This window comes from Neltuma alba, unplaced genomic scaffold, assembly GCF_004799145.2.
Source record: "Neltuma alba isolate B1F8T4 unplaced genomic scaffold, ASM479914v2 tig00011543_pilon, whole genome shotgun sequence".
Lineage (NCBI taxonomy): Eukaryota > Viridiplantae > Streptophyta > Magnoliopsida > Fabales > Fabaceae > Neltuma > Neltuma alba.
The window spans coordinates 175,916-320,094 of record NW_021636205.1 but is presented as its reverse complement, the minus strand read 5'-3'; the positions used below and the strand labels follow the sequence as shown (position 1 = coordinate 320,094).

The 144,179-nt window shown below is 31.4% G+C and overlaps 3 protein-coding genes, 1 long non-coding RNA gene and 3 pseudogenes across 4 annotated transcripts; 6 read left to right on the top strand and 1 right to left on the bottom strand.

The window, feature by feature from the left end:
* Positions 1–6,221, top strand: part of LOC114714803 (probable LRR receptor-like serine/threonine-protein kinase At1g53430) — an 11,173-nt pseudogene extending 4,952 nt beyond the window's left edge.
* Positions 6,222–27,211: 20,990 nt separating this feature from the next.
* Positions 27,212–34,516, top strand: LOC114714802 (probable LRR receptor-like serine/threonine-protein kinase At1g53430; annotated as a pseudogene).
* A 23,418-nt stretch (positions 34,517–57,934) lies between these two features.
* LOC114714832 (uncharacterized) lies at positions 57,935–58,810 on the top strand. The gene is made up of 3 exons (XR_003737485.1): positions 57,935–57,945; positions 58,584–58,655; positions 58,773–58,810. It is a non-coding gene; the product is annotated as an uncharacterized LOC114714832 (long non-coding RNA).
* A 139-nt stretch (positions 58,811–58,949) lies between these two features.
* LOC114714801 (probable LRR receptor-like serine/threonine-protein kinase At1g53430) lies at positions 58,950–64,127 on the top strand (annotated as a pseudogene).
* A 7,184-nt stretch (positions 64,128–71,311) lies between these two features.
* On the top strand, positions 71,312–106,775 carry LOC114714800 (probable LRR receptor-like serine/threonine-protein kinase At1g53430). The gene is made up of 30 exons (XM_028899573.1): positions 71,312–71,570; positions 71,693–71,854; positions 72,640–73,115; positions 73,560–73,751; positions 74,742–75,281; positions 75,364–75,421; positions 98,361–98,408; positions 99,340–99,517; positions 99,868–99,939; positions 100,063–100,149; positions 100,271–100,342; positions 100,428–100,499; positions 100,640–100,711; positions 100,813–100,884; positions 101,272–101,343; positions 101,463–101,537; positions 101,635–101,706; positions 101,896–101,967; positions 102,064–102,138; positions 102,789–102,848; positions 102,944–102,982; positions 103,064–103,110; positions 103,375–103,745; positions 104,274–104,469; positions 104,580–104,717; positions 104,927–105,039; positions 105,182–105,392; positions 105,751–105,988; positions 106,144–106,294; positions 106,401–106,775. Exons 1-30 carry the CDS (start codon positions 71,312–71,314, stop codon positions 106,773–106,775), a joined length of 4,665 nt encoding a protein of 1,554 aa, XP_028755406.1.
* Positions 106,776–124,095: 17,320 nt separating this feature from the next.
* Positions 124,096–128,706, top strand: LOC114714850 (BES1/BZR1 homolog protein 4-like). The gene is made up of 4 exons (XM_028899634.1): positions 124,096–124,193; positions 124,352–124,616; positions 127,552–128,306; positions 128,391–128,706. The coding sequence occupies exons 2-4, from the start codon at positions 124,401–124,403 to the stop codon at positions 128,392–128,394; spliced, it is 975 nt and encodes a 324-aa protein (XP_028755467.1). The 5' UTR covers positions 124,096–124,193; positions 124,352–124,400; the 3' UTR covers positions 128,395–128,706.
* Positions 128,707–132,097: 3,391 nt separating this feature from the next.
* On the bottom strand, positions 132,098–142,576 carry LOC114714843 (probable LRR receptor-like serine/threonine-protein kinase At1g53430). The gene is made up of 24 exons (XM_028899620.1): positions 142,375–142,576; positions 138,304–138,475; positions 138,031–138,102; positions 137,852–137,920; positions 137,696–137,767; positions 137,535–137,606; positions 137,369–137,440; positions 137,208–137,279; positions 136,871–136,942; positions 136,681–136,755; positions 136,509–136,580; positions 136,361–136,432; positions 136,182–136,247; positions 135,948–136,007; positions 135,819–135,857; positions 135,687–135,733; positions 135,183–135,553; positions 134,887–135,082; positions 134,641–134,778; positions 134,367–134,479; positions 134,012–134,222; positions 133,448–133,685; positions 133,184–133,334; positions 132,098–132,724 (listed from the first exon to the last, which is right to left on the bottom strand). The coding sequence occupies exons 1-24, from the start codon at positions 142,487–142,489 to the stop codon at positions 132,314–132,316; spliced, it is 3,048 nt and encodes a 1,015-aa protein (XP_028755453.1). The 5' UTR covers positions 142,490–142,576; the 3' UTR covers positions 132,098–132,313.
* Positions 142,577–144,179: the final 1,603 nt, after the last annotated feature.

The following is a 144,179-nucleotide window of genomic DNA, read 5'->3' as shown; positions in this document are numbered from 1 at the left end:
AATAAAAGTTCAAACAACAATTAAGCAGCATGTAGTGATAAGATTTAGTAGAAAATAACTATAGATTTATGTTGATCACTTGTCATTTGGATTTATTAGTAAAGGATGGGAGGTTGCGTAATGTATAATCTAGTCAGTTGTTAATAACTACTTAAATTCTCAATAGCAATGGATGAGAGAGAAAAAAATTATCTATGTGGAAGTGAAAATAAGGAACAGAACTAAACCAAGATATAATTATATATGTTAGTCCAAGGTAAGTAAGTAACTAAATAAAATAAAATAATGCAATACTTTTAAATTTTGCAATTAAAATTAATCCAAACGACTAAAAAGACTATGGGGACTGGGCTTATTAAGTATTTCCTTTACTTTCAAAATTACTGTTTTCACTACTTTTTTATTTGGGTAGGTATTTGCAGGGAACATCCATGGAAGGCCCCATTCCTACAATCATATCTCAGTTAACATATTTGTCTGAACTGTGAGTACTTGGTCTTTTGTAATTCATCCGCATACTATTTGATGGTTATGAAATTTAATTTCAACAGAAGAATATTTTCCTATTATTGATACTGTTTTGTATTTAATTTTTAATTCAGGAGAATAGCTGATTTGCATGGCCCAACAATAATGAGATTTCCTAATCTAGAGAATTTGACGTCCTTGCGATCCCTGTAAGTTGAGAATTTAACAATGAGGTGAAAATTTGTTTATAAAAAATGAGCTATACATATTCTCAATGAATTTTTATACTTTGTTTTTCTCTTAGGGTGTTGAGAAATTGCTTCATCCATGATTCCATTCCAAATTATATTGGTAAAATGGAAAGCTTATATAGTCTGTAAGTTGCTTCATCCTCAAATAATACTCCCAATTTAATGTTTAATTGACAACCTAATTCATAATTTAGAGCTACTTACTTTTATTATGGACTATTTATTACTAGCAATATTATTTTTCAGTTATTTTTATGAAGCAATATTTGTGGCCCATGTATTAATTGTAGAGATTTGAGCTTCAACAAGTTGACCGGCAACATCCCAAACAGTATAAGTAACTTGAACTCCCTAAAATACACGTAAGGGAGCATTCTACATACGTAGATAACTTGATTTTTTTTTTGGAATTAATTACTCTTTTTTAATGGATCTATATTAATTATGCATGCAGGATTCTAACTGAAAATTCCCTGACCGGAAAAATTCCTGATTGGATAGTGCAACGGCAAAGCAATGATGGTTATTTGTTAGTAAAATTTTTTTTTTATTTTAATTTTATTTGTCATCACCACGTACTATTCAATGTCATTACTGTTTAAAATTAATTATCATAAATCTTATTGACATAAACATCTTTAGCCTTCAAATCTCTCATCATCTTTAATTAATTCCTTTTGTATAATGTCATTTTGATTTGAACCTTGACATATAAAAAAATTTAGGAGAATTATTATAAAGTCTCAAAAAAGGAATTTAAATCCCCATAACAATAGAGCGGTATGCAATGACAAGTTTTAATGTAAAAAATGACAACTATTCATTTGTCATTAGGACTTTGTAGATTTTTTTTTTCTTGCGATGCCATATTAAAATTTCAATCTGCACAATTTTCTATGCACACTACTTTTTATTAAACTGTCTTGATAATTCAATATGTCTAAAACTTGTATGACCATTACTTTATCTTATTTTCTTAAGTTGTTTAATTTTCATGTTGGTGCTCTTACTTTGTGTAACTTTTCAAAACTTTTATTTACCTTATATCATTTTGTCTTGAATGAAAAAAAAATGTCTAGATGCCATTTCAAATAAGATTTTTTTTTGAACTTTTTTAAGAAAATGAAATAATTCAATTCAAATACTAACAAAAATTTCTTCCCCACTTTAATGGCTTATAATTAATAACCGGTGGGAGTTAAAACAAGAAGAGCTTGGCCAATCAACTCATCTAAACTTTATCTAATAAAAAAGTATATAACAGGGAAAAAACTTACATGTATAATTTCACACTATTTTTTACTGCAGTGATTTATCATACAACAATTTTTCGAACACTTTTGCGACTAATTGTCAGTATGACAGTTTGTAAGCTCCTCTCCTCCACTCTAAAACAACTTTTTTCTGGTTCTTAAAGGCATTACGCAGCAACTCTAAGCCTCTTTTGTGTTTTTTTTGTCATATAGAAACTTGGTTTCGAGTCTATCATCTTCAGCAAACACCTCGTAAGATTATACTTATATATGGTTGTCTTGTTTCACTTATTCTAAATGATTTTGATTCATGTTCTGTAACTTTTATTCATCTTGTAGATGTTCTTGCCTAAAAAGGATCCTTCCTTGTGGAGGAAAACCCAAGTTTGAGTGCTTAATTAAACTTTTTTACATCAATGTTTTCTTACTTGTCTGGGAGTTTCCCATGACATTATCTTTTTTTTAACTGTATTTTATTTTTAATAAAAACAAATAAAGTCACCTAAAAAACCCATCATGAACCCTTTCAAGAGTTTTAACTAAATAATGTAGATCTTAGTCAACATAACGGCGAAATGGCTATCAATGTCATGTAATAATATATATATTTGATAATTTGGATTCTCTTCTAGACATGCTTTTTGATGAGGTTGTCCCTACACATGCAGATCATTCATTGTTCATAAATTGTGGAGGACCAGAAATTAAATATGAGGGGAATAAATATGAAGGCGACATTAAGCCTGGGGCTATCTCATTCTTTTGCCCTAGTGATGATAAATGGGCTTATAGCAGCACAGCAAGAGCAAAATACTATAATCACATAACAACAAATAGATTTTCCCTCAACATTACTGGTCCTGACTTTTACCAAACAGCTCGCATTTCCTCTGGGTCTCTCAAGTACCATGGCCTTTGTATGATTAACGGAAATTACAACGTCAAGCTATATTTTGCTGAGATTATGTATTCTCTTGACCAAGATTTCAATCACGTTGCAAGACGCATATTTGATGTTTCAATCCAAGTGAGTCTCAGTCTCACTATGTTGAATTTAATATTTTTTTCCTAGTGATTAGAGAATTCCATGAATAGTGAGAAAATAAAACTCTCTATCCATACAACCATATAGTTAAAGAGAAATAAATATTGTGGCATGTCTCACTATCAAGTGAGCTCACCACTATGTTTATGCATATCTTTAATGGGTGGCTAAATGGCTAATTACAAATGAGAAATACTTACATACTCCTAAAATGTCACATCATCCATACTCTCTCCAATAAAAATGTTCCAAGTGTCCTTTCTTGTGGATCTCACATCCGACAAATTTCTCTTGATTATTTTTCTTTCTCAATTGCTCATTATGATAGAAATTTGTGGGATCTATGAAAGAGACACTTGCAGCATCTTTTTTTAATACAGTATAGATGACTTGACACTCCAGGAATATGTAAGAATTTCTCATAATAAAGACCAGCCCTATCTATGGTAACCCCCCCCCCAAAGAAATAAATGAACTCGACAAAGACTATTATGATATATAATGATTTAACATGCTTTCAACTATTTTTGCTATGTGCGTTAACAAAAGCTCTGAAAGGTGAAACTTTTGTATGTATATCTTGACAGGGCAAGAAATATTTGCATGATTTCAACATTATGAGAGAAGCTGGTGGTGTTGGTAAGGGCATTGTCAAGGACTTTAATGTTGATGTTAATGATAACACGTTGGAGATTCATTTATACTGGGTTGGAAAAGGAGCTGTCGGTATTCCTAATAATAATAATGGTATATATGGACCTCTTATATCTGCTATTTCAATCACTCCAAGTAAGTCAAATCACATATTTATTGGTTTACACTCTTTCTAGTCTAGGCTTGGTGATGACGATTTTGACTTTGATATGAATTATAAGTATTACTGCTTTTTGTCATGTAGATTTCAAAATTCCTTGGATTTCCAGTGGAGCCATTGCTAGAATTGTGGTTGGATCATGTGTGCTCCTCATCATACTAATAATAATATTCATCCTCCGAAAAAGGGGCTTACTAGGTGACAAAGATTCAAAAGACAAACGTAAGATCAAAATCAAAAGTAATAACGCTGGTATATCTATTGATAATTTGGTATAACAAAGTGAAAAAATGATTTTTTATATGCCTGAATTCTATCATGCAAGTCAAAGGGATAAATAATGATTTTTGCATATATGTAATTATATCTAAGTTTCTTGCAATTTCAACGTATTTTGCTTTGTATTTATATAACTTTTATTTTTGATGCAGAACTTTTGGATCTAAAAACAGGTTATTTCTCTTTAAAACAAATCAAAGATGCCACTAATAACTTTGCCCCAGAAAATAAGATTGGTGAAGGAGGTTTTGGACCAGTGCACAAGGTAATTTCTAATGTATCATAGTTATAATATTACATGATTGAATACACTTGTAAAGAGATTACATCATTAAGACATTGATTTTACTTAAGAAAGATTATGAATATTGAGACTAAAAGGTAAATTGAATTGCAGGGTACACTGTCAAATGGTGTTGTCATAGCTGTGAAACAGCTTTCCTCTAACTCAAAACAAGGGAATCGTGAATTTGTTAATGAAATTGGAATGATTTCCGCTTTGCAACACCCAAACCTCGTAAAGCTTTATGGATGTTGTGTTGAAGGAAATCAACTATTGCTGATATATGAGTACATGGAGAACAATAGTCTTGCTAGTGCTCTTTTTGGTAAGAACTTGAATTCTTCACAATAAAAAATTACCATATGTGGTATTATATATAAGGAAAAGATAAAATTGATGGAGTATAAATGAATAAAATTGTTTTGATATACATTCTCTTATTGTATGTGCTTGTTACAGTATCACATCACTATGACGGAAAATGTAAAATTGTGTTTATTTATTTGCCAACAACTTTTAGTTATATCTTTATTTTTTAAAAGACAAAATTTAGATATTATACTTTTAGGCTTTTTTTAATTCAAACATCTTTTTCTCATTTGAAACAATTTCTACAAATATTTAATTAATTTTTATTGAATGACTTGATAGTAATATGTGATTACTTAAGATACCATTGGTATTAATGTTAGGTGGCCAAGGTCAAAAGATGCACTTGGACTGGCCTACAAGAATGAAGATCTGCGTAGAAATAGCAAGAGGATTAGCTTATCTTCATGAGGAATCAAGGCTAAAAATTGTGCATAGGGATATTAAGGCAACAAATGTCTTACTTGATAAAGATTTGAATGCCAAGATCTTAGATTTTGGATTAGCCAAGCTTGATGAAGATGAAAATACTCATATAAGCACAAGAATAGCAGGAACCATGTCAGTATATATTCTACCACATCTTTTTCACTGTATCACTATAATTGTCATATTTGGTTTAGTAATAATATTAATAGGTTTTTTCTTCTTAAACTTTCCTTGCACTTTTTTTGTTTCATAACTTGGTTATTAACATTATATGTTTTCTTATTAGTGGTTATATGGCTCCTGAATATGCAATGCGAGGATGCTTGACTGATAAAGCAGATGTTTATAGTTTTGGAGTCGTCACTTTAGAAATTGTTAGTGGAAAAAGCAACACAAGTTACAGGCCAAAAAAGGAGTTTGTTTACCTCCTTGATTGGGTTAGTGATGTTCAATATTCTTCATAAAATTAACGGTTTGATTGAATTTCTAACAATTGCATACTTTCATGTAATTGAAGGCCTATGTTCTTCAAGAGCAAGGAAACCTTCTTGAATTGGTGGATCCAAGTCTTGGTTCAAACTACTCCTCACAAGAAGCCATGAGAATGCTGGAGCTGGCACTCCTATGTACTAACCCATCCCCAACTCTTAGGCCATCCATGTCCTCTGTTGTTTGCATGCTTGAAGGAAAGTTGCCAATCCAAGCCCTAACAATCAAACATCAAGACAGTGACCAACAGGTTGCCAGATTCAAGGCCTTGGAGATACAATCATCTCAAGAAAGCCATGGACAAACCTTTAGTTCTTCTTCTACATCAAGATCACATGAAAATGTGAAGCAAAGGGTTAAAGCAATAGATAGTGCATCATCACAATACAAACCTTAGTTGCTTCTGCATTCTCATATGAAAGTGTGAAGAAAGGTTTTGAAGTAATGGATGGTTCAATGGTTTGATTCCTTTGATTCTCCTCCGTGTAATAAAGATTTCTCTTCGTCTGGTAGGCTTCTTAAGAATTCCAACCCTGTATGATTCAATCAGAATGTAGGTTGGAAAACAAGCATAAAACTGCAATCTTTCATAAACAAGTAGATATTATTCGAAGAAGGGAAATATAACATGAAGTGTGAAGAAGAATTTATATGTGCTTTCCTTTGTTTGCCAGTTTAAATGTGACATGCAATTAGCGCAACACATAGCCTTGTCTTATATATATATATATATATATATATATCTTGTTTTTATTGAATTTCTTAATGTAAAATGCTAATTAATTCATTCTCTTAGTTTTCTTTGGATGATGGATAATAGGATTATTCAAACAAAGTTGCCAATCTTGAGAGTTTTGTTTTTGGTAAAGAGTGAGTGGCCAAGCCCAATCACAAACCCATGACAAACCTTATCAACTAAACCCCTTTCATCTTCTTGACTGGAAGGAAAAAAAACAGAAAAAAAACCCTTTCATCTTCATATGTTTCTTCAACAACTCTTAGCCTTCTTAGTACCCATGGATTTGGGTGTCTGCTGCTCCCTCTTAGTTTCTTCTAAATTTTTCATCACTTCCCAAATGCATTTTCTTATTTTTTGTCATTAGATTCTACAAAAAAATAATGACATTTTGATATTCTATGGGCAAAAAATAATATATTTTTTGATTTTTTTATGATTTTTAAATAAGGAACTACACAATTTTAGAGTTTTTTTTCTTTAAAAAATATAAAAAAATTCAAAATTACACCATTTCTTATTCATAAGATCTTAAAATGCCAGTCATTTGAGATATAATCTGATAATTTAAAAAATAAAATAATATTTTGAAACTCGAAAAAAATTAAGAGAAAAGAGAATTGAAAGAAGGCAGCTGGCACTTCACATGTAATAATAGTTTTAGTTTCTACCTTTGTTAATCAAATTAAATATGGCAACGGCTTTCGCATTCCTTTCCCATGAATGTCAAAAGCTAGAGTTGCACTTTAGACCGAAGAACCTAACAACATTAAAATTTGGTGACAATTGAGAGGGAAGCATCCTTTGAATTTCATTCAAATACAATGTTGGTCATGGTACATGGTGGGACTCACTGACTGAGAAATAGTAATTGAAGAGGCAAAAAGTTTTTTTCGAACTGATGCAAGACTACTGGGTAATTTTTCTTTTGTAAGTAATCGAAATTCATCATCTGTTACAAATTAAGGGGGAATACATAACAAGAACCTACAAATTTAAACTAAACACGATCATTGCAATTATTCATATCTATGCTTTCCTCATTATTTAAGGACAAGCCACGTACATACTAATACATGAAGTTTCTTGAGATGGTATTCTATCCCTCTGATCCTAAATATTTAATCTATTTTCACTACAAAATAGATTCTACAGATTGGAGGAGTAATAAATATATTTTTACAAAAAAGCCCAAAAAAAGAGATGACTGGAGATGGATTCACTGCAAATGGCTTATAATTAAGAAAAGAGTCAAAGGGGTGATTTATGGTGTGGGGCCCACTTAGAGCTTACCCCAAGCACCTAGAGTTTGGACCATTTATGAGTGTTTTTTTCTCAGCTATACTTACTTCAATGGTTCTGTTTAGTAATAAAGGGAGCAAAATTACGCATCAGAATTATTCGTATTATGACTCTACATCATATTTTTAATAGATTTTACCACCATCATGTTATAAATTAATATTGAGTTTTATTTCCTCGTAATGTTTTGATCAAAAGAATCTCGAGTCTCTGACAGTAATCATATATATTTATTTCTCCAGAGAATTGTTATAGGAGAAGGCAAAAATAAAATCAACCAATGCTTTGACGATTGAATTGTATATATCATCCTTGAAATAATTATTTAAGGGAAACTTAGTGTAAATTACTCCCTCACACATCCACATTTTCCAGACATGTTGTTGTCTTTTTTTTTTGCTTTAATATTAGTAGGAGATTATTATATTATTAACTTTACCTAAAAATGAAATAACTTTTTTTATTTTATTCATATTTAAATAGAAAAGTTATAGATTTGTATTACTTTTTTCCCCTCATAATTAATGACTTTAAATAGGACCAACATTAAAAAAAAACAAAAAAGAGACTTAACTACTTGCTAGTACTTCATTATGTAAGAAAAGAAGTATTGACCAATAGGGTCCACGTGAACTCTAAAAAAAAAAAACAGTAGATTTTTGGGTCAACAGGTTGTTAAAGGAGGTTCTGATCAAACTGAAACTTGCAGGGGATTCTTTTTGCTTATATGAGGATGATTTGCAGTGTAGTAGAAGGGAACGTAATTGAAGAGAGGAAGAAGACGAAAGGGATAGGCATTGTAAGGATTATATTTTAAAAAATATGATAGACTCAGAGAAAGATAATGCCCTCAAAATCGATGATAGAGTTGAAAAAGGAGAGAACCATTTCCTTTATAGTTAGTGTGATACAAATGCGAAAGGCAGAAGCATAGCCCCTCAAGGCTGAAATTCCTGCTCTCTACCTACTTCCTTTCTCATTCTCTTCTCTCACAATACCTCTCAAGGCCCTTTATGTCTCCAACGTCTCTGAAAAGGCCTCTTTTTTCACCGGTTCGTTCTTCTGTTCTCTATCCATCTCTTTCTATTTTCCTTCATTTTTTTTGGTTATTTATTTATTTTATCACTACTTCTTCTCGTCACTCTCCCTTCATCTTGCTGATCTCTCCCTCACATTTCTATTTATATATATATATATATATATATATATTTGAAACAAAGAGAATTTAAACAAGATAAAAAGATTACAAGATAACGAAAGGTCGGCCTATTACAGATGGTTCATTTGGGAAGCAAAGGCCGGGCCAGAGAAACAAAAACAACCAGAAAAACTATCGAAACAGAAAGCAAAACAGAGACATGCAGCATCCTTCTTTATACAAAAATAATTTAAAAAATAAATACTTAATAACTCAAATTTTTATAATATTTTTAATCTCTAAAAGTAATCACAACAATATGACTAATACAATCCCTCTGGTAATGCTTGATGAAACCCAGATCATCCAGAGAAACATCACCATTCCATGTTTGAGGTTCTTCATATTCCCTCGTTGGTCGCCCACGCCTAAAAGAAGGAACCGTTCAAATTAAGGAGCGAAGCTTGAAGACGCATATAATGATATAAATATAAGTTACTTCAGTAATAAAAATAAAGGAGCATTAAAAAGAATAAAATCATGTTAAAATAAAAAAGGTAAAATATAATTTAGAACAAAATATAAATATGTTATAATGTAAATTTGAACTTTCTAAATATTAAAAATGTTATACATACATAGTAAAAAATTACAAGAGTCTGTTATACCAAATTTGAACTGCCCGATTCTGAAATCTGAAGTCGTCTTTCTTCCACGCGTCATTATCTTGGGAATTGAAGAAACCCGGGGAAGTAAAATTCATAGAGGAGGAGGAGGAGGTAGTTAAGGTGGAGCAACCAAGGAAACCTGAGCCAAAGAGATTGTGCGAATTGTTTGGTCAAGGGGAGGAATCGAAGGAAGCTAATCGGGGGAGATTAAGTCATGGAATTACTGTTGATGAAACGCATAAAGAAGTGAAACAGAGGGAACAGGTTGGTTTAAAGAAGCTCTCGTTGGACATGGAAACGTTTCTCTCTTATTTATATGAAGAAGGGTATTTTCGAGATGCCAACCTTGCCGAGGGTAAACAGTTTGATCTTAGCTGGTTCGATATTGAATACGCCCGGCATTATACACTGAGAAAAGTTACATTATCCTGTTTGCATGACGTTAGGTAAATTAATTTGTTGCAGGAGGAAGATGCCAATATTGATGTCTAATCAGTGGCTTTGTAGTTTTCAATTTCATCTTGGCCTATACTGATACTTATAGCCTAAGAACTAAAGATCCTAGTCATTGTAGCGGAGTGTCGTGAAAAAAGCAAATACTGCACGCAGTTTCTTTGGCAATAAAAAAAAAACATAATACAAGGTAGTCCTTATATGTATTACACGTGCTAAATAATTTTTATTCTAATGTATATAATTAATAAGGATATAAAAAAAACACTTATTTATTATAAAAATTAATTTAACTAATTTTTTAATATTAATAAATTAATTATTTAGAAATATATTAAACAACAGATGTAGTATTAATCCACTTAAGCTTAGTTTAACCATGATTAGATGACCTTTGATCATTGAATTAGGGTGTTGACCAATATCAACGCGACAACCAGTTTAATTTTTAATATATCTCGGATGTTACATACTTACATATGTAGCTTTATATTATTTTAATTTAAATTTACAAAATAATCATTGTATTTTTTTAGTACTTATTTGCTATTTTTATATTTTAACCAACTTGACGAAGAAGATAAAGCCATTGGAAAAGCAAAGGTAACAAAGATGACAAAGCCATCACTGGTATGATTCGTGATTAATGAGCATATGCTGTTCATCATGAATGTGGGATCATTTTCATATTTAACGTTATTTTACTTTTTTTTAGATTATCTGAAACCTTTTTACTTTTGATAAATATGAAATCTAAATAAAAATAATTTTATAACCATCATTTTAATAATGTTTTGATATGTTTTGACAGCGACTTTGGGGTACTCCCCCTCGTCACTTTGCTCTCTTCAACAAAAATTTTTAAGACAAAAGTTAGGCGAAGTTAATTAAATCTGAGTAGCCATTAAAATTCTGCCATTTGTATTGGTGGTGCACATAGCACTAGATTTAATGAATCTAAGAAATTTGACGTGAGTTTTATCCTATTTTTTATATTTTAACTTTACAAAAAAAATTTATTTTAATCATTTTTATTAATTATCCTTTCAACCAATTTTCCAAATGTTAAAAAACATTTATAAATTCTGATATATTAAGTTTAATTTTTTAAATAACAATAACTAATAAAAAAATTAGTATTTTCAATTAATATGTTAGGAGTAATTTAAAAACTAAAAATATATTTTAAAAAATTAGAGGACTAGAAAGATATTTTAAAAAATTAAATAGCGAAATCAAACATTTATGAAAGCATATGGCCAAATATGCATTTTTATCTTTTTTAAAATAATAACAATAATTAGCATAAAAAATTATCATTTGAGATCAACAATGTGAGGGCTAGAAGACTAAAGAAAATACTTGAGAAAATTAATTTCTCAATCCTTATAATTTCTTTTTAATTTTTGAATCAAGTTCCTTCTTTTTGTTTCTTTTTATCAAATCCTTTCAAGTTACTCTGCTAACTTTATTAGGTCCTAGTGTTTAAAACAGTTAACAATAGTTAAACGGTTGTTAACTCTGGAAATATTTTTTTATGAATTTGAAAATAGTTTCTTATCCTTCTCTCTCTCTATCTCTCTCTCTCTTCCCCGGCATCCCTTGCCACCTCCCTTCACTCACTTACATCTCTTATCAATGTTAAAAGCTGATGCACGGGTTGGATGCCAAATATTGAATCTTTGGAAGTGAAATAATAAAATCATAGTGCAAAATGCTTTTAATATAAAAACTAGATAACTAATGTGGTGATATTAAAAAAAATTAGTTAAGTTGATTATTTATCACAAATATGTATTGATCTCCCTAAATTATTCTTTTCAATCATGCATAGTGAATGATTAAAATTATCACTTGATGGGAACTCCTTGCAATGAATAATGACATTTTAGAGAAAGATAAGAGATAAAGTGAATTAAGATCTTATATTAGAGTCAAATTGAGCTTCTAATTAGCTCTTATTTTAATAAGAGGAAGACAGAGGTAGTATAATAATTAAAGATTAAGTAGGCTTTTCAAACTGCTGTCTCATGAGCTTGTTACCATTACGGATTTCCCCATGACTTCATTGCCCAGAATCATAACACACAAGAGTAGAAGATTCACACTAGAATTCACAACTTTGGATTCTTTTTTTTTTTTTCCTTAACATTGTTAATTTTTATTAAACAATTTTAAACAGGTACCAACAGTGTAAATTCGAAGGTTCTAATGAAAAAACATATAAGAAGTTGATTCAAAATTCAAGGAAGTCATGAGAATTGGAAAATTTATTTACTTAAAATACTTTACAAATTTAAAGAAACCAAACTACAACTTTATATAAAATTAAAGACAATATATTAAAATACAATAATAATATTCCAAGCGTCCCAAACATTATGCCCTCATTAATTCTAAGGAAAATTATGTTAAAAGACCAAATCAAAAGTAAATTATGGTCAAGAGAACCGTGAATTCTATTTTATTTTTTTAATATATTATAACAATAATAAAGTCTTACCCCAGTGATTGCGGTTTAGTCTTCTAACATAACCTTATAAGAAAAATTTACAAGTTCCATCACAATTCCTATTCTCTACAAAAGGAGGGAAAAAAAAGAGAGGAGAAAACATAGAAAAAATTTTCTTTTTTATTTTTAAAACATATTATTATTATTACTACTACTACTACTAGAAAAAATTTAAGTGAAAACTAATTATCAAACAATTTGTTTATTTTTTGTTTTCAAAAAACAAAAAATTGTTTTGAAAATAGGAAATCAAACAGAGCCTTAGTTTTTATATTGTACTTTTTATTATGATTTAAAATATACCTTATTTAAGTTAATATTTGAATAATTAAACATATGTTAATTTACTTAAGTTCTTTTTTTTTTGGATACAAGAGAAGGCTAAAAGCCTTAAGTTGTAATGAATTTTCTTGATTACTTGTTGTCAATATGTATAAATGTTGTTAATCTATTTGGAAGAGTTGTCAATGCTTCCAACAAAGTTGCAATGAATTTTCTAATTATTTGTTGTTCATACGTATAAAAGTGTTGTTAATTTATTTGGAAGAGTTGTCAATGCCTATGACAAAGTTGTTAATATATTTATGTAAAAGTAATTCGGTACCCTGCTTTGAATTTCTCAGATGCTTGTAGTGAATACATATAAAGTCATTGTTAACTAATAAATATTACATAATTCAAGTATTATGTTTCAAATACAAGTAGTCATCAGATACTACGTAGTTATCAAAAAATTTGATAAAGTAGTAACTTTAAAAATATAATATATTGAATATAACATATATGTTACTAGAAGTAACAATAATATAGCTATTAATAACTTTTCTTTAATCATTGACTAAAAACCAAACTTTTCATGATAGTAACAAAATTTTCTATATTAGATTAAGCATTAACAACAACAATGAGCTCCTTGCATTTGGGGGCACCTGAGAAATGGTAAAGGCCTACTCATGGCTGAAAAAAACCATCAAGAAAAAATCAGTCATGGAAACCATATGAATCTCAAAAAATCACAAAGAATTGACCAAAGATTTAGCAAACAGGATATTGTTCATGCTTCTAAAAAATAGTAAATGTTGAACTTGATGGATCTTGTTAGCAAATCCATCTCATAAGCAGCTTCCTTCTGTTAGTCGATTATTCCAAACTCAAAGCTCTTAGCAATAAAACATGAGAGAAATGGCATGGTATGAGATTATGTTAGCAACAAAAAAATGATTAATCATCATCTTCTTTACTGATTCATTGTCTTTTCCATTGTCTCCCCTCCAAAATTGGATTTCCACCATAAATAAATTTTAAAATCCAAATCATGAAAATAATATAAAATCAATCCTAGCTTAAATAAAGTAAATTGATAACATTTTGAAATTCCAAATTGGTACGTAGGAAGGAATTTGACATTTGTGAAATGTGAAGCACTGCTTTAGGATTTCATAATTTTGAAGGTATTTATACGTCTTTTTCCCAATAATTTATTTGGAGAAATTCCTTCGTCGCTGGTAAATTGTTTGAAGTTGTAGGTCCTTGATGTAGGCAAAAATAAATTATTTGAATTCTTAACGAATTGGATGCTGAAAATTGCATAGATTCTTCTACTAAGATCTAATCAGCTAAGTGGAAGTATACCACCCCAAATATGTCAATTGGCTTCTCTTATAATATTGTATTTTGCAGACTACAAATTATTAGGTTCATTACCTATTTGTTTGCTAAATCTAACAGCCATGACTTTCCCCAATTCTTCTCATAATGGGTTTACAGCTTTTGCTTTAGAACTCCAGGTTTGACTTATGTAGTTAATGCCGGGGTTACATTGCATACAAAAAACCAAGAATCGAAGTTTGACAAAAAATTGAAGTTCTTGCATGCTATTGATCTATCAAGTAATGGTATCCCTAGATCAATACGTCCAGAAATATTTAACCTTACCGGATTGCAATCTTTGAACTTGTCCCGTAATCAACTTGAGGGAAACATACCAAATGAGATCAGCAACTTGAAAAATTTGGAGTCTCTTGATATCTTAAGAAATCAACTTTTGGGTGAAATTCCTCCAAGTATGGCTAAAGTATCTTTTTTGGAGGCCTTGAACCTCTCCTTCAACAATTTCACCAGGAAGATTCCATCAGGAACTCAACTCCAAGGGTTTGATGCACAAAGCTATATTGGGAATTCTAAATTATGTGGGGCTCCACTTCCATAGAACTACATGGACAAACAAGTTGGTGAACCACGTGAAGGAAATGACAGTCAAAAAGATGAAGTTCTATCTTTATTCTACTTTGGGTTATGTTGGGAGTTGGATTTTTACAACGGCCTTTTGGGGAGTATGTATTGCCATTTTCTGTAACAGGAATTTTAAGCACGCTTACTTCAGGTTCCTCTATCACATCAGAGACAAACTTTATATCATAGTGGTCATTAGGATAAATTGTTTCCGTCGTTAAAGACCCAGTTGGCATTGTGGTGAGTGAAACAAACTTCTTATTTTATGTTTTGACCAAGTTCTTTTAAATGTTATATATTTCCCTTTTCTTAATATATTCTAGAACTACACATTTCTATTCTGGTCACAAATATTTATAAACAAAATTGCCATGACATGCTTTGGACTTTATAAATTTAATATTTCGGAGATGTAATACACTAGTAATTATGTTAAATTTACATATTATGCTGGTTCTTGCTATGTGATGTATTATGCAAGTTCTTGCTATATAATGTATTATGCAGGTCCTTGGTATGTGATGTATGTTTCAGTAAGTTTGCTCATCAAGTCTTTTAAACTGAACAGTGCAAGGGAGGACGAGGAGAAGATATTAATAATTGAAGGCATATTACAAGTGAAGTGAATATTTTAGTTTGTGTTACTTTAAAGCCGTGTGATATATGTATATAGTTATATTTTATGCAGATAACTTGTATCCTTAATGAATAAGTGCATGTGTCCTTAAATAAAGAGGAAACCAAAATATTTCTTTTTGAAGAGCAAGAAGAAATGACCTAAAGTTTTTTATATTGACTTGAAAGGGAGTTTTGGATGGCCAGTGCCAACGCCTTGTGCATAGAGGTGGGAATAAAGGCTGGCTCAGCCCTCTAGAACTGGTCCTGCAAGACTGGTAGGCTTAAAAGGACCGGTCTTACAAAGCCGTAATTTTAAAAATACCCCAATTTGCTAGGTTCTGCCCTTAAACTGACAGGCTTGGGCCAACTTGCAGGTTTTCGGCCCATTTAAAAAATATACTATTTTTCATATTTCTAATATTTTTTAATGAAAAAATAAAAACAAACCAATGAAATTATTAATAAAGAACATAACTATGAATAAAATTAAGTCACAAGTACTAACCATCATGATATCTAAATATTCATCAACATCTAAGTATATCTAAAACATCCACAAATAAGACAACAATAATAAATTTTTTTATCAATAATGCAAATGTGCAATAGACAAACACTATTATTAATTTTTTGAAACTTCATCATTACTATGATCAATTACTACTACTACCAAAAAACATCTGATTAGTGACGGAATTTACTGACAGAATTTTTATTTAGCGACAGAATCTAATTCCGTCGGTAATTACCCACGAAATTAGCAACAGAATTGAAATTTCGTTAGTAATGAGTGATGAAATTCCTAATTCTGTCACTAATATATTTTTTTAAAAAAAATTAAAATGCCACTACCTTGGCCGCCACATGTCACCACCTCATTTCCACGTGTCGCTGCCACCTCACCTTCTCCGCCACGTGTCGTTGCCACCTCATCTCCACATGTCGCTGTCACCTTAGCTCCGCCGCGACGTGTCATGACCTCATCTCCACGTGTCCCTACCACCTCACCTCTGTCATCACGTGTTGCTATCTCACATGCCATCTTGTATTGCCACATGTCGTCACCATATAATTCCTCTTCAAAGTGACTTCTCCACGGCTCAAACCAAAGACCTCGCTTGTGCACGCGCGCGACTTTACCAGTTGAGCTGCAATGAACTTACTGACTTATTATACAAAATTAAATATATATAATATTTTCTTACACAAATAATTATTTATACACATATATTATTAGAAACTAAAAATAAACTATATAATTTTAATCATAACTATTTTTGTAACAAAATAATTTTTAGATATTTGTTTTACTATTTATTTTATAATGCTTTATTTTTTAAAAAAATTATTTTAAATATAATATTAATTTCCAATGACACTAATTTTGAATTTTAAATAATAAATAATTTTTAATAAATATATTTTTTAAATTTAATTCTTTTATTTAATATTTATAAGATATATAATTTAATTATATATTTATTAGTATATTATTTTATATTATATATTATATTATATTTTAGTCACGGAATTTTTTGACAGAAAAAATTCCGTGACTAATTTTAATTATAAAAATTTAGCCACGGGATTAGCCACGGAATCTTCCGACAGAAAAAATTCCATGGCTAATTCCGTGGCTAAGTTTAGCGACAGAATTTTCGTGGGTAATCCGTCAGAAATTAGCGACGGAAATGATTCCGTCACTAATTTTGTCAGTAATTAGCTGTTTTTTTGTAGTGAATTGCAATTTAAAATACTAATAAGCAACTTTATAGAACACAAGATGGTTAACTTTCGTAATATCCTTTCAAATGGTATCCTTGACAGTTACGTGTACAATAGCAGATAAAGTATATGCTTAATTTAAGACTCGGTTAATGTTGTAAGTATGAAAATAAGATATCTCTACACTATTTAAATTCAGAAGCAGTACCTCAGAGTGCAGACTAAGAGTAATGTATTTTAATCCCACTATTTTGGCAGCAAGTAATATGATTTCTATTAATACTATTGCACTATCTGCTATATATCTTGAGAATGAAGTGATCAGCAATGAAGATGAAAAGCATACCATGTTAGTGATTATGTCAAAATATCACGATATCCTGATTGTTAGTCAGGATGACCAACTGAAAACTAAAGTCGTTTTGGATAATTGGCGCTCAGATGCAAAATTCTTCAAATGTGTCCGAAATTGACCTGCCATAGAACATATAACTTAATCCATAAAGTAAAATAACAAAATAAGAATATGAGGACAGATCTCAGATAAACTATATGAGGGCTAGGATGTAAAATCCAATCATATAAATTGCAAACTATATGAGGGCTAGGATGTAAAATCCAATCACATAAATTGCAAATAAGTTTCCATTCTACAGAAATAATAGAGTAAGACATGTAATAACGAAAAAAAGAGAAGAAAGCTTGTTCTAATGACAAAAAGAGCATGATATGGATAACAATCAATGGGTGAGTTTGCTCTTAATGTTTAGAATACCTCAACAAATTCTGACAAAACACCGAAGGGCCTGATGCAGGAACCATACCTCAAATGTAATTTATATGTCAGCAAAGTTCATCACTTCATGTGTCCTCTGGTCTACTACTTTTGAATATCCTGGTCATTTTCTCAAGCCTTTGGTGTGCATCTTTAAGCAAACCTTTTTTCCTTTCCATGATGACTGGTGAACTGCGGGGGCAAAAATCAACAACCAGCATCAGCAATGAGAATTAAATTAAATTCCAATAGTAGCAAGAGGCAATATAAATGCCTAACATGCGAAACTCTTGAATCTTGTGATACTGACCTTCTTACATTTTGCAACAGAAAATCCATCTTTGAATGAATTTAGTGAGTAGGACACCTCAAGTTCTGCATGATAGCAAGCCACTTTGAATAAAAAGAGGGGAAGAGATAGTAAACGTCAAAATTGGGGGAAACAAAAATAAATACCGAAATAAGATGTTTGAAGCAACTCATGAAGAGTACATGCACATGAGAATACAGCTACAAAGTAGATAGAGGCCTCCAGATCAAACTCTCGAATCACCAAGGGAATGAAAGGGAAGGAAAAACGGAAAACAACTTGCCACAAGCCAAAAGACATCATCTCCATGTGAGATTTGCTAGGTTTCTCAAGAACAAAGTTGGAAGGCAAGGAATTTCACGCAAAAAAAAAAAAAACAGTTGGGAGGTAACGAAAAATAGATGAAGAGCCTGGGGACGATGAAGCCATAGCAAGAGAGAAAAAGGAGATGAAAAGAAATTGAAGGAGAGGAGATGCATGCCTGATGCGGAAGGGGCAGAGTGAGAAAGAGCAATGATTCCTCCGGGAAATTGAGGAAAAGGGAAAAGAAAATAGAGAAATAGGAAAGAGAATTCAAAACACATCTAAAGAGAAAAATTACGGGGTAGGAAGAAATTGGAGACTTCGAAATGAAAGCAAGATGGAAAAATGGAGTTGGAGGGAATTTCAAAATTTGAAACTCACTTTTACATGCAGCCCAATAGGATTAGCCATCACTGTTCATTTGGCTATCACTGTTCATAGCACGGTGACCTGAGTCAGGAGCCATTAAGGATTGAGATATAGCTCAGCTCATCATTGATTTTTATTTATAAGTTATGTTGATTGAAAAGTGTAATTATTACAAACCAATAAAGCAACTCAAAACAAATAAGCTCTCATTCCCCTTTTTTTTTACCTAGAAAAGATGGGGGGTGAACAAAAGCACAAAACGGAATATCAAATTATGAGAAGTCTTAACTAGGAGGTTATAGAGCTGGGAATCAGGGCCGGCCCTTCAGGACTGACGGGCTTAAAAGGGCCGGCCCGGCTGAAATTTTAAAAATACCCTAATTTGCTAAGCCCGGCCCTTAAGCTACAGGGCCAGGGCCGGCCCGCGGGCTTTTGGCCCGTTTAAGAAAAAATACTATTTTTTATATTTATTATATTTTTTTATAAAAATATAAAAATAAACCAATAAAATTATTAATAAAAGATATAAATATGAATAAAATTAAGTCACAAATATAAAATATCATCATATATAAATATTCATCAACATCTAAGAACATTTAAAACATTTATTAACAAGATAACAACATCTAAAAGTTTTATCTGTAATGCAATTGTGCAATAAATAAATACTATCATTAATCTTTTGAAACTTCATCATCACTATAATTAATTACTTTTCTTCATAAGTATGCTTTTCTTTCGTAACAAAAATATCTAGTTTTTCTTCTTTATAAGAATTTTATTTTTAAATTTTGCAATCTAACTATTATTTTACTTTAATGTGAGAAACATTGTTGTTGAAACTCATGAATTTCTAATTTAAATTATAAAATCACAAGTTATATAAGTATAAAAATATTCTATTATCAAATATATATATAGTTTAAAAATATTAACGTATATAATATAAATCAAATCATTATTAAAGTCTAAATTAACCCATTTTTTAAAAATTTAATTGGATAAATTATTGTCTAAAACTAAATTTAATTTTAAAATGATAATAATAACTAAATATTTGAAATATTATCAACAATATAAAAATTAATAGCATTAATATTATATAAAAAAATTTAAAAAATAAAAAAAATTATAAAAGGGCTTAAAAGGGCCGGCCCGCGGCCCTCCAGGGCCGGCCCTTTTAAGCCCTCGACCCTCCAGGGCCAGCCCTCCAGGGCTTATTTCTCATTTTAAGAGAAAAATATCAAGCCCGGCCCTCATAATTTCAGGGCCTAAAAGGGCCGGTCCGACGGGCTCGGTCCGTTTTCCCGGCTCTAGGAGGTTAGAACTGGAGAGGTCTTCCCTGTAAATAAAAAGAGGCAAGACCTGCCAATCCCTCTTCAGAAGCAATCTTGCATCATCTATAACGTCATGACAAGGGTGCTCCGCATCGTAGTCTCGTGAAAGCAAATTGAAAATGGGCATCAAGGAAAGAGTGCTATTGTATACATAATATTAAATATGATCCTTGCAACCCATTTATTCATTGGAACATCATTAGTTATGCCGAATTTTTGGGTAACAAAATCTATTCTATTGTCAATTTAGTAGAAATAAGTAGTCAATCAAAATAATATATATTGGATTTAGTACACAAATATGTATTTTTTAAAAAAAAAAAAAAGAAGAGAGAGAGAGAGACAAAGCTAATGAGGAGATCTTTGCTCAATTCAACTTTGGTCACATTTAAATGGGCGGGACTTGGGAGAAAATTCTACAAGACATGGACCTCATTTATAAATTGATTTGAAGATTTCCTAATTAAATTGAAAGTGCACATCAAAGAAAGGAGTATTTTGTGAAAAATGTGGAAAATAAAGAAGAGAAAAAATGATATGCACCCGCTTTGAAATGATGTTTAACTGAAGAAAAAGAAAAAGAAAAAAATCTATAATCACAAAGGGCAAAGTGGAAAAGTCCTCGAGTCAATACATAGAGACATAATATTGAAAATGATACTTGTAAGTCCATTTATATCATTAATTACGCAGAATTTTTGAAAATAAAAAAATCTATTGTAAAAAAGTAGCCTACACAGATAAATATCAAGTCCATTTAACCATTAAGTTTCAATTTCCATTCTTATATGTTGTGATTTTAATTTAACTTAAACGAAGTCATAGGAAGTAAGTTGAAGCTTACGTTAATTGAATAGCTTTCCATTCTTATACGTGACAAGACTTTGACTCAGACAATGAAATCCCGTGAAGTGAAGCTTACGCTAATTAAATTGAAGCATAAATACAACAAATAATCAATGATATAAATATATGATAAACTAAGACTTCACAATTTTTTAAAATTATCATCAACCTCCCTTTTGCTATACATTTTAAAAGGAAGTTTACATAATTTATTTAATAAATTGAATACAAAAAAATATTAGCCAGACTTATTTTCACCTTTTTTTTTTACTGTTAAATTCTATTCATTAGGGGCCGTATCCTGCATTGATGATCCCATTTTGTTGACTAGCCAGATGAAGGAAATTAAGCAAATAAAGATAATGGGAAAGAAGGCTTGTATATAGCTATTATTAGTCAGAATGGTCCCTGTTTGATAGGTCAAGTCAATTTTTTGCCACTCATTCACATGTATATTAGACATATGAACACTGTGATCTGTGATATGTGAATTTTTACAGTTTTATAAATTGACTTTGAAGTTTAAGAATGTGTGTCCGTATTATTTATATGCATAATTAACAAATCCACTCATTAATTAATAAATTATTATCGAACCCTTTAAAAGTTACAGCATAAGTGATAAAATAAACTACAAGCATAAATTGATTTTTGGGGGGGGGCCTAAAAAGACAAACAGGAGACAAATATTAGCCGATAAATAAAATCTCAATGGACAAAACAAAATGCAGAAGCATCAAATTATTACACACACCGAAACAAATCCTCAAAATTATCAAAGTGTTTTGCCTTCTACGCGCGCTCTCTCTCTTCTGACTCTGAACTGTCCCTCTCTTTTTGATTCAATTTTCTCTCTCTCCCCGATAAAACTTCTTCCACCCACTTTAAATTTTATCTCTTTATTTTATTTTCGTATGCCCTCACACACTCTTCCTCCGTCCCTCTCTCTATCTCTTCTCTTCATTTTTTTTTTAAATTTTATTTAATCTCCCATTTAAATAATAGTGGTGCTTTTCCAAATCAAAAATTCTTAAATAATTATATAAAAATTTAAATTTTAAAATATTTTGGATACATAATTCATACTACTTCCAGTCTTTAATATAAAAGTTCGTTTGACTTTTATTTTGGTTCTAAATATAAAATACTAATCCACTTTGTTTCCCATATTTATCCATTTTTTATGAGGTAATTATTGTAATAATGATAGTTCTAATTAATACACTTGATTAATAATGATATTTTAAGAAAGACAACGTAAATTTATTACAAATAACTAACTTAACTAGTTTCTTTAATTTACTCAAATTAATTAACTAGCTCTTATATTAAAGATCGAAGTAGTATTTTGCAACCCAGCCTTTAAATTCTTTCTCAACTTTTTAAAATTCCCTTCTTTTTGATGGTTTATTTTTTGTTTACAAATGGAATGCAATGATTTTTTTGATAGAGTTTGGCGTACTTCCTGTTAACACTTGGCTCTCGATTTCTCATTTATCTTTTCTGGTTAATAGTATCATTATCGTCATCTGTTTCCTTTTTATATTTTTTTTAAATCTCTCTTTAACGAAAGTATATCTTCTTTTCTTTTTTTTCAAATTTTACATAATATTCTATTTTAATAATTTAGTTTTAAAAATTCTCTTTTCGATCAATTGTTTAGTGTTAGTCTCAATGAAAAAAATATTGATATCATAATTTTAAATGTTAATAAAAGCAAGAACATTCATAAATACTCACATGTTAAATTTAACCTTTTAAAATAATAATCATCGATAAAAAATAATTATTTGCAATCAATGTGTTAGGATTAATTAGAAGACTAAAAAAACATTTTATAAAATTAAAGAACGAATTCGAAACTTCTATAAGATTATATGATCAAATGTACATTTTTACCTTTTTAAAATAACAAAATAATGTGAGGATTGGAGGATTGAAAAAAATACTTTATAAAATTAATAAACCAAATTAAAATTTTGCGTAAAATTAATAGCTAAAGCTATGCTTTTGTCTATATTATTTTAACATATAAAAATAAGAATATCTTGATTTAATAATAGCAAATTTGATGATAATCTTATCACATTGGTTCATCACTCTAAGAGATCCAATTATTATAATGTTGAAAATCACATTACCTATGAAACGGCTTGCAGCTGTTCAATGCCTTTTATTTTTATTTTTATTTTTGTAAGAAAATCAATTTTATTAATATCAAGAAATAGTATAAACACTAATAGGCCAAAGGCTAAAATAAACTGTCAAAAAACCAAAGATACAACCTAACACATAAAACACTGAAAATAAAAAATACAAACAAGCCAAAAACAATTAGAATCCAACAAGAAACACGAACTACGTCAGCCAATACTTTTCCTCGAGGCTTTAGAAGCACGTACACGGTACACTACCCTTAGATTCTCGTCATTTGGTCAAGTCATGAGCTAAAATCACGCTTAAAAAGGATGGGGCAGAGACCGGCCACTCATTGTGGTACATCCTCCAGGGTTCACATCCTGCCAAAAATTCAACAGCTTTGTTGGTGCAGAAGACTTGACCAACAAAGTAGAAGCCTTTTGGAAATCTTGACTTGCTTTTCTTTTCTTCTTGCCTCTATTTCTGGCGTCCACATTCCGTACTTATCAGGTTGATGAGCACGGCGTGCTCAACGCTCAAAGCACCAGCGCTTTGAGGGCCGAGCAGCGAGACCTCAGTTTTTTTTTCCTCTTTTTTTTTTAATCTTTTTTATTAAAAAAATATATACATACAAATTATTTTTGGTTTAACTTTCAGTTTCATCTAACACGCTAAAATATTTTTTTAAGACATCTTAAAATATTTTCTGCTACAATTATGTAACATCCTAAATTATTTTTCAAGCAAGTTCAGCATTTTAGAAATATTTTTTGATTCTTCCATCACATAAATATTTTATCAAATGTATCTAATATTCTAAAATATTTTATGATTCATCCAATGCTTTAAAATATTTTTTAGATACATCTAGTATTTTTATTGAATACACATGATAAATTATTTTAGAGTATTCGATGAAACTTAATCCAAAAATAATTTTAATATATAATACCTTTGGTTCTTAATATAAGAGTTAATTGATTAATTTGACTAGATTAATTTAAATTAGTTATTTGTAATAAATAGGTGTTGTCTTTTCTAAAATATTCTTGCTAATCAAATGTATTAGTTAAAACTATCATTATTATAATGACTACTTTGAAAAAAAATAGATAAATATGAGAATAAAGTGGATTAGAATATTATATTTAGGATCAAAATAAAATTCAAACAAAATCTTATATTAAATATCATAAATATCATTTTTTTGTGATGAACAAAGAGAGAAAAAAAAAAGCAAAAAAAAAAGTCCCACACTGTTCAGCACTCAAAAGTCAAAACGCCTGCGTTTTGAGTGCTGAGCATGCCGTGCTCATCCTAATGAGCACGGAATGCGGTCCCCTATTTCTGCTGCATCATCTTTGGCTTCTTCTCTCGTCTCTTGTGCTTTGCTACTGTGTGATTCGGCAAACTGCTTCTTCCTCCTCCTTCTTGCTTCGCTTCCTCACAAAATTAGTTTCTTCAAACTACCAAAATGGAGTTTGGGATCTCAATCTCTAAACTTTTATATTTTTTTGTTTTTGGATGCTTTGCTTCGACAGCTTTCATGAACTATGGATCCAATGCTCACCTCATACCAGAAGATGAAGGTTTGTTAATTAATCTCTTTCTATTTTTCTTAGTCCTTAGCATATACTATATTACTCTATTTAGCGTTATGATCAATTCTTTCATTTCCATCTGTTTTCTTACTGTTCGAAAAAAAATTACACAAAAGAAAGGGGTCAACGTGGTGGTTGACCCTTTCCTCTTTTTGAACAAGCAGTGATAAAAAAACTGTTGTAACTTTCGAGACTTGATCCTTCTTTTTTTTTTTTCCCTTCGAAAGGAACTAAGTAAACTGATTCAAATGTTTTCTTTCTTTCTTTCTTTCTCTGTTTTTTTCTCCCTTTTTACCAACGGGATTCCAATGGTTGAAAACTATAGCAATTTATTTTATTCATTTATTTGCCACTGCTTTAAGTTTATGCTAATATTGAATTCAAAGAACAAAGTAATCAATAATAATATTTTTCTTTTTGGTATAAGGAATGCGATTTATTAAAATTTCTACATTATTAATAGATATAAATCATATCTAAAATTTTTTGGGCAACCTGGATAGATTAATAAAGCTTAGTAATCTCTTTTACATGCACAGAATATGATAGAAAATCATGTTTTATCAATTACTTGTTATGTATTTATGCAAAATATCTTGTTAGCTTAATTTATATGATTGTTATAATTTCTGAATAATTTAGTCCTCACACCCATGAAACTGAAATAAATATGAACAATCTACTTTAATTTCCATAACACCCAATTCATTTTGACTTTTCTTGCTATTGCTATATATTTTATTCGGTGCAGTCTCCTTGTGCTTATAATTTATAAAATGTGTTAGTAGTCGTTTATCAATCCTTCTTTTTTTAAATAAAATAAACCAAAAAAGTTCTGAAAAATTATATTAATTATTTTAATAGTTTTTATACATTGAGATATATCATTGTAAAAAGAAAATAAAAGCTATGTTTTAATTAATAATTTGAAAACTGTAAACCACGGTCGTAAAAATGATAAATTAATCAATTATATCATTATATATTAAATAGGCTAAAATATGTCAAACCCCTTTTATCTTTGAGTCAGTTGCACATCATCTCCCTAACTTTTAAGAGTTTAATTTAAAAACTCTGATATTTTATGTTTTGAATCTCAACTCCCCTACTACTAAAATTACGGTTAAAGTTAACGCTTTTTGACATATCACAAATTTTTTATATTTTTTATTATATATCATTTCATTTAAAAAATAATATTTGGCGTTTGAGATAAATCTTTTAAGCATTTCTACCTCTTTTATTTTAAAAATAAATGGTGAAATAAATATTTTAATTTTTTTAAGTATGTTATATTTTTAGTATGTAAAATTACATGTCAAATACCAACTATTTTTTTAAAATGAAATGGCATATGATAAAGAAAAATATGGCATGACAAAAACCGTTAATTTTAATAGTAGGGAAATTGATAGTCAGAACATGAAATATCTAGGTCATTAGTTTAAATTTTTAAAAGTTAGGGAGGAGACGTGCAACTGACATAAAATTTAGGAAGTTGTGTATTTTAACCTATTAAAAAAATATTTTTATGTTTACTTTCCGATGTGCTTATTAGGGAAAACGTGATTTTTGGGCATCACTGATGCTGTTCTGGATCAGAAGACATTTCTTAATCAATATAAGAATTACAAAAAAAAAAAACTTAGATATATGTTTACTACAACTTGAATTTATAGGCTAGGCCTTTATTAGCGTTTTAAATTGAATTTGAACCAGCTTTGCATGATCCATAAGTTGGAGAAGTTCATCAATATGAATGCGTGTCAAAATTAAACACAGTGGGCCACGGCAAGTACTTTGAAATTTCTTTATGTAGAAAAGGTTTACTGATGTCTATGAACAGAAAATATAGATGTTGAGGTTCTTACTTTATGGTGCATGAATTTTATTTTTTTATTTTTTTATTTTTGAAAAAACTGAATTTTGTTTGATGCAGTGAAAGTTCTAGAAACAATATCATCGAAGATAGAGAATTGGAATTGGAATGCGACCCCACGTTCTTGTGTCGATGGAGGCTTCAAAAATGAGACCAGTGGCATCAGCATAAGGGATGTGACATGCAATTGCAGCTTCTCAAATGGAAAAGTTTGTCATGTTACAGATATGTAAGTGCATCTGTGTATATGGTTACAACGTAACCGTTTCAATTTGGGTACGAATCAAGCTCCAATCTAAATTAAGCTGTGTTCAATGAGTTCCAAATAATGTTGAAAAGTTTTCTTTCTTACTTTTTGTTCCTTTCTTTATTTAAAACTAGTTGATTTGATTTTGAGATACATTTCTATATGATATTTAGAATAAGTTAGGTTTGGCTCTGCTTTGCAATAAAATTAATATTCAAATGCATATTGGTGCTTTTTTTTTTTCCGCCAACATATTGGTGCTAATTATAAGATAACTTATTTTATTTTAGCTCTATGTAAATAGTTTTAGTGATGTGTTTTCTTTTTATGACAGCACTATGAAGGGTCTTAATCTTTCTGGATTTTTACCAAGTGAATTTGGATTACTTAGCCATTTGCAAGAACTGTAAGTAATGAAATTTTTTAGTTCAATTATTGGTTTATAATAGCTTAGATTTATATATATATGTATGTGTGTTTATATGCTTAGTTAAAATGTGGGAATTTGTTATCTGAAATGCAAACTTTTATATGCGGCACAGTGATTTGTCTTACAATTATCTGGATGGACCAATCCCAAGGAGCTTTGCTAATCTCTCCTCTCTTGTTCTGTTGTAAGTGATCAGAGAGCTGTGAATGTGTGTCTCTGTGTGTATTTATATGCTTATTGAAATGTGGGAGTTTGTTATCTGAAATGCAACTTTTATATGCGGCACAGTGATTTGTCTTACAATTATCTGAATGGATCGATCCCAAAGAGCTTTGCTAGACTCCCTCTTGTTACGTTGTAAGTGATCAGAGAGCTGTGAATGTGTGTGCATATATATGCATGTATATATGTATTTTCATGTATGTTTTCATGCTTGCATCTATACAAGCTCGGATTACTTGACCATATGCATTATTCATCTCTTAAACACATGTCTTAGACACCTTTCGGGTAACGCAATCAGTGGTTCAATTCCAGAAGAAATTGGTGCAATTACAACTTTAGAGAATTTGTAAGTATAAATCATTACACTTTGAGTTTTTAAAACTTATTGTTGCATTGGGAAATAATTTTATGGTTTTGCTACTTTCTGCAGATGGTTGAGAGATAATCTAATGGAAGGGACTCTTCCTTCTAGTCTCGGAAACTTGACGCGGCTATGCGGCTTGTAAGAATATTATTTCAAGTGCAAATAAATTTCTTTTATCTTATTAGTTGCATTGTCACTACCAAATTAGTCCTGTTATAGATAATTTTTCTTATTGCTTTTAGATATGTTATTTGTTTCTAAGGATTTGGAACTTGTAGGGATCTTGCTGGAAATAACTTTTTGGGGGCAATACCCGAAAGTTTTGGTAATCTGAAAAAACTAGAACAAATGTGAGTGGCATAATATGATTTAGTCATTTCATTATATTTTATTTTTGACGTTGTGTTGATTTGTTTTAAATTTTAAAATTTCTCTCCTAACATTTTTGTAGTGAGTTAGCTGGGACCAACATATCAGGAAAATTACCCAATTTTATTGGGAACTGGACCCAGCTCAGAGAAATGTGAGTCTAATATGCTTCCTATCATAATGCTTTCCTTTTAAACAAGATGCTTTCCTTTTGAATAAGATAGCACTTTACGAACCTAATGTATCGAACTCAATAAGCTCAATGAAATTTAGTGCTTTTATTTTCATTTACTCCACTATTCCATTATATTGTTCTATTTAATTTTTTGGAAATTGTTGGACAAAGAAAGAAGGGAGAATTATTATAGGACTCCAATAAGAGAATGTAAATTCAGACAATAACAAGTAAGCAACATGTAGTGACAAGATTTAGTAGAAAATGACTATAGGTTTATGTTGACCACTTGTCATTTGAATTTATCAGTAATTATTTTTTTAGGACCTCAAATAGTTCTCCAAAAAAACAATTGTGTAACATAGAAAAGGATGGGAGGTTGTGTAATGTATAAAATAATCAGTTTTTAATAACTAGTTAAATTCTCAATGACAATAGATGAGAGAAAAAATTTTATCTATGTGGGAGATATTCATGGAGTGAAAATAAGGAACAAAACTGAACCGAGGTATGAGTATGTATGTTAGTCCAAGCTAAGTAAGTAAATAAATAAAATAAAATAATGCAATAATTTTAAATTTTGCAATTAAAATTAATCCAAACAAATAAAAAAAACTATGTGGACTGGGCTTTTTAAGTATTTCCTTTAATTTTCAAAGTACTGTTTTCACTACTTTTTTTTATTTGGGCAGGAATTTGCAGGGAACGTCCATGGAAGGCCCCATTCCTACAACCATATCTCATTTAGCAAATTTGCAATATTTGTGAGTACTTGTTCCTTTGTAATTCATATTCGCACACTGTTTGATGATTATTGATATTGTTTTGTATCTAATTTTTAATTCAGGAAAATATCTGATTTGCACGGCCCAGCAATAATGGGATTTCCTAATCTAGAGAAATTGATGTGCTTGAAATACCTGTAAGTTGAGAATTTAATAGTGCGGTGAACATTTGTTTATAAAAAATGAGCTATATATATACATTCTCAATGAATTTTCATGCTTTGTTTTTCTCTCAGGGTGCTGAGAAATTGCTCCATCCATGGCTACATTCCAAACTATATAGAAAATTTAGAAAATTTAGAGAGAGTGTAAGTTGCTTCATCCTCAAACAATATTCCTAATTTAATGGTTAATTGACAACCTAATTCCTAATTTAGGGCTACTTACTTTTATTGTGGACTATTTCTTACTAGTAATATTATTTTTTAGTTATTTTTATGAAGCAATATTTGTGGCCCTGTGTATTAATTACAGAGATTTGAGCTTCAACAAGTTGACAGGTGGAATCCCAAATAGTACAAGTTCCCTAAAATATGTGTAAGGGAGCATTCTACACACGTACATAACTTGTGTTTTTTTTTTCTGGACCTTAATTACTCTTTTTTAATGGATCTTTATTAATTATGTATGCAGGATTCTAACTGAAAATTCTCTGACCGGAAAAATTCCTGATTGGATAGTGCAACAGGGAGACAATTTTGATTCTTTGTTAGTAAAATATTTTTTTATTTTAATTTTATTTGTCATTACTACATATAATTAAATGCATTATTGTTTGAAATTAATTATCGTAAATCTTATTGACAAAAACATCTTTAGCCTTTAAATCTCTTATCATTTTTAATTAATCCTCTTTGCATAATGTCATTTTGATTTGAGCTTTGACATATGAAAAAAATTGGGAGAATTGTTATGAAATCTCAGGGAAGGAATATAAGTCCCAATAGCAATAAAACAGCATGCAATGATAACAAGAAGAACAGTCCGGCGAACCAACTCATCTAAACTTTATCTAATAATATATATACACACACACAAATAAAGCAGGAAAAAAACTTACATGTGTAATTTCACACCATTTTCTATTGCAGTGATTTATCTTACAACAATTTTTCGGAGACTATTATGCCTCGTTGTCAGTATAACAAAATGTGAGCTCCTATCCTCCAACTCCAAACTACTTTTTTCTTGTTCTTTAAGAAATTATGCAACAACTGTAAGGCTTTTTCTTTTTTTGGTTATACAGAAACTTGGGTTCAAGTCTATCATCTTCAGCAAATACCTCGTAAGATTATACTTATAACTCTTGTTTCACTCATTCTAAATGCTTTTGATTCGTGTTTTGTGACTTTTATTCATCTTGCAGGCATACTTGCCTAAAAAGGGGCCTTCCTTGTGGAGGAAAACCCAAGTGTGAGTGTCTTCTTGCTTATTTTAGAGTTTCCCATGATGTTATGTTTTTTTAGTTGTATTTTATTTTCCCATCACAAACCTTTTCAAGAGTTTTAACTAAATAATGTATATTTTAGTGAATGTAACGGTAAAATGACTATCAATATCATATGACAATATATATTTATATATAGAGAGAGATCATGATCTTATGAATTTAATCATTTGGATTCTCTTATAGAGGTGATTTTTGATGAGGTTGTCCCTATGTGCAGACCATTCATTGTTCATAAACTGTGGAGGACAAGAGATTGAATATGAGGGGAATAAATATGAAGGAGATGACGATCCTGAGGGTATCTCATACTTTTTTGCCAGTGAAGATAAATGGGCTTATAGTAGCACAGGAGCAATAGATTACAGTAATAAGTACATAGCAACAAACAATTTTCCCCTCAACATTATTGGTCCTGACTTTTACAAAACAGCTCGCATTTCCCCTGTGTCTCTCAAGTACCATGGCCTCTGTATGATTAACGGAAATTACAACGTCAAGCTGTATTTTGCTGAGATTATGTATTCTTATGACCACAATTTCCATCACACTGGAAGGCGCATATTTGATGTTTCAATCCAAGTGAGTCTCATTATGTTGAATTTAAATTACTTTCTTGTGATAAGAGAATTCCATGAATAGTGAGAAAATAAGACTCTACACCCATGAAGCCATACAGTTGAAGAGAAATAAATATTGTGGGATCTGTCACTATCAAGTAAGCTCACAACTATGGTTATGTATCTCTTTAATGGGTGGCTAAATGGCTAACTATAAACGAGAAATACTTACATACCGTTGGAATGCCACGTCATCAGTACTCTCTCCAATGAAATATTCCAAGTGTATCCCACAAATTTCTCTTGATTATTTTTCTCCCTCCATGACCCATTATGATAGAATTTGTGGGATCCATAAGAAAGGACACCTAGAGCATTTTCATCGATAGAGCATGGATTATGTGACGCTCGAGGAGTATGCAAGAATTTCTCATTATAAAGATAAAGACTGTTACTATATATAATGATTTAACATGCTTTCAATTGTTTTCACTATGTACGTTAACAAAAGCTCTGAAAGGTAAACTTTTGTATGTATATCTTGACAGGGTAGGAACTATTTGCATGATTTCGACATTATGAGGGAAGCTAGGGGCGTTGGCAAGGGCATTGTCAAGGAATTTAATGTTGATGTTAATGATAACACCTTGGAGATTCATTTATACTGGGCTGGAAAAGGAACTACCTATGTTCCTTATAATGCTCATGTATATGGACCTCTTATATCTGCTATTTCAGTCACCCCAAGTAAATCAAATCTCATATATATTGGTTTACACTCTTTCTAGCTTAAGCTGAAAGATGATGATTTTGACTTTGATATGAATCATAACCATTACTACTTTTTTGTCATGTAGATTTCAAAATTCCTCGGATTTCTAGTGGAGCCATTGCTGGAATTGTAGTTGGATCATGCTTGTTCCTCATCATACTAATAGTAATAATATTTGTCCTCCGAAAAATGGGCTTACTAGGTGGCAGCGGTTCAAAAGACAAACGTAAGATCAAAATCAAAATTAACAAAGCTAGTATATCTATTGATAATTTGGTATAACATAGTGAGAAAAAAATAATTTTTCTTATGCTTGAATTCTATCATGCAAGTCAAATGGATAAATAATGATTTTTGCATATATGTAATTATTTCCAAGTTTTTTTGTAATTTCAATCTATTTTGCTTTGTATTTATACAACTTTTATTCTTGATGCAGAACTTTTACATCTAAAAACAGGTTATTTCTCTTTGAAACAAATCAAAGATGCCACTAATAACTTTGCCCCAGAAAATAAGATTGGTGAAGGAGGTTTCGGACCAGTGTACAAGGTAATTTTTACTGTATCATATTTATCATTAACCAAGATTATATGATTGAATACACTTATAAAGAGGTTATCTCTTTAAGACATATTGATTTTGCTTAAGAAAGATTATGAAAATTAAGACTAAAAGGTAACTTGAATTGCAGGGTACGCTATCAAATGGTGTTGTCATAGCTGTGAAACAACTTTCCTCTAAATCAAAGCAAGGGAGTCGTGAATTTGTTAATGAAATTGGAATGATATCTGCTTTGCAACACCCAAACCTTGTAAACCTTTATGGATGTTGTGTTGAAGGAAATCAATTGTTGTTGATATATGAGTACATGGAGAACAACAGTCTTGCTAGTGCTCTTTTTGGTAAGAACTTCACTTTTTTTTACAATAAAAAATTACCATATATGGAGTATTATAAGGAAAAGATAAAATTGATTGAGTATAAACACATAAAATTGTTTTGATATACATCGCTATGTAAAATCGTGCTTATATTATTGGCCAACAGCTTTTAGTTATATATTTATTTTTTTAAAAGACAAATTTTAGATGCCGTATTTTAGGCTTTTTTTTTCTAATTCAAATATATTTAATCGTTTGAAACAACTTCTACAAATATTTAATTTTTACTAAATGACTCGATAGTAATATGTTCTTAATTAAGATACCTTTGATGATATTAATGTTAGGTGGTGAAGGACAAAAGATACACCTGGACTGGCCTACAAGAATGAAGATATGTATAGGGATAGCAAGAGGATTAGCTCATCTTCACGAAGAATCAAAGTTGAAAATTGTGCATAGGGATATTAAGGCAACAAATGTCTTACTTGATAAAGATTTGAATGCCAAGATCTCAGATTTTGGATTAGCCAAGCTTGATGCAGGTGACAATACTCATATAAGTACAAGAATAGCAGGAACAATGTCAGTATATATATTCTACTACATCTTTTTTACTAGATCAATATAATTGTTATACTTGGTTTAGTAATAATATTAATAGGTTTTTTCTTCTTAGACTTTCTTTGCACAAGCTTTGTTTTATGACTTGATTATTAACATTACATGTTTTTTTACTAGCGGCTATATGGCTCCTGAATATGCTATGCGAGGATACTTAACTGAGAAAGCAGATATTTATAGTTTTGGGGTTGTTGCTTTAGAAATTGTTAGTGGAAAAAGCAACACAAGTTATAGGCCAAAAGAGGAATTTGTTTATCTTCTTGATTGGGTTAGTTACTCTTCTTACGCTTAGCATTAGTGATCTTCAATATTCTTCATAAAACTAATGGTTTGATTGAATTTCTAATAATTGCATACTTTCATGTAATTGAAGGCCTATGTTCTTCAAGAGCAAGGAAACCTTCTTGAGCTGGTGGATCCAAGTCTTGGTTCAAACTACTCCTCACAAAAGCCACGAAAATGTTGGAGCTAGCACTCCTATGTACTAACCCATCTCCAACGCTAAGGCCATCCATGTCCTCTATTGTTTGCATGCTTGAAGGAAAGTTGCCAATCCAAGCCCTAACAATCAAATGTCGGGAGAGTGATCAACAGGCTGCCAGATTCAAGGCCTTGGAGATACAATCATCTCACGAAAGCCATAACCAAAACTTTAGTTCTTCTTCTACATCAAAATCACATGAAATTGTGAAGCAAGGGGTTGAAGCAATGGATAGTGCATCATCACAATATAATCATAGTAGTTAAACCTTAGCTACTTCTGCATTCTCATATGAAAGTGTGAAGAAAAGATTTAAAGTAACAGATGGCTCAATTAGTGGTTTGATTCCTCTGTTTCTCTTCATATCATAAAGATTTCTCTTCATCTAGTATGCTTCTTAAGAATTCCAACTCCATATGATTTGATCAAAATGTAGGTTGGGAACCAAGCATGAAACTACGATCTTTCATAAATGAGTAGATATTATTCGAAGACCGGAAATATAACGTGAAGTATAAAGAAGAATTTGCATGTGCGAATTAGTTCCTCTATTTTGCAGTTTAAATGTGATGTGTAATAAGTGCAACACACAGCCTTCTCTTTTTATATATATATATATATATATCTTGTTTTTATTGAGCTTCCTAATGCAAAATGTTAATTAATTCATTCTTGCTTAGTTTTCTCGTGATGATGGACAATTATCTAAACAAAGTTGTCAGTCTTGTGAGCTTTGTTTTTGGTTAAGAATGAGTGCCCAAGCCCAATCACAAACCCATGACAAACCATACTAGCTAAACCCTGTTCATCTTCTTGACCCAAAAAAAAAAAAAACCCATTCATCTTCGTATGTGTCTTCAACACCTCTAGCCCTTTCTAGTGCCCATGGATTTGGGTGTTCGCTGCTCCCTCTTAGTTTCATCTTAGTTTTTCAAGACTTCCCAAATGCATTTTCTTAGTTTATGCCATTAGATTCTACCCCAAAAAAAAAAAAGACATTTTGATATTTTATGGGCAAAAAATAATGTAGTTTTTTTTTTTTTTCATGATTTTTAAATAAGAAACTACATAGTTTTAGGTTTTTTTTTAAAATATAAAAAATTCAAAATTACACAATTTCTTGTTCATAAAATTTTTAAGTGTCACTCACTTTACATATAATCTGATAATAAAAAGAACAAAATAATATTTTGAAAATCTAAAAAAACCTAAGAGACAACAAAAATGAAAAGAAAATTGAAAGATGACAGCTGGCACCTCACATGTAATAGTAGTTTTAGTTTCTATCTTTGTTAATCAAATTAAATATGGTAGTTGCTTTCCTATTTCTTTCCCATGAACGTCAAAAGCAAGAGTTGCGCTTTAGACTGATGAAATAAAAGTTAGTTTTGCCACCAAAATTTGGTGATAATTGAGAGGGAAGAATCCTTTTGAATTTCATTTGAATACAATGTTGGTCGTGATAAATAGTAGGACCAAGCAAAAAGCTTTTCTCGCTGATGCAAGACTCGTGACTAATTTTTCTTTTGTAAGTAATCAAAATTCGTCATCTCTTGCAAATTAAGGGGAATACACAAGAATCTCGAGTCTCTCATGATAATCGTACATATTTATTTCTCTAGAAAATTATTGTAGGAGAAGGCAAAAATAAAATCAACGAATACTTTGACCATTGAACTACATATATCATCCTTGAAATAATTATTTAACAAAAACTTAGTGTAAATTACTCCATCACACATCCACATTTTCCAGACAAGTTTGTTGTCTTTTTTTTTCATATTAATGGGAGATTATTATATTATTAACTTGACCTAAAAATGAAATTTTTTTTTATTTTATCCATATTTAAATATGTATTACTTTTTTCTCATAATTAATGACTTCAAATAGGAATAACATTAAAGAAACTTAACCACCTGCTAGTACATAGTTCATTATGTAAGAAAAAGTAGCATTGATCAACAGGTTCCATGTGAACTCTTAAAAAAAAAAAATACCAGTAGGTTTTTGGGTCAACAGGTTGCTAAAGGAGGTTATGAAACTGAAAGTTATGAGGGATTCCTTTTGTTTATATAAGGATGATTCGCAGTGTAGTGGAAGGGAATCTAATTGAAGAGAGGAAGAAGATGAAAAGGATAAGCATTTTAAGGACTATATTTTAAAAAATATGATAAAATTAAATGCGTTTGAATGAACCATAAAAATATTGATTCTCTCAGAGAAAGATAATGTCCTCCTTCTACAATAGTGAATATCAGTAATTAAATGTGAAGTAGAGAAAGATAATACCCTCAAAGTCGACGATAGAGTTGAAAAAAGAGAACCATTTCCATTATAGTTAGTGTGATACAAATGTGAAAGGTAGAAGTATAGCTCCTCAAGGTTGAAATTCCTCCTCTCTGCCTTCTTCCTTTCTTATTCCCTTCTCTCACAATGCCTCTCAAGCCCTTCATGTCTGACGTCCCTGAGAATGCCTCTTTTTTGCCTGTTTGTTCTTATATTCCCTATCCATCTCTTTCTATTTTCCTTCATTTTTTTGGTTATTTATTTATTTCATCACTACTTCTCCTCCATATTGGTGATCTCTCCCTCACCTTCCACTGTTCATCCCTACGAGCTCTAAGCTTTTCTGTTTTTTCATTTCGCTCTCAGCACTTTCTGAGAGTTGATCTCCTCAAAAAAGTGGAGGTTTAGATTTGCTACTGAGAGATATTGGGAGAAGAATGGGCTTCTGAGGAGATCTACTCTCGGTTTTGACCCCACAACTTAGAGCATTATTACTGTTCTCTCTTCCTCGTCTTCTTCTTCTTTTTTCAGGCAAATGTTGTTCTCCAGTCTTTGATTCTTAATGGTTAATGCTACATTCTTTTGCTGTTAACTTTTCTTGGTTAGATGCTCTTCTTTATTTCTTGATGCTTTAGTCTTTTGTGCTTTTCTATTTTTCATATGAAAGTGTTGTTTATTTTTAGATTAATACCAAAACCTGAAAAATGAAAATACATGTTACGAACTAATAATGATATTTGGGTTACTGGATAGAACCTCTTTCTTCTTTTTAAATGAGGTTGTCAACAGTCATGCAGATCATTCATTGTTTATAAACGTCAAGCTATATTTTTGTTGAGATTATGTATTCACATGACCAAGATTTCACCAACATTGGAAGGCGTATATTTGATGCTTCAATTCAAGTGAGTGAATCTAAATTTTCTTCTAGTGATTAGAGAACCCAATGAAGAGTGAGGAAATAAGATCCTCTCTAGCCATGCAAATTAAATGATTAATGATTATATAATGCTTCAATGTGCTGCGTTTGCTTTGTATGTTAATTAAAGTTCTTAAAGTATGAAGCTTTTGCATGTATATGTTGACAGGGTTAGAAATATCTGAGAGTAAACATTACGAAGGAAGTTGGTGGCACTGGCTGGTAAGGGCATTAATGTGAAGAATTTTGATGTTGATGTCCATAATAACACGTTGGAGATTCATTTATTATACTGGGCTGGAAAAGCAATATATTATTGTTCCTGATATATGTATATATAGGTGTACATGAACCTCTTGCATATGCTATTTCAATTATCCCAAGTAGGTCAAATTTCATTATGTTCTTGAAACGAGCTATTTCTCATTGAAACATATCAAAGATGAGGCCAACAATTTTGTCCCAGAAAATAGGATTGGTGAAGGAGGGTTTGGGCCAGTGTACAAGGTAATTTTTAATGTATCATATTTATGTTTAATCTAGAATTAAATAACTGAATATATGCCCATAAAAAGTTTATTTCCTTGGCATGTATTGATTATGCTTGAGAAAGATTACGAAAATATTGAGACTAAAGAATTGTTTGAATTGTAAGGAGTCCTGTAAGCTGGGGTCGCCATAGCTAAAAAGGCGGCTTTCCTCAGTGTTGAAATGAGGAAGCTGAGAATTTATCGATGAAATTGAGTTGATATCTTATTAGTGGCTATAGGGCTCCTGAATATGTAATGCAAGAATACTTGACCGAAAAAGTAGATATTTATAACTTTAGAGTGGTTGCCCTATAAATTACTATAGCTAGTGGTAAAAAGATTAGTAGTCATCCACTAATGAAGGAGTTTGTTAGTCTTTTTTACTGGGTTAGTTACTACTTACACTCAAAATCAATGATATCCAATATTCTTCATAAAATAATAGTTTGATTGATTTCTACTGACATCATACTTTGAAATAACTGGCCAATGATCTTTATTGATGAGGAGCCCTACTTGAACTTGTAGTCCCAGTCTTTTTACTTTTTTTTTTTTAAAAATATTATCATCCAGTTAATCCAGTTTGAGGTTTGTGGCTTTTCTTCCTTATAAAGGTGTTTCCTCTAGGAGTCGAACTCGTGAACTAAAACAATCTAGTGGGGCCCTACACTGCTATTGTCGATCCCTATCTTGACTCAAGGAACTCCTTAGAGGAAGCCGAGAATGTCGGAGGTGGCTTTTCTATGCACTGACTCATCTCCATTAACTTTCATATCATGCATGTCCTTTGTTAGTATGCTTAAAGGAGAGTTGTCAACCAAGTGATGAGAACGCAAGATTGGCCCGTGAAAACATTTCACTATAATAAGAAAATATGTAATGTCCATAGACAATGCACAAAACAAGAAATGTGTAAGCAAAACCTGAGAAGGACATACCTATTAATACTATCCTGAATTTCATAAATGATATGGTGAAAAGATGTAGTAGAATACTAACATTGTTTCAACTATTCTTGTGCTAATATGATAATTTTCATCTTCTTTAAGTTTGGTTAAGCCAAAATCTGAAATCTTGGCATCCATATTGCGCCAATAATAAAATTATTTCTTTGTCATGATAGTTTCTATAAGAAAGTCATATTGTTATCTTATTTGTTTAATTATTATTAATGATAAGTAGAATTATTTTAATGAAACATTAAACCAACTTTTAGAAAAATCATCTTTCTTTTTTAGGAAGTGTTAATAATGAGATCAATGATGATATTCTTATTAATACCAATTTCACAAATACTGTCTAAACATTTTTTGACAAAAATACTGACCAGAAAATTTCGTCACTTGAAATTTTTCATAAAAATTAATGACAAAAATCATTAAAAATTTTATGATAGAAATTAGTGACAAAAATTTTTCTTTGCTAAAAATTTAGTGACATAATTAGCAACAAATTAGAGACAAAATTTAGTGAAAAAAATATAATTACGTGGCTAATCAATCACTAAATTCTTTAATAATCCATCATTAATTTAGTAAACCCTTGATAATCCGTCAGTAAATTTAGTGACATAATTTTTACTAGTAATCCATCAAAATTTAGTCATAGAAGAATTTTTTGTTACTAATTTTTATAAGCTATTTTTTTGGTAGTACCATGATTAAGAGGCTAATGAGGATGTCTTATCACCTTAATTTCATACACCACATGGAATTTATATGTTCCACATTGAAAACTTCACAAGTTTTATGAGATTTAAAAGTTCAATAAGTTTTTTCTCATATTAAACTAGTCTTTTAAGATTAGGCTTTTTCTTTAAAATTGTGCTCATTAGATCCAAATTGATTCCTTTGTATTATCACATGAACTTATTAGGTTTAAGGTGCATCCAGCACCTCAAAATATTTTTTTAGGTGCATCCAATACTTTAAAGTATTTTGTAGTATATCCATCACTCCAAGGTATTTTTTAGGAGAGCCCAGCACCCTGAAGTATTTTTTTTGCCTTGGGACTAGATGCACCAACAAATATTTTTGGGTGCTGGACGTACCCAACAAAATACTTTGAGGTGCTCGATGCATCAAAAAATATTTTACGATGCTGGACGTACCTTAAAAAAAATACTTCAAGATGCTAGATGTATAACAAAATACTTTAGGGTGCTGGATTTACCTGGAAAAATGCTTCGGGTTGTTAAATGCACCTTAACCCAACTTATTATTCATGAGATTGAGGTGAGCTTATTGGGCTTGGGCTAGCTTGATAATTTGGTATTCCCAACCTGAGGCTCCACCAAATGAACCATATAGGACCAAGTTGGGCAAAAAATTACATTTGTTGAAGAAAATTTTTGCCGAGAGCGTTCATTTTTATCGTGGTGGGGGGGGGGGGGATAATATTAGAAAGTGTATCACTAAATATATATGATACTATTATATGATGCTATGTGGTCTTACCTTGTACAACCTCACTCAATTACACCAAAAACTATGTACTCCTAAAATATAATGCTGACTCTGATATTTAATACAAGAGTTAGTTGATTAATTTAAATAGATTAAAAAATTAGTTAAATTAATTATTTATAATAAATAGGTGTTGTCTTTCCTAAAATATCCTTACTAATCATATGTATTAGCTAGAACTATCATTTAATGAAATATGTAATATGCCTGACTATTATAAGGACTATCTAGACGAAAATGAATAAATATGAGAGACAAAATGGATTGAGGTTTTATATATAAGACTAAATTAAAAATCAAATTCGTTCTTATGTCAAGGATCGGAGATGATAAGACTATTATGTACATTAAAAGCTCATGTAATGCATCAAAGAAATCCTTAAGAAAAGGTTTCTAAGATTCATGCTTGATGCAATTGTGCTTTTATAAAGGCTCATTATGCTGTCATTTTGCAAAAGTTCCATGATATTAAGAATTTTAAGTCTCATAATGTGCTTTAACAAGACAATTTCATTAAACACCGCCTCAGTAACTTACCTTTCTATTTGAGCTTGAATAAATTAAAATAGATACATCCTCACCTGTTGGAGCTTTTTTTTTAATTAAAAAAAAGTTTAGATGAGTTGGGTTTCGGGAGCTCATTAAATTCAAAACATGCCTTTATGTCTAGAAAGCACTTATAAAAGTATTTACATACCACCCACTAACAAAGTCCTCATATCAACAACAGGATTCGAACTCACGATATTATGAGTTGTGAGTTGACTCTTTACCAATTAAACTAACTCTTATTAGAGCCTTGAAAAAGGTGAATACAAATTTTAAATCATTGTAATTTTTATGGCCCAACCCAAGGAAAAAAGAAGAGAGAGTTGCAAAAAAATGACTACCAAAATAAAAAATTATAAATAAAAACCCATGACAATGTTAGTGTGGGCTTTAATAACAATAGTATGGGTATAGGTTTTGACAATTTTGTGAGCGGGTCCCTATATACAATTTTTCTATTTTTGTGATTTTTGTTTTGGCAATTTGCCCCAAAAAAAGTGAAATTTCTTGGGCGACTGGATCCACACACATGATGACGCCTTGGAAGTGGAGGGAGAGCAGGACCCAAAATGTCACGTGATAGTGGCAGTGAGGAAACAACCAACATCTGCGGATGCTGCCATGCAACGCATGCATCGCCGAGACCTAGTCAGGCACGTGTGCCGAACTCTAGCACGTGCTCTTTCTCACCTACGAGATGCTACATTTTGCCACGTCTGCTTTCCTGTGCTAACGGATCCATGTTCTGCAGGGTGTGCCTTTGACTGAGTCAATCTCTCTCACTGGTTTTTTTTTTGAATTTGTTAATTTTTGTATTTTTAAATATAAACTGAAACTTCGGCCTAATAAAAATATAAACTAAAACTGAAATAATAATAATATCGATAACAGAAATTAAATATTTTTGCTGGTGTCAACAGCAAGTCATGGTCAATTGGGATGTTGAGGATATTTTTGGTACTGGAAGAGGATGTTTAATTTAATTGAGAAATCATCACAAAGCAAAGGGGGAATTTTTGGGTGAAAAATAAAGAGGAAATAGTTTTCTAATTCAAAATTTAAGAAATCACTTGGATTAAGGACTATAAAAAAAATAAACTACTGATGTTTAATTTAAAAATTTTAAAGGATATATACTTAGATATTAAATCATTATTAATATTAATTTGAGTAACGTTTCCTTTTTTTAAAAAAGAAAATAATCTCTTTATTATAGTAACATGGTAAAGATGAGAAAGGGTGTAGATAAAGTAATAAACACCAAAATTTAAAATTCCATCAAACCACTCAAACACGAAAATAAAATCTCAACATTAACTTAATTCATTAAGTTTTATGTATGCTTTTTGATTCTCTGTAAGCGCAATGATAAGTAAAATGAAAAAATCGCAATTATGAAAATTGCAAAATTACAAATAAAGTATTTTGTCAAAAATTTGTTATCATTTACCACTTAGGTAAATTACAGTTTTGTAATTTCTATCATCTTTTTTGCTATTGTTCCTAATAAAATTGGATTGAATGGTATCCTTGTCTTTCTAAAACAACCCACATGACTAATCTACTTGTATTCTTGTAGTATACTAGCGTCAAAGCTTTAAATACACACACACACACACACACACACATGACAGGTCCTTCTCGTAACATCAACTTGCTAGTATCTATCTCTATAATTACAAAACAAGAAAAAAACAAAGGAAAAAAATAACCCGCAGATGCTAGTGATTGGAAGCAATTTTCAATAAAATAACATTATATAGCTACAAATCAAATGAAAACGTATTGGGATATTTTAAGAGGATTAATTTGTTATTTTTATGGGTTTTTATTAAAATTTTCAGCATTTTTCGTGATACCTGAAAAGTTGTTTTTTTTTTCCCTAACTCAGTAGTGATGGTTCAATTTCAGTTTAAACAGACTCGATCATTAAAAAAAAAAAAGAAGAGGAAGGTTTTTAAAATGCAAACCAAGTTGTAAGAGAGTTTGGTTAATAGGGACATCAGTTTCAGTTGTATGATCACGGATTGAAATAACAAAGCAAGAATGGTTGCATGCATGGGATCATAACTAGAAAAAACATAAAAGCATTCATAAAATTCATACGATAGACATTGAACAAGTGATTTGTCTAAGGTCATAACTCGCAAATAACTAGAAACACTTATAATTATTCAATCACAATGAGGTCTTGGCAAATTAAAGAACTACCCAAAAAGCTTGTCAATCCAGAATCTGATAGGTCTGATACAGAATGTGTCACAAAATTCAAATCATGATGCATAAGGAGTCACATAATATTCTGAATCTTCTTTTTTTCTTCTTCCCTCATTGTTCTGCATCGCCAATAAACCCTCTTCCCATTTTCATCATAAATCTCTTCCTTAACCTTCTCATATCATGGTATTCTCTTCAGAGGTAAAGCTCCTATGTTCCATGGTCGTATCGGAGGCATCAAATCCTTCAATGACACTAACTTTGTTGGAGAACTCATATTTGAACTTGGTCAAAATTTTTCACATCAACAATTAGTTTCAATGAAGTTATATATATATATATATATATATATATTAATAAGTGCGTGTGTTGATTAGTTTGTTTAAATGATTTTTATTATCTTTATTGATCAATCTTGATTTTTAGATAAATGTGTTTATAAGATGATGAAGTTATGCATGATTGTGATTGTATGTATAAATGGAGATTTAATTCTAGTATATTTATGATCTATCTCTAAACTTGAATTGGATCTCTTGTTTTATGTAAAATCAATCCCATGTTCATTAATTGAGTTATATTTTATTGTTGATTGATAAAGACTATATACTTCTTGTTTGTACTTTTTTCTTGCTTAAATAAAAAACCATTAAAAAAGACTAAAAAATTATCTTATGCATTTTTTTTTGTTTTTAACAAGTTCTCCATACAAAATAAAAAATAAGTCAAATTATTTATAAAATTATAAAAATTGTGATAATTTTTTAATATCGTTTATTAATATATATTAATAATTAAAATTGATTATTGAGAAGGCATTTGTATTAGAATCAGGTTGCATGCATAGAAAAGACCTCACTGAAAGAAATAAAGCCCAAAGGATTAGCCTCTAGTTATAACACGAGGACGCTATTTTTTTCGTATGGTAAAAAAAATTCTGAAATAATTTATAAATAATTTTTTAATTCTAATTTACGAAATAAGGTATTGATACAAAATAAATATATAGGATGTGTTTACTAATAAACCCCTCTCTTTCAGGTGAAATACCAAAACTACCCCTGGGTTCACAGAACAGGCATGTTCAAAGTTGGAAGGTCAAACAAGCATGCTTTGTAAACAGAAAATGACTTTGGCTTTTCATCTCAATCGCATTCTTTCAGGCTTTAGGTCTCCTTCACCAATTCGTTGTGAACTTGTCATATCAATAAACTTGCAATTCTCGTTTTCTGACCAATCCTATTCCTTTGAATTCTTATGATTCGTGCTTTATTCGCCTCAATCATTTTACGGCCAGATTAGTTCCGGGAAAAAAAGAAATTTCGATCAGTTCAATTTACCAAAAATTTAAAAAGTAAGATTAAAAACTTGTAATTAAAAAAAAATAATGGCAGAGCTGGTAAAGGCTCTCATTAAAAATTTTATTAATGAGAATGATTTAAATCAGAGTATTTATACCATGTGCGTACAAAATTTACAAAGTATAAATATTTTGTGTATAAAAATTTATCAGGTCTTTTTTACTGATAGACTTTAAATAAAATAGTTTATTTATTTATGGTGTGTTTTCAGGTAGAATTTCTGCCTTATTTTTAATGAAGGTATTAGTGGAAAAAATAATACTCAATGCTTCAATTTTTTTGCCATCGAATAAATGCTTCAAATTAAAGCAAGGTGTTTCTTATAATAAGAAATAAAATTGTACTCCTGTTTATTCCTTATAAAAAGAGTGCAGGTATAGTATTAAATTAGATTTTCCCTTTCCTGTTCAAGTCGCGCCCAATTCTTCTCGTGTGTAGAAATTTGTTGAATTTGGTATAAAGAAAAAAAAAATCCCAAGTCCTTCACATAAATGTTAACAGGAGATTTAATTTGATCCTAAATATAAAATTTTAATCTATTTTATTTTTAATATTTATCCATTTTGCCTTCAAATAATCCCTAGAAGGATTGCCCATGTTAACGAATTTTCATAAATAGGTAATTTGAATGGACATAATTAATAGGAGTATTTTAAAAAAAATAAATTTATTTATTATAAATAACTAACTTAAATAATTCTTTCAGTATTGACAAATTAGTTATTTAACTTTTGTAGTAGGGATGTACTAGTATTTATATAACTAAATTATAAATATTTAGTTTATTGAGTTAAAGTTTAAAACAATTGAATTCAAAAATTATAGAAATTTAGTGGTATTCAATTAAAGTTTATTTTTGTGCCAACTATTCAACTAAAGTATACAAACTAAGTTATAAATTATAATTGGGAAAAAATTAGAATAACAAAATAATTAATTTTCAAGATATTGAACACAATTTGGGTCAGTCAACATTTGCACGTAGTCTAGTCACACCGTGTGACTCACACGGTTCGAGCCACAATCTACACAACACACGTGCAGAGAGGGAGCGGCCAGCGAAGAAGAGTGGCAAGTTCAGCGAGTGAGAAGAGAGATGGGTGGAGGAGAGAGCTGCTTATGTGCATGCATACAGCAGGAGGGTCTTATTATCTGGTTTAAAATATGGTTTGCTCACCTAGATGTCAAAGGTGAGTTTCACGTGGATACTTCTAAGAGGATTATTATTATCTTGTATATCATTTGTGAGCAAAGGAATAATGTTCTACGGGGTGAAAGTATTACTCATAAGGGTGTGTTGCATTGGGCGAGACAGATGTATTTTCTGGGTTATGGATTTTGATGTTAGGGGAATTGAGAACTTTAGGGATACAAGGTTGGTTCACTGCAAGCAAGAATGGTTATGTCTAGTGAGGGAGGGGGGACAATCTTTGCTTTCAAACCAGTTGGGTTATGAAGTAGCAGCGAAGATTTCATGTGACAAATGATCACAAGAGGATGATGCTTTGCACGAGAATATCATGGCATTGGATAATATTTTACTATTTGTTGTACTGAATATGGCAATGCACCGATATTATTTTAATGGTAGAATTGGGAAATGGAAATGTTATTATGTGCTAAATTAACATCAACATTGATATGTTGCTAATCAGGGCAAACTTGGTTTTGAATCCACTATTATCCAGTCTGGATCATAAATTTTTTTTTTTTGGGAGGTAAAGGCAAAATGATATTCATGATAATATAATAAAGTTCAAAATACAATATCAGAGGAAGCACAAAAGCAAGATTTGGAAACAAAGTCGAAGAAAGCCGAATTTGCAGAGCTAATAATAACATATTTGAGCTTGAGGCTTTTCCCCCCCTTCTCTGAATGATGATCGTCCAACCTTCCTGTGAAAATTGGTGAGAACGAGAGGGCTTCTTTCAAAGGTTATCATACGAAGATTTTCAAGTTGTCTTGCAATTGTTGACTACTTTTAAAGATCTCATTAATCCGGCTCAGTGCTATAATTTCTCGAACCTGGTCATGTTCAACATCTCGATTCCATCTCCTCTCAATATTCTTCATAACCTTTGAATATGTTGATATCTACAAAATAAAAACATGACTGAGAATATAAAAGAAAGGATTTAAAGAAAGCATTAAAACTTGTCCACTTCCATGGAATGCGTAAGAAATAAACAAAGCGTACAAGCATCATTGAATGATTTTAGAGTAGAGTTAGCAGAAAAAAATAATTAAATGGTGTTAACATCAAAAATACCAAACTGATTAAATTGGAGTTATGCAGAATGGGCACCTCTAATATCATCAATTAAACCGCAATGAAGAAGCATAAGAAAATACATCTTGAATGGTGGCAGCCAAAACAAGAAGCATCAAATTAGAGACCAGACAGTCTTTTCTTGGTAATAAGAGAGGGCTAAAGCCCGAAAAATAAAAGGCTAGTCAATTTGGGGATTAGATCCGATATAATCCTTGTCACGCGTCACCCGCAAGATGGCCATTTGGGGATTAAAAAAAGTCAAGCTGCAAGAATTGGTTCGAGTTTTGATCTGCAACAAGTCAACAAGGTTGCTGCAGTCAGATTCGAAAATAACCTTTTTGAAGCCAAAGTCCCAAGCCAAAGCGACCCCTTTCAAGAACTAAAAATATATTTTAAAAAAATTAGAGGACTAAAAGGATATTTTAAAAAATTAAATAACGAAATCAAACATTTATGAAAGTAGATGACCAAATATGTGTTTTTACCTTTTTTTAAAATAATAATAGTAATAATTAGTACAAAAAATTATCATTGAGATCAACAATATGAGGGTTAGAAGACTAAAGAAAATACTTGAGAAAATTAATTTCTCAATCCTTATAATTTTTTTTTTCTGAGTTTTGAATCAAGTCCCTTCTTTTTGTTTCTTTTTATCAAATCATTTCAATTTACTCTGCTAATTCTATTAGGTCCTAGCGTTTAAAACAGTTAACAATAGTTAAACGGTTGTTAACAGAATTGCTAGCCAGCCATGAGATGCTGGACAATCAGGCAGACTTCTACAAATGAATCTCATGTGCGCAAAAATTAAAGCCACATCTGGAAATATTTTTTTATGAATCTGAAAATAGTTTCTTATCCTTCTCTCTCTTTCTCTCTCTTCCTTCTCCAGCATCCTTTGCCACCTCCCTTCAATCACATGTATCTCCCATCAATGTTAAAAGCTGACGCACGGGTTGGATGCCAAATATTTAATCTTTGGACAAAATAATGAAATCATTATGCAAAATGCTTTTAATATAAAAACTATAAAACTAACGTGAGATATTAAAAAAATTAGTTAAGTTGGTTATTTATCACAAATATACGTTGATCTCTCTAAATTATTCTTTTCAATCATATGCAGTGAATAATTAGATTTTGGAAAAAGATAGGAGATAAAGTGGATTGAGCTCTTATATTTAGAATCAAATTCAGCATCTTACTAGCTCTTATATTAAGAATAGGAAGATGGAGATAGTACAATAATTAAAGATACTAAGGTGGCTTTTCAAACCGCTATTTCACGAGCTTGTTACTATTATGGATTTCCCCATGACTTCATTGGTCAGAATTAGAATACATAAGAGTACAAAACTCTCCTGGAATTCACATCTTTGGATTTTGTTTCATTTTTAACATGGTTAGTTTTTATTAAACAATTTTAGACAGGTACCAACAGGGTAAATTCGAAGGTTCTAATAAAAAAAAAAAAAGAACTGGATTGAAAATTCAAGGAAGTCATGAGAATTAAAAATTTTATTTACTTAAAATACTTCACAAATTTAAAGAAACCAAACTACAACAACATATAAAATTAAAGACAATATATTAAGATACAATAATAATCTTCCAAGTGTCCCAAACATTATGCCCTCATTAATTCTGGGGAAAATTATGTTAAAAGACCAAAATCAAAAGTAAATTATGGTCAAGAAAACCGTGAATTCTTTTTTCATTTTTTTAATTTGTCTATTATTAATCTATTAATATATAAAAGTAGAGTATAAAGCAGGAGTTGCTGATAGCATGACAAGTGGCATCACCTATGAGTAGATAATTTTTTTTATAAAAAAAAAGCCACATTTTTTTACCCATGTTTCTATCCATGTTGCCAATAGCCCGATATATCCGCTTAAATTGGCGAAAAGCTGCCATATATATATTGGAACTTCAAGAAAGCATAACTTCATTACATGTGCGTTTCAGTCATTCAATCTTTTGTTTTTGTTCATTGCTCTTGTGCCTATTTATTGTTTGTATTCTAAGATGTTGCCCACATAACTTTCATTTAAAGTGTATTGCAGCTTAGAACTTTCTAAAATTTCTCATCCACTAATTTGAGTTTCTCAATGTTTTTTGATGAACATACAAAACATGATTTACATGTAGGAGGATGACAAGGCTTTGCAGCCTGCTTTTTAATTAAGAAAAGTAAGTCTTTTCTCTTTGAGTTGATTAACTTCCTACTTAATTGTGGCTTTTTGTTTAAAAAAAAAATTTATCTACCCATAAATGATGCCACGTGTCGTGCTATCAGCTACTCCTACCTGCACTATACTTTTATATATTAATAGATTTATTAACCAATCAATACAATCTTAAAAATAAAATTATTTTATTTTTATTTTTTGCAAAATAATGATTTTTTAATGGGAGATAAATCTGCCTTTTCTTTTATAATTTTTTGATTAATTCAATTTATTCTGATTTATTACAAAATTTATTGCAATTATCTCTAATGATGAGTCTTATTTTTTCTATTTTATTAAAAACCAAAATTTTTATTATTTTTTATTTATGAATTATTCTGCAATCTAATTCAAATGGAAAATTATTTTACTTCTGATATATAGAATTAATATTTATTTTAAAATAAAATAAAAACATTAATTTTTAGGAAAAACAATCAATGTCTTTTATGAATTAGCTTAATTAAAAAAAATGAAATACAAACTTAAATATATTAGTTGAGATATTTTGTTTATTGCTATTATGTAACTTTAACAAAAAGAACGACAAATAAGTTAAGAAATTATATGGATCCAAAATGATGGAAGATTTAAGAAAATTTGTCATCACCTTTGCACGTTATTTTCTATGTTTTTTAGATTCAATATTTTTTAGAGATTTTTAAAGCAACTTATGATCTCACATTTACATGTGTGTGAAATTATACTATGAACTAGACGAAGTGAAGCAAATCAGAGTTCAAATTTATTTCTATTCCAAAGAGTTAAAAAAAAAGAAAAGAAAAAAAGAGCACGCATCAACACACAAGGTATATAATTTAATGCAACCATATGATTAAAAGAAAGCATCATATTCCATGTCTTTAAAAGTAATTTAGCAAAATCATTATTCATCAATATCTTATGAAATATTGGAATATAATTTAAAGCAACCATATGATTAAATCACTAAGCTGGTTCCAATATACAGTATTTTTACTTTTCGTAAAGATAAGATACAATAATTTTAGTTTAGAAAGATCTCCAATCTCAATAACATTTTTTTTACGTGTGACAAGTTATTATGTACATGAGACAATTTATATATTATATATATATATATATTAAAATACAGTAAGACTTGCACATTTTTTGAAAAATAACACAAATATATTCCAAATGATAAACCACAACTACAATTATTATTTAAAAAGTACACACCTTTTTCTTCATCTGGGCCAATAGCCATTGATCAAATCCGTTGGATGGACTCATGTTGATTAACATTGCGAAATATATTGAAATCCAATTGGTCCTTCCTTTTCATCATTCTTATTAAAACACGCTTTTTGGAGACTCCCAGAAAAATTATTTCTGTTAACTCTAAAAACTTTTTTAAACAAAAATAATTATTAATAAATAATTAAATAAAAATAAAATTTATATTATCCCATTCAAAATTAAATTTTCCAAATATTTTGTTCTTAAGTTTACTCAACTCGAAAAAAAAAACCTTTAAAAATTTTTAATGACAGAATAATAAACATATATTTTCAAAAACTTATGACAAGCCTATTAGATATGCTATTGCACTAGTGGTGTCACTGTATAAACCGTTTCATTATTCTGATGACGAATGCTTTTTCCCTTTGAAAAATAATAGAAAAATGTTGGCAAAAATTAAAAAAATTCATAAAAATAACAAAAAAATTAAAAATTAAAAACAATCAAGAGACACCCAGATTCCTCTAGGATAAGATGATGCTGACCAAATACGCTAGTTTAGAACAAAAAAAAATATAAATATTAGAAATAATCAAAGACTTACTTGACAAATTATTATAAGACAAACTTAATAACTCAAGTGAAGGTAAATTGAAAATTGTTTGGGAAATATCTCCTGAAAGCTTGTTACCCGCAAAACGTAAAATGGTCAATCGCTTAACAGCATGTTTGGATCAACGTTTTCAACGGAAAACGTGCATTGGAATGGCGCAAACTAACGTTACTAGCGGAGAAATGCTCAACCAAATGTTTGGGTGAGCGTTTTTGCAAATGAACTTCTGGGTAAAAAGTCACCTAACGCTGAAGCTAATTTTTTGAGCTTTTGCCATCACAAACGTGGAGAGAGAAAAGATGGTAATGAAAAAAGACAAAATTACCCATAACAAACCCAATAATTTGATACTACATATTTTTAATATAAGAATCAGATAACTAATTTAAAGATATTAATAAAATTAATTAAGTTATTTATTTATAATAAATTGATGTTATCTTATCTAAAATATTTTGTTAATCATGTGTATTAAAACTACCCATTAATAAAAATTCTTTAATATGTATAATCATTACAAGGATTACTTGAGAACAAAATAAATCAATATTTTATAATTTCACAAATAAACTATTTTTATTTTATCATAATAATTTTAGATATTTTTTAATAATTATCATATTAAAAACATAAAATATCAAACATTACTATTCAATAAAGTTTATGTCCTTTTCAATCATTTTATAACTAAACTCACTTTTTCATTAATCATCCAAACAACTTTTAACTTTTTTAACTGACTTTTTAAAAGCACCTATCCAAACATATCCTAACTGACTTTTACTCTAACTTCAGTTACAAAAGTCAATTGGGTTAGAAGTCAGTTTTGCCCAACGCCAATCCAAACATACCCTAAGTCTTCCCATCTCAAGCAGAATGGGCCCTTCAATGGAATTAAAATTCCAATCCAATCACTCTAACATTGTCAGATTGTACAAAGATGGCAGAATAATTCAAGGTGTGTCTATATTTATATTAGTGGTTGATTTTTCAAACATTAAGTTATCCCCCCAAAAAAAAAAAGTTGATGCAACGAAAAAGAAAGAAAATGATATTAGTGATGAGGATAAATTTTAACCTACAAGTGGTTTGGTCACGTGTGGTAGGCTATGAAATAACCCAAAATGTATTTTAATGAGAAGTTTTGTCCCTTAATTTTTTAAGGTATTCTTTCATCTTTTGACGTAGTCCCTTAATTAATTTCATTGCTTGTTGTACAATTTCACGTCTCGGACGACATTTTCATCATTGAAAAGAAGTTTGCGTGGATATATTATTACTTCAATAGTACTTTCGCATTTCATTTTTTATTTTTTATTTTTTTATTTTTTGGGCAACACAATTATTCTTTTCTTAAAACCACCATGCATGAAATCTAAATTTGAGAGTAAAGAAAATAGTAAAAATGTCAGTACAAAAAATATTACTGGTGTGTGTATACTAATGGTTAACTATTCAAACATTAAGTTGTTGTAAAAAAGAAGTTGATGCAACGAAAGAAAAAAAAAATTAAGTTAGTGGTGAAGAGAAAATTAATTTTTTTTTTATTTTTATTTATAAATTGTAGGGAGGGGCATGCACTAATGATACGTTTGGCAAGCTAAAAATAGATATATAAATAGATTATATGGATTTTAAAAAAAAATCCCGAAACAAATAGAACAATATTTCTACAAACTCAATAACTGAATAATTACTATTTTTTTAATGAAAAGGACTCATTCACCCATCCAACTCAAAAGAGTAGGCACATGACATGGTAGACTTTTCAAATATTAAGTGGATGTAATGAAAGAGAAAGAAAATTAAGTTAGTAATGAGGAGAATTTTTTACTCTACAAGTGGGGTATTATAATATCAAGAATGTTATGAAATTAACCAACAAAGAAAGCATATTGGAGAAGTGATGTAGATAAGAAAATGAGAGAATGATATTGTATTTCTTTACTTACTTCACTTGCATCATAATACAATGGTGTGCTCTATTTATAGGAATAGTCTTACATATAAGTTGCACTATTACTTAAATGATAGATAGTGGCCAATAAACCACATGAATATGAAATGGGGGTGAATTACAAGATTAAAGGCATAGTGAAAGAGTAATGGAGTAGTGAAAGATTAATGCTTAATAGAAGTAGTGGGAGTTGATGAAGTTGAAGAGGAAGAGGAGATGAACATCCACATTTGACAATATTCATGACAAAGAATCATATTTTTATTATCACTATATTGTAAGGCCACAAAGTAACCCAAAATATATGCCAGTGATGGAACAAGCTTCTTCGTTTTATGAAATGTAATTTCGATTATTGGACCACATACCTTTTCATTTTCATTGCATTAGTCTTATTTTGATAGGAAATTATCATTTGATAAAAAATTTGCGAGTATAGCAAATAATTAATATGTTAGTTTAAAAAATATTACTAGTATACAATACTAATGGTTGAGTTTTAAAACACTAAGTTGTCCTAAAAAAGAAGTTGATGCAACAAAAGAGAAAGAAAATTACATTAGTGATGAGGAGAAATTTTGACTTTACAAATAGTATGTTATTAACTAAGGATCATATTTTTATTATCACTACATTTTATAGCTTACAAAGTAACCAAAAATATGCATTAGTGATGAGAAAGATTCTTTGTCACTTTATGAAATGTAATTTTTCTTTTTGGACCATATTTTCATTTTCATTGATTTAGTCTAATTTGAGAGAGTAACTCGAAAAATCCTAGTCTTAATTTGATTGGATGTATTACATCTTCCTATCTTCCATTTGTAGACACATATGAATGGCGTGCTTGACTTGGCAGTAGACTTCAAAGTCATCACACTCTATCTCATAAGAAACTGCTTCTAAATATTCATTCTTATACCAATATGATATCATCTTGGTTAAAATAAAATTACTTCTTAAAGAGACATGTAAATAATGCCACTTTAAATATGTGTGTATGTAATATTTTGGTGTATATTAATAAAATCACATTACCTATGAAACAGCTTGTAGCTTTTTAGTGCCTTTTATTTTTATTTTTATTTTTTTGCCAAAACAAACAATTTTATTAATATAAAAAAAGTACAAAAAGGCCAAAATAAACGCTCAAAAAACCTAAGATACAACCTAACACACAAAATACTAGAAATAAAAAATACAAACAAGACAAAAACAATTAGAACCCAACCAGAAACACGGACCACGTCAGCCAAGACCTTCCCTTGGAGCCTTGAAGCACGTGCACTACCTTTGGATTCCCTTCCTTTTGTCAAGTCATGAGCTAAAAACACGCTTAAAGAGGATGGGGCAGAGACTGACCACTCATTATGGTACATCCGCCGGGGTCCACATCCTGTAAAAACCAACAGCTTTATTATCTTTTCTTGAGACAAGAGAAACGCCTTTTATTAATTTACAAAAAAGAAGACGACTTGTAGAAATTTTGACTTGCTTTTCTCTTCTTCTTGCCTCTATTTCTGCTGCATCATCCTTAGCTTCTTCTGTCATCTCTTGCGCTTTGCTACTGTGTGATTCTACAAATTGCTTCTTCCTCCTTCTTCTTCCTTCGCCCCCTTGCAAAGTTATTTTCTGCAAACTGCGACAACCAAAATGGAGTTTGGGATCTCAATCTCTAAACTTTTATATCTTTTTGTTTTTGGATGCTTTGCTTCGACAGTTTTCACGAACTATGGCTCCAATGTTCAACTTATACCAGAAGATGAAGGTTTCTTAATTAATGCCTTTCTGTTTTTCTTACTGTTTAGTATATACTATATTACTCTATTTAGTATTATGATCAATTTTTCCATTTCCATCTGTTTTCTTGCTGTTCAAAGAAAAATACACAAAAGAAATGGGTCAACGTGGTGGTTGACCCTTTCCTCTTCTTGAACAAACAGTGATAAAAAAACTGTTGTGACTTTCAAACCTTGATCCTTCATTTTTTTTCCCCTCCAATAAGGGAACTAAGTAAACTGATTCAAATGTTTTTTTTATTTCTTTATCTCTCTGCCCCCCTTTACCAACAAGATTCCAATGGTTTTTTTTTTTTTTTTTTACCAAGCAAGATTCCAATGGTTGAAAACTATAGTAATTTATTGTATTCATTTATTTGCCACTGCTTTAATTTTATGCTAATATTGAATTCAAAGAGCTAAGTAATCAATAATAATATTTTTTTTTCGTATAAGGAATGCGATTTATTAAAATTTCTATATTATACACAGATATAAATTATATCTAAAATTTTCTTGTCAACCAGGATAGATGAATAAAGCTTAGTAAGCTTTTTTGCATGCACAGAATATGATAGAAAATCATGTTTTATCAATTACTTGTTACGTATTAATACAAAATATCTTATTGGCTTAATTTATATGATTGTTATAATTTCTGAATAATTTAGTCCTCACACCCATGAAACTGAAATAAATATGAACAATCTACTTTAATTTAAACTCATCTACTTTAATTTCGAGAACACTCAATTCATTTTCATTTTTCATGCTATTACTATATATTGTATTCGGCGCAGTGTTCTCATATTTATAATTTATGAAGTGTGTTAATAGTCGTTTATCAATCTTTCTTTTTTAAAATAAAATAAACCAAAAAAGTTCTGAAAAATTTTACTAATTATTTTTAATAGTTTTATATATTTTGTGATGTATCATTATAGAGAGAATACAAAAGCTATGGTTTAATTAATAATTTGAAAACTTGTAAACCACAGCTATAAAAATGATAAAATAATTAATCATATTATTTTATATTATATAGGCTAAAATATGTAAAAACCCTTTAACTTTGGGCCAATTGCACATCACCTCCCTAACTTTGTGATGTATCATTATAGTTTTTATTATATATCATTTCATTTAAAAAATAATATTTGGCGTTTGAGATAAGTATTTTAACGATTTTCTACCTTTTTATTTCAAAAGACATGGTCAAATAAATGTTTTAAATATATTTTTAAGTGTATTAAATATATAACATTACATGTAAAATACTAAGTGTTTTTTCTAAAAATGAAATGGTATGTAATAAAAAAAAATAAAACATATGACAAGACAAAAACAATTAATTTTAATGATAAGGAAGTTGATAGTCAAAACATGAAACATCAAGATTCTTAGTTTAAACTTTTAAAGGTTAGAGAGATAATGCATAAACCGGCCTAATGTTCAGAAATTTTTGTGTATTTTAGCCTATTAAAAAATATTTTTATGTTTAGTTCCGGATGCGCTTCTTAGGGAAACGTGATTTCTGCACTCATATTTGGGCATTACTGATGCTGTTCTGGACAAGAAGACATTTCTTAATCAATATAATAATAAAAACAACAAATTAGACATTTACTACGACTTAAGTTTATAGGCTAAGCCATTATTAGCGTCTTAAATTGAATTTGAAGCAGCTTTGCATGATCCATATGGTGGCCAAGTTCATCAATGTCAATATCAATGCATGTCGAAATTAAACAAAGTGGGCAACGGCAAGTACTTTGAATTTTTTATTTCTTTTATTTTTTGAAAAAACTGAATTGTGTTTGATGCAGTGAAAGTTCTAGACACAATATCATCGAAGATAGAGAACTTGAATTGGAATGTGACCCGACATTTTTGTGACGCAATTTATGTAACATGCAATTGCAGTTTCTCAAATGAAACAGTTTGTCATGTTACGGAGCTGTAAGTGCATCTGTCTATATGGTTATAACGTGACCCTTTCAATTTGGGTACAAATCAAGCTCCCATCTAAATCAAGTTGTGTTTAATGAGATCCAAATAATGTTGAAAAGTTTTCTTTCTTACTTTTTGTATTCCTTTCTTTATTTAAAACCAGTTGATTTGATTTTGAGATACATTTCTATGGTATTTAGAATAAGTTAGGTCTGGCTCTGCATCGCAATAAAATTAATATTCAAATGCACATTGGTGCTATTTTTTTTCTGCCAACAAATTGGTCCTAATTATAAGATAACTTATTTTATTTTAGCTCTATGTAACTAGTTGTGTTGACGTGTTTTCTTTTTATAATAGTTATTTCAGGAGTCTCAACTTATCTGGATTTTTACCAAGTGAATTTGGATCCCTTACCTATCTGCAAACGCTGTAAGTAATGATTTTTTTTTAATTCTATTATTGGTTTAAATATGTGTATGTGCTTAGTTAAAATGTGGGAATTTGTGATCTAAAATGTAACTTTTATATACAGCACAGTGATTTGTCTAGCAATTATCTAAACGGATCAATCCCAAGGAGCTTTGCTAGACTCCGTCTTGTTTCATTGTAAGTGATCATAGATTTGTTAATGAATACACACACACATACTACCTCCCGTTTTTAATATAAGACTTCATTTGACTTTTATTTTGGTCTTAAATATAAGACCTCAATCCACTTTATCTCTCACATTTATTCACTTTTTTTCAAAGTAGTCATTTTACTAATGGTAGTTCCAACTAATACACTTGATTAGTAAGGATATTTTGAGAAACACAATACCTATTTATTACAAATAACTAATTTAACTAGTTTTCTTAATCTATTCAAATTAGTTAACTAGTTCTTATATTAAGAATCGGAGGTAGTATAGTTATTTTCAACCAGTGATTTGTCTCATAATTATTCAAGCTTGAATTATTCGACCATATGCATTATTCATCTCTTAAACACGTCTTAGATCCCTTACGGCTAATGCAATCAGTGGTCCAATTCCAAACGAAATTGGTAACATTGCAACTTTAGAGTATTTGTAAGTATAAATCATTACACTTTGAGTTTTTAAAAACTTATTGTGGTATTGGGCAATAATTTTATGGTTTTGCTATTTTCTACAGAGATTTGAAAGATAACCTATTGGAAGGAACCCTTCCTTCTAGTCTTAGAAAATTGACGCAGCTACGCAAATTGTAAGAATATTATTTTAAGTGCAAATAATTTTCTTTTATCTTATTAATTAGTTGCATTGTGACTACGACATTAGTCTTGTTATAGATAATTTTTCATATTGCTTTTAGATGCGTTATCTGTTTCTAATGATTTGCAACTTGTAAGGATCTTTCTGGAAATAATTTCTGGGGGGTAATGCCCGAAAGTTTTGGTAATCTGAAAAAACTAGAATTTATGTGAGTGGTATAATATGATTTAATCATTTCATTATATTTTATTTTTGATGTTGCGTTGATCCCTTTTAAATTCTAAAATTTCTCTCCTAACACTTTTGTAGTTATTTTGATGGGACAAATATATCAGGAAAATTATCCAATTTTATTGGGAATTGGACCGGACTCCAAGAAATGTGAGTCTAATATACCCTCTATCGTAATGTTCTCTTTTTAAATAGGATACTACTTTATGAACTTAATGTATCGAAATTAATAAGCTTAATGAAGTTCAGTGCTTTTATTTTTATTCACTTCTCCATTCCATTATGGTCTATTTAATTTGTTGGAAATTGTTGCAAACAAAGAAAGAAGAGAGAATTATTATAGGACACCAATAAAAAATGTAATAACTAGAAATTTGAACAACAACAATCAAGCAACATGTAGTGATAAGGTTTAGTAAAAAATGACGATAGATTTATCTTGATCACTTATCATTTGGATTTATTAGTAAAGGATGGGAGGTTGCGTAATGTATAATCTAATCAATTGTTAATAACTAGTTAAATTCTCAATAGCAGTGGATGAGAGGAAAAAAATTATCTGTGGGAGATGTTCATGGAGTGAAAATAAGGAACAAAATTGAACTGAGATATGATTATATATATTAGTCCAAGCTAAGTAAGTAAACAAATAAAATAAAATAATGCAATAATTTTAAATTTTCAATTAAAATCAATCCAAACAAATAAAAAGACCATGTGGAGTGGGCTTTTTAAGTATTTCTTTTACTTTCAAAATTACCGTTGTCACTGCGTTTTCATTTGGGCAGGTATTTGCGGGGCACAGCCTTGGAAGGCCCCATTCCCACAATCATATCTCACTTAACAAATCTGAATGATCTGTGAGTACTTGGTCATTTATAATTCATTGGCACACTATTTGATGGTTATGAAATTTAATTTCAACAGAGAATATTTTCCTATTGTTGATACTGTTTTGTATTTAATTTTTAATTCAGGAGAATATCTGATTTGCATGGACCAGTGATAATGAGATTCCCTAATCTGGAGAATTTGACGTCCTTGAAACACCTGTAAGTTGACAATTTAATAGGGAGGTGAAAATTTGTTTGTTGAAAATGAGCTATATATTATTCTCAATGAATTTTCATACTTTGTTTTTCTCTCAGGGTGTTGAGAAATTGCTCTATCTATGATTCCATTCCAAATTATATTGGTAAAATGGAAAACTTATCTTGCCTGTAAGTTGCTTCATCCTCATACTGCGAATCCAAAATCCTCTAAATAATATTCCCAATTTAATGTTTAATTTACAACCTAATTCCTAATTTAGGACTACTTACTTTTATTGTGGACTATTTATTACAAGAAATATTATTTTTTTAGTTATTTTTATGAAGCAATATTTGTGGCCCCGTGTATTAATCGTAGAGATTTGAGCTTCAACAAGCTGATCGATAAAATCCCAAGCAATATAAGTAACTTGACCTCCCTAAGTGACATGTAAGGGAGCATTATATTCTCTCCACACATATATAACCTGATTTTTTTCTGGGAACTAATTACTCTTTTTTAATAGATCTTTATTAATTACGTGTGCAGGATTCTAACTGAAAATTCTCTGACCGGAAAAATTCCTAATTGGATATTGCAACAGCAAAACAATTATGGTTCTTTGTTAGTAAAATATTTTTTATTTTATTTTTATTTTTCATTACTATATATATCAATTCAATGCCATTACTATTTGAAATTAATTACCGTAAATTTTATTGACAAAAACATCTTTAGCCTTTAAATCTCTCCCCTTTCCATAATGTCATCTTGATTTGAACTTTGACATATAAAAAAATTTAGGAGAATTACTTTGAAATCTCAAAGAAGGAATATAAGTCCCAGTAATAATAGAGCAGCATGCCGTGATAAGTTTTAATATAAAAAATGATAATTGTTCATTTATCACTAGGACTTTATAGTAATTTTTTTTCCTTGAGATGCCATATTAAAATTTTAATCTGCACAATATTCTACACACACTACTTTTGATTAAACCATCTTGATAATTCAAGATGTCTCAAAGTTGTATGACCATTACTTTACCTTATTTTCTAAAGTTTTTTTAATTTTCATGTGTAATTTCACACTACTTTCTATTGTAGTGATCTATCTTACAACAATTTTTCGAAGATTTCTGCGACTACTTGTCAATACGAAAATTTGTAAGCTCCTCGCCTCCACCCTAAAACAACATTTTTCTTGTTCTTGAAAGCATCACACAGTAACTCTAAGCTTTTTTTTTTTAATGGTTATACAGAAACTTGGCTTCGAGTCTATCATCTTCAGCAAAAACCTCGTAAGATTATACTTACGACTATCTTGTTTAACTTATTCTAAATGCTTTTGTTGTGATCTTTATTCATCTTACAGATGTACTTGCCTAGAAAGGGGCCTTCCTTGCGGAGGAAAACCCAAGTGTGAGTGCTTGATTAAACTTTTGTACATCAATGTTTTCTTGCTTGTTTGAGAGTTTCGCATGACATTATCTTTTTGTAGTTGTATTTTATTTTCCCATTATGAACCCTTTTAAGAGTTTTAACTAAGTAATGTAGATTTTAGTGAACGTGGCAATGAAATGACTATCAATGTCATGTGACAATATATATATATATAGAGAGAGATCATGATCTTATGAATTTGATCATTTGGATTCTCTTATAGAGGTGATTTTTTTTTTGATGAGGTTGTCCCTACGCATGCAGATCATTCATTTTTCATAAACTGTGGAGGACCAGAAACTAAATATGAGGGGAACAAATATGAAAGCGACGTCGATTCTGAGAGCATCACATTCTCTTGCCGTAGTGATGATAAATGGGCTTATAGCAGCACAACAGGATGCAGAGCAGCAAGTAGTTTTCCCCTCAACATTACTGGTCCTGAATTTTACTGAACAGCTCGGCTTTCCCCTTTGTCTCTCAAGTACCATGGCCTCTGTATGATTAATGGAAATTACAACGTCACGCTACATTTTGCTGAGATTATGTTTTCTTATGACCAAAATTTCCATCATGTTGGAAGGCGCATATTTGATGTTTCAATCCAAGTGAGTCTCACTATGTTGAATTTAAATGTTTTTTTTCCAGTGATTAGAGAATTCAATGGTGAGAAGATAAGACTCTCCATCCATGCAGCCATATAGATGAAGAGAAATAAATATTGTGGCACGTGTCACTATCAAGTGAGCTTACCACTATGTTTATGTGTCTCTTTAAATAGTGGCTAAATGGCTAATTATAAAGACTAGCCCTATCTATGGCAAGACTTAAGGTCCCGTTTTGTATGAATTATTAAAAATGAGGGGTAAGAATTAGGATTGAATTTAAGAGATACCATTAAAAAGTATTTAATATGAGTAATTTCTTATTATATGGAATTAGATAATCTCATGTAGGTGAGAATAAGGAATATCACTTCTCCCCCATGGTATTCCACAATTCTACATATATGAATTTGTTTAATTCTACGTAACAATAATCACTCATATCAAATACTCTCTTAACATAATTTTTTAATCTCAATTACAATCCTTATTCCTTATTTTTAATACTTTATACTAAACAGGACCTAAATACTATGTGAATTTCATTAATATCTCTCTCTCTCTCTCTCTCTCACATAAATGAATTCTTACCATATATACTTATCTAGTTCTATTTATAAGCCAGAGAGAGAAAAATTTTCTTTGTCCTATTTATAAGTCACTTTATTAAATTTTTAATATAAATGTACTATTTATCCTTCATTTGTAGTGTAGATAATTATATTTTTTGAAAGGTATCTATATTAAATAGATGTAAAATTGGAAATTTGTTTTATTTTAATAAAGAACTAATGCAGTTTAAGATTTTTCTTAATCAGTATAAAATATATTACAAGTTGCTTAATGATTTAACATGCTTTCTACTGTTTTTGCTCTGTACGTTAATAGAAGTTCTGGAAGGTAAAACTATTTTATGGATACCTTGACAGGGTAGAAAATATTTGCATGATTTCAACATTATGAGAGAAGCTGGTGGCATTGGTAAGGGCATTTTCAGGAACTTTAATGTTGATGTTAATGATAACACCTTGGAGATTCATTTTTACTAGGCTGGAAAAGGAACTACCTCTATTTCTAATGATGGTAATGGTGTATATGGACCTCTTATATTTGCTATTTCAGTCACCCCAAGTAAGTCAAATCTCATATTTATTGGTTTATACTCTTTCTAGCTTAAGCTAAGAGATGATGATTTTGACTGTGATATGAATCATACCCATTACTCCTTTTTTGTCATGTAGATTTCAAAATTCCTTGGATTGCTGGCAGAGCCATTGCTGGAATTGTGGTTGGATCATGTGTGTTCCTCATCATACTAGTAATAATATTCGTCCTCCGAAAAATGCGCTTACAAGATGACAGAGATTCAAAAGCCAAACGTAAGATCAAAATCGAAAATAATAAAGATGCTATATGTATTGATAATTTGGTATAATATAGTGAAAAAATGATTTTTTCTTATATGCCTGAATTCTATCATGCAAGTCAAATGGATAAATAATGAATTTTGCAATGTAATTATTTCTAAGTTTCTTGTAATTTCAATGTATTTTGCTTTGTATTTATATAACTTTTATTCTTGATGCAGAACTTTTAGATTTAAAAATAGGTTATTTCTCTTTAAAACAAATCAAAGATGCCACTACTAACTTTGCCCCAGAAAATAAGATTAGTGAAGGAGGTTTCGGACCGGTGTACAAGGTAATTTTTAGTTTATCATATTTATCTTTAACCAATATTACATAATTGAATACACTTATTAAGAGATTATGTCTTTAAGAGATAATAATTTTGCTTAAGAAAGATTATGAAAATTGAGACTAAAAGGTAAACTGAATTTCAGGGTACACTATCAAATGGTGTTGTCATAGCTGTGAAACAGCTTTCCTCTAAATCAAAGCAAGGGAATCGTGAATTTGCCAATGAAATTGGAATGATTTCTGCTTTGCAACAACCAAACCTCGTAAAGCTTTATGGATGTTGCGTACTTGTGTTGAAGGAAATCAATTGTTGCTGATATATGAGTACATGGAGAATAATAGTCTTGCTAGTGCTCCTTTTGGTAAGAACTTGAATTCTTCAAAATAAAAAATTACCATATGTAGTATTATATATAAGGAAAAGATAAAATGATTGAGTAGAAACGAATAAAATTGTTTTGATATGCATTCTCTTATTGTCTGTGTCTGTTTCAGTATTACATCACTATGACAAAAAATGTAAAATCGTGCTTAAATTATTTGCCAGCAACTTTTAGTTATATCTTCATTTTTTAGAAGACAAAGTTTAGATGTTGTATTTTAGGCCTTTTTTTTTAATTCAAACATCTTTTCTCATTTGGAACAACTTCTACAAATATATAATTAATTTTTATTGAATAACTTGATAGTAATATGTCATTAATTAAGATATCATTGATGTTAATGTTAGGTGGCCAAGGACAAAAGATACATCTGGACTGGCCTACACGAATGAAGATATGCATAGAAATAGCAAGAGGATTGGCTTATCTTCATGAGGAATCAAGGCTGAAAATTGTGCATAGGGATATTAAGGGAACAAATGTCTTGCTTGATAAGGATTATATTTGAATGCCAAGATCTCAGATTTTGGATTAGCCAAACTTGATGAAGATAAGAATACTCATATAAGCACAAGAATAGCAGGAACAATGTCAGTATATATTCTAATACATTTTTTTCACTGGATCAATATAATTCTCATATTTGGTTTAGTAATGATATTAATAGGCTTTTTCTTCTTAGATTTTCTTTGCACATTCTATGTTTTTGACTTGATTATTAACATTATATGTTTTTTTACTAGTGGTTATATGGCTCCTGAATATGCAATGCGAGGATACTTAATCGAGAAAGCAGATGTTTATAGTTTTGGAGTTGTTGCTTTAGAAATTGTTAGTGGGAAAAGCAACACAAGTTACAGGCCAAAAGAAGAGCTTGTTTATCTTCTTGACTGGGTTAGCTTTTCTAATCATGCTTTGCATTAGTGAATGTTCCATATTCTTCATAAAATTAATGGTTTGATTGAATTTCTAACAACTGCATATACTTTCATGCAATTGAAGGCCTATGTTCTTCAAGAGCAAGGAAACCTTCTTAAGTTGGTGGATCCAAGTCTTGGTTCAAGCTACTCCTCACAGGAAGCCATGAGAATGCTAAAGCTGGCACTCCTATCTCCAAGGCCATCTATGTCCTCCGTTGTTTGTATGCTTGAAGGAAAGTTGCCAATCTAAGCCCTAACAATCAAACGTCAGGAGAGTGACCAACAGGTTGCGAGATTCAAGGCCTTTAAGATACTATCATTTCAAGAAAGACATAGCCAAACCTTTAGTTCTTCTTCCACATCGAAGTCACATGAAAATGTGAAGCAAAGGGTTGAAGCAACAGATAGTGCATCATCACAATACAATTGTAGTAGTTAAACCTTAGCCGCTTCTACATTCTCATATGAAAGTGTGAAGAAAAGATGTGAAGTAATGGATGGCTCAATGGTTTGATTACATTCCTCTGTTTCTCTTCCATGTAATAAAGATTTCTCTTCATCTAGTAGGCTTCTTAAGAATTCCAACTCTGTATGATTCGATCAGAATGTAGGCAAGCAAACAAGCATAAAACTACAATCTTTCATAAACGAATAGATATTATTGGAAGAAAGGAAATCTGACATTAAGTGTGAAGAAGAATTTACATGTGCTAATTAGCTCCTCTATTTTGCAGTTTAAATGTGATGTGTAATTGGTGCAATGCACAACCTCGTCTTTATATGTATATAAATCTTGTTTTTAGTGAATTTCCTAATGCAAAATGCTAATTAATTCATTCTTGCTTAGTTTTCTCATGATGATGGATAATAGGATTATTCAAACAAAGTTGCCAATCTTGAGAATTTTGTTTTTGGTAAAGAATGAGTGCCAAGCCCAATCATGAACCAATGACAAACCTTATTAGCTAAACACTGTTTCATCTTCATATGTTTCTTCAACATCTCTTACCCCTTCCTAGTAACCATGGATTTGGGTGTCCGCTGCTCCCTCCTAGCTTCCTTTTAGTTTTTCTTCACCTCCCAAATGCATTTTCTTGTTTTTTGTCACTAGATCCTATTAAAAATAACGACATTTTGATATTTTATAAACAAAAAATAATGTAGCTTTCTTTTTTTTAATGGTTTTTCAAATATGAAACTACATCATTTTAGAGTTTTTTTTTCCTTCGAAAAATATAAAAAATTCAAAATTGCACCATAACGTTTATAAGATTTTAAAATGTCATTCATTTTACATAGAATTTGATGATAAAAAGAAATGAGAAAATAATACTTTAAAGGTGGAAAAAAAATTGAAAGACAATTGAAAGGAGGCAACTGACACCTCACATTCAATAATTTTTTCTATCTTTGTTGATGAAATTAAATATGGCAGTTGCTTCCCTATTCCTTAACCATGAACATCAAAAGCAAGAGTTGCACTTTAGATTGAAGAACCTAGTAACATTAGAATTTGGTGATGATTGAGAGGGAAGAATCCTTTGAATTTCATTTGAATACAATGCTGGTCGTGGTACATAGTGGTACCCATCAGCTGAGAAATAGTAATTGAAGGAGTAGCTAGCTTTTTATGGCTGACACAAGACTAATGGCTAATTTTTCTTTTGTAATAATCAAAATTCGTCATCTCTTGCAAATTAAGAGGGAATACACAATAAAAACCTACAAATTTAAACTAAACATGATCATCGCAATTATCTGCATTTGTGCTTTAATTTCCTCATTATTTAAGGACTAGCCACGTGTGTACCAATGTGTGAAGTTTCTTACGATAGTACTCTGTCTTTCTAGTTCTAAATGTAAAACCGTTTTTACTACAAAACAGATATTATATTTAGGATCGAAGGAGTAATAAATGAATTTTTTTACAAAAAAAAACCCAAAACAAAAAAAAGATGAGATGAGTATGGAAGGATTCACCACAATGGGCTTATAATTAGGAAAAGAGGAAAAAGAATGACTTATGATGTGGGGCCCACTTAGAGCTTACCCCAAACACCTAGGTCCCGTTTGGTATAAAGCATTCAAAATGAGGGATAGAAATTAGGATTGTAATTGAAAAAAAAAATCTATTAAAAGAGTGACTAGCATGAGAAATTGCTTGTACATGAGATTGGTCAAATTCATGTATATGGGATTGGGAAATAGCATAGGTGTAACACCCCATATAATTATATCCATATACACGATAAATACTTCATTTAAAAGTCCATACGTATTTTTAACATTTAAAACAGGTCATAATTTCAAAATACTTTTCTGACATAACAAAATAAACTGTTGAAATCTTATAGTCATGGCAAATAAAAATATAACGTGGCATATGCTTGAGGAGCACAGAAGCCTTTGCAACTCACTCCATCGTACCTTCCCTTGATTCCTACTAGATCCTTTACCTGAAAAATGTTAATATAAGATATGAGATATAACGTCTCAATAACTACTGAAATTCTAACATATATAAACAAACCATATATGATAAACAAAAATCAGTTTATATGTGTGTATATATATTTGTGTATGAAAATCATGAATTTATACATTCAACTCAATTTTATTTTTGATTTAACAATATACCGCCATCATTTTCCAATATATCCAAAAAATAATGCAATATGCATCCTCTCTCATATTATCGTCCACCCTTATACCGTTGACTAGAACCATAGGCTAACACATAGGCCAATAGGAACTAATCCATTTTACTGGATTATCCTAAGTTCATCAAAACTAGAGATATATCCGGCCAAAGATACAAAGCTTAAGTTCAAACTATGGCTTTTCTCCTCTGAAAATAAAATAAGGAGATGTCACATATCCCACAACTCCAATAGATTCCCAACCAAAGGAAAACTTGAAAGGGGCCCTAACAAGTGACATCTACTGTGTACCGAGTGATTGCATACCACGTGATAATTTTATATCTATACAAATCTCCTTTTATCCTTAGCCCAACAATGCATATCTCACGTGCAAATAATGTTATATTAAAAGTATGTCCTCAAATATATTATTAAAATAACATATAAGTAGAAGTTATGTATAAATAACTATCAATATATTTAAATATTAATCATAATTACTAGGAATAAATCTTAACAAAATAAAATAATATATTAAAACATTTATTGGAAAATTCATAATATTAAATCCACAACATAATCATACACAATTTACATGTATATAAATTTTTTTTCAGAATTACCTATTACTCTTTAGCTTACAAATAATCATAAAACGATTACTTCAAAATTATCAAGAGTCGAAAAATTACACACAAATATTTATTAATATATAACTCAAAACTATTCTAAAAATACTCTAAAATTCTAGGATTACCCTCTAAACTAAAATTACAAAAATATATTAACTCTCCCGAATTTTGCTATCTATAATAAATACAATATTATTTTGAAAATAAAATTTTCATATGAGACTATTTAAATTTAATAGCTTAAATAAATAAATATATTTATTACCTAAAATATAAATATTTTATATTAAAATCTCAATTATTGATTAAAGTCTCATTTAAACTTTCTTAGCAAAACAACTTCTTTGAAGTATAAACAAGTTTTAATTTTTATAAAATTCTCAATTTACAATTCTTTAAGTTTTCAAAAAATATTTTAAAAATATATATTTTTAACCTATGGAATATTCAAACTGATTAAAATCTCAATAATATATTAAATGACCTAAATAAATTATTTAACTTAGATTTAATTGGCAAAGACATTTTAGGGTCTATTTGGTTTGAGGGGAGGGTAGGGGAGGGAGGGGAAGGAGGGGTAGGGGAGAGAAGGTTTTATCATCACCTTGTTTGGTTTGATTAAAAAGAAAGGGAGGGGAGGATATTTAATGATCCCTTGTTTGGTTCAAGGAGGGGAGGGGAGGGATAGTAATAATTAATTTAACATTTTATCATTACATATTAGTTTATATTTTTTATTAATATATTATATAAATTAATTTACATCTTAATTTAAATTATATAATTTAATAAAAATTCAGTCTTATCATGTTAATATGTGCATTAAAAAATTGATACAGTAATTTTTTATTCTAATTAATATAATTAAAACAATCAAATTAACAAATTTTATATGCTCTAAGAAAAATGAAATTTTATTCTCTTTGGGCTACCCTTTTTTTAGCTTTAAAATATATTTAATAAATAATATATTTATAAAAAACAATTAATTTTATAATATTATAATTTTTTATTTAAATAATTTTTTTATTTTTTAATTATAATAATTTATTTTTTTATTTTTTACTTGGGATAATATATTTTTTATTTGAAATAAATATTATAATAATATATTTTATAGGTAGAAGTGGAATATTAAAAAAACTATAAGGATATAATGGTCCAAGAATTTAGCTCCCCTCCAAAAACCCCCAATTTGGAGGGGAGCTAAAATGGGGGGAGGGAGGGGAGGGGACATTTTGGCTTCCCTCCCCTCCAAAATTTTTAACCAAATGAGGGGAAGGGCTCATTTTCCCTCTCCTTCCCTCCCCTCCCCTCCCCTCCTCTCCAACCAAACAAACCCTTATATGTCTTGAATACTAAATTTTTTTAAAATCTTAATTTAAAATTCTCAAAACAATTATTGAATGAATATAAACCAATTAAAATTCCTTAATAATGTATTTTTAAATTTCTACGGTCATATATTGTCAAAACTCTATATTTACTCCATATCCAAACGGTAGAATTTTCTCTAAATATTATAATGAAACTAATAATATAAAGCTCTAAATATATAGAAAATACTCATAAAGAAAATTTGATAAAAAGATATAAATTTTTGTATCTAAATGATACCCAAATCCCCAAATCTTGCCTTATTCTTCAGATATCACTAGGGCTGTGCAAAAACCTGGTGGTCCGGTATGATCCAGTCCAACCCGAACAGACCCGGTCCAGTCCGGTCCAGAAAAAATTGGCCCGAAACAAGACTGGACCAGACTGGACCGGACTGGTCTCATCGGGTTGGACTGGACTAGGGACTAACCCCTTAGACCAGTTGGTCCAGTCCAGTCCAGCCCGATTTTTTAAAATTATTATTAATATAATTTTAATTTGATTTAATTTTTCTATATAAATTTTTTATCTATTCAAATAATTAAGATTTATCTATTAACTTTCGAAGTAATGAGCATGCATATATATTTTCTACAATTTAAGATCTATATTGAAGAGGATTAATTAATAAAACATGACTTCATTGGGAAATTGAAAAGGAATGATCAAATTTGATAAATTTTGAATTAAAATATGTGCAAAATTTTATATAGTAAGTTACAATTTTGCCTCCTCTTGAAGAAAATTTTTTTTAAAAAAAATTAAAATTAGGTCTGGACTGCCTGGACTGGTCCAGGCAGTCCAGAGGACCAAGTCCAGTCCAACCCGACCTCGGGTTGGCACTGGACTGGACCAGACCTCGGGCTGTTTTTTTCAGCCCGAGGTCTTTACTGGACCAGACTTCGGGTTGATAACAAACCCGGTCCAGTCCAGTCCATGCACACCCCTAGATATCACGTACTTTCACTCTCTTGATTTTCTCCTCTACTTCTCACTCTCTCTTTCTCTTCCGCCTCCCTCCTCTCTTTTATTTTCCCCCGCTATACTTACTTCAACATTTCTATTTAGTAATAAAGGGAACAAAATTATGCATCATAATTATTAGTATTAGTATTATGAATTTTTCAAAAAGGAAAGAGAGAGAGAGATGAGTGAGCGTGTGAAGGGTGGAGAAGCGTCAGAGGACGGTGATGATCATGACCGGAACAAGAAATAGTGTCAACAAGATGAAGCAGGTGAGAGGAGTCCAACAGAAAATAGGGAGGGACTGATGCATGCATTCTCCTGCAAGGACAAGCTGTTAGATGCAAACCCTAAAGGGTGCTCTTTTGACAAGCAAGGGAGTAGTGTATTCGATAAGGCTTAGAGAGGATATAGAGATGGCTTGAAAGATTTCTTTGGAGATGAGAGCCTCCATAACCCGAATACCCAGGTGGGAGAGGAGACGAATAGCAATACCGATGAGTTGATCCCAACGCTTGTAATCACACAAGAGCAATAAGAAAAATGGTGTGCACCATGGAGGTGATCTCTGATTATTAAAGTGCTGGGGAGAAACATTCCGTTATGGGGATTGAAACCAAGTTTACAGAAACTGTGGAAGACAAGGGAGGCCTTCGAAACCAGAGACATAGACAATAGATACTTAGTGGTTTCCTTTGCTAATGATGAAGACCTAAACGACGTTTATTTTGAAGGCCCTTGGATGATAGCAGACGAGTATTTACTAGTTCAAAGATGGAGACCAAACTTTGACCCATGGCAAGCTGAGTGTCAACGAAAAATAGCCGCTTGGATACGCATTCCCCTCTTGCCCCTAGAATTCTTCAACTTTGAAAGTCTCAACCTGATTGGTAAGTTAGTAGGAAAGACGCTAAAGGTTGATTTGGTCATGTACTTGACGGCTAGGGGGCGATATGCACGCATACGTGTAGAATTTGATATGAAAAAGAGACTCATTCCAGCTATCAGGATCTTTGGTAAAGAACGTCATAGCTAGGGGGCGATATGCACACATATGTGTAGAATTTGATATGAAAAAGAGGCTCATTCCAGCTATTAGGATCTTTGGTAAAGAACGTCATATTGAGTACGAGGGGCTTCATCTTATCTCCTTTGTCTATGGCAAGTACGGGCACCATCGAGATGCTTGCTCTGAGATACCAAGCCAAAAACCACATATAACGAAGGACGGTGTTGAAACAGAGATGGAAAGAGGAAGAGAAGGGATAACTATTTCTCAGGAAAAAAACTAATGAGACCGTGACAAGGAGTGAGGAGGATGGATTAGCGGCCATAAAAAGAGGACAAGGAACTGATAAGGGAAAAGAGGTCGCCGGAATTGTCACGAAATCGCCACCGTGCATAGAGGTTTTGGGTACTTGGAACCTTCTGAAACGGCCAGCAAGAAGGAGGTATGCAATCCCGAATTCTTTGGGATCGAGAGAGGTCAATAGGAAAAAATTACGCATTCAAATCAAGCAGGACAGATCACGCGAGATACACGGCCACCAGTTATTGGGTCATTGAATAATGAGAGAGAAAAAGCACGTGGTACCTTAAGTATGAGCATGGAATCCCAACAGTTTGGGAAGGATATTATTAATTCAAGAAAGTGGGTCCCAATGACTAGAAGCACAAATCATCGGAAAAATGGAGCCAGTAGAGGAAAGGAAAATGAGGGGCTAAATGTAAAAGTAAAAAAAAAAAAAAAGGAGGCATCGGTAGGCCTAAGCCACAGTAGGCCTGTTTCCGACAATTTTATGAATTCTCCTAATCCTTTCATGGCTTTAATAGACGAAGACAACAATGACAACGTAGAACGACAGAATAAGGAAATCGATGTGGACTCTAACCATTATCCTACCCCCATGCATAGCGATGATATTGAAGATAGGGGACCCAATTGTAGTCTAAGAAAGGGAGACCTCCAACCGGAACTTTCTGAGGTGCAACACAACAGGTCACCGATAGAGGGTATAGACCACCAAATGAATAATGATGGGGTTGCAGGAAGAGATGTGACAACACTAGGCTCTAAAAGTTTCCCTCCCTAACTCAGTTTTTAATGAATCTCTTATTCTGGAATAGCAGAGGTACTAGGTCAAGATCCTTTCCTAGTTTGGTTCGTGAACTTGCTAAATGACACAAACTGGACTTCTTAGCTATTCTTAAGACAAGAACTGGTGGGCCAAAAGCTCATAAGATTGCTACCTCATTGGGTTTCGAGAATGTTGAAGTGGTGGATGCTCTAGGATATAGTGGCGGAATATGGGTGTTATGGAACAATGGGGCTTGGAAGTTCCATGTCCTTGGCATTCAAACCAGTTTATTCACTTGTGCATTGAGGAAGGGGATAATAAAACTTTTGTTACTGCAATCTATGCAAACTCGAATACAATCAAGAGAAGGGTGGTTTAGAAGGCATTAGTGGACATCCAAAGCACTGTTACGGGTCCATGGTGTATAGGAGGCAACTTCAATGGGACTTTGTTTACACATGATAAACGATCTTCCTCCTGGATTGGCACCAATATAGATAAAGAGTTTAGCAATTGGGTTGATGACTCAAGTCTCATAGACATGGGCTGTCAAGGACCTTATTTTACTTGGAAGAGAAGTAGCAGTCAAAGCAGGTTAGATCACGTGCTCGCCAATTTAGAATTCTTGAATCAATTCCCTGATGCTTCCGTTACACACCTACCATTCTACAAGTCTGATCACCGTCCTATCCTCCTTGACCTTCAAGAAGAGAACGCTGATACTTCCAAAAGGGATGTCCCTTTTAGGTTTCTAGCTTTATGGGTCTTACATGAGCAATTCAGTAGCTTTGTGGAAAATGCTTGGCACATTGATTGAGATTGGCAGGACACTATCAACACTTTTACTAGGGAAGTAAAAGGTTGGAGCAGGGATGTCTTTGGCCATTTAGGGAGAAGGAGGCACCATTTGATAAGTAGAATAGAAGGATTGGACAAATATGCACAGGATCGTATTAATCGAAGAGAAAGGGAGTTGCTCATCCAACGGCTCTAGAAGGAATTAAAGGAGGTTCTGACACCAAAAGATCTCCTATGGGCCCAAAAAGCAAAATGTGATTGGTATGTACTAGGAGATAGAAACACAAAATACTTCCATGCTAGAGTTAACACTAGGAAGAAGAGGAATAAGATCACAGCTTTAAAGAATGAAGATGGCGTATGGAGCTTCACACAAGAAGAACTTAAAGAGATTGCTCTCTCCTTCTATAAGGATCTTTTTTATGCAGACGGCCCTTTTGACGCACCTTTGCAGTGCTCACTCTCCTATCCTAGTGTTGATAATGCAAGTAAACAAGAATTAGAGGGGATTGTTTTTGAAGAAGAAATAAAGCAAGCTATTTTTAGCATGGGGGCCCTTAAATCTCCTGGCCCTGACGGTTTGAATGCTTTGTTCTACCAAAGTCAATGGAAACATGTGAATGTCTCTGTCATCCAATTTGTGAAGCATGTGTTTGAAAATCCCGCCACCGTCAAAAAAGTGAATGGCACCCTACTTGTCTTAATCCCAAAGATGGATCACCCTGAAACAATTCGTGACTTCCGTCCCGTTAGCTTATGCAACGTGATCTATAAATGTCTAACCAAAGTGATCGCTAATCGCATCAAAAGTCTTCTCCTAATAATCATATCCCCTAACCAGTGAGGTTTCGTCCCTAGCCGCTTGGGTTCAGATAATGTGATAGTTGCTTAGGAAGTGATCCATTCCATGCGTACTATGAAAGGAAAAAAAGTTTTATGGCTATAAAAATTGATCTTGAGAAAGCCTGTGATTGACTCAGATGGGACTTTATTCAAGAATGTCTGGAAGAACTCAATTTTCCTTCAAACCTGGTGAATACTATTTGACAATGCATTACCACTCTAATGATGGAAATTTTGTGGGAAAGTAGAACACAGGAGTTTGCTCCCTCATGTGGACTCCGACAATGTGACCTTATGTTGCCTTATTTTTTTTGTAATTTGTATGGAAAAGCTTGCACTTTTGATACAGGAAGCAACACAGCAGAAAAGATGGCGACCGATTCGACTCCATAAAGACGATCCTCCAATATCACATCTATTTTTTGCTGATGACCTCATTTTATTTGCCAAAGCTTCAATTGAACAAGTAGCTGTGATTAAGCCTTGTCTCGATCGCTTTTGTTTAGCATCTGGACAGAAAGTGAGTCAGAGCAAGACTGAGGTCTTTTTCTCTAATAACGTGCAACGCATTCTGGCGAGTCAGTTAAGCAAACACTAGGATTCCAATGAACTGCTAACCTCGACAAATATTTAGGGGTGCCTCTTCATCATGATTGAGTCACACGAGACACTTATCAATTTGTTGTGCATAAAATCAAAAAGCATCTCAACAATTGGAAGACAAACGCTATATCACTCGCTGGTAGGCAAACTCTTCTCACATCTGTCGTCCAGGCCATACCCCTATACCCCATGCAAACTTGTGCCTTGCCGGCAGCTACTTGTGAAGATATTGAGAAAAGTGCCAGGAAGTTTCTTTGGGGCTCTTCGACAGAACGAAAGAAGGTGCACTTGATCTCGTGGGAGGTGGTTTGTAGAGAAAAAAAAAAAGGCGGTCTTGGTATCCGTCACATGGCCCTTCAGAATAGAGCATTCATGATGAAGGTAGGGTGGGGATTAATGAAACAACCGGACTCTTTTTGGTCTAGATTTATATGCAGCAAGTATTCGTGTGGAAATGAGTTGATTCCACGAATAGAAAGATCACGGGCAGGGTCACGTCTTTGGTTGGGTATCAAAAATAACTTCAACAGGGTACTCGAGGAAACTGAACGATGCAGAGATAGAACAGGTGTAGATACCGTACAGTGGAAGCTTGAAAAACACGGACACTTCACACTAAAGTCAGCATACAACATGCTGAAATGAGAGGTAGAGGCTCTTGATCCAATCTGGAATAAAATTTGGAAGATGAATGTGCCACAGAATTGTAAGTCCTTCCTCTGGTTGGTTTGCCATGGAAAGCTCCTTACTAACAGGAAAAGGGTGAAACGCTGCTTGACCACAACGACCACCTGTGTTTGGTGTGGGCAAGAGGACGAGGATATTCTGCATGCATTACATGACTGTCCGAAGGTGCAGAGTGTATGGCATTCCCTGGTTAAACCACATGTTGTTGACAGATTTTTTTGATAGTGATTTGAGGAGCTAGGTCATGATGAATCTAAGAACAGGAGTAGGTAATGATGAAGACCATTGGAAGGAGAGATTTGGAGTATATTGTTGGCATATCTGGTATCGTAGAAACTCTCGCATCTTTGAGAACACTACCTCCTCTGCTCAAGCAACTTTAGATAGAGCTCTAGCTATCTTACACTCTTTTATGGCAACTAAAGCTCAGTTGCAAAATGTGAATATCAATGGAGTGGTGAGAAGGAATACTGAAGTAGATAGCTGCAAAGAGAGTCGAGGATGGGTTAGTGTGCAAGTAGATGGTGCAGCTGCGATGGATGCATCCAAGGCAAGTTATGGAGGGGTGATTCGCGACGAAGAAGGGATAATGATGGAGGCTTGCATGTTCCATATTGGACATGGAGACGCCTTGCATGCAGAACTCTGGGCCATTTTACTGGGTTTGAGACGAGTTTGGGATTGGGGTTACAAACAGGTGAAGCTTTGGAGTGACTGTACAGAGGCCATCGAGTTGGTTAGAAGGGGGAGGACGCCTTACACAAAGACTGGACTCTCATCAGTGAGTGTCATAATATGCGGGATAAAGATTGGAAGGTTGAGCTTATGTATTGTAACCGTGATGATAATATTGTTGCTGACAGCTTAGCAAAACGCGGCCTCTCGAGCCCCCAAGATCTGCAGGTCCTTCCACTGGATGCGGTCTCCCAAGCCATGGAGATGCCTCACACTTAGTCTTTTGTTTTTCTTGTTTAGTTTCTTTTATCGCCTTCTCTTGTTATCAAAAAAAAGTATTAGTATTCTGAATATAAATTAACGTTGTATTTTTTGTAGTTTTTACAGCCATCATCTTTTAGATTAATATTGAGTTTTATTTCCTCGTAATGTTTTGATCAAAAGAATTTATTAGGTCAAAAAAGATCAAAAGAATCTCGAGACTTCTTGATGTAAGGAAGAAGACGAAAGGGATAAGCATTGTAAGGATAATCTGATATTTTAAAATGTATGATAAAATTAAATGCGTTTGAATGAAGAGGGATGGAAATGGAAGTATTAGATGTGTTTATGAGTTAATATTATTTTTGGTACTTTAAGTTTTTTTTATTTGGATTTTAATCTCTTAAGTTTCAAATTATATGTTTTCGTCCCTCAAGTGTTAAAATGGTCTAAGTTTTAATTAGAGTATAAGGACCAATATTTTAAATGAAAAAAAATTTGAAGAACCAAAACCTATAGTTTGAAACTTGAGGAACCAAAACCAAAATAAGAGTAGAATTTAGAATCAAAGTTTGTATTAAACCCCATTAATTTCTATACTTTTGGATAAAAAGAGTGTTAATTAGAGACCATATGAAGATTCCGATCCTTAAATAATCGGGTCCCATCCCTGCATGTTGATTACACCCCCTTAATTTTCAATATCATGAGGAGTAGCTATAGCAAAAATTAAAACACATATATCATGACCTCCCGTTGGAGCCCTGAAAAAGGTAAATATAAATCTTAAAAAGTTAATATAATCTTTGGTTCCTCAAATTTGTATTCATTTTAGTTTTGGCCCCTCCAGTTTCAAATTATAGGTTTTGATTCCTTAAGAGGTAAAATGATCTTAGTTTTTATTGGATTATAGGGACCAATATTTTAAATAAAAAAAAAACTTACGAGACCAAAACCTATAGTTTGAAATTTAAGAAATCAAAATTAAAATTAAGGTAAACTTAAAAGACTAAAATTTGTGTTAACCCAATTTTAAATCATTCTAATTTTTATGGCCCAAAAAAAAAAACAAAAGTTAAATCACTTGGACGAGTGTATGCCAAGCACATAAGGAAGCATTGGAAGCGGAGGGAGAGTGGGACTCAAAATGTCACGTGATATTGGCAGTGAGGAAACAACCGACATCTTCGGATGCTGCCGACGCAACGCATGCATCGCCGAGTCCTGGTCACGCACATGCGCCGAACTCTACCACGTGATCCTTCACACCTACGATACGCTACATTTTGTCACGTTCCTTTTCCCGTCCCAACTAGAGCCGGAAAAACAGGTTGAACCCGTTAGACTGACCTTTTTAGATTTGAAAATTATGAAAGTCAGGCTTAAAATTTTTTTCTTCAAATGAAAAACAGGCTCTGCAGGGCCAGCCCTGTAGGGCAGAGGGCTTAAACGGGCTGGCCTGTTTGGACCCTTTTCTATTTTTTTATTTTTTAAAATTTTTTTTGTAATTCCAATATTATTAATTTTTTTATATTATTAATGATATTTCAAATATTTAGTTATTATTATCATTTTAAAATTAAATTTCACATAATGGTTTGATTTATTTAGTTTTAGACAATAATTTGTCTAATTAAATTTTTAAAAAATAGGTTAATTTGAACTTTAATAATGATTTGATTTATATTATATATGTTGATATTTTTTAACTATATTATATTTGATAAGAGAGTATTTTTATACTTATATAACTTGTGATTCTATATGAATTAGAAATTTATGAGTTTCAACAACAATGTTTCTCAAACTAAAGTAAAATAATAGCTAAACTACAAAATTTAAAAGTGAAATTCCTATAAAGAAGAAAATGTTGATATTGTTGTTACAAAAGAAAAGCATACTTATGAAGAAAAGTAATTGATTACACCGATGATGAAGTTTTAAAAGATTAATGATAGTGTTTGTTTATTACACATTTACACTATAGGTAAAACTTTTGGATGTTGTTATCTTATTAATGAATGTTTTACATGTTCTTAGATGTTGATGGATATTTGTATATAATGATATTTTGTATTTGTAACTTAATTTTATTCATATTTATGTCTTTTATTAATAATTTTATTGGTTTATTTTTATTTTTATAAAAAATATGAAAAATAGTATTTTTTTCTCAAAAGGGCCGAAAGCCCGCGAGCCGACCCTGAGCCTGTTAGCTTAAGGGTCGGTCCTAGCAAATTGAGGTATTTTTGAAATTTCAATCCTAGAAGGCCGATTATTTTAAACCTATCAACCCTGTAAGACCGGCCCTGATTCCTAGCTCTAGTCCCAACGGATCCATGTTTTGCTGGGTGTGCCTTTGGCCGAGTCAATCTCTCACTGGTTTTTTCTCTTAATTTGTTAAATTCTGTATTTTTAAATATAAGCTGATGTTCTATTTGGATTAACAGTAGAATAAATAATTTATTTTTAATGTAATTTTTTAAAAAATAGATTGGATAAAAATTAGATTAAATAATGTGATTTATGTTTGAATTAGATTTTATAAAAACTAGTTTGTAAAAGTAAAAAAATTGTTTGGATTAGTTTTGTGAATAAGTCAGTTTGTAAAAGTAAAATTATTTAAATTATTATTGAAAATGTAGTTTAGTTGTAAAACAACCAAAAAAATGAATTTATTAAATAATACTCGTTTTAGTTCAAAATGTAAGTATTAAATAGCTAAATCATGCAATTCAAATCTATACCAAACACCAATAAACATGCCAAAAGTGTCTTTAGTTCCTAAAAGCTCTTCAAATGCGACTCAAAACGCTGAAACTTCGGCCTAATAAAATTATAAACTGAAACTGAAATAATAATAATAAATTGCCACTTAGGTTTCGATAACAGAAATTAAATATTCTTGCTGGTGTCAGTGGCAAGTCGTGGTCAATTGGGATGTTGAGGATATTTTTGGTACAGGAAAAGGATGTTTAATTTAATTGAGAAATCATCACAAAGGAAAGGGGGAATTTTTGGATGAAAAATAACGAGGAAATAGTCTTTTAATCGAAAATTTAAGAAATCACTTGAATTATAAAAAATAAACAACTGATGTTTTATTTAAAAAGTTTAAAGGTTATATACTTGGATATTAAATCATTATTAATCTTAATTTTACTAGTATTTCCAATTTTTTTTAAAAAAATAATCTGTTTCTCTCTATAGTAAGATGGTAAAGATGACAAAGGGTGTAGATAAAGTGATAAACATCTGGAATGTATTTTAAAATGTTCGATTTCTTTCTCATTTTATGGAATTTTGACACTCTGTAGTCTGTATAATGTGCTGGGAATATTTCTCAATTTTCTTTGCATTCAACTTTGACCTGCGCACTACTTACTGATCATGTTTAGCGAGCTATCTAAGTGATACATGTTTAAGCAAAGATTGTGAATGTCACTGAAATATAGCAGAACTCATGGTCTTTTCACTTTCGGCTTGTGTGGCAAGGATTCTTTAAATTTAACACGTCAGAGACTCACTTTTCAGTCAGCTTTTTGTCAGAAACTATGTAAAAGGCCTCCATATCCAATGGGCGAAAGTCACCGTAGACAAATCAATTCTTTGTACTGTTGCTTAAATATTATTAAAGTTGGTGTTAAAATATCCATGAAGTAAGTTATGTCCATGAAGTTATGAAACGTCCTGTGTATGGTTATATTAAAAAGTTAGGTGACAAGGGAGAATAAAGTATTACATAATCATAAACTTGAAGACAAGCTCTGTGGTATTGTTCTTTTAATTTATTTCCATGAAGCCATTATATTATTATAAAATTTTAATAAATATGCGGAGGCATCGTTTTTAATTAAATCCATTGATTTTTTTATTATATACTGAACTTGCTTAGCTTTGCGGGGTCATCTAACACCTTTTCATGGAATTGAATGTAGCAGCATTGATTGGTCAATGAAGTCTTTTAATTACTTGAGGTGAAGTTTTGTATTTTAATACATTTCTGTATATATATTGCAGAGGGACGTCTTTTTCCGATCGGGAAATCTTGCATAAGTTGAAATCTTGCCTAAATTGTTATTTGTCATTGAATGAGAGCAAACAACAGTACTCAAGCCATCTACTCTATGCAAGGGAAAAAAAAACCGGACCGGACCGGCCGGTTCGACCGGAAAACCGTTGTGCAGTTCGATCTGGTTCAGGATTTGAACCGGGGGCCTATCGAACCGGTAAAGAACCGGTTGAACCGGGTAATCCCCGTTCACTGGGTTAGCCGGTTCCCTCCTTTTTGTTTTGCCAAACGCACGAAACGGCTCATTTTAATTTTAAAAAAAAATTCCTTCTTCCTTTCCTAATTCCCTTTCCCGTCGACTTCCCCCTATTTCCCTCCCCCGAATCTGAATATCTGATTCCCCATTTCCTCTGGCTCACAAAATAGCATCTCGCCTCCCTCCCTGAAACCAAAATCACCTCTTCCAAAATCCTTGCTCCCTAGCGTCACTGACAGCACGGTGATCTCCGACAGAGCTCCTTGTTCGGCAGAGCTCCAAAATCGCAATCTCGCAAGTCTGATCTCCGGTCTCCCTCAACCATCTAAGCTCGTAAGTCTGAGGGTCTGAGCTCCAAAATCGCAATCATTGCAAGTTGCCGCAGGTCTAAGCCCCAAAATCGCTTCATCGCAAGTTAGCGTTCCCTTCGTCTTCGGTGCATTAAGTTGTGTGTGGGTAAGCTCAAAAATTTTCCCTTTCAGCTGGATTGTGCCTTCTTTCTCTTTTGCTGTTGAACGAAAGGTTTGGGAAGGGAGGAGATAACCGGTTATTTCCTACGCTGCTGCGCATGTAAAGATTGTACCTAGGAAAAGTATCTTTTTTTCGTTTTTAATTTTAACAAGAGAAAAATCTTTAGTAGGGAGATAGAGGATATGATTTATGGCAAAAATATACTTGCCTTGCATTGGAATTTGGAACTGTAAGTAAATTAATGTTAAGGCATCGCAACAAATAAGCTTATAAACAGCATTCACCGTTCTTGCTTCTCCCCCCCCCCCCAATCACAACTGATAGTACTTTTAAAGTTTTAAGAAGGAGTCAACAAGATACATCGTATTCAATTGATGAGGAGTATATCCTTTACTAGTTGCATTTTTATCAACAAGATACATAATATTATGAATTGAATTATTTTATTTTAATATGACCGGTCCGACCCCGGTCCGACCCCGGTCCGACCTCGGTCCGACCAGTAACCCTTGACCCACTGTCTCAACCGGTTTAATACCTGGTCCGGTTTTTTGTTCATTGACTCTATGTTGTTGAGTTTCTTTCTTTTAAGGCAAGTATTATTCTTTACCGAACATTATGAAACATTTTGACATTGGCAGATGTGAATAGTTGTTTCTGGGTCATCTTTACTCAAACCATTTTTATTTAACAAAACTTATGTTTTTTTAAGTTATTTTATATCTAAATTTACTTTTTATTATCTATCTAAATAAGTTTTAACTTTTCAAATAACTTGTTATAAACACCAATCAAAACTTAAATCATATTACATTAACTGATTTTTATCTTAACTTCAATTTACAAAAGTCAGTTGGTATAAATAAAAGTCAATTTTATCATGACTAATCTAAACACATCTTCTATTATCACCTATCTCGCAACAGATCATGCAGTGGTATATTCCCAGTCACATTGAGCTTACTTATAAGCCACATTAGCTTTCTTTTTTTTTTTAACAGTGGCAAAAACTTCTTTTCCCGCTAAGGATGAGTTATGAGTTATGTATGATAAGAATTAATTAATTTGTTAAATAAAAAAATTAAGAACTAAGTTTTAATGAGTTAAAAGTTAAAAAAACTGAGTGATAATTGTGTTAAAATTTGAAGGAACAAAAAAAATAAATTTTTTTCTTTTTTTTTGTCAGAATACTATTTTTTCCAATTGTATTCTTTGCTCATTTTAATCAATATGTGAAGTGTAATGTATGAAACTGCGGCATAAAATAACTCAGGCTGATAAAGAGTAATGATCATTGAAATATCACAAAACGGATGACCTTTTTTTCCCCTTAAAAATGATGTGGCATTTTAAGTATAAAAGAACTCATCTTATAACAAGAGAGAAGCATGTAAGTTAACAAAGTGTGAATTTTAACCTTTTTCATCATTGATGATTTTTTAAAAAAATGTATATGATTAATTAATGTCATAAAATACTTTTAGAAAAATTAGAATCTAGAAGCATGTTTTAATTATTTAGAGTTTGCACAATAATTTATAGCATCAATAATTTATATATAATTATATTTATTATGAATTTCACATTATATATTGATAATTGACGGGCTAAATTAAATGTCAAAATTAAAATTGATTTTTGTTTTAAGATCAATCATATCAACTATGAAGCGTTTCACTATTTTAGATGCAACTGTTCGATCATTTCTATTTGTAAATTAAGAAGTACAAGACTTGTGAAAGTCTTGATTTTCTTTTCTTTTCTACTTCTTCCTCTTTCTCGTGTATTTTGTTATCTGATTCTCAAATATTCTACGTCTCCTTCTTCCTTCACCCCCTCTCAAAATTATTTTCTGTAGCCTGCAACAATATAAATGTTGTTTGGGATTTTAGTAAGTTCTGGATTTTTTTTCTATCTTTTGGTATTTGGATATGTCTCCTAGAATGCTTTTACAGAATATGAAACAAATGCGATAAAGGTCTCTTAATTAACCATTCTATTCTTACTTCTTATTACTTTTCTTATTCTTAATACAAGATCTATTTAACTAATTTGATTAGATTAAGATAGTTAGGTAAGTTAGTTAATTATAAGAAATATGACATGCTTTTCCTAAAACACCATAATCATTTTTCTTAATATCCTCTCTCTCCCTTTTCTACTTGATTATGGTTGAGGGAGTATTCATAGGGGTGATTTAGGAAAAATTGATAAATATGAGAAATATGTCTCATATTTAGAACCATAATCAACTCAACAATTAGGTCCTATATTAAGGACCAGAGGAGTGTATATATTACTCTAGAAACTTAGTTTTTATATTGTAGTTTTTATTCTTATTTAAGATGTATCTTATTTGAATTAATATTTGAATAATTAAACACATACTACCTTTGGTTCTAAATATAAGAGTTAGTTAGAGATTTAATTTGACCCTAAATATGAGAACTTAATTCACTTTGTCTTTTATATTCTTTTTTTTTTTTTTAAGTAGTCCTCATAATGATTGCACATGCTAAATGGTTTTCATTCCAACACACATAATTAACAAGGATATTTTATGAAAAGCAACACTCATTTATTACAAATAACTAATTTAACTAATTTTATTAATATTTGTAAATTAGTTATTTTGCTCATATATTAAACACCAAAGTAGTATTAATTCACTTAAATTTAAGTTTACCTTAACCATGATTAGATGACCTTTAATCATTGAACCAATGTCTTGACCAATATCAACTCAACAACTAGTACAATTTTTAATATATCTAGGATGTTTCATATGTAGCTTTATATTATTTTTAATTTAAATTAAATTTACTAAGTAATCATTGTATTTTTTTTAGTACTTATTTGTCATTTTTATATTTTAACCAACTAGACAAAGAAGATAAAGCCATTGGAATTGGAAATGTAAAGATAACAAAGATGATAAAGCCATTACTGGTATGATTCATGATTAATGAGCATATGCTGGTTATCATAAATGTGGGATCATTTTCATATTTCACGTTGTTTTATATCTTTAGATTATTTGAAAACTTTTTATTTTTGATAAACATGAAATCTAAATAAAAATAATTTTATAAACATCATTTTAATAATGTTTTGATATGTTTTAATAGTAACTTTTGGGTACTCCCTCTGGCCATTTTGCTCTTAATTTCTAATTAACTTTATCTTTTCCAGTTATATACATTACATATCATCGTCCTCATTTATTTTCTGTTTTTTTTATTAACCCCTCTCTTTAATAAAAATTTTTAGGACAAAACTTGGGTAAAGTTAATTAAATCTGAGTAGCCAATAAAATTCTGCCATTTGTATTGGTGGTGCACATAGCACTAGATTTAATGAATCTAATAAATTTGACGTGAGTTTTATTTTATTTTTTATTTTTTAACTCCACAAAAAGTTATTTGACGTGATTTTTATTTTATTTTTCATTTTTTTAACTTTACAAAAAATTTTATTTTAATCATTTAATTTTATAAATTATCCTTTCAACCAATTTTTCACATGTTAACGAAACATTTAAAAAAACTGATATGTTTAATTTTTTAAATAAAAATAACTAATAGAAAATTATTATTTGCAATTAATATGTTAGGAGAAATTAAAGAACTAAAAATATATTTTAAAAAAATTAGAGGACTAAAAAGATGTTTTAAAAAATTAAATAACGAAATCAAACATTTATGAAAGTAGATGACCAAATATGCATTTTTACCTTTTTTAAAATAATAATAATTAGCACAAAAAATTATCATTTGAGATTAAAAATGGGAGGGTTAGAAGACTAAAGAAAATACTTGAGAAAATTAATTCCTCAATCCTTATAATTATTATTTTTTTAGTTTTGAATCAAGTCCCTTCTTTTTGTTTCTTTGTATCAAATCCTTCCAATTTATTCTGGTAACACTATTAGGTCCTAGTGTTTAAAACAGTTAATAATAGTTAAACGGTTGTTAACATATTTGTTACCAACCATGAGATGATGGACAACTAGGCAGATTTCTAGAAATGAATCTCATGTGTGCAAAAATTAAAGCCACATGTGGAAATACTACTCCGGTCCTTAATATAAGATCCATTTAACTAATTTGATTAGATTAAAGAAGTTAGGCAAGTTGGTTAATTATAAGAAAAGTCACATATTTTTCTTAAAACACCATAATCATCTTTCTTAATACCTCATCTCCCTCTTCTATTTGATTATGATTGAGGGAGTATCCATAGGGGTAGTTTAGAGAAAATTGATAAATATGAAAAAATGAGTCTTATATTTAGGACCAAACCCAACTCAACAATTTGGGACCAAACCCCGATTTATTTGAGTGCACGTTTCCTGTCTTTCTATTCAATTTATTAACCAACCAATACAATCTTAAAAATAAAATAATATTTATTTTTATTTTTATTTTTGAAAAAATAATGGTTTTTGTTAATGGGAGATAAATCCACCTTTTCTTTTATAATTTTTTGATTAATTCAATTTATTCCAATATATTACAAAATTTATTGCAGTTATCTCCAATAATGAGTCTTATTTTTTCTATTTTATTACAAGCCAAATTTTTATTATTTTTTTTTACGAATTATTTTGCAATCTAATTCAAATGGAAAATTATTTTACTTCTGATATTTAGAATTAATATTTATTTTAAAATAAAATAAAACATTAATTTTTAAGAAAAACAATCAATGTCTTTTATGGATTAGCTTAATTAAAAAAATTAAATACAAACTTAAATATATTAGCTGAGATATTTTGTTTATTGCTATTATGTAACTCTAAAAAAAAGAACGACAAATAAGCTAAGAAATTATATGGATCCAAAGTGATGGAAGATTTAAGAAAATTTGTCATCACCCTTGCACGTTATTTTCCATGTTTTTCAGATTCAATATTTTTTAGAGATTTTTTAAGCAACTTATGACCTCACACTTACATGAGTGTGAAATTATAATATGAACTAGATGATGGGTAGAGCCGGGAAAACGGACAGAGCTCGTTGGGCCGGCTCGTTTAGGCCCTGAAATTATGACGGTCGGGTTTAAAATTTTTCTCCTCAAATGAAAAGTAGGCCCTGGAGGGTCAAGCGCCGGCCCGATTAAGCCTTTTTATAATTTTTTTTAAAAAAATTTAAGTAATTATAATATTATTAATTTTTTACATTGTTAATAATATTTCAAATATTTAGTTATTATTATCATTTTAAAATTAAATTTTACAGAATGATTTGATTTATTTAGTTCTAGACAATAGTTTATCCAGTTAAATTTTTAAAAACTGAGTTAATTTGGACTTTAATAATGATTTGATTTATATTATATGCGTTGATATTTTTAAACTATATATATATATTTGATAATAGAGTATTTTTATACTTATATAACTTTTGATTCTATAATTTGAATTAGAAATTCATGAGTTTCAACAACAATGTTTCTCACATTAAAGTAAAATAATAGTTAGATTGTAAAATTTAAAAGTAAAATTCTTATAAAGAAGAAAAACTTGATATTTTTGTTACGAAGAAAAGCATACTTATGAATAAGAGTAATTGATTATAGTGATGATGAAGTTTCAAAAGATTAATGATAGTATTTATTTATTGCACAATTGCACTATAGATAGAACTTTTGGATGTTGTTATCTTGTTAATGAATGTTTTAGATGTTCTTGGATGTTGATGGATATTTATATAAGATGATATTTTGTATTTGTGACTTAATTTTATTCATATTTATGTCTTTTATTAATGATTTCATTAGTTTATTTTCATTTTTTTAATAAAAAATATGAGAAATATAAAAAATAGTATTTTTTTTCTTAAACGGGCTAAAAGGCCGTGGGCCGGCCTTGAGTCCGTTAACTCAAAAGCCGGGCCTAGCAAATTGGGGTATTTTTAAAATTTCGATCCTAAAGAACCAGCCCTTTTAAGCCTATCAGCCCTAAAGGGCCGGTCCTGATTCTCACCTCTAAATTGATGGGAAGCAAATCAGAGTTCAAATTTATTTCTACTCCAAAGAGTTTTGAAAAAACAAAGAAAAAAAAAAAAAAAAAAAAGCACAGTATGAGATGCGTCAACACATGGTACGCTGGTACTCATAGATTCTGAAAAGTATACCATTTTACTCATTTTCACTTTTTGATTGAAAGAAGGCATCCGATTTCATGTCTTCAAAAGTAATTTAGCAAAATCATTATTCATCAATATCTTATGAAATATTAGAATATAATTTAATGCAACCATATGATTAAATCACTAAGCTGGTTCCAATATACAGTATTTTTACTTTTCGTAAGGATAAGATACAATAATTGAGTTGGGAAAGATCTCCAATCACTAACAATTTTATTTTACATGTGACAAGTTATTATGTACATGAGACAATTTAAATATATTTATATATTAAAATACAGTAAGACTTGCACATTTTTTGAAAAATAACAAAATATATTCTAAATGATAAACCACAACTACAATTATTATTTAAAAAGTATAAACCTTTTTCTTCATCTGGGCCAGTAGCCATTGATCAAATCCATTGGATGGACTCATGTTGATTAACATTAAGAAATATATTGAAATCCAACCGGTCCATCCTTTTCATCATTCTCATTAAAACACCTTTTTTGGAGACACCCAGAAAAATTATTTCTGTTAACTCTAAAAACTTTCTTAAACAACAATAATTATTAATAAATAATAAAATAAAAATAAAATTTAGATTATCCCATTCAAAGTTAAATTTTCCAAATATTTTGTTCTAAGGTTTAGTCAACTTGAAAAAGAACCCTTTAAAAATTTTTAATGACAGGGTAATAAACACATATTTTCGAAAACTTATGATGAACCTATTAGATATGCTATTGCACTAGTTGGGTCACTGTATAAACCGTTTCATAATTCTGATGATGAATGGTTTTTTCCTTTTGAAAAATAATAGAAAAATGTTGGCAAAAATTTAAAAAAATCATTAAAAAAAAACAATTTCCAACTTATCTTCACTTCAATTATTGAGTTTGTCTTATAACAGTTTGTCAGGTATATCTTTGACTATTTCTAATATTTAGTTGATGCAACGAAAAAGAAAGTTGATGCAACAAAAAAGAAAGAAAATGATGTTAGTGATGAGGATAAATTTTAACCTACTAGTAGTCTAATCATGTGTGGTAGGCTATGAAATAACCCAAAATGTATGTTAATGAGAAGTTTTGTCCCTTAATTTTTTGAGGTATTCTTTCATCTTTTGAGGTAGTCCCTTAATTAATTTTATTGCTTGTTGTACAATTCCACGTCTCAGACGACACTTTCATTATTGAAAAGAAGCTTGCGTGGATATATTGTTACTTCAATAGTACTTTCGCATTTCGTTTTTTATTTTATTTTTTTAAATTTTTGGGTAACACAATTATTCTTTTCTTAAAACCACCATGCATGAAATCTAAATTTGAGAGTAAAGAAAATAGTAAAAATGTTGGTACAAAAAATATTACTGGTGTGTGTATTATTGATTAACTATTCAAACATTAAGTTGTTGTCAAAAAGAAGTTGATGCAATGAAAGAAAAAGAAAATTAAGTTAGTGATGCGGAAGGGGCAAAGTGAGAAAGAGCAGTGATTCCTCCGGGAAATTGAGGAAAAAGGAAAAAAAAAACAGAAAAATAGGACAGAGAATTCGAAATACACCTAAAGAGAAAAATTATGAGGAAGGAAGAAGTTGGAGACTTTGAAATGAAAAAAAGATGGAAAAATAGAGTTGAAGGGAATTTCAAATTTGAAACTGACTTTTACGTGTAGCCCAGTAGGATTAACCATCACTGTTCATTTAGCTATCACTGTTCATAGCACAGTGATCTGAGTCAAGAGCTATTAAGGATTGAGATATAACTCGGCTCATCATTGATTTTTATTTATAAGTTATGTTGATTGAAAAGTGTGATCATTACAAACCAACAAAGCAACTCAAAACAAGTAAGCTCTCATCCCCCTTCTTTTCTACCTAGAAAAGATGAAGGGTGAATAAAAGTATAAAACAGAATATCCAAATTATGAGAAGTCTTAACTAGGAGGTTAGCACTGGAGAGGTCTTCCCTATGAACAAAAAGAGGCAAGACTTGCCAATCCCTTTTCAGAAGCAATCTTGCATCATCTATAACGTCATGAAAAGGGTGATCCGCATTGCAGTCTCGCGAAACCAAATCGAAAGTGGGCATCAAGGAAAGAGTGTTATTGTATACATAATACTACTCCGATCCTTAATATAAGACCCATTTAACTAATTTGATTAGATTAAAGAAGTTAGACAAGTTGGTTAATTATAAGAAAAGTCACATATTTTTCTTAAAACACCATAATCATCTTTCTTAATACCTCATCTCTCTCTTCTATTTGATTATGATTGAGGGAGTATCCATAGGGGTAGTTTAGAGAAAATTGATAAATATGAAAAAATGAGTCTTATATTTAGGACCAAACCCAACTCAACAATTGGGTCCTATATTAAGGACCGGAGGAGGATTAAATATGATCCTTGCAACCCATTTATTCACTGGAACATCATTAGTTGTGCCGAATTTTTGGGTAACAAAATCTATTCTATCGTCAATCAAAATAATATATATTGGATTAAGTACACAAATATGTATTTTTTAAAAGAGAGAGAGAGAGAGAGAGAGAAAGCTAATGAGATCTTTGCTCAATTCAACTTTGGTCACATTTAAATGGGCGGGACTTGGGAGAAAATTCTACAAGACATGGACCTCATTTATTTTTCACAAACGGCGTTGATTAGGCAGAATTTTTTTAGATAAAAAAAACATATTCGTTGCCATTTTGATTTGAAGAGTCTTAGGTGAACAAAAATATATGACAAAATAAAAAGAGAAACACTGAAATACGTACACCCACTTTAAATTGAAGTGATCTTTGTCAGAATATATGTATATATATAGTCACAAATTAAACAGCAGAGTCGAAAATCCCTCAAGAAAGATATATAATATTGAATATGATCCTTCCAGTCCACTTATTCATAGGACCATAATTAATGAATTATGCCGATTGACTGGGGAAGCAACATCTATTGTCAATATGGCAAAATATTTAGATGGTAAGAAGTAAAGTCTACACGAGACATACATATATATATATATATTTATCTTTTGAGAAACCATTTACTGATTATTCAGATTTTTATTCAGATCAATAAGCAGCGAAGTTATTTTCAAGGCAGATATCAAAGAAAAAGAGTTTTTAACGATGAAAAAAATATACGAAAAGAAACTAAAGTGAGGAAAACTGACATGTGGCCACTTTGAAGTGATGTTTACGTAGAAAAATTGTCACAAATTTAAGAGCAATGTGGAAAAGTCCTCAAGAAGTAGAAATAACGTTAAATATGATTGTGACACAGTAAATGTCTAGGAGATATGGGGAGCGAGTTTCAGTACTGCATAGAGGCAAGGAGCTCATCACTGCTACGCACCGTTTCGTTGAAGTTAGGAATGATCTTAACTGTTCGATGATGAGCGATCTAGTTGCATATAGAAATTTTGAAGGTCTGAGCCGTTTCAATCCTCTCTCTTCATTAATTATGCTGAATTTTTTGGGTAAAAAAATAGATTTCCTAATTAAATTGAAAGTGCACATCAAAGAAAGGAGTATTTTGTTAAAAAAATGTGGAAAATAAAGAAGAGAAAAACTGACATGCACCCACTTTGAAATAATATTTAACTGATGGAAAAGAAAAAGAAAAAAAATCTATAATCACAAAGGGCAAAGTGAAGATTTCCTCGAGTCAATAAATAGAGACATAATATTGAAAATGATACTTGCAAGTCCACTTATATCATTAATTATGCAGAATTTTTGAAAATAAAATAATCTATTGTAAAAAGAATAGCCTGTAGATATAAATATCAAGTCTAGTCATTGATATAAAAGATAATTAAAAAATTAATTTATTTTTAAATATAATATCTTAATTAACTTTATATTAAATACTTGTCCATTTGACTTCAAGTAATCTTTATAGACTAGTGGTGATTACACATGTTTTATATATATATATATATATATATATATATATAAAAGAGAAGGCTAAAGCCTAAAGAAAACTCAAAATAACTCAAGGAGACTAGCTCCCATGTTCTGAGTGTCCATCATATACCGTAAGCTATCAGTAGGGTGTTCAAAGCCGGTCCGTCCTAGTCAACCCGTTCCGGTCTTGACCCGTCCCATCCCCCCTTTTTTTTATCCTACTTATATAATATCATTTTTTAATATTTTTTTAAGATTTGAGACTTCTGTATGGAACTATGAATATATTTATTTAGATCTTTTATATTTATTGATGATTTGAGACATTGATGATTAGAATTTCTAGCAAGTTTTTATGGTGTTAAAAGTTTTTGTTTAGAGTTTTTTATGATTATTATATGTAATATTTTGGGCTTTTGTTTAAAGGTGCCTAAATAAATAAATAAAAAGACAAAAAGAGGTTTTTACAAGGCCTAAACCTAAAATAACTACAATTTGGGAAAAAAAAAGATTTTATTAAAAGTATATTAAAAAACATTAAAAAAAATATCAGAATGTTCCGGCTCCGTCTCGTCCTGACAAGGACCGAGACAATACCAAGACAGAATGAGACACAGGACAAAAAATCTGTCTCATTACTATTTATCAAGACAGAACTGGAACATGCCTATCCCGGTCTCGATCAGTCATGTGAACAGTTCTAGCTATTAGGACAGTAATCCATAAAAGCTGCAACTGCAAGCCCTTGTTTAGCCAACGCATCAGCAAGCCTATTTCGCTCTCTCCCCAATAAAACTTGTTTCACCCACTTTAAATTTTATCTCTTTATTTTATTTCCGTATGCCCTCACACGCTCTCCCCTCGTCCCTCTCTCTATCTCTTCTTTTTTTCTAATTTTATTTAATCTCCCATTTTAATAATACTGTTGCTTTTCCAAATCAAAAATTCTAAAATAGTTATATAAAAATTTAAATTTTAAAATATTTTGGATACATAATTCATACTACTTCCGGTCTTTAATATAAAAGCTTATTTGACTTTTATTCTGGTTCTAAATAGAAATTCTAATCCATTTTGTTTCTCATATTTATTTATTTTTTCTAAAGTAATCATTGTAATAATGATGTTCTAGTTAATACACTTGATTAGTAATGATATTTTAAGAAAGACAATACAAATTTATTACAAATAGCTAACTTAAGTAGTTTTCTTAATCTACTCAAATTAGTTAACTATCTCTTATATTAAGTATCAAAATAGTATTTTACAACCCAACCTTTAAATTCTTTCTCAACTTTTTAAAATTCCCTTCTTTTTGATGGTTTATTTTATGTTGACATGTGAAAACTATTTGACAAAAAAAGGACACATGAAAATTATAAGCAGACTTTGATAAAAGGAATCAAACTAGATAAAATATACAGTTAGGCCTTTTTTAACATCAATGACAAACATTTGCTTGTAATAACTGGTGTTTATAAAAGTATTTTTGTTTTTCTTCATTTTTTCGTGAGATTGCTGGTGCATTAATATTCTAATCAAACAAAGTAATCCTTCTTGTACCAAAAAAGTGAATTGTTAACCTGTTTTGCAGCTTTATTGATATTTGCGGATGATAGCTTATGTGTATATAAGTATTTTATTTTTTTTATTTTTTGATTAAATTGCTGAAACAATTATATTTTGATAAAAAAAAGTAAAAGAGCCATTTCAATGTTTTTTGGTAATGCTACTTTATAACTGCAGTTAGAGCTTAAAATGCAGTGCTATTACTTAAATTATAGAGTAAATAAAATTAAAAATGAAGAGAGAAGGTGAGTGTATGCAAAAATAAGATATAGAGATAAAACTTAAAGTGGGTAGAGAAAGTTTTATTAGAAAGAGAGAGAAAATTAAAATTTATTTTAAAATAAAATAAAATATTAATTTTTAAGGAAAACAATCGATGTCTTTCATGGATTAGCTTAGTCAAAATAAATGAAATACAAACTTAAATATATTAGTCAAGATATTTTCTTTAATACTAGTTTATAATTTTAACAATACAAACTACTCAATTTCCTAATATATTGAATAATGAATCTATTTTATATTTTATTTGACATTTGTCTATTATTAATGATCTCAAATAGTGAATTTCCTAATTCAATCTTAACTCCACGGGGTATGTGGATTTCGGGAGGAAACAACCAATATGCGTTCGATGTTTGTGTGGTGGGGGAGGGTTATGGGGGCTATAATAGTTGCTCAATTATCATAGTTATCTAAATAGTCATGAATGTTACTGTGCACACTCCTCCTTTTATTTTTTCACATAGATAACTAAGATGACAGGGTTATCACTTCCATAAGATTATATTGGAAGTCTTATTTTATTATTTTTTATGGCGGTGGCCACGAGGCTCCATTTTTATATTGAATATGGATATTTTGATATTATTTTGGTAGTTTTATATTATTTTAAGTTTATATTATCAATTCCTGAAGTTATTGACCATGGAAACTACTTTCAACTCATGGGAGTACATTTTTGTGTGGTTTTCAAAATATTTTAACTCACTAACCATTTTGTATCCATTACTTTTTCTTATATTAAATAGCCTACTTTTACAGTACATAATCAGATATCATATTTGTCCAATATAATATTATTGACCATAACATTATCTGTGTAATTATTGGATATAATCAAATATTTGAGTTTCAATCTATTGACCCTTTTGTCTCCATTAATTCAGTCTTTTTAAAGGAACATCCATTTATATACCGACATACACAGCATATTCCTAAAAATGGTGATAATAAATCTACCTGTATTGTAAATTTTAAAAGTTTAATGATATTTTATTTTAAATTAAGTTGGAATCATGACTTGAAATAGTAATATAATATTCAACTAATTATTTTGTGGTAATTCAACTTTTTATCTTATATAAAAGAAGCCACCAATTCATACCTGTGCATTGCTTTTTATATTGTACTTTTTATTATGATTTAAAATATACCTTATTTAAGTTAATATTTGAGTAATTAAACATATGTTAATTTACTTAAGTTCTTTTTTTGTTTTTGATACAAGAGAAGGCTAAAAGCCTTAAGTTGAATGAATTTTCTTGATTACTTGCTGTAAATATATATAAATGTTGTTAATATATATAAACAGCAGAGTCGAAAATCCCTCAAAAAAGATATATAGTATTGAATATGATCCTTCCAGTCCACTTATTCATAGGACCATAATTAATTAATTAATTATGCTGATCGACTGGGGAAGCAACATCTATTGTCAATATGGTAAAATATTTAGATGGTAAGAAGTAAAGTCTACACGAGACACACACACACACACACACATATATATATATTTATCTTTTGAGAAACCATTTATTGATTATTCAGATTTTTATTCAGATCGATACGCAGCAAAGTTATTTTCAGGGCATATATCAAAGAAAAAAGAGTTTTTAATGAACAAAAAAATACATGAAAAGAAACTAAAGAGAGGAAAACTGACATGTGGCCACTTTGAAGTGATGTTTACGGAGAAGAAAAGGTCACAAATTTAAGAGCAATGTGGAAAAGTCCTCGGGAAGTAAAAATAACGTTAAATATGATTGTGACACAAGAAATGTCTATGAGATACAGGAAATGAGTTTCAATGCGTAGCAGCATGGACCTCATCACAAATTTAAGAACAATGTGGAAAAGCCCTCAAGAAGTAGAAATAACGTTAAATATGATTGTGACACAATAAATGTCTATCATGAGATATGGGGAACGAGTTTCAGTACTGCGTAGAGGTAAGGAGCTCATTACTGCTACGCACCGTTTCATTGAAGTTAAAAATGATCTTAACCGTTCGATGGTGAGCGATCTAGTTGCATATAGAAATTTTGAAGGTCTGAGCCGTTTCAATCCTCTATCTTTGTTAATTATGCTTAAGAAGACGTTAATTATGCTGAATTTTTCAGGGAAAAAAATAGATTTCCTAATTAAATTGAGAGTGCACATCAAAGAATGGAGTATTTTGTCAAAAATGTGGAAAATAAAGAAGAGAAAAACTGACACGCACCCACTTCGAAATGATGTTTAACCGACCCAAAAGAAAAAGAAAAAAAATCTATAATCACAAAGGGCAAAGCGGAAAAGTCCTCGAGTCAATGCATAGAGACGTAATATTGAAAATGATACTTGCAAGTCCACTTATATCATTAATTATCCAGAATTTTTGAAAATAAAAAATTCTTATATAAAGAAGCCACCGAATGTACGGGTACTATACTAGTTATCAGAATAATAAAGTCTTATCCCAGTGATTGCGGTTTAGTGTTCTAACATAACCTTACTTACAAGAGAAATTTACAAGTTCCATCACAATTCCTAATCTCTACAAAAGGAAAAAAAGGGAGAAAACATAGAAAAATTGTTCTTTTTTTTATCTTTACAAACAGATTATTATTATTATTATTATTATTATAAAAATTTTTTATTCAACCTCCCATTTAAATAATAGTGTTGCCTTTCCAAATCAAAAATTCTAAAATAATTATATAAAAAATTTAAATTTAAAAATATTTTGGATACATAATTCATACTACTTCCTGTCTTTAATATAAAAGCTTGTTTGACTTTTATTTTGATTCTAAATAAAATATTTTAATCCATTTTGTTTCTCATATTTATCTATTTTTTTTAAAGTAATCATTGTAATAATGATAGTTCTAATTAATATACTTGATTGGCAATAATTTTTTAAAAAAGACAACACAAATTTATTACAAATAGCTAACTTAACTAGTTTTAATTAATTAATTAATTAATTATGCTGATCGACTGGGGAAGCAACATCTATTGTCAATATGGTAAAATATTTAGATGGTAAGAAGTAAAGTCTACACGAGACACACACACACACATATATATATATATATATTTATCTTTTGAGAAACCATTTATTGATTATTCAGATTTTTATTCAGATCGATACGCAGCAAAGTTATTTTCAGGGCATATATCAAAGAAAAAAGAGTTTTTAATGAACAAAAAAATACATGAAAAGAAACTAAAGAGAGGAAAACTGACATGTGGCCACTTTGAAGTGATGTTTACGTAGAAGAAAAGGTCACAAATTTAAGAGCAATGTGGAAAAGTCCTCGGGAAGTAAAAATAACGTTAAATATGATTGTGACACAAGAAATGTCTATGAGATACAGGAAATGAGTTTCAATGCGTAGCAGCAACGAGCTCATCACAAATTTAAGAACAATGTGGAAAAGCCCTCAAGAAGTAGAAATAACGTTAAATATGATTGTGACACAATAAATGTTTATCATGAGATATGGGGAACGAGTTTCAGTACTATGTAGAGGCAAGGAGCTCATCACTGCTACGCACCGTTTCATTGAAGTTAAAAATGATCTTAACCGTTCGATGGTGAGCGATCTAGTTGCATATAGAAATTTTGAAGGTCTGAGCCGTTTCAATCCTCTATCTTTGTTAATTATGCTTAAGAAGACGTTAATTATGCTGAATTTTTCAGGGAAAAAAATAGATTTCCTAATTAAATTGAGAGTGCACATCAAAGAATGGAGTATTTTGTCAAAAATGTGGAAAATAAAGAAGAGAAAAACTGACACGCACCCACTTCGAAATGATGTTTAACCGACCCAAAAGAAAAAGAAAAAAAATCTATAATCACAAAGGGCAAAGCGGAAAAGTCCTCGAGTCAATGCATAGAGACGTAATATTGAAAATGATACTTGCAAGTCCACTTATATCATTAATTATCCAGAATTTTTGAAAATAAAAAATTCTTATATAAAGAAGCCACCGAATGCACGGGTACTATACTTCTGGTCTTTAATATAAGAGCTTGTTTGAATTTTATTTTGATTTTAAATATAAGATCCTAATCTACTTTATTTCTCATATTTATTTATTTTTTCTCAGATAATTATTGTAATAATGATAGTTTGTTTTTAGTTTTTTAAAACAAGTTTCTATTTTTTTTTTAAAAAACAGTTAAGTAAAAATAAATTACCAAATGGGACTTTTTATTTTTTAAAATAAAAAACTATTTTCAGAATAGGTAAACAAATAGGCCCGAAATTTTTTTTCGTTTGGTCACTGTGTGAGCTGCTCACAGATGCCTCGACCTTTTTCCTCCCTCATTCTTTTTATTTTTTGACCAGCTCTCATCCTTCGTTCCATACTTTGATTTTTCTGTTAGGAAAAATATTCATTTTTCTAAAAGCACATTTAATTTTATATTTTATAAATATATATACACATATTAACAATTAATTAATGATATATTCATATATTATTTATTAAGTTGGCAAAAAAATTATTAACAAAATTATTATTCTGGTTCTTAATATTGAACCTAATTGGAGAGTTAATGTTGATCCTAAATGTAAGACCTATTTTATATGATTATTAATTTTTTTAAATTAACTCTATTGATATTCCCTCAATAATAGTCAAGTAAAAGAGAGAGTAATGGAATAAAAAAAGATTCTTAGGATGTTTTAAAAAAAACAGATCATACTAACTAATTCAATTAATATTCTTAATCTATTTAAATTAATTAATTAGATCTTTGTAATTATCATATTAACTTATATCCTTTTTGGTAATTTGTACCTAAAAAAGTGTTTCTGATAACAACTATCTAAACACTTTCATTTTATTAAAATCACCATTTTCAAAAATGTTTTTAATCTTATATTTTATAAATATATATACACACACTTACTAACAATTGATTAATTATATTAAAGATCGAACATAGTATGTTGTTAAAAAAATTAGTTGTTTATGGGATTTTATGTTTAAAATCTTTAAGACAAAATAATATTTTTCTGTTGGCGAAAAAAATAATCATTTTTTAAAAAATATTTAATCTTATATTTTATAAATATATACACACATATTAATTATTTATTAATTATATTTTTTATATATTATTTATCATGTTGGCAAAAAATATATTGTTAACAAATTTATTACTTCAAATTAAAATATATTGTAACACATATTTTTTTATGTAATTATCATATTAACTTATATCCTTTTTAGTAATTTGTACATATAAAAAGTGCTTCTGATAACCACTATCCAAATACTCTCACTTTATCAGAATTATTATTTCATAAAATCTATTCTCAAAAATAATTTTTTTTCAGAAACTATTCTTCAGACCATGGTTTGGTTTTATCTAAACAGCCTCTTAATCTAATTTGAGAGAATAACTCAAAAAGTCTTAGTCTTAATTTGATAGGATGTATTGCATCTTTCAATTTCCTATTTGCAAATACATATGAATAGGGTGCTTGACCTGGCAGTAGACCCCAAAGTCATCACACTCTATCTCATAACAAACTGCTTCTAAATATCCGTTCTTATATGAATATGATATCATCTTGGTTAAAATAAAATTACTTCTTAAAGATACACGTAAATAACACCACTTTAAATATATATGCGTGTGTGTATATATATGTGTGTGTAATATTTTGGTTTATATTAATAAAATCACATTGCCTATGAAACAGCTTGCAGCTGTTCAACGCCTTTTATTTTTATTTTTTTGGACCAAAAAAATCAATTTTATTAATATAAAAAAATAGTACAAACAGGCCAAAATAAAGTCTCAAAAAACCTAAGATACAACCTAACACACAAAATACTGAAAATAAAAAATACAAACAAGACAAAAACAATTAGAATCCAAACACGCTTAAAGAGGAGTAAGCAGAGACAAGCCACTCATTCTGGTGCATATTCTTTACTGCACATCCTGCCAAAAAATCAGCAACTTCATTACCTCTTCTTGAGACAAGAGAAACGCCTTTTATTACTTTACAAAAAATAGAAGACTTGTAGAAATCTTGACTTGCTTTTCTTTTCTTCTTGCCTCTATTTATACCGCATCATCCTTATCTTCTTATTCTATCGTCTCTTATGCGGTTTGCTATTATGTGATTGTGCAAACTACCTTTTCCTCCTCCTCCTTCTTTCGCTCCCTTACAGAGTTATTTTGTTCAAACTGCAACAACCAAAATGGAGTTTGGGATCTCAATCTCTAAACTTTTATATCTTTTTGTTTTTGGATGCTTTGCTTCGACAGCTTTCATGAACTATGGATCCAATGCTCAACTCATACCAGGAGATGAAGGTTTCTTAATTAATCCCTTTATGTTTCTCTTACTACTTAGTATACACTCCTTCGGTCCTAAATATAAGACCCTTTTTGTAGCGTAATTTTTTACTACAAAAGGGGTCTTATAGACCGAAGGAATACTATATTACTCTATTTAGAGTTATGATCAATTCTTCCGTTTCCATCTGTTTTCTTACTGTTCAAAGAAAAATACAAAAAAGAAAAGGGTCAACGTGATGGTTGATCCTTTCCTCTTCTTGAACAAGCAGTGATAAAAAAATTGTCGTAATTTTCGAGACTTGATCCTTGATTTTTTTCCCCCTCCAAGAAGGGAACTAAGTAAATTGATTCTAATGTTTTCTTTCTTTCTTTCTCCTCCCCCCTCCCTTTTTACCAACAAGATTCCAATGGTTGAAAACTATAGTAATTTATTTTATTCATTTATTTGCCACTGCTTTAAATTTTTAAAGGTTAAGGAGGTAATGTACAACTGACATAAAGTTTAGGAAGTCCTGTGTATTTTAGCCTATTAAAAAATATTTTTATGTTTAGTTTCCGATGCGCTTATTAGGGAAAACGTGATTTTTGGACATTACTGATGCTGTTCTGGATAAGAAGGCATTTCTTAATCAACGTAAGAATAAAAAAAACAATTTAGATATATACATTTACTACGACTTAAGTTTACACGATAAGCCTTTATCAGCGTTTTAAATTGAATTTGAACCAGCTCTGCATGATCCATATGTTGGAGAAGTTCATCAACATCAATGCATATCAAAATTAACCAAAGTGGGCCACGTCAAGTACTTCGAAATTTCTTTATATATAAGGTTTACAGATGTCTATGAATATAAAATATAGATGTTGAGGTTCTTACTTTATGGTGCATGATTTTCATTTTTTATTTTTATCTTTTGAAAAAACTGAACTGTGTTTGATGCAGTGAAAGCTCTAAAAACAATATCATCAAAGATAGAAAACTTGAATTGGGATGTGAGCCCACGTTCTTGTGTCGATGATGGCTTCAAAAATGAGATCATTAGTGGAATGAATAGCATCGTAAGGAATGTAACATGCGATTGCAGCTTCTCAAATGGAAAAGTTTGTCATGTTACAAATATGTAAGTGCATTTGTGTACATGGTTACAATGTAACCCTTTCAGTTTGGGTACAAATCAAGCTCGAATCTAAATTAAGCTGTGTTTAATGAGTTCCAAATAATGTTGAAAAGTTTTCTTTACTTTTTGTTCCTTTCTTTATTTAAAACTAGTTGATTTGATTTTGAGATACATTTCTATATGATATTTAGAATAAGTTAGGTCTGGCTCTGCATTGTAATAAAATTAATATTCAAATGCATATTGGTGCTATTTGTTTTTCTGCCAACATATTGGTGCTAATTATAAGATAACTTATTTTATTTTAGCTCTATGTAAATAGTTTTAGTGACGTGTTTTTCATTTTATGACAGCGATATGACGGGATTTAATCTATCTGGAGTTTTACCAAGTGAATTTGGATTCCTTAGCCATTTGCAAGTATTGTAAGTAATGAAATTTTTTAGTTAAATTATTGGTTTATAGCAGCTTAGATTTATATATATGTATATGCTTAGTTAAAATGTGGGAATTTGGGATCTGAAATGCAACTTTTATATGTGGCATAGTGATTTGTCTCACAACTATCTAAACGGATCAATCCCAAGGAGCTTTGCTAGACCCCCTCTTGTTGCATTAAAAGTGATCATAACGCTGTGAATGATTATATGTATATATGTGTGTGTGTATTTTCATATATGTTATGCATGCATGCATTTATACAAGCTCGGATTATTTGACCATGTGCATTATCCATCTCTTAAACACATGTCTTAGACACCTTCCGGATAACGCAATCAGTGGTCCGATTCCAGATGAAATTGGTGAAATTACAACTTTAGAAGATTTGTAAGTATAAATCATTACACTTTGAGTTTTTTAAAACTTATTGTTGCATTTGGAAATAATTTTATGGTTTTGCTACTTTCTGCAGAAGCTTGAATGATAATCTAATGGAAGGGACTCTTCCTTCTAGTCTCGGAAAATTGACCCAATTACGCATGCTGTAAGAATATTATTTCAAGTGCAAATAATTTTCTTTTATCTTATTAGTTGCATTGTGACTACCACATTAGTCTTGTTATAGATAATTTTTTATATTGCTTTTAGATGTGTTATCTGTTTCTAAGGATTTGGAACTCGTAGGGATCTTACTGGAAATAACTTCTTGGGGGCCATACCCGAAAGTTTTGGTAATCTGACAAAACTGGAATATATGTGAGTGGCATAATATGATTTAATCATTTCATTATATTTTATTTTTGATGTTGTGTTGATCTCTTTTAAATTCTAAAATTTCTCTCTTAACACTTTTGTAGCTCTTTAGATGGCACCAACATATCAGGAAAATTACCCAATTTTATTGGGAACTGGACCCAACTCCAGGTAATGTGAGTCTAATACACTCTCTATCATAATGCTTTTCCTTTTAAATAAGATGCTCCTTTATGAACTTAATGTATCGAAGTTAATAAGCTTAATGAAGTTCAGTGCTTTTATTTTCATTTACTCCTGTATTTTATTATATTGTCATATTTAGTCTGTTTGAAATTGTTGAAAACGAAGAAAGAAACAAGGGAGAATTATTATACGGCTCCAATAAAAGAATGTAATCACTAAAAATTCAAACAACAACAACAATCAAGCAACATGTAGTGATAAGATTTAGTGGAAAAATGACCATAGGTTTATGTTGATCACTTGTCATTTGGATTTATTAGTAATTATATTTTTTTTTGGGACCCCAAATAACTCTAAAAAAAAAAATATTTGGGCAGGTATTTGGAGGGAACGTCTATGGAAGGCCCCATTCCTATAACCATATCTCACTTAACATATTTGTCTAGTATGTGAGTACTTGGTCTTTTATAATTCATCCACACACTGTGTTGATGGTTACGCAATTTAATTTCAACAGAAGAATATTTTCCTATTATTGATACTGTTTTGTATTTAATTTTTAATTCAGGATGATAACTGATTTGCATGGACCAATGATAATGGGATTTCCTAATTTGGAGAATTTGACGTCCTTGCGATACCTGTAAGTTGAGAATTTAATAGTGACGTGAAAATTTGTTTATCGAAAATGAGCTATATATTCTCAATGAATTTTCATACCTCTTTTTTTTTCCTCTCAGGGTGTTGAGAAATTGCTCCATCCATGATTCCATTCCAAATTATATTGGTAAAATGCAAAACTTAAATAAAGTGTAAGTTGCTTCATCGTCATACTATGAATCCAAAATCCTCTAAATAATAATCCCAATTTAATGTTTAATTGACAACCTAATTCCTAATTTAGAGCTACTTACTTTTATTATGGACTATTTATTACTAGCAACATTATTTTTCAGTTATTTTTATGAAGCAATATTTGTGTCCCCGTGTATTAATTGCAGAGATTTGAGCTTCAACAAGTTGACTGGTAAAATCCCAAACAGTATAAGTAGCTTGACCTACCTAGATCTCATGTAAGGGAGCATTCTACACACACAGATAACTTGATTTTTTTTTTTGGGAACTTAGTTACTCTTTTTTAATGATCTTCATTAATTATATGTATGCAGGATTCTAACTGAAAATTCTCTGACCGGAAAAATTCCTGATTGGATATTTCAACAGCAAAACAATGGTGTTTCTTTGTTAGTAAATTATTTTTTATTTTAATTTTATTTGTCATTACTACATATAGTTCAATGCCATTACCGTTTGAAATTAATTACCGTGAATCTTATTGACAAAAACATCTTTAGCCTTTAAATCTCTAATCATTTTTAATTAATCCCCTTTGCATAATGTCATTTTGATTTGAGCTTTGACATATGAAAAAATTTGGGAGAATTGTTATTAAATCTCAAGGAAGGAATATAAGTCCCAATAGCAATAAAACAGCATGCAATGATAACAAGAAGAAGAGCCGACCAACCAACTCATCTAAACTTTATCTAATACTCTTCCAGTCTTTAATATAAAACCTATTTAACTAATTTGATTATATTAAAGAAGTTAGGTAAGTTAGTTAATTATAAGAAATATGACATGTTTTTTCTAAAATACTATAATCATCTTCCTTAATATCCTCTCTCCCTCTTCCACTTGATCATAGTTGAGGGAATATCCATATGGATAATTTATAAAAAACTGATAAATATAAGAAATAGGTCTTATATTTAGGATCAAAATCAACTCAATAATTATGTCATATATTAAGAACCGGAGGAGTATATATATATATATATATATAACAGGGAATGAAACTTACATGTGTAATTTCACACTACTTCTATTGCAGTGATTTATCTTACAACAATTTTTCAGAGACTTCTGCGACTACTTGTCAGTATGGAAAAATGTGAACTCCTCTCCTCGAACTCCAAACTACTTTTTTCTTGTTCTTTAAGACATTATGCAACAACTGTAAAGCTTTTTCTTTTTTTGGTTATACAGAAACTTGGTTTCAAGTCTATCATCTTCAGCAAACGCCTCGTAAGATTATACTTATGGCTTTTGTTTCACTCATTCTAAATGCTTTTGATTCATGCTTTGAAATTTTTATTCATCTTACAGGCGTACTTGCCTAAAAAGGGGCCTTCCTTGTGGGGAAAAACCCAAGTGTGAGTGTCTTCTTGCTTATTTCAAACTTTAACATAACATTGTCTTTTTTTAGTTGTATTTTATTTTCCCATCACAAACCTTTTCAAGAGTTTTAACTAAGTAATGTAGACTTTAGTGAACGTAACAATAAAATGATTATCAATATCATATGACAATATATATATATATATATATATATAGAGGGAGAGATCATGATCTTATGAATTTGATCATTTGGATTCTCTTATAGAGGTGATTTTTGATGAGGTTGTCCCTATATGCAGATCATTCATTGTTCATAAACTGTGGAGGACCAGAGACTGAATATGAGGGGAATAAATATGAAGGAGACAACAATCCTAATGGTGCCTCATACTTTTTTGCTAGTGAAGATAAATGGGCTTATAGTAGCACAGGAGTAGAAACTTACGAATATTCTAATAGTAATTACATAATAACAAAAGTATCTTCCCTTGATATTGTTGGTCCTGACTTCTACCAAACAGCTCGCGTTTCCCCTGTGTCTCTCAAGTACTATGGCCTTTGTATGATTAATGGAAATTACAACGTCAAACTATATTTTGCTGAGATTATGTATTCTTATGACCAAAATTTCCATCACACTGGAAGGCGCATATTTGATGTTTCAATCCAAGTGAGTCTCACTATGTTGAATTTAAATTTTTTATAGTGATCAGAGAATTCCATGAATAGTGAGAAAATAATACTCTCCACCCATGAAGCGTATAGTTGAAGAGAAATAAATATTGTGAGATGTGTCGCTATCAAGTGAACTCACCACTATGTTCATGTATCTCTTTGATGGGTGGCTAAATGGCCAATTATAAATGAGAAATACTTACATACTCTTAGAAGGCCATGTCATAAGTACTCTCTCCAATGAAAATGTTCCAAGTGTATCCCACAAATTTCTCTTGATTAGTTTTCTCCCTTCATAACCCATTATGATAGAAATTTGTGGGATCCATAAGAAAGGACACCTGGAGCATTTTCATGGGATAGAGAATGGATGACGTGACACTCCAGGAGTATGTAAGAATTTCTCATTATAAAGACAAGGACTATTACTATATATAATGATTTAACATGCTTTCAACTGTTTTCGCTATGTACGTTAACAAATTCTGTGAAAGGTGAAACTTTTGTATGGATATCCTAACAGGGTAGGAACTATTTACATGATTTCAATATTATGAGGGAAGCTGGTGGCGTTGGTAAGGGCATTGTCAAGGACTTTAATGTTGATGTTAATAATAACACCTTGGAGATTCATTTGTACTGGGCTGGAAAAGGAACTACCACTATTCCTACTTATGGTGTATATGGACCTCTTATATCTGCTATTTCGATCACCCCAAGTAAGTAAAATCTCATATTTATTGGTTTACACTCTTTCTAGCTTAAGCTAAGAGATGACAATTTTGACTTTGATAGGAATCGTAACTATTACTACTTTTTTGTCATGTAGATTTCAAAATTCCTCGAATTTCTGGTGGAACAATTGCCGGAATTGTGGTTGGATCATGCGTGTTCCTCATCATACTAATAATAATATTCGTCCTTCAAAAAATGGGCTTACTAGCTGACAGAGATTCAAAAGACAAACGTAAGATCAAAATAAAAAATAATAAAGTTGGTATATCTAATGATAATTTGGTACAATATAGTGAAAAAAAGATTTTCCATATGCCTGAATTCTATCATACAAGTCAAATGGACAAATAATGATTTTTGCATATACGTAATTATTTTCAAGTTTCTTGTAATTTCAATCTATTTTACTTTGTATTTATATAACCTTTATTTTTAATGCAGAACTTTTAGATCTAAAAACAGGTTATTTCTCTTTGAAACAAATCAAAGGTGCCACTAATAACTTTGCCCCAGAAAATAAGATTGGTGAAGGAGGTTTTGGACCGGTGTACAAGGTAATTTTTACTATATCATATTTATCTTTAACCAATGTTACATAATTGAATACACTTATAAAGAGATTATGTCTTTTAGACATAATGATTTTGCTTAAGAAAAAGTATGAAAATTCAGACTAAAGGGTAAACTAAATTGCAGGGTACATTATCAAATGGCGTTGTCATAGCTGTGAAACAGCTTTCCTCTAAATCAAAGCAAGGGAATCGTGAATTTGTTAATGAAATTGGAATGATTTCTGCTTTGCAACACCCAAACCTCGCAAAGCTTTATGGATGTTGTGTTGAAGGAAATCAATTGTTGCTGATATATGAGTACATGGAGAACAATAGTCTTGCTAGTGCTCTTTTTGGTAAGAACTTGAATTCTTCACAATAAAAAATTACCATATGTAGTATTATATACAAGGAAAAGATAAAATAGACTGAGCATAAACGAATAAAATTGTTTTTATATACATTCTCTTATTGTGTGTGTTATAGTATTACATCACTATGACAGAAAATGTAAAATCGTGTTCATATTATTTGCCAACAACTTTTAATTATATCTTTATTTTTTAAAAGACAAAATTTAGATGTTGTATTTTAGGCTTTTTAAATTTAAACATATTTACTAATTCGAAACAACTACAAATATCTAATTAATTTTTATTGAATGACTTGATAGTAATATGTTGTTAATTAAGATACCATTGATATTAATGTTAGGTGGCCAGGGACAAAAGATACACTTGGACTGGCCTACAAGAATGAAGATATGTGTAGGAATAGCAAGAGGATTGGCTTATCTTCATGAGGAATCAAGGTTGAAAATTGTGCATAGGGATATTAAGGCAACAAATGTCTTACTTGATAAAGATTTGAATGCCAAGATCTCAGATTTTGGATTAGCCAAGCTTAATGAAGATGAGAATACTCATATAAGCACAAGAATAGCAGGAACAATGTCAGTATATATTCTACTACATCTTTTTCACTGGATCAATATAATTTTCATATTTGGTTTAGTAATAATGTCAATAGGTTTTTTTCTTCTTGGACTATCCTTGCACATTCTCCATTTTGTGACTTGTTTATTAACATTATATGTTTTCTCATTAGTGGTTATATGGCTCCTGAATATGCAATGCGAGGATACTTGACTGATAAAGCAGATGTTTATAGTTTTGGAGTTGTTGCCTTAGAAATAGTTAGTGGAAAAAGCAACACAAGTTATAGGCTAAGAGAGAACTTTGTTTACCTTCTTGACTGGGTTAGTTATTCTACTCACACTTGGCATTGGTGATGTTCAATATTCTTCATAAGTTAATGGTTTTAATGAGTTTCTAACAACTGCTTATACTTTCATGCAATTGAAGGCTTATGTTCTTCAAGAGCAAGGAAACCTTCTTGAGCTAGTGGATGCAAGTCTTGGTTCAAGCTACTCCTCACAGGAAGTCATGAGAATGCTGGAGCTAGCACTCCTATGTACTAACCCATCTCCAACTCTGAGGCCATCCATGTCCTCTGTTGTTTTCATGCTTGAAGGAAAGTTGCCAATCCAAGCCCTAACAATCAAACATCGGGAGAGTGACCAACAGGTTGCAAGATTCAAGGCCTTTGAGATACAATCATCTCAAGAAAGCCATAGCCAAAACTTTAGTTCTTCTTCTACATCAAAATCACATGAAAATATGAAGCAAAGGGCTGAAGCAACGGATAGTGCAGCATCACAATGCGATCGTAGTAGTTAAACCTTAGTTGCTTCTGCATTCTCACATGAAACTATGAAGAAAAGATTTGAAGTAATGGATGGCTCAATGGTTTGATTATATTCCTCAATTTCTCTTCCATGTAATAAATATTCTCTTCATCTAGTAGGCTTTTTAAGAATCCCAACTCTGGCGTATGATCCAATCAGAATTTAGGCTGGAAAACAAGCATGAGACTATAATCTTTCATAAACGAGTAGATATTATTCGAAGAAGGGAAATATAACATGAAGTGTGAAGAAGAATTTACATGTGCTAATTAGTTCCTCTATTTTATAGTTTAAATGTGATGTGTAATTAGCACAACGCAGTGATGCACAGCCTTGTCTTTGTGTGTGTGTGTGTGTATACATATATATATTGTTTTTATTGAACTTCCCAAGGCAAAATGCTAATTAATTCATTCTTACTTAGTTTTCTCATGATGATGGATAATAGGATTATTCAAACAAAGTTGCCAATCTTGAAAATTTTGTTTTTGGTAAAGAGTAAGTGCCCAAGCCCAATCACAAAGCCATGACAAACCTTATTAGCTAAAACCCTTTCATCTTCATATGTTTCTTCAACATCTCTTAACCTTCCTAGTTGTAATATCCTAGTTTTTATTCGTAGTATTTAAATAACATTAGAAGGAGTTTAATGCTTAATAAATGAGTTTTATTCTCTAGTATTTAAGAAAAGAGAATTACTGAAAATAAGATTTATAAAATATATATAAAAAATTACTAAATAATAATAATAATAATAAAACGGATAAAAACAAGAAAGAAAATAGAAAAAATGGGGTTATGAACTATAATTTCGTCTCATTTTAACACGGGTCTTTAAATGGAATTTTCCCCAAAATTATATTTTAACCGTTGGGGGGAGGGGCCGAGAGGCATCGTCTTTTTCCTTCTCCAGCGCTGTTCTCTCTTTTTTAAGTAGGGTTTCAACATTTGCAAATCATTTTGATAAGTCAAATAACTTCTTCTTATCAAACTCTCTTTATGAAAGTTTTTCTCCTCATCCAAATCTATCTAATGACAGTAATTTTGTGCTGTTTAGAAAAAAATTTTGGATTTAGGGTTTAGAACAAGAGTTGAGTTTTGATGATATATGAGTATAGTATTGTAGAGCTATTTCAGTAGATCATTTTTATCAGTTTAGTTTTATTTATTGATTGACCTAATATTTTTAAATGAATTATTTTAGTTAAACAGATATTTATTTGTGGAAAATATGATATTTCTGCTATGGAACTTTTGTTTTAAATTATTTACTTAAGTGTATTTGATGTATATTGGATTCCTAATGGTTTTTTTTTAAGATTTAAACTTGAGATAGGATTTTTGAATTTTAAATATGATAATTTCATATTTTAAAAAATTGAGAAAAATCTGTATTCAAGTAAATATTTTGAAAGGTTTAAATGAAAATTTTAGATTGTTAGGATATATTAATTTTTTGCTAAAAGATTTAATTATGGGTTATGAGAGGTTTGGGGTTTAGCATAAAATTAGAAACCTCAACTTATATATATATATATATATATATATTAGCTCAAGTAATTAATTAAATAGCTTGTGTATTGATATGTAAATATATTGATTGTGTAGATTAAATTATTGGATTATTAGTTTGAGCACGGGGTTAACCTTGTGGTAATCCTTGTCCTGTTAGATGAGAGTAACTACTTTCCACTTACTATTCATACTCGTAGTTTGTTTGTGATTGATTTTGAATTATATGGGATTATGAAATATTATTGAATTATGATATGAGCTATGAAATTATATTGTTATTGAAATTTTCTTGTGAGACTTTCTTTGCAAAAGATATGTGTTTACGATTATGAGGATCTCATGTGTTATGGATTAATTGAGAATTGAAAATTCAAATTGATTTTGACATGATTTATTATAAATATAGTATTCTGAATATTGATAGGTGAGGGGTGGCGAATGTTGATGATGAGAACTATAACGAAGAGGATATAAGGGGTGAATTACGTACATTTGAAGATAAAAGGTGATAGGGCCATCAGGTGTACACTGATTGGTCTTTTGGTCCAATTACTCATTATAGGGCATTGACACTCCACTAGTAGACGAGAGGGGGAACCCATGGTCTAATCTTGTGCTATGTGAATCTTGGCTAGTCTATATCACTTAATCAGTGAGCTTGTCTAATTACCAGTCGTATGGATGAGGATTTAGCCCATGGGTTTAGTTACACGATATAAGGTGGGTGGATATAAGGGAGGTAAGAGGATTATCGATTGTACTTTATTATATGCTCTGACAATATGAACTTTGTTTGAATACTATGAATCTGTAATTGTCTTACTTGACACCTCACGAGCACATACTTGTATGCTTGATAAGTAGGATTGTTGGTTACTGAGGCTTTTGTCTTACCTCGTTGATTTAACACTTTTTCAGGTGATAGTTCCCATTCGGGTCAGTCAGGGAAGGCTTCGAAAGTTTGAGCTACTACTGTAAAATAGCAATGCTTCCACCCTTTTGATTGTGTTGGATAGATGTATATTGTCATAATAGGATCCACTCCACATACTCTGATATGTTTGATACCAGTTATTTTGATAGCATACTTTTGATTAACTGTTACTGGACTGTATGCTGGTAGAAGGCTGGAGGCTTCTAGGTATTTACATCTGATTTTTTTTTTTTATATGAGTTGTGGATCCACAATAATCTTTGATACTGTATGACTCTTGATTTTGAAAAGTTATGAAAGGTATTATTTAGTAATATTGTGTTATGGGATTATGGTTAAAAAGAACATTCTGGGTTTCGTAATGCCCAAAGCTCTATTCATTTTGAATTGCAAATTACACACAGTTAATTTAGAAAAGCTCTTTTAACCATAATAGATATATTTATGGTTTAGTTTAACTCCTTTCTATCATGGTTAATTCCATATGATTTATGATGCTTATATAACCATGATAGTATTTTTAAATATTTTACAATTTTTCCCTGTCATGGTTAACTTTTCAATGTTGATTAATTTAAGAGTGTAGAAGTTTTGTTTTTACACTAGCAGCCATGGGTTTTAGTGTCCGCTGCACCTTTTTAGTTTCTGCTTGGTTTTTCATCACTTCCCAAATGTATTTTGTTGTTTTTTGTTATTAGATTTTACAAAAAAATGAATGATACTTTGATATTTTATGAACAAAAAATAATGTAGTTTCGATTTTTTCATAATTTTTCAAATATGAAACCACACAATTTTAAAGTATTTTCTTTGTTTGAAAAATACAAAAAGTTCAAAATTGCACCATTTCTTATTTATAAGACTTTAAAATATCAATCATTTAATAGAGAATCTGATGATCAAAAGAAACAAGAAAATAATGCTTTAGAAGTGACAAAAAATTAAGAGGCAGCAAAAAGAAAAGATAATTGAACGGAGGCTACTGGTACCCCATATTCAATAGTAGTTTCTATCTTCGTTAATGAAATTAAATATGGAAGTGGCTTTCCCATTCTTTTCCCATGAACGTCAAAAGCAAAAGTTGCACTTTAGACTGAAGAACCTAAAAACATTAAAATTTGGTGATGATTGAGGGAAGCATCCTTTGAATTTCATTTAAATACAATGTTGGTCATGGTACATAGTGGGACCCACCGGCTGAGAAATAGTAATTAAAGAAGGAAAAAGCTTTGTCCTGACTGATGCAAGACCGGCAAATTTTTCTTTTGTAAGCAATCAAAATTTGTTCAGGCCAAAAAAAAAAAGTAATCAAAATTCGTCATCTTTTGCAAATTAAGGGGGAATACACAACAAGAACCTACAAGTTTTAAACTAAACATGATCATCGCAATTATTCACATATGCTTTTCTTATTATCTAAGGGGAGGCCACGTACGTACTAATGCATGAAGTTTCTTAAAATAGTACTCTATGTCACTAGTTCTATATGTAAGATTCATTTTCATTACAAAATATGTTTTACATTTAGAATCAAAGGAGTAATAAATAAATTATTTTTTACAAAAAAAAAACCAAAAAAATGACAAGAGTAGGGATGGATTCACCGCAAAGGGCTTATAATTAGGAAAAAAGACAAAGGAGTGACTTATGGTATGAGGCCCACTTAGAGCTTACTTGAAACACCTTGAGTTTAGACCATCTATGAGTGCTTTTTTTCCCTAGCTATACTTACTTCAAGGTTTCTATTTAGTAATAAAGTATTATGACTCTACATTAACTTTATATTTTTAATAGTTTTTAACACCATCATCTTATAAATTGATATTGAGTTTTATTTCCTCGTAATGTTTTGATCAAAAGAATATCGAGACTCTGATGGTAATTGTACATATTTATTTCTCTAGATAGTTGTCGTAGGAGAAGGCAAAAATAAAGTCAACGAATACTTTGACCATTGACCTGTATATGTCATCCTTGAAATAATTATTTAGAGGAGGTTTTGAAACTGAAAGTTATAGGGGATCCCTTTTGTTTGTATAAGGATGATTTGCAGTACTATAGTGGAAGGGAATGCAATTGAAGAGAGGAAGAAGATGAAAGGGATAAAAGCATTGTAAGGATAATCTGATATTTTAAAAAATATGATAAAATTAAATGCGTTTTGAACGAACATGGATGGGAATGGAAGTAATAGACGCGTTTATTTCTATACTCTTGGATAAAAGAGTGTTAATTAGGGACGTTTTCCTTTTTTTGGCAAATGTTAACTGGAGAAGCTTAGTCACGCTGCTCTCTAATGCACTGTATTCCCCTATAGTTGTACAATTGAAGATTCCCATGCTTAAGTAATATATTCCCTATCCATCTCTTTTTTTATTTTCCTTTGTTTTTTTTGTATTTATTTATTCCATCACTACTTCTTCTCGTCACTCTCCTTCCATCTTGCTGATCTCTCCCTCACCTTCCACTGTTCCTCCCTACGAGCTCTAAGCTTTACTCTCTGTTTTTTTTTTTCATTTCACTCTCAGCACTTTCAGAGAGCTAATCTCCTTAGAAAATTGGACGTTTAGATTAGCTACTGAGAGATATTGGGTGAAGAATGGGCTTTGGGAGATCTGCTCCCAGTTTTGACCCCACTACTAAGAGCATTATTGTTGTTCCCTCTTCTTCTTTCCAAAAAATGTTGTTCTTCAGTCTTTAATTCTTAATGGTTAATGCTACATTCTTTTGCTGTTAACTTTTCTTGGTTAGATGCTGTTCTTTATTTCTTGATGCTCTAGTCTTTTGTGCTTTTCTATTTTTCTCATGAAAGTGTTGTTTATTTTTAGAGTTAATACAGAAACCTGAAAAATGAAAATACGTGTTACCACTCATGCAGGTCATTCATTGTTCATAAACGTCAAGCTATATTTTGCTAAGATTATGTATTCACATGACCAAAATTTCACCAGCATTGGAAGGCATATATTTGATGCTTCATTTTAAGTGAGTGAATCTAAATTTTCTTCTAGTGATTAGATAACCCAATGAAGAGTGAGGAAATAAGACCCTCTCTAGCCAAGCGATTGATTACGGCTTTGCATAATGCTTCAATACGCCACTTTTGCTTAGTATATATATTAATTAAAGTTCTTAAAGTCTGAAGCTTTTGTATGTATATGTTGATATGGTCAGAAATATTTGAGAGACCTTAACATTATGAAGGAAGTTGGTGGCATTGGTAAGGGCATTATTGTGAAGAATTTTGATGTTGATGTCCATGATAACATGTTGGAGATTCATTTATTATACTGGGCTAAAAAAGGAACCAACATTATATGATTTATATATATATATATAGGTGTACATGGTCCTCTTATATCTGCTATTTCAATTAGCCCAAGTAAGTCAAATTTCATTATATTCATTGGTTCACACACTTTCTAGTTAAGCTAAGTGATGGCAACAATTTTGACTTTGATATGAATTTTAACATTAATACTTTGTCATGTAGATTTCAAAGTCATTTCTGGCATTGTGGTGTGGTTATGTGTGTTTGTCATACTACTAGTATTCATACTTCGAAAGATGGGTCAATCATGGACAAATATTTATTTTTGCATGTTCCATATTTCTTGTTTCCTATAATTTCAACATATTTTGCTTTTATTTACAAAGCCGTCTTTGACGATGCAAAATTTTTACATCTAGAAACGAGCTATTTCTTAATGAAACATATCAAAGACTCCACCAACAATTTTGCTTGAGAAAATAGGATTGGTGAAGGAGGTTTTGGACTAGTGTACAAGGTAATTTTTAATGTATCACAATTATGTTTAATCTAGAACTAAATAATTGAATATATGCTCATAAAAAGTGTAGAGAAGCTTAGCCTCACCAGAAACCCTCAAAACAAAATGCATAGAAATAGGCCATTTCTATTTATCTCATAGCAAGGTATTTATAACAATAAAGGCTTAAGGGAATAAGCCCCACAGAGCACCCTTTTATAGAGCCCAACAAACTCAATGGAAAAACAACAAAAACAAGAAGGCCCAGAACCATATACAAACCGGAACTTAGAACTAATGGGTTAAGATTGAACAAACTAAATTACAAAATTGTCCTCCTATATCTTACACTCCCCATTAAGTTTAGGACGAAACAGATCAACAGTTCCTACCTTGTTCAAAAGTTTTCTTTGAGTTTCTCCTATAACTGCTTTAGTGAGTATGTCTGCCTCTTGTTCACTGGACCTCACATGTTTCAAATTAATTTGTTTCAGTTCCCATTTTTCCCTTATAAAGTGACAATCCACTTCTATATGTTTAGTCTATTCATGGAAAACTGGGTTGGCTGCTATGTGGATTGCAGCCTGACTATCACAAAAAATGTTTACCAGTCCTTTATGCTGAATGTTCAGATCTCGCAGAACCCCTAAAGTCTAGGTAATCTCTGAATTCGCCATACTTAAGGCTCTGTATTCAGCTTCTACAGATGATTTGGAGATAGTCCCTTGATTCTTGGTCTTCCACATGAGTAGGTAGCCTCCAAACTTCAACAAGTACCCCGTAACGGACCTCCTTGTGATCCCACATGATGCCCAATCAGAATCACAATAACACTAAAGTTTCTGGTTCCCCTTTTAAACTAATGAAGATTCCCAGTCCAGCAGTTCCTTTGAGGTATCTCAGAACCATTTTTGCTATAGCCATGTGTGATTTGGTTGGATTTTGCATAAACTGACTTAATGTCTGCATAGAGAAAGAAATGTTAGGGCAAGTCATAGTCAAATAGATAAGCTTACCTATTAACTTCCTGTATCTTTCACGTTTACTCAAAAGATCTTTCCTTTTAGTTTTGCCTTCCATATATGGCATCAGTTTTAGATTTTGTGGCATTAGTATAATGGGTGGTTTGCAACCACTCATCCCAATTTCTACTAACATATCAAGCACATATTTTTTGTGACATTACTATTCCAGTTTCTAATTTAGTGACCTCTATTCCGAAGAAATATTTCATTAAACCCAGATCCTTGATCTTGAAATTACTATGTAGAAATGTTTTTATATTTTGAATTCCTTCTTCAGAACTTCCTGTGATCAAAAGGTCATCAACATAAACTAGAATCAATACAATTCCATCATCACAATTTTTAACAAACAAGGAGTAGTCATTCCTGCTTCGTTTGAAATCTCCCCTTACCAAAGCACTGGATAATTTTTGATTCCATTACCTAGAAGCCTGTTTCAAACCATATAAGGATCTCTTTAGTTTACAAACCAATTTCTCCCCCTTACTTTCAAAACCTTGAGGAATCCTCATGTAGACTTCCTCATTCAGTTCTCCTTGTAAAAAGGCATTATGAACATCCATTTGGTAAAGTTTCCATTTACTCATAGTAGACATTATAAGGACAAGGCAAACTGTTAGCATTTTTACAACTAGCGAAAAGGTCTCATGATAATCTATCCCCTCTCTTTGACTGTAACCTTTTGTTACTAGTCTAGCCTTATATTTATCTATGGTCCCATCAGCTACTTAATCTTATACACCCACTTACATCCTATGGGTCTCTTTCCTTTAGGTAAAGGAACAATATCTAGTGTTCTGTTATGTTCTAAGGCTGTCATTTCACATTTGATTACATCAACCCATTTGTCATTCAAGGCAGCATGTCCATAAAAAGTAGGTTCAACTTCAGAATCTATAGAAGTGAGAAAGCACATGTAATCTGAAGAGATATTATCATAAGAAACATAGTTCTAAATTGGATGCTTACATTTACCTTGATGATTTACCTTTCCTTGAGAAGTGGTGGCAGAAAGAATGTAATCCTTTGACCGTATAGGTGGTCATCTCACTCTGTTAGATCTAGGATGAGTTGCAGCAATTGGTTGATGATCATTGACATCCATATTATCAATGTAATAGGGAATGTTTACTAGTTCTCCAGTACGATTGAGGTGATTAGCATTATCATTAATGTTAATGGTCTGTTCTTGATTAACTTCTGTTATTGTCCCTTCAATTTCATACCAAAACATATTCCTTAAATCCTAACTCACTCCCCCTTGCCTAGTGTGCATGGCATCCTTAAAGGGAAATTTATCTTCTGAAAAAGCTAACATGACAAGTAACTAAAAAATTTTTACTCTCCAAATTGAGAAGAAGAAATCCTTTTTGATTTTCTGGATATCCCAGAAAAACACAGGGAATTGCTCTAGATTTCAGTTTATCTATTATGTTTAGATTAGTTGCATAAGCTAAGCATCCAAAGATTCTTAAATGGCTTAAATATGGTTTTCTACCATAAACCTTTTCATATGGGGTTTTATACCCTATAATTCTAGAAGAGATTCTGTTAATTAAGTGAACATCCATTTTCATACATTCCCCCCAATACTGTGTAGGATATTTGATTCTAACATTGGGGGGTATTAAAAAAGATGATTATGGTGTTTTAAGAAAAATGTGTCACTTTTCTTATAATTAACTAACTTACCTAACTTTCTTAATCTAATCAAATTAATTAAATGGGTCTTATATTAAGGATCGAAGGAGTATATTTTATTGTTGATTGATAAAGACTATATACTTCTTATTTGTACTTTTTTTTTTTGCTCAAATAAAAAAACCATTAAAAAAAGACTAAAAAATTATCTTATGAATTTTTTTTAACAAGTTCTTTATACAAAATAAAAAATAAGTCAAATTATATATAAAAATTATAAAAAATTGTGATAATTTTTTTATATCTTTTATTAATATATATTAATAATTAAAATTGATTATTAAGAAGGTATTTGTATTATATTAGAGTGAGGCTGCATGCATAGAAAAGGCCTCATTGAAAGAAATAAAGCCCAAAGGATTAGCCTCTAGTTATAGCATGAGGACTAGGGCTGTTCAAAGCTAACCCATCCCGGTCCCAGCCTTATTAGGATGGGACGGGATAAAATGGAGATCGGGACAGGACACGGGACATGGTTGTCCTGTCCCGGTAGGTATATTTTTATTTTTTTAATATTTTGTATCATATTTATTTAATTATTAAATGTTAAAAACAAATAAAATAATAATATCCCTTAGTTCATACTTGATATATGAAAAGTAAATCTCCCTATCAGAAGACCCATAGTGTTTTTAAACACATTAGAAGGCCTGGAGCATTTAAAATCTCCCTTACAAGGCCCATAACTTTTTTTTTAATAGATCAGGATGTCTCGGTTAGGTAAACAGCCCTAATGAGGACACTGTTTTTTTTTTTGGTAGGGTAAAAAAACTCATAGACTCGTTATTACTCTGTTTGTTTGGAATAATTTATAACTAATTTTTTAATTATAATTTATGAAATATAAAATAAACATGTGAGATGAAATTTTTGAGGACCAATAAACCCTTGTCTTTCAGGTGAAGTACCGAAACTACCCCCGGGTTCACGGAATTGGCACGCTCAAAGTTGGAAGGTCAAATAAGCGTCCTTTGTAATCAGAAAATGACTTTGGCTTTTCGTCTCAATCGCATTTTTTCAGGATTTAGGTCTCTTTCACCAATTCGTTGTCATATTAATAAACTTGCAATTCTTGTTTTGTCACCAATCATATTCCTTTGAATTCTTATGATTTATGTTTCATTCGCCTCAAACATTTTACACCCGGACTGGTTCTGGGGAAAACAAGATATTTCGATGAGTTCAATTTACAAAAAATTTAAAAATTAAGATTAAAAACTTGTAATTTAAAAAAATAATTGCAAAATTGGGAAAGGTTCTCATTAAAAATTTTATTAAATGAGAATGACTTAAATCAGAATATTTATACCACGTGCGTACAAAATTTACAAAGTATAAATATTTTTTGTGTATAAAAATCTATCAAGTCCTTTTTACTAAAGACTTCAACTAAAATAGTTTATTTATTAATGGTGTGTTTTCAGGTAGCATTTCTGTCCTATTTTTAATGAAGGTATTAATGGAAAAAATAATAAATGCTTCAATTTTTTTTCCATCGAATAAATGCTTCAAATTAAAGCAAAGTGTTTCTTATACTAAGAAATAAAATTGCACTCCTGTTTATTCCTTATAAGAAGAGTACAAGCATATTATTAAATTGGATTTTCCCTAATTTCCTGTTCAAATCACGCCCAATCTACTCGTGTGTAGAAATTTGTTGAATTTGGTTAAAAAAAAATTTCTCGAGTCTTTTGCATAAATGTTAATGGGAGATTTAATTTGATCTTAAATATAAAATTTTAATATATTTTATTTTTAATATTTATCTATTTTGCTTTCAAATAATCTTTATAGGAATTGTCTATGTTAACGAATTTTCATAACTTGGTAATTTTAATGGACATAATTGCTATGAGTATTTTAGAGAAGATTTAGAGAAGATAACGTTTACTTATTATAAATAACTAATTTAACTAATTTTTTTAATATTAACAAATTAGTTGGTTAGTTTTTGTATTAGAAGGATAGCATTTATTATGGGTGTTCAAGGAGCCCAGTGGCCGACTATGCCCGCCCAGACCCGCAAAAAAATGCCCAACCCACCCTAAAAAAAATGGCCCAAAAGATATATTGGGCATGTTCGGGCTGGGCATATTGTCGGGCAGGGCTGGGCATCGGGCACGGTATGCTACCCTGCCCATTTGGCCCTGCCTGCAAAAATATGTATAATTTTATTTATATATATTTTATTTGTCTCATATTTATCTCCTGAATCAAACACTCTGTTACATTAATATTCAATATTTATTATACTTATTTATTTTCAAATGATTTTGAAAGTAAGCGTGTTATCATTTACTGTGATTTGTATAACCATTCTCTTTTTTAATGCAAACATTATGACCATTAGCAATTTGTATAATTGATCCATACTCTTATGAGCATCTAGGAGTTATGGGAAAAAAATATTCACATTTGGTTAAGAAATTTTAAAAACTAAAAAAGCAATTAAGTTTAATAAAGTATACTAATAACATTTTGGTTTTTCATAGTTTACTCCTTTTAGCAACTATAAAATATTGTTTCATAATATATCAATTGCTAATAACTAAATTAAGGTCAAGTTACCATTTTAATATCTAGAAGAACATAAATAACTAGTTAAATAATAGGGAAAATGACATTGAGGTCCCACAGAACCAAAAATACAGCAAAAAGGTCCCTTGAAATCCCATAATTTTTCTGAAGTCCCAAAGGGACTTAGATGCAATTTTCAGAATCTGGAAATTACCCTCTTGCCCTTGCTTATGAGATTCGAAAATGCTGAAAGGAGATTACAGCCTCTGTTTTTTGTTTGACCGGAAGAAAGCTAAAACCCTGTTGTGCTTTTGTGCTGCTGGAAATCCGGTGACAACCCATCGCGGTGCTTAAATTCCCCTCACAACCCGCCGAAAATCGTGAGCCTTCGTGCTGGTTGGTGTGTGTTGTGATTTAAGTTGGGTGTGTAGAATGATAATGGGTGCTCTGTTTTTGGGTGGTTTTCCTCTGTTCTGACGTTGGTTTAGTGGCAAAGGAAGAAAAAGATGAAGGTTAGTGAGGGTAGAAACCCATAGCACGAAATGGGACTGTGTTGTCAATCAGGCCGCGATTGTTGTCAATGTGTGCCGCTACACTTGTCAATGTAGCTCTTTAAGTTGTCAATGACAGTTGCGTGCTTCTTGATGTAGGTTTAAGTTACTGATGGTATTTCAAAGCTTTTGTTTTTTGGTTTAGGATTCAGAAGTTAATGAATGGAAAAGCTGTGTTTTTGGTTGGTGTATGTTGTGATTTAAGTTGGGTGTGTAGAATGATAATGGATGCTCTGTTTTTGGGTGGTTTTCCTCTGTTCTGACGTTAGTTTAGTGGCAAAGGAAGAAAAAGATGAAGGTTAGTGAGGATAGAAACCCTTAGCTCGAAATGGGATTGTGTTGTCAATCAGGCCGCGATTGTTGTCAATGTGTACCGCTACACTTGTCAATGTAGCTCCTTAAGTTGTCAATGACAGTTGCGTGTTTCTTGATGCAGGTTTAAGTTACTGATGGCAAGTACATCTGGAAAACATCTATTTTGCTTTGTTCACATAAGGGGAAAGTTTATAAATGATGGAGAAGATAATAAGATATGTGGGAGGTAGTGTAAGAACAACCAATGTAAAGGAGGGCACAAGTTATGAAGAATTGAAGGAAATTATATCATCAATTGCTGGAAAAAAAAGCAACTCATTTCTTCTGAAATTCTCAGTTGTGTTTGATAAAAAAACTTTTGTGGAGTTGGTAGATGATGATGGGGTGGAACATTTGATAAAGTTCAATGAAGAAAGTGGTCATGTGTATGTCGAAGAAAATGAAAATGAGGACCACATAGAAGCAACAAGGGATAATACAATGGAGGAGCAAGATGTGTAAGTATAGTTGAACAAAACTGTAAATGGGTGTGAAGGGAATTTTTTGTAAATGGATACACATCAATAGTTAGTTTCTCGTAATTACATGCAACCCCTGTGTTTTTTTGGGATGGGTTGTGAAATAGGTGTAGTTTCATGTATATGAAGGTGTAAATGAAAGTTGACTATGAATTGGCATGTTAGATTCTGCTGTCATTTAAGTTGTCATACCTGCACCCTGTATTGTCATTAGACCTGTTATGACTTATCAATAGAGTACTGTCACTTGTCAATTAATTTGCTGATGTAAGTTGTCAACAATATGAATTCAAGTTACATAACTTGTTTTAGTAACATATGATATTTTCAATCACTCTGTCATATTATATTTTTGGTTATTTGTCATATATAATCATTATTAATGAAATGTCAATGGTGGCATAGTGACTTGTCAATGGTGTCCTTAAGACTTGTTAATGGTGGCGCTGTGACTTGTCAATGGTGGCACTGTGACTTGTCGTTGGTGGCACTATGACTTGTCAATGGTGGCACTGACTTGTCATTAGTGGCAATGTGACTTGTCAATTGTGGCACTGTGACTTGCCAATGGTGGCACACTGAGTGGATTTTGAGCACCACGGTGGATTGTTAAAGTTACAAAAATGAGGCTGAATAGTTGATATGCCTTGCTTGGAGTTCAAAGTATTTGTGAAGATTGTATGCTCTGTAGTGGTTACCATATTCCTTTGTGGGGATTTCTATTTCCATATTAATGATTGCGTCTGAAAAAGAGGACGAATAAAGGGCACTTCAATCCCAAACACTTTATGGCAACACAGACTGTGTGTATTTATTTGCTGCTGTTATACTTGTCAATGACTACTCTTATAGTTGTCACAGCAGCCTGCGTAGTTGTCACTGCATTCTCTGTTAGTTGTCACTGGATGCTCTGTCATTTCTCAGTGGATGCTCTGTTAGTTGTTAGTGGATGCTGTTTTTTGTTACTGGATGCTCTGTCCCTTGTCACTGGATGCTATGTTACTTGTCACAATATGCTCTGTCCCTTGTCACTGGATGCTGTGTTGTTAGTAAAACCTTTTGATTATGTGTTTTTTTTTTTTGCAGATGAACTGTTTCCATACGATGTTGCGTGCTGTTAAGCCAGAGTTGTTTGCCAATGAGGACAAAATTAGCAACAAAGTGAAATGGGCTAAAGTTTATATGCAGAATAATATAACATTAGTTAATGACAAGTGATATAACAAATGAATATGTGGATATTAACAATTGATATTCAAAATTTTTACAACTGAAGGTGTTATTTATTTGTAATGTTAAGTAATATTTATATTAAAATATAATTAATCAGAAGGTGTTACTCAGAGTTATGTTCAATTAACAAGTCACTCTGCTCTATTGGCAAGTCACAGTGCTCCATTGGCAAGTCACAGTGCCACCATTGATAAGTCACGATGCAATGATTGACAAGTCATCTTGCCACCAATGACAAGTCCGTGTGCTACCATTGACAAGTCATAGTGCCACCAACGACAAGTCAGTGTGCCACCATTGGCAAGTCATAGTGCCACCAACGACAAGCCACAGCGCCACCATTGACAAGTCACAGCGCCACCATTAACAAGTCTTAAGGACATGATTGACAAGTCACTATGCCACCATTGACAAGTCACAGTGCCACCATTGACACTTCATTAATAATGATTATATATGACAAATAACCAAAAATATAATATGACAGAGTGATTGAAAATATCATATGTTACTAAAACAAGTTATGTAACTTGAATTCATATTGTTGACAACTTACATCAGCAAATTAATTGACAAGTGACAGTGCTCTATTGATAAGTCATAACAGGTCTAATGACAATACAGGGTGCAGGTATGACAACTTAAATGACAGCAGAATCTAACATGCCAATTCATAGTCAACTTTCATTTACACCTTCATATACATGAAACTACACCTATTTCACAACCCATCCCAAAAAAACACAGGGATTGCATGTAATTACGAGAAACTAACTATTGGTGTGTATCCATTTACAAAAAATTCCCTTCACACCCATTTACAGTTTTGTTCAACTATACTTACACATCTTGCTCCTCCATTGTATTATCCTTTGTTGCTTCTATGTGGTCCTCATTTTCATTTTCTTCGACATACACATGACCACTTTCTTCATTGAACTTTATCAAATGTTCCACCCCATCATCATCTACCAACTCCACAAAAGTTTTTTTATCAAACACAACTGAGAATTTCAGAAGAAATGAGTTGCTTTTTTTTTCCAGCAATTGATGATATAATTTCCTTCAATTCTTCATAACTTGTGCCCTCCTTTACATTGGTTGTTCTACACTACCTCCCACATATCTCATATTATCTTCTCCATCATTTATAAACTTTCCCCTTATGTGAACAAAGCAAAATAGATGTTTTCCAGATGTACTTGCCATCAGTAACTTAAACCTGCATAAAAAAGCACGCAACTGTCATTGACAACTTAAGGAGCTACATTGACAAGTGTAGCGGCACACATTGACAACAATCGCGGCCTGATTGACAACACAATCCCATTTCGTGCTAAGGGTTTCTATCCTCACTAACCTTCATCTTTTTCTTCCTTTGCCACTAAACTAACGTCAGAACAGAGGAAAACCACCCAAAAACAGAGCATCCATTATCATTCTACACACCCAACTTAAATCACAACACACACCAACCAAAAACACAGCTTTTCCATTCATTAACTTCTGAATCCTAAACCAAAAACAAAAGCTTTGAAATACCATCAGTAACTTAAACCTGCATCAAGAAGCACGCAACTGTTATTGACAACTTAAAGAGCTACATTGACAAGTGTAGCGGCACACATTGACAACAATCGCGGCCTGATTGACAACACAGTCCCATTTGTGCTAAGGGTTTCTACCCTCACTAACCTTCATCTTTTTCTTCCTTTGCCACTAAACCAATGTCAGAACAGAAGAAAACCACCCAAAAACAACCCAAAAACAGAGCACCCATTATCATTCTACACACCCAACTTAAATCACAACACACACCAACCAGCACGAAGGCTCACGATTTTCGGCGGGTTGTGAGGGGAATTTGAGCACCGCGATGGGTTGTCACCGGATTTCCAGCAGCACAAAAGCACAACAGGGTTTCAGCTTTTTCCGGTCAAACAAAAAACAGAGGCTGTAATCTCCTTTCAGCATTTTCGAATCTCATAAGCAAGGGCAAGAGGGTAATTTCCAGATTCTGAAAATTGCATCTAAGTCCCTTTGGGACTTCAGAAAAATTATAGGATTTCAGGGGACCTTTTTGCTGTATTTTTGGTTCTGTGGGACCTCAATGTCATTTTCCCTAAATGATATAGTATATTGATTTTCTGGGTATAGAAGCCCGCCCTGCCCAGCCTACATTTGCCCTGCCCGAACTTACTAGGACTTTTCATGGGCAGGGCCAGACAATAGGCTGAATTTTTCAACCCGTTCATTTTTCCGGCTGTGCATCGGGCAAGGGTCTTACCCTGCCTAGCCCTGTCCATGTGCAGCCCTAGTATTTATCTAAGTCAATAATTGAATTTAAAAATTATAGAAATTTAGCTGTATTCAATTAAAGTTTATTTTTTTCCCAGCTATTCAACTAAACTAAGTTATAAATTATAATTGGAAAAAATTAGAATAACAAAATATCCTTCGGTCATTAATATAATATCTAATTATTAAGTTAATTTTGATCCTAAATATAAGACTTATTTTTTATATTTATCAATTTTTTAAAATTATTCCTATTGATATTCTCTCAACTATAATCAAGTAAGTAAGAAGGGAGGATATTAATAAAGATAATTATGATATTTTAAAAAAATATTATATTTTTATAATTAATTAATTTATTAAAATTTTTAATCTAATTAAATTAATTAAATATGTATTATATTAAGAATAGGAGGAGTAATTAATTTTCAAGACATTGATCACAATTTGGGTCAGTCAACATTTGCACGTAGTCTAGTCACACCGTGTGAAGCACACGCTTCGAGCCAGAGTCTACACAACGCGCGCGCGCACTCTCGCTCTCTGTCTGATTCACACACAAACGGATGCTTGAATGGCATTACCGTGAATTCAGTATCAATTATGGCCATTTTCACTTTCTGCTCATGTTAGTCCAACCCTCTGCCTCTCTGAAATCCCTTCATTTTTTCCAACCCACAATGAGTTTTCTGCTTCTCCCTTCACATTTTCCGGGTTTTCTCATCGATACCTTTTCCTGTTTTCCGAGCAGTTTCTCGGCGAACATGTTATTCCCATCTCAATCAATCCACCTCTGAATTCTATCTGCGTAGATCTGCACCGCTTGGATTCTGCCCCCATCAAACGCTGCGTAGACTTCCGAATCTACTTCCGATCTGGAGTCCTCCGATTTGAGCTGTGTATCTACTTCATCCGCTGCCGTGTTGCTCCGATTTGTGGCTTCGTCGTGTTGGAGCTGTGAATCAGTGAGCTGTGCTTCAGCCGCTGAATCATGTCGTTTTGATGTAAATTTCTGACTATAGCAGGGTTTGTGGTTTGTATTTGAATGTTTTTTCGGTCAAGCTTCTCTGGGCTTTCCTTTTCCATTACTGATTCTTTGATCCCGACGCGTGAAGCGTTTTGTTTTGTTTTCTGATTATTTTCCGCCGCTAAAAATTCTGGCAATTATACCTCCAATTTACGCTCTTCCAGTTTGTTTTCGTATCTCATTTTCCGTCTGAGAGCTTTCTCGTCGAGCAAGATGACGTCTGGTACCAGGCTACCAACCTGGAGGGAGAGGGAAAACAACAAGAGGAGAGAGAGGAGGCGAAGAGCCATAGCGGCGAAGATCTTCGCTGGTCTGAGAATGTATGGCAACTACAAGCTCCCCAAGCACTGCGACAACAATGAAGTCCTGAAGGCTCTCTGCAACGAGGCTGGTTGGACTGTTGAACCTGATGGTACCACATATCGCAAGGTACTTAGTCTCATTCCTATTGTCCGCTCCTATTGTTGAAGCTTGCAGTTTTACAATTTGTTTTGCTGTTTGTTTTTGTGTCATTTGTTAAACCATTGGATCAAAGAGCTGCATTAGTTCTGCCCCGAATGTGGTCTGGTTTATAATCCATTATAGCAATCTTAGCTCCGTTGGTTATATTAACATCGATTTAGTTCAGTTGTTATATGAGCTAGTCTGGGCACACCGTCGTATCTATTAGCATGCGGCCTTTGCAATGGCACATGCTGGGGTCACCTATCGGCTAAAAGCCGGTCTAGTTGGCTTGTGACGGCGATGCTATGTTTTCTACCCTTCAGTCTTTGTTAATGATATGATTCGGGCTAGATTCTTTCTTTTTGTTGTTGTTCCCCTCTCGCCGGCGCATGATAGATCTGATCGAGAGCTGCCTCTCGCCCTTGAGCGAGAAGCACAAAAGATTCTCTATCTTCTTGTTCTTGGATGGCTCGTAAGAGTCCATGGAGACTGAACTCTGAAGGGCGTACCGGCATAGATCTCGAGGAGACGAAAATGCCCGTCATATTTTGACAAAACGATTTTCTTAAATTCCTACCTGAGCCTGGGAATTCGAGAACATAAAGGGGTAAATTTGCCGGGTCAGGTATTTTCCTTGTTGTAATTGGTTGTATGCTGCGCTTGTTGCAACGTGACAGGAGCTTTTACAGACAATGCACTGGCACTCTGATTTGGGTAGTCCCTTTTCCTAAGTTCCTGTGATTGTTTTTCTTCTTTTGTGGGGTTGCAGACTAGCAGTTTTATTTATGCACTGCCTTTATTGATGACGTTTCCCAAACAAAGAGTTCCCTGTAGGCTACAGGGACAATACCTTTTTTTTGAGGAACATAGGGACCATACCTTGATAGAAGTTCAAGTTGTTTTAATTCTAGGATACTTTTCGTTTACAAAGAAAATCATTTTCGATGAAAAGAGTGGGGATATTTGTATAGAGGGCACAACGTTAAGTATTTGGTCTAAAATGACTAAACTCTGCTGTATATCTGTTATATATTTTAAAATCCACGGATGCTGGTTGAGGATTTTTCCCCAAATGCTATCTTTTAATATTTTTTCAAGAAATGCTCTACTAGCAAAGCAATTTGGCAGCAGGAAAGCTACATGCATGATACTACACGTAAATAACTGTTGTAATAATTCAGTCTAACTTGCATAACGAATTCAGATATTGTTCAAGTAAGAGATGGTGGTAACGAAGTTAATAGATATGTACGTATAATTTTCTACTACTCTAGGATTTTGATTTTGTTGCTAAATAATTCTCATTCTAATATTTTATTTTAGGGGTAAAGAGAATGTATAAATAATACTAGAGAATAAATGTAAGGATATCCTTGTCATAAAATATAATCATAATTTGCTACGACCTAAAATCCAACTTAATTTTTTAGTAACTTTCTTGATTAAGGAAGGTTACTTTCAGCGTCAAATATATTGAAATGGACGAAATTTCTTTCTAATTGAAAGAATTTCCTTCCTAAATAGCATTGCATAAAAACTTATTTTGTCTAAATTTCACAATTGACAGTTATAAGAATATTTGTACAGTTTGGTGTTCAACTGTTTGTATAAGGTAATTACTGATCTGCCTTTGTTCGAATTTATTAGCTGCTGCTGCGGGTAGTTTACCTGTCATTCATTATAGAAGCTCATTCATTGCTTGAGGTATTATCTCAGTTCAGCTAATCACTGCTAATTAATATGGGCTGGACTCCAGAAAGGTTAGAGTACTTTTCACCTTTGGATGGGAATCCCAGGGTATCATAGTCCTTGGATGGGATGCACATATCCCTATGATCTATCACCATATGCTTGAGGCCTTTTATGATACTACTTCCGGTCCTTAATATAAAAGCTAATTGACTAATTTGAGTAAATTAAGAAAATTAGTTACGTTAGTTATTTGTATTGAATAGGTGGTGTTGTCTTTCCTAAAATATCTTTGCTAATCAAATGTATTAGCTAGAGTTATTATTATTACAAGGATTACCTTGAAAAAAAATGGATAAATATGATAAATAAGATGGATTGGGGTCTCATATTTAGAACTAAGATAAAAGTCAAACAAGTTTTTATATTAAAGACCGGAGGTAGTATATCAAAAGAAACAACTTCATATAATTTTGAAAGAGAAAAGCAAACTGTTATCCTTGTGTGAAAATTGACTGACAAATAAGACGCGGTTACAACCAGGGATGGAAGAACATATCTTGACTGGGGAAAAAATCATGGCTGCTAAAGATGTCACTCATACATAGACAACTGCCAAGCATTTAATTTGTTTTGTGCCAAAGAGAATACAATTTAGACAAATGATTGTGTATTAGATTGACTAGTCTGATATATTTTGAGTTGTAAGTTACTACCTTCGGGCCAGTATAATTGTTTCTTATAAATACAGAGGGGGTATTTGTTTTAAACGAGTGTCAACTTAACATCGCCAAACAACCCCCATGATATCATCTCTGACAGGCTATGTAGCTTTGGGAAAGTACCTCCAGACTTTGAGTAGCTACAATACGATGTAATCTAGAATTTAAGGAAATGCTGGGATGGGTGAATGGAAGGCCAGAATTGTGAATGAAATTAGGCTATAAGTCACACATATGTATATGCTTTTGCCTGATCATTCTCCATTAGTAGTGGTTTAAAGGCTCAAAGCAAGTCCATTGGCGACATTATTTTATGTTTTAGGGGTCCTTTTTGGCATCATCAATAAAATCACGTTAGGAAATACATATATAATCTAATCGTCTGGTGCATATCTATGTGGTGACTAAAATGATATGTCTCTGTTTTACAAATACCAATCATATTAGATTTTATCATGCTCTAATTTGCTAAGTCTAGATTATTCACTGAAAATATTTTATACATCCAGGGTTGTAAGCCTTTGGAACGCATGGACATAGTTGGTGGTTCTGCAGTAGCCAGCCCATGCTCGTCTTACCATCCAAGTCCTTGTGCTTCGTACAATCCGAGCCCTGTCTCTTCTTCGTTCCCCAGCCCTCGCTCATCCTCCTTTGCTGCAAATCCTAATTCTGACAACAGCTCCCTCATTCCATGGCTCAAAAATCTCTCATCAGGGTCATCATCAGCCTCATCTTCCAAGCTCCCTCATCTCTACATTCATAGTGGCTCCATCAGTGCTCCTGTCACCCCTCCACTGAGCTCTCCTACTGCCCGAACACCCCGAACCAAAGCTGACTGGGGCGAGCAGTCCACTCGCCCTGGGAGGGCTGGACAACAGTACCCCTTCCTTCCCTCTTCCACTCCTCCTAGTCCCGGTCGCCAGGTTGTTCACCCAGAATGGTTTGCTGGGATTAGGATTCCCCAAGGTGGCCCTAATTCTCCCACATTCAGCCTGGTCTCTTCAAAGCCTTTTGGTTCCAAGGATGAGGTTTTAGCTGGTGGTGGTTCCCACATGTGGACTCCCGGCCAAAGTGGGACATGTTCTCCAGCTATAGCTGCAAGCTTTGATCACACTGCTGATATTCCAATGGCTCAAGTAGTTTCGGACGAATTTGCCTTTGGAAGTAGCAAAGCAGGTTTAGTGAAGCCATGGGAAGGAGAGAGGATTCATGAAGATATCGGATCAGATGATCTAGAGCTCACTCTTGGAAGCTCAAAGACCAGGTACGATTATTATTTGACGAATATAAAGGCCTTCATTAGTGTTGAAAGTTCTTCGTTTTTAAAGTGAATTTTGTTCTGTTGCAGGTGAGGTACTACATTACTGAAATTCAGAAGTCCAACGATATGAACTTGTCACCCCATCTGATATATTGTGTAGAAATGATAGGGCACATGCAGCTGCTCTTTGTTTAATTTTATTTTATTTTATTTTTTCACCTGCTAGGTCTAATTTGTTGCTAAGTTATATACATATAGCTTTAGTTAGGTGTGGGGTGGTTTTTCAACCCTTTTAATTCCGTCTCTCTCTTGCTAAAACCAATATTATTAAAAAGATCAATATACTTGTATGGATTGACTCGTTTTGGTTGTCAAAGAAAATTTACTTGAAAATTCAACGCCATCTGGGTTCTTTCTACGCTCCATCATCTTGTCTTCTTTTTTCCTCGTGTGGCGGCGCATTTCATCGGCATCTATCATTGTTTGTGATTTCTTGATTACAAAAAGGTGGAATCCTATACGTTAAAATTTACTGTTTGTTTGGCAACTCAATCAAAAAGTGATCTTGTAATTTTCGAGTAAATTGCTTTTATTGTTTTGGTCAAAATTATTATTCAGTCAGAACAAACTGATTACCAGACACACCCTCTCGAGGGTACACCAGGGAATTATTGGTAGTATGCTCTAAACTGGATTTTCTGAAATTGACAGCGACTTCTCTCTCGATCTTCTCATATTTTGACTTTTGACACCGCCTGAGTATCACTCATTAGGTGACCTTATTTGTCAATGGTTGTTCTGGTGATCCCATCTTCTTTCTTAAGGTATGTTTGGCTCAATGAGAGGAAGGGGAGGGGAGGAGAATAGAAGGATTTTAATAGTATCTTGTTTGGATTTATAAAAAAAAAAGAGAAGGGGAGGGGAAAATATTTTTATATGGACAATTTTGTTCTTATTTTATTTAAGATATGGGCATAATGGTCACAATATGACAAAATATAGATATAATAGTCACAACATGACAAAATATGGGCATAATAGTCATAATATGACAAAATATTATCATTTCCCTCTAAATCGTCCTCATTTTGGAGGGGAGGATGAGGAGGGGAGGAGAGGGAAAGTTTTAAAATTTTTTCCCTCCCCTTTTAAAATTTGTGTGTTACCAAACAAGGAGAAATGATTAAAATCCCTCTCCTTTCCTCCCCTTCTTCCCAAATCTCTTATACCAAACACACCTTAGGGATTGTCCCTATGCTTTACTTGTTGTGGAGACATAGATTATCAGTAAATTATTATGTAATCCATATAGATGACTTTATCTAATAAGCTAAGACTTGCTTTGAAAAGTCATTCAGGCCGTTCCTTCAAGCAACAAAATATGCCAAATTTTGGGAAATTTAACGGAAATTTGTTTGTATGCCTTTGTTATATTTTTTAGCAAGTTATTACTGTATCAATTATCTGTTAGTGATTTGTCAAAAGAATTTTCTAATTTAGTCATGTAATGGCTATTTTTTTAAAAAAAATAATTCTTTCATAGGATAAATTCATCTCAGATAATCAGCAAGAGTCAAATTCGTCGATGACTTGATGGAATAAAAATAAATTCGAGGCTTTAATGGAGCCCACAATGTGAATGTCGTAGATTAGGGGAGTGTTTGGGAAACCCAAAATCATAGTTTCAAAAGCACTTTTCCGTAAAACGAGGTAATCTCCTCCACATATTTACTTTGTAATCCGTAAAAGCACTTCTGAAACTATGGTTTGGTTTCTATCCAAACACCCCCTAGAGTTAAATTATTTTCTCGGTTGAAAATTGCATATATGGCATACGGATGATGGATCCAAATGTTAATGAAATCGATTGTGGTTTTACAATTGTGGTTCCACAATTATGAAATTGGTAAAATTTTGAACTATCTGCACTAAAAAGTTCCAGTCGAATAATACCTTTCTTTTTGTACGGATATGTAAAAAGAGAAACCAATTAAGTGATTAATTATTCAAACTAGGCGAAGATTGTGGAGAATAATTTGAAAAACCTACGAAAAAGTGAGCAGAATTGGAATTTGTTTAAATGCATTCATTAAAGAAAAACAAAGAAATAGATCCAAAAATCGATGATTATAAATTATCTGGATTTTATTATTCCTCTAGTCCTAAATGTAAAACTCTTATGCATACTATAAAAAGGATATTATATTTAGAATCGGAAGAGTATTATAACTCGAGCTAACAAAACATGTTATAGAAATTTGTTATTATTCTCTTAGGCTTCATTGAAATCAGAACACTTAGTTCAGAAAACCAAAAAATAATAAAGAAATTATTACATCTATTCAGTTAGTATATTGATGTTCCATTTACTTCGAAATCTCTAAGAATTTTGTTCAAATGCTCCTATCATGCTTCAAAAGAAAACTTTGCATGTATGAATTTATTAGTATTTCCCATTAGGAAAATGCAACAGAGTAACTAATACATGAAAAAATTCTTCTTTACATTGAAAATTGTCTTTTTGACTTTGCATTAGCATGCTTATCTATCGCTCTTCTAATATCTACTCCCTGACAAGTTTTTCAAAAAAAACTGAAGAACTACAACTCTCTCTCTAGTAAACTCTATTTGCCCCTCTTTTCTAAGTATTGAACAGAGCATGAATAAACTCATACAAACAAAATTATTATAAAGGTCAATTTCCAGTAAGCATATCTTTCTTAATTTAAATATAAATAAGACAAATGACATATTATAAAAGTCACTAAACCCAGTTTCTAATGTAATAAGACAAACTCAAAAAAGAATTTTATTTATGTCCGGGAAAATTTAAACTCTAATATAACCAAAAAAAAATTAGCAAGCAAATTTTGATTTTTGAATTTGATGCAACAAATTCAAATTTTCTGAAATTAAATTTGAATTTGTTAAAAAAATTGAATTTATTTGCATCATATTTGAACCTGCTCAAACAAATTTTCATTTTATACAGTAAAGAACTTAATATCACATAAGCAAGTTCACATTTTATGTGGCAAGTTTGAATATCATCCCATCAAATTCAAAGTTGTTTACCTCTGTTCAACTCTGTTTTTTTAACTAAAAACAGAGTAAACAAAAAAAAAATCAGCACCATAAATACATATTAGAATAAGTTCTTTGGCCACTATCTGTACTATTTCAGTATTAATAATGAAGCAGTACACCACTACACACACACACACACACCCCACTCTATATATATATATATATATATATTCGATCGGATGCATGATAATACTGCAAAATGCAAGTTTGGGAGGTATATGCATTTTACAATAATTAATAACTTGGACCGAAAGCTAAAATGTCCAGAGTATCTATGTTGCCCCATTAATATGCCCCTAACATTTTTTTTTTTTTTGGGGGGGGGGGTTACAATAACTTGGGATTTTTTTTTGGTTTTTTTTTTTTTTGGGGGGGGGGGGGGACTGGACGTTTACGTTGCAGCAAAGAAAAGTATGCTTGACGTTTATATGTGCGTGTGCGCGCGCGTATATATCCGATTTGATGGTGCTTTGAAAGGGATATAACCAGCTTTGAGCTTTCACACTTTCCATGGAAGTTATGAACCACATGGCCAGCATTTTATTCAAATTTGAAGGGTGAGGTGGTCTTTGGCAATTTTCCCGCGCACGATTGAAAATCAGTTCCCACCAAAATGGGTGGGAACCCATTTCCCCTTATAGGCTGGAAAATGTAGCGCAGTCGGAAAATAGGTTGGAGGAAGATTTGCTTGCCAAACATGCCCCACCTATGGAAAGTCATAAATTTTCATTTCCCTCACCAAATTTTCAGCTTACCAAACATGCTCTTAGTATTTCTGATGAGGAAAATGATAGAGTAACTCATACATGAAAAAATTCTTCTTTACACTGAAAATTTCTTTTTGACTTTCCATTTGCGTGCTTATCTATCGCTCTTCCAATATCTACTCCCTTACAAGTTTTTCAGACCATCTTTTGAACAGATTACACATTAGAATTCCTAAGAAGATTATCAGATGAAGTGCAATCTTTACTTGGAAGAGAAACAGAGGAATCAACCCATGGGCCCATTGACTGAACTCTCTGCTCCATGCTTTCCTGTGAGAATTCAGAAGAAACAAAGGTTTGGCTATGGCTGTCTTGTGATAGCTTCTCGAAGGCTTTGAATCTTGCATCTTGTTTCCCCTCCAGGCGCTTGATTACCGGTGCTTGGATCGGCGATTTTCCTTCAAGCATGCTAACAACGGAGGACATGGGTGGTCTGAGAGTTGGAGATGGATTTGTACACAAGAGTGCCAACTCTAGCATTCTCATGGCTTCCTGAGAGGAATAGCTTGAACCAAGACTTGGATCCACCAACTCAAGAAGATTTCCTTGCTCTTCAAGAACATAGGCCTTCAATTACATGAAAGTATGCAGTCATCAGAAATTGAATCAAACCTTTAATTTATGGAGAAAATGTATCCTTGCTTCTTCTTTGATATGCTAGAAAATGAGACAATACCAGTAAAATTTAACGAAAAAGATGGTGACTTCAGGTGATTGAAAGGACCAAACTGAATAAGGCATTGAGAACGAGGGGCCATATTGAAAAAGCTTGTCTCTCGGGAACCATTATAATATTTCTTCTCGTTACATTTATATCCCTTTTATATCATAAAAGGATTACATTGCATCATATCAAAAAGAATTGCACGAAGTTGACAATTTATCAGCTCTTGAAAATGCTTTTTAATTATTGCAAGGGTTCTTTTAGTTTGATTTCGGTTTTGCCCAAAAAATTGATGAACACATGGAAAATTAGAAGGGCAAAAGTCTTTTGAACATATTGAGCAAAAGATAAGTGTAACTAACCCAATCAAGAAGATAAACAAACTCCTCTTTTGGCCTGTAATTTGTGTTGTTTTTTCCACTCACAATCTCTAAAGCAACAACTCCAAAGCTATAAACATCTGCTTTGTCAGTCAAGTAGCCTCGCATTGCATATTCGGGAGCCATATAACCACTAACAAGAGAACATATAGTACCCTAGAATCAGTTCAAAAGAAAGACAAGAAACTTCTAATAATCTACCAAATTTGACAACTGATAGAAGAAAAGATGAAGCAGAATACTCACATCGTTCCTGCTATTCTTGTGCTGATATGAGTATTTTCTTCTTCATCAAGCTTGGCCAAACCAAAGTCAGAGATCTTAGCATTCAAATCCTTATCAAGTAAGACATTTGTTGCCTTGATATCTCTATGTACAATTTTCAACCTTGATTCCTCATGAAGATAAGCTAAACCTCTTGCTATCCCTACACAAATTTTCATTCTTGTAGGCCAATCCAAGTGTAATTTTTGCTCTGGGCGACCTAAGAACATCAATTACTTCATCAGGTCCTTTAATTAAATTGTAACATACTAAGAACTTATTTCACATTAGTCAATCATATGCATGAATTAGAACAATCCTTAAAAACTACAACTAAATTTTGTCTTCGCAGAAATTGAATGAAGAAAATAAAGATACCACTCAAAGTCATCAATAGAGCATCTATTGAATACGCAGTTATATGGTAGCAAAACAAAAAAGAGAGTAATGCAGGGAAGTAAGAGTGTATGAAAAGTGAAAACCATCTTTTTATCCCTTTATAGAGTAATTTATTTACTATAAACTATAAATGATCTGAACTCTTACCAAAAAGAGCACGAGCAAGGCTATTATTCTCCATATACTCATATATCAACAACAACTGGTTCCCTTCAATGCAGCAGCCATAAAGCTTCACAAGATTTGGATGTTGCAAAGCAGAAATCATTCCAATTTCATTAACAAATTCACGATTTCCTTGCTTTGATTTGGAGGAGAGTTGCTTCACAGCTATGACAGAACCATCTGAAAGTGAACCCTACAATTCAACCAATTCATTAGTCTCAATTTTTCCATCATCTTTCTTAAATACAATCAATATATGTTAAATATATTGTTTGTTTATAAGTTCGATGGGCAAGTTAGTATGGCTTGAGTATAAATAAAATATATCCCAAGTTACCTTGTACACTGGTCCGAAACCTCCTTCACCGATCTTATTTTCTGGGGCAAAGTTATCAGTGGCAGCTTTGATTTGTTTTAAAGAGAAATAACCTGTTTTTAGATCTAATAGTTCTGCAACACACAAGGTTATATATAAATAAAATCAAAACCAAACATAAACAACAGTTTCACTACTAACCAACTCACAAAAATCATGTAGATTGTTAACATGTTTATTACTATATTAAACCAAATTATAAATTGATAAGCTTTACTATTTCAGATTTTGTCACCTTTGTCTTTTGGATCTTTCCCCCCTAAGAAACCCGTCTTTCGAAGGACAAGCAATATTAGTACGAGGAACACACATGATCCGGCGACAATTCCAGCAATGGCTCCAGCAGAAAGCCCTTCTGAAGGAACATCAAAGTCTGCGACAAAGTAAAAACGTTAATGATTCATGCCAAAATCAAAAGGCTCAAATTACTTTGTTTAAAGCTAGAAAGGGTCAGGACCAATGACTACGAGATTTTACTCACTTGGGGTTACTAAAATAGCTGATATAAGAGGTCCATATACACCTCTATCAGGAACAGCTGTAGTTCCTTTCCCTGCCCAGTAAAAATGGATCTCCAATGTGTTATCTTTCACATCAACATTGAAATCCCTGAAAATGCCTTTACCAGCGCCACCAGCTTTCTCCATAATGTTAAAATCACTCAAATATTTCCTGCCCTATCAAGATTTTGGCACAAAAGTTTCAACCTCTCAGAACTCTTCTTACTAGAACTTGTAATCAGCAAAGAAGATCAGGATTCAACATTGGAACACTTACTTGAATTGAGACATCAAATATGCGCCTCCCGAGGCTACTAAATGTTTGGTCATTAGGATACATAATCTCAGCAAAGTGAAGTTTGACATTGTAGTTTCCATTAAGCAAACACAGGCCATGATACTTGAGGGACAAAGGGGAAAGGCGAGCTGTTTGGTAGAAGCTTGGACCTGTAATGTTCAAAGAAAATGTATTTCTGGCAATGTAATCAGCTTTTGCATTTCCCAAGTATGTTCCTGTGCTACTATAAGCCCATTTGTCTTCAGAAGAACTAAAGGATGAGATACCCTCCGGACTAAGGTCACTGTCATATTTATTCCCCTGATCATCATCCATTTCTGATCCTCCACAGTTTATGAACAATGAATGATCTGCATATATGGTAACGATTTGATAAAAATTCGCATCAATAAGAATCAATAGAACATCCAAGCTTCAATTCAGGATTTTCTCTTGTAAGAATATCGCATGTCTGACATTTTAGTATGAAGTTAGAACACTCACACTTGGGTTTTCCTCCACAAGGAAGGTCCTTTTTCAGGCAAGTAACTCTGCAAGATGAATAATTAGCGTCAATGCATGATTCAAGAATGATTCAGAATAATTGTAATAGGATGACCATAACTACAATCTTACGAGGTCCCTGCTGAAGATGAGAGGCTCGAAGCCAAGTTTCTGTGCAACAAAAATAAGGAGTCAGTATCAGAAGTTTCCTAATGGCTGTGCGTGTGTGTGTGAGAGAGAGGTGGGAGGGGGGGCGCTTACACATCCTTGGACTGGCAAATCTTAGCAGAAGTCTTTGAAAAATTGTTGTATGATAAATCCCTAGAAGAGAGAAACGATTGAAGTTACATATACAAGTTTATTTTCCCATAATTCATTTTAACCTTTAGAACGTTTATCAATAAATATATTTGAGGGGAAAAGTAACGATGAAATGTGAATAAGACTAATGTCTAGGAGTAAAAGACAATTTAAGAAAAAAAGTTTTGTACTTACAAGTTGTTTTTATTTTTTAGTATCCATCCTGGAATTTCTCCGCTCAAAGAATTTTGAGTCAAAAACCTGCATGCATAATTAATAACCAATCAATTGAAAAGGAAAAAAAAAAAGAAATTAAAGTAATTATTTGCCAAGAAAAAGTTCCCAGAAATTAAGTTACTTGAAGCAATGCTCACATGTAATCTAGTCTTTTCAAGTGTTCTATTTCATCTGGGATCCCACCAGTCAACTTGTTGAAGCTCAAATCTCTGCAACCTTATAATAAATATATATTCCAAGGAGAATCTGGATTGGCAAAATTAATTTGAGTATGAAGCAACTTACAGGGTAACTAAGTCTTCCAGTTGACCAATGTTATCTGGAATGGAACCAGTGATTGAGCAATTTCTCAACACCCTAGATAATACAAAGTTTAAAAACAATAAACTTCCTGGAAATACTTAAAAGTACATAAATCAGATTTTCATATAACAGCAGACAAAGTTTCAGAACTCACAATTGCTTCAAGGATTTCAAATTCTTTATATCAGGGAATTTCATTGTTGGCTGTCCATTCAAATCAGATATCCTCCTGAATCAAATTAGAAGAAAAAATCATCGGTAACCAGAAAGTGTTGTTGTATGTTGTAGATTAAATTCCAAAACCATTGGAGAGTTTGCAAATTACAGAAGAACAGGTAACTCACAGCTGAGTCAAATTTGTTAACAAAGCTATGGTTGGAGGAATTGGGCCTTCCATGGATGTTCCCTGCAAATCTCTAACAGGAAAAGTAGTTGTAATAATAATTTAGACAAGTGACACTGAATAAGATCCGCTCAATTTAAGGATTAAAATAGTGTTCATAACTTGTGAACAGTGTGAATTTTTATAAATTTATTAGATTAGATATACAGGTATATTGATGATCTAAAACTGTGTCACTTTCGCATATGAATTTTTCATGGAAGGATCAAAAGTGACTAAACTAGTGCCTTCTTTACCAAGGAAAGAATCATAAATGAGTAAGAGCAAAATAGACTCACAATCTATCAAGATTGGTCCAGTTGCCAATAAAACTGGGTAATTTTCCTGACATGTTGTTTCCATCTAACCTGCTGCAGAAAATATAAGAAGAGATTTCAGAATTTAAAGATCAAACACAAAATAGAACTGAAAGAGAGGAGCTAAATCATATAACACTCACAAATCTTCTAGTTTCTTTAGATTGCCAAAACTTTCAGGTATCATCCCTGAGAAATTATTTGCAGAAAAAAGCCTGCAAGTTCATAAACAATAACATGAACCTATAATTGTAGCAACAATGGAATTCATTACAATGCAAAGGAGATAAAAGAAAATTATGCTCTTACAGTCTGCGTAATTGCTTCAATTTTCCAAGACTTGAAGGAAGAGTTCCTTCCAACAGATTATCTTCCAACACACTGCAGAATGCGAAAAACGGCAAAACCATAAAATCACTTCTCTATTCAGAAGCTCAAATTGAATTCTTGATTGAATTAATTACACTTACAGCTCCTCCAAAGTTGAAATATCACCAATTTCCTTTGGAATTGGACCACTGAGTTGATTGGCCAAAAGGGATCTGAAGCATAAATTTAAGAAATGAATGTATAATTAAAGCATTTGTCAAGTAGGGATTGGATTTTCATAAGTTTTGATGACTTACAATATAACAAGAGGAAGTTTAGCAAAGCTCTTTGGGATTGAGCCATTCAGATAGTTGCGAGTCAAATCACTGTTCCATACTAAGAGTTTTAGTTCATAAATTCACAATCAAATTCTCAAGCACATACACATTAAATTTCTGTACTTATATAAACCAATTGAAAAAAAAACATCACTTACAGTTCTTGCAGTTGGGTAAGATTACCAAATTCACTTGGTATAACTCCGGATAGATTAAGACCCTTTAGCTGGCTGTCATAAAATATATAAATCAATAAAATAATCATAGAGATCTACCATCTTTTGAGAAAAATTAGTTTTTATTATTAACAGAGGATGCTCCTGAATCTTAATATTAAAAGAGGGGAAAAAAGAATAGGATATACTCCTCCCGTCCTAAATATAAGACCCATTTTTTATGTTTAGGACCCGAGAAGTATTATATATACTTACATATGTGTAACATGGCAAACTTTTCCGGTGGAGAAAGTGCAATTGCAGGTAACATTCCTAATAATGTCGTCTCCTACAATGCTCTGATTTTTGAAGCCTCCATCCATACAAGAGCTTGGCTTCACCTTCCAATTCAAGTCCATTTTCAGTGATATCGCTTGCAGAGCTCTCACTGTATCCAAATAAATAAATCAAGCATCAATCAAGCAGAACTTAATTAATTATCTGTATTTTAATTTCAAAAACACCAGTAATTTTGGGGGGGGGGTATCCATAGGTCCCGAGTAAGAAAATTAAACAAGGATAAATCTCCCAAATTTCATTTAATACTAATTGGTTCGAGAAGATTTAACATTCACAAGTTTAATTTGTAAATTTGACTTATAAATGATGCAGCCTGATTTATGAATATGAAAATGACTTATAAATATTAAATGAAATTTGTGACACTTGTTGGCATTTAATTTTTTTTTTTGTTTTACCATGGAGCTATAAATAATTTTTTCCTAAATTTTGTTGATAAAGCAAAGTCAAAGTGTATCACGTGGGACAGCTTGGGGTTAACCCACAGTTTAGCTTTTAATTAAAATTAATGACATGCTCATACTCCAACATAAGTATCATATATATACATTTAAGCTTAATCAAGACGTAATCTCAAGCTTTATGTTTATAAATAATCTTGTTTCATGTTCGTATTTCTGTTTGAAAACTTGTTCACTAGTTTTGATGTGATCTTACGGCTTTCAAAATACGCTATTGATAATTAACATGGGAGTAATATAATTAACATTCTCCTAAACTTTTCCTTGTCAAGATTCATGTTATATCATTAACGAAGGCAAATCTAGCTGCCAGGATTAAAATTCTCTTCCATGCAAAGCTAAAATACAGTTATGAATTAAAATTAAAACACATAATACTTTTAATTTTATTTGATATCCTCTCTTTAATCATTTATATAAGAGTTATTTAATTAATTTGATGGCAAAAAAGTACTTAATTTACTAATTAGGTAAATCAAATAAATTAGTTAATGCACCTACAAAATATTAGATTATATATTAGTTTATGAATATTTATGATCAAATTTAATCTCTAATTAACTCTTATTGGAGCATCTTACAAATGAAAGCATCAATCCATCTTTAAGACCGACCATCTTATTATATATATAAATATTTGTATGTAACATTTTTGTAATTGATTTGACTAAGTCATGTTTGGTTGGCGATATAATTTATCGATTTGCTTTTGTCTGTGACTGAGTTGTGAGCATATAAAGCTCGTTTAAATTTAAAAACCTAATATTAATAAAGACTTATCCATAAATTAAACTAAGCCAGTACTAATAATGTCCAAACATGAAGGCAGAAATCACATGCTGTGTTATCCCTAATTAAGAAGCAGAGTCACATCATATCATTATAATTAAACAAACCAATAAACAGATGGAAGCATATAAAAATCAAATAAGAATTACGAATAAATAATAAATAAATGATAATAGCATTTAATTAATAAACTTTTAGAAGCATGAGTCAAAAGGGCAAAAAAAGCGTATAGAAAGAGAGATGAAGCAGAAAAGGCAAAATCCTACGAAGCCACATGGCTCAATTAAATGTCCCACACATATGTCCCTCTGCATTAATTACTAAACCCACTTGTTTAATCCAACTTGTCCATTTCCTTTTCCGCTTGCTCGGTCATGCCATAATGATCCTTTCTTCGTACTGGTATTTCCTCGTCCGATATTTTTTTTATAAAATACAAATTATTAAATTATGTAAATAAAAATTTAGTTAAAATTAATTTAAAAAAAATAAATATATACAAAAATAAATTTTTTTACAGAACAATTTTTAGACAATATAAATACCTGATGCAGTAAAAAGTAACAAATAACTAATGGATGTGAAAATGGAAATAATACGACAAATTTCAGACAGATTCTTATTGCTCTTTTAAATAATAAATCCTCACCCTAGGAAAAAAAAATCTCTCATATCAAAGAGGAGAGGGATCAGTATTTTTTTTTTTTTTTAGAATTTGAGATATCCACCGGCGTTTAATAATGACTACTCTTCTAGTCCTTTTTATAAATTATTTTCAACATGTTTCATACAGATTAAGAAAAACTTTAAATTTCATTAATTCTCATTTAAAACTTAACAATTGTTTGATTTTATCCATAATTAATATACATTATACTTTATATAAACAAAATCAACATAGTAATAAATTAGAGGTAAAATTATACATCCAAAAAAAAAATTTCTCAGTCCCCTATTAATAGGACTAAAAAATATCTTCTCTCAACCATATGGTATGGGAGTAATTCTTTTCCATCCTAGACTTCATCTATTTGTCCTCTCCCAGCTTTTTCTTCTTGTTTTTAAACTTATATCTTGGCCAACGTGGCATATGACTTTCAAATTGTAACCTCGGAATTTGAATTGTTGCGAAAAACAAAAAAATTTGGAATTTGATAATTTTCTTGTGTGACGCAGAAGATGCGTTAACCAGAGAAAAGGCATGGGGGAGAGAGAAGAAAGAGAACAAGATATTAAAATTTTTCCCACGGGTAAAAAATGGTGATTGAGATCTATAATTTACAAAATAACTAAAAAAATTAACATAATTTTATAGATTTTTAAAACTATCACCCCCGGTTTTCTAATATTATAATCGTAATACAACCTCCAACGATATTACAAATATATGCTAAAATCATTTTTTGTCAAATGAAGATACTCTTATAACATCCGGGGAGAAACTCAAATTGTAACTTTGGAAAGCATATATAATGATTTTTGGGAAAAAATAATGAATTAATCTGCGTACTCGTTTAGAGCAATTTCAATTTTTGAATATTTCTTATATATTAGTAGTATAATAGAAACTAAGCCGTTAAGTGAATTTTCCCTAAACAATGCAAGAGGTGTACCCTCTTATAAGTAACATGTGAGAACAAGGTTATAAAATTAACAATCAACAGTAATTTTAATTATATTCAAATCACTGCAACCTTCCCAAAGTTACAGCAAATTATGTTTATAATTAGATATATGAAAAAACACAAACCTTTAAAAAAGAAGGGACAATGACAAAAATAGAAGTTAAAAATTTGTAAATGTCAAATAAAAAATATCAACAAAAATTTGTTATCATTTGCAAATTTAAAATTGTCAATACTAAATAAAATTATGTTACCAAACTTTGGGATTTACAATTTTTAATTTCTTTTTGTGTCATTCTCTAAAAAAAAACATGAAAATAAATAAATAAATGATAAAAGTGCAATTTTAAACCTCTAGCTTTATATAAAAATTTTAATTTTCTCTTAATTTCATCCAATATGTTTTCGGTCCTCAAACTCCAACACTATTAGTCTTGAATAATGATATTTTTATAGTTTATATCTTACTGCTATTTTTAAAAAATTAAATTTAATATGCAAATATTTAAAATTTTAATATTAGAGCTTTTATTTGATTAAAGAAAAAGACTCTCTATAAAATTAAGGTATCAAGATAAAGTTTTGTCAAAATACACTTTTGTCTAAATGAAAAATAAATATATAAAAGACACAGAATTGAGTGTCCAGGCTGGCAATGCATGAACATGAGAGAAGTTAAAAAAAAAAAAAAACAAAGTATAAAATTTTCTGTTTAAGTTAGGTGCAGAAACTCCATGAAAAGGAAAATTTTAATCTCACTGTATAATCTAGCAGATCTTTTGAAGAAAGATTATATGCTCAAACTTATCATTCTCCATGAAAATCCCAATCAAAATCCAAAATAGAAGGGAAAAAGAAAACTGAATCGCTACAGTTTTCACCAACTTGAACCTGAAGACAAAAAATGGAAGTGCCCCGATTCGGAATCTACAGCAGTTACTTAGTTTTTCAATGCGTCTTCGTTTGAACAACCAAACGGAGGAACTTTAGAATCAGAAAATCCATCCAGGAGAGGGTCAAGGAAAACAAAATTCTCATCGTCTAAGTGTTATTCCGGAGAGGAAAAGAAATTCCATGGAAGAATGAAAGTGAGGTTTAAGAAAAGAAAGTACCTTCATCATCTGGAATCTGCTGAGCGTTGGATCCATAATCCGTGAAAATATTGAGAGCGAGGAATCCAAATGCGAAAACGCAGAACAGTTTAGAGCTTGAAATCGCTAACTCCATTGTTGTTTCAGTCTGATGAGCGAGGAAGACGACGATTGTTGGTTGGTTTGAAGAAGAAGAAGAAGAATTTAGAGAGAGAGAGAGAGAGAGGGATCTGTGTCTGTGTGTTGGAGGGAAAGACGAAGAGGGAGTGAGAGAAGAAGAAGGATGCATTTATTTGAAAATCCAAAACTGTGAAATACGTAAAAGAAACCGAGCGAATGACTCAATACGATAGGGCTCATGGATGAAGATTGAAGACAACTTCTCTTGTCGTTTTCCCTCCACTTGATAGTGAGAAAAAATTTAATTCAATTCTCCATTCTGGTTTTAATTGTTTTTCTCAGTGTTTTTAATATTAAATTCGTCATTATGTTATATTCATCCTATTTATAAGACTCTATTTATAAACTATAAACAAAGTCTTACATGATACTCCTCCGATCTTTAATATAAAACCCATTTAACTAATTTGATTAGATTAATGAAGTTAGGTAAATTAGTTAATTATAAGAAAAGTGACACATTTTTCCTAAAACACCATAATCATCTTTCTTAATACCTCATCTCCTTCTTCTACTTGATTATAGTTGAGAAAGTATCCATAGGGATAATTTAGAGAAAATTAATAAATATAATAAATGGATCTTATATTTAAGATCAAAACTAACTCAAGAATTGAATCCTATATTAAGGACTAAAGAAGTACTATGATATGATATGTTGCCTGAAATGAAAGTTACTAATTGCATTGAAAGAAATTAATAACAAGGCGGAGCCAACATGCCAGTACCAATGGCTATCATGCTAAAGTAATTCATATCTTTTTTTGCTAATTTTTGGGTTGGGGGTTGGGGGGAAAGGTGTTTATAAGCACTTGTTTGTGATGATTTATAAATAGTTTTTTAATTATAATTTATTAAATACAAAATAAATATGTGAGAAAAATTTTGTTTTGATTTATCTATTATAAATAAAGAAATGCAAACAAATTCTAAACACGGGGCATTGAATTTGAGTCTATGTAAGGCTACTCCATGAGGTTTAGAGCTTAAGTCACCACGTATTTGAATTAGTCGGAATCTAATACGAGTTTGAATATCCAATAACTTACTAGAAGAATTGTAAGGGACCTTTTATGAACAAATATTTTGTAATACAAATATTATTTCTAAAAGGAAGTTTTATCGTTAAAAACACATATTATTCAAAGAATTTATCACCAACAATAAGACTGGTTACGTATTTAATCATGTATTAGTATTGACTATATTTTTGTCCCTATTGTAACACTTTTTAGCAGATAAACACTTTTAATCTGAAAATACAATAATGCATCCCTAAATAATTTATCAATATTTGCTGCCCACACAAAAAACCTCAAGATAAGCCGTATAATTTATCGTCATGCATGCCCGTGATACCCCGAATTAATTTATATATGTGCTGACATCCAATTTTTGTCTCTATTCAAAACATAATTCGATTTATTTTACGGCAGATTTATTTTAATTACTTTTTAATGAACAAAACATGAGATCTCAAACGAAGATCAACTGTTAAATATTGTTTAACTACTATACATAGTTGATTCACACTAATCTTTGTTATAGAATCTAACATTAATTGGCTACAATTAATGAAAGACAGATCACAAGAATTAATATATGCCAGAGTTTTGATTATGACTTCTTGTCCTAATATAGCTAAT

Bases quoted from the DNA above. Each gene is read 5' to 3' on its own strand.
- LOC114714800 (XM_028899573.1), top strand. From the start codon at position 71,312: ATGGCTTTAATAGACGAAGACAACAATGACAACGTAGAACGACAGAAT. The intron at 73,752-74,741 runs GTCTTTTTCTCT...TTGAGGAGCTAG, and splicing joins TGAGTCAGAGCAAGACTGAG to GTCATGATGAATCTAAGAAC. The intron at 102,139-102,788 runs GTTAGTAAATTA...CTTCTATTGCAG, and splicing joins CAAAACAATGGTGTTTCTTT to TGATTTATCTTACAACAATT.
- LOC114714850 (XM_028899634.1), top strand. From the start codon at position 124,401: ATGACGTCTGGTACCAGGCTACCAACCTGGAGGGAGAGGGAAAACAAC. The intron at 124,617-127,551 runs GTACTTAGTCTC...TTATACATCCAG, and splicing joins ATGGTACCACATATCGCAAG to GGTTGTAAGCCTTTGGAACG.
- LOC114714843 (XM_028899620.1), bottom strand. From the start codon at position 142,489: ATGGAGTTAGCGATTTCAAGCTCTAAACTGTTCTGCGTTTTCGCATTT. The intron at 138,476-142,374 runs GTACTTTCTTTT...ATTTGGATACAG, and splicing joins GCAGATTCCAGATGATGAAG to TGAGAGCTCTGCAAGCGATA. The intron at 136,581-136,680 runs GTGAGTTCTGAA...TGTATTATCTAG, and splicing joins TTGAAATCCTTGAAGCAATT to GGTGTTGAGAAATTGCTCAA.